At 39.1% G+C, this 134,492-nt stretch overlaps 4 protein-coding genes across 5 annotated transcripts; 2 read left to right on the forward strand and 2 right to left on the reverse strand.

Annotated features, from left to right (window-relative positions):
• Window positions 1-4,302: 4,302 nt before the first annotated feature.
• On the forward strand, window positions 4,303-18,401 carry LOC124643787 (putative fatty acyl-CoA reductase CG5065). Its single transcript, XM_047182882.1, has 12 exons — window positions 4,303-4,461; window positions 6,173-6,249; window positions 6,493-6,775; window positions 7,618-7,863; window positions 8,525-8,677; window positions 9,196-9,295; window positions 13,478-13,537; window positions 14,274-14,406; window positions 14,819-14,926; window positions 15,887-16,018; window positions 16,490-16,747; window positions 17,596-18,401. The coding sequence occupies exons 2-12, from the start codon at window positions 6,206-6,208 to the stop codon at window positions 17,672-17,674; spliced, it is 1,596 nt and encodes a 531-aa protein (XP_047038838.1). The 5' UTR covers window positions 4,303-4,461; window positions 6,173-6,205; the 3' UTR covers window positions 17,675-18,401.
• A 597-nt stretch (window positions 18,402-18,998) lies between these two features.
• Window positions 18,999-48,724, reverse strand: LOC124643788 (fatty acyl-CoA reductase 1). Its single transcript, XM_047182883.1, has 14 exons — window positions 48,531-48,724; window positions 38,047-38,187; window positions 36,326-36,419; window positions 30,753-30,919; window positions 29,850-29,940; window positions 28,481-28,626; window positions 25,130-25,239; window positions 24,652-24,723; window positions 24,104-24,224; window positions 23,511-23,633; window positions 22,600-22,719; window positions 21,869-22,020; window positions 21,250-21,355; window positions 18,999-20,332 (listed from the first exon to the last, which is right to left on the reverse strand). The coding sequence occupies exons 2-14, from the start codon at window positions 38,181-38,183 to the stop codon at window positions 20,203-20,205; spliced, it is 1,569 nt and encodes a 522-aa protein (XP_047038839.1). The 5' UTR covers window positions 38,184-38,187; window positions 48,531-48,724; the 3' UTR covers window positions 18,999-20,202.
• A 6,018-nt stretch (window positions 48,725-54,742) lies between these two features.
• LOC124643771 (BLOC-1-related complex subunit 5) lies at window positions 54,743-72,407 on the reverse strand. 2 transcript variants are annotated; one of them, XM_047182850.1, is made up of 9 exons: window positions 72,000-72,407; window positions 71,180-71,217; window positions 62,619-62,722; window positions 62,194-62,307; window positions 59,622-59,788; window positions 58,493-58,568; window positions 57,705-57,817; window positions 56,317-56,451; window positions 54,743-55,563 (listed from the first exon to the last, which is right to left on the reverse strand). In XM_047182850.1, the coding sequence occupies exons 3-9, from the start codon at window positions 62,713-62,715 to the stop codon at window positions 55,483-55,485; spliced, it is 783 nt and encodes a 260-aa protein (XP_047038806.1). In that variant the 5' UTR covers window positions 62,716-62,722; window positions 71,180-71,217; window positions 72,000-72,407; the 3' UTR covers window positions 54,743-55,482. The 2 variants fall into 2 exon arrangements, with proteins under 2 accessions (XP_047038806.1, XP_047038805.1); XM_047182849.1 differs by lacking the exons at window positions 71,180-71,217; window positions 72,000-72,407 and adding an exon at window positions 63,449-63,607.
• On the forward strand, window positions 65,221-67,598 carry LOC124643772 (ubiquitin-fold modifier-conjugating enzyme 1). Its single transcript, XM_047182851.1, has 4 exons — window positions 65,221-65,463; window positions 65,955-66,086; window positions 66,834-67,001; window positions 67,440-67,598. The coding sequence occupies exons 1-4, from the start codon at window positions 65,341-65,343 to the stop codon at window positions 67,524-67,526; spliced, it is 510 nt and encodes a 169-aa protein (XP_047038807.1). The 5' UTR covers window positions 65,221-65,340; the 3' UTR covers window positions 67,527-67,598.
• Window positions 72,408-134,492: the final 62,085 nt, after the last annotated feature.

The following is a 134,492-nucleotide window of genomic DNA, read 5'->3' on the forward strand; positions in this document are numbered from 1 at the left end:
GTGCGGGTGATAAGATATTCAGTTGTACAAGGAAAACAGCAAAATTGTTCAAAGAAACGTGATATTTTGTAACATTTCACAAGAATTCAATTGGTGCGTTACACATTCAATGTAGGCACGCGTTATTCGCTTGGGATACTTATTAATTCTTTAGAACGGATATGTTGTCTGAGCGTCGATATGGCTAGAAAGAGTTCCTACTTGTGAGATGACGGCAGATAGAAGAGTATGGAAGAAGAAAACATGCTGCGCCGACCATAAATAAAATTCAGATAAGGGCAGGAGGATGATGAAGTTCAGATATTTTTCCTGAAACATACTTAGGTACACTTGAGTAGTCTATTACACTATCTGATATTTCAAAGAAACAATTTTTTTATGAGTTTGTTTACTAATCTCAGGAAATACTGGACTTATTTGAAAAAAATCTAGTATGTTGGTATCGAAGAAGAACAAGGGTTTATCCATCTTCTTTGTTTTTATCCGAGTGCTTCTAGTAGGCCTACATGGTGCGGGTGAAACCGTTTACGGAAGAAAATACCCAAAAAAAATATCAAGTACCTATAAAATCTTAATAAACTTTAGAATTTACATAAACAAGAATTAACCTTGAACGTTTATTTTTTTCAGTTACCTCCAATAATCGGTTATTGACCAACAGTTAAACGAACCACATTAAGAATGTTCAGTAGTTATGTAGTAAAATCCGTCTGTCTGTCCCACTGACCTAGGCTACTACTCTTATGTAACCTGTAGGCAGTTTTTTGACAACATCCGATATTACCGGCCGTTCTTGTTTGACCGGTGATGTTAAATTGAACTAAATACATGTTAAATGTTAATTATCAAGTTAAATAGATGTCGTTAATGTCGATCCTGCGCCTGATCTCGTTCCGGTCGTGTCGGATTGCCGTCTCATCGGGTTATGAGAGTGAAGGAATAGGGAGTGCACCTGTGTCTACGCAAATGCTTGTGCACTATAATATGTCCTGTGCAGCTGGCTGATCTCCTTAAATGAGAACAGCCGCCGTGGCCGAAATCGGCCGTGGACGCCATTAATTACCAAGTTTTTGTATGTAGGTAGGAAGGGTGTTAAAAATAGGAGAATTGTTTATGTTATACTGAGTGACGACTGTCTAGACTTTTCTCAACTATGTTGGGGTCGGCTTCCAGTGTAAACGGATGCAGCTGAGTACCAGTGTGCCACAAGGAGCGACTGCCTTATCTGACCTTCTCAACCCAGTTACACGGGTAACCTGATTTGTAAGACTGGTTGTCAGACTTACTGACTTCTGACAACCCGTAACGACTGCCAAAGATGTTCAACGAAATCTGTAAAATTACACTTAGTTGCAAAAACAAAAGAGCTCGAGAATTTAAATAAATATTTTTAAGGAGTATGTTTTTATGACATAAAGTTTTAATGTTAAAGAATTGTTTTTTAGTCAATAAATAAATAAAAAAATACGGAGAGACAGTAGGTATGCGATCGAAATCGCATGTAAAACCAATGTACGTGTAAAACGTGACTACATTGCGATAGCGCTTTGTATTTGTACCGGTAAATTCATGCTCGGTTTATTTTATTTTTCAATACAAACTAGTTTTCGTTGCATTTACTTAGTAGAACGTATCCATGTAATCTATACTTCTATACTAATATTATAAAGAGGAAAACTTTGTTTGTTTATTTGGTTGTAATGAATAGGCGCAAAAACTACTGGACAGTTTTTAAAAATTCTTTCACCATTCGAAAGCTACATTATCCACGAGTAACATAGGCTATATTTTATCCCGGTACAGGCAGTAGTTACCACGGGACACGGGTGAAACCGCGGGAAAACGGCTAGTCTTTAATAAAGAGGAAATATTTTTTCGTTTGTTTGTTTGTATAAAGGCTCCGAAACTACTGAACCGATTTGAAAAAATATTTCACTGTTGGAAATCTACACTCTTCCCGAGTAACATAGGCTTATCCAGGTACGGGCAGTAGTTCCCACGGGACGCGGGTGCATAAGTTTTTTTAATAATAATAATGGCGTCCAGATCAATTGTCTCATATCTATAAGGAGATCAGCCAGCTGCGCAGGACATATTATAGTGCACGAACATTTGCTTGGACACAGGTGCACTATTCCTTCACTCTCATAGCGCGATGGGACGGCAATCCGACACCACCGGAGAGAGATCACAAGCATGACTGACCGGAACCAATTTAGAAAATAACTTTTCAAATAGAAACCCACGTTTTTGGAAGAGTCCAGCGGGGCCCAGCAGGGCCAGGGTCGGGCTGCGGGATTGTTCGAAAGAGTTACGCCGGCCCTGGTACATAAAAGGCCTACGACGGAACACGACGGTGTTTGGTCAGTAAGAGTCTGACACTCCCTCACCGCTGCTAACCCACAGCGGGAGGGGTCATTTGATGATTTTTGACGTCGTTAAAAAAAAAGCATTTTATCCTGGTACAGGAAGTAGCTTCCTAAGGACGTGGGTAAAACCGCGTGAAAAAGCCAGTATTTACTAAAGCGACTTTCCACCAAGTATAGTATTTGTTTCGTCTCAATGGTGAAGATCATTACTTATTAAGGTCAAAAGTACAAGACCTTAATTTTGAAAACGACTTTACAAATGAACCCGTTTTCCTCGGTTCAAGTTCCTTTCCTTGTTAATATAATGGTTAAAGTTAACATCAAATTGCACTCGTAAAAGTGCTAGGTCAGGACTTTTCGATAGGGTTACCAACTTTTTTTACAAGAAATATTGTAGGTATATTTAGGTCTGAGATGAATACCACGCCACGATAACGTATTATTTTTTTACCTCAAAATAAACTAAAAATATAGTTCGCAATAATAAAATAACTTTTAAAAGGAAAGTCAGGTAAATCAAGGAAAATTGAGAAACCGTATGGAAGAAACCCGATTTTCCCCACTATGTTGGGGTCGACTTCCAGGTTAACCAGATGCAACTGAGTACTAGTGTGCCACAAGGAGCGACTGTCTATGTGACCTCCTTAACTCAGTTACCCGAGCAACCCAATACCTCTTGACCTACCCCAGACTGGTTGACTTTCTAGCTTCTGACTACCCAACTGCCAAAGATGTTCAAATGACAGCCAGAACCCACCAGTTTATTATGCCTTTCGAAAACGGAGGAACTCGTCATGATCAGATTATCACCCCTCCACGGCTCCCACTGTAACTTAGCCAAGAGCACCACGATTGATGAAGATAAAGTAACCCAACTTTGCCCATCATTGGGCTACATTTGCCCACTTGGCGGTCACGTGACCGAAGTTATGTCAAAGTGGAAAAGCCCTATGTGTTGGCAAATACCTAATGAATGCCGCTGAACGTAAGCTGCGCGTAATATGGAAACATACGGGTGTTTGTTGTGAGCGTCTAAGGTACGGCGTTTTTCCTTGTGGCAGTTCAGTTGATAAGTTTAAACATTTTTGGCCTTACTACAAAAACTTTAACCCCTGTTTTACACTTGTCTAATAATATTTTGGCTGCAAAATGAACCGTATGTCAACGTCATAATTTGTCATTTTTTTAGACAAGGCATAAACTGACGTTTAAAAGTTTTTGTGGTAAGACGGTTTGACTTTTTTATTGTTTGTAACTTTTTCTATGTAAATGTATAGAATACCAAAGCACTGCTACTCAGCTGCATCTGGTAAGCCGACCCCAAAATAGTTGGGAAAAGGCTCGGGAGATGGTGACTACCTATTACACGTGGAATACCTTGTTTGGGACCATTATTCTAGCACTAGAAAAAAGAGACCCTCGGTCCCAAGAGAACTTCTTCGAGAATTTAGATGAAATATAGCCTAGTTAACACGGTTGTAATGCAGCTTCCTAAAGATTGATAATCTGAAATTTTTGAGTTTGTTCCTAATATAAAATCTTCTAACCGAACACTCAAAACCGAAGTGCCTTTAGATAGCAATGCTAATTATAACACTCAATGAGCAACCTGATTTAAACTACATTTAATTTTACATAACGCAGCATAATGAGGTCTCAAAAAATATGTGGCCAAATAACAACAATATCTAATATAGATCAAACCTAGGCCAAAACGATACAAAATAATAAAGAAACACAATTTTTTTTTACTTAGACACATTGTGCTCCTGGGCCAAAAAATACAGAATAATAAAGAAGCTCATATTTTTAGAGCAAACACTTTGTGCTCATAAAAGTACCTAACAGAATATTGAACACAAAACCGTCAATTTCCAACGTTGCCGCCCACAAAACCGAGCCGTATGTTTCACCCACGTTACAGCAAGTATTACGTGAGTAGTTCGCCAGTGAAAGCCGAGTCGCGGCTCGTGGCAGTTGTACGTGCGTTAAACAATAACAAAAAAATGATATAGTTAAAAAAAAAAACTTGAAAAAAAAAATTTTTTTGAGCCCTTTGAACCCGAACGTCGCGACGCTTCGATCTATTTGGGTATGTAAACTGTTTTTTTGTTTTTTTTTTTATTGTGAATATGTGTTTTTTTTTGTGTTAGTTAAATAGTTTTTTTTTTTGTGTAGATATATTGATTATATTAACATAAACATAGGTACATTTAATTTAACATTAATTTAAATAAATTCATAAAAAAAAAATATCTGAAATACTGTAAGTTTCTAAAACAATTAATAATTAGGGACAGTGAAGTGACCTATTTTTCCGACTTAATTGGACAAGAAGCAATTTGTCCGCCAACTAAATTATATTTATTTTAATATTTTTTTTATTTTATAATTAAAAAAAATATGGAAATTTACTTGGAACAATAATATTCAATCGTTTCTTATGCACGTATTGGTCAACGTTTATTACCAACATTAAATATAATTAGCGCGTACAATAACTATTTAATTTGTATAAAAAAAAATATAAACTGCCCCGTATTTTCGGCACTACACTGTACCTAGACTGTTTACACTTGATTGCAATAATCTCGGGTCAGCTTTCGCAACTATACTTGTCTCACTTGGCGTTGCATATACTTCTGCAATACCTACCGTGACCTACTATAGTAATCCCGGAAAACAAGAATATATTTATATCTATAGTTATTAATATTATTAAAAAAAAATGGTATGTACCCTAAATATATCGAAACTACTGAAAAATTATATCACTTTTGAGAAGCTACACTCTTCCAGGGTAACATAGTACATAGTTTATTGGCGTGAATTAACTAGTATCTACGGAACGGTATCACCTATCTACACACCAAATTTCAACCAAATCGGTCCAGCCGTTTTTGCGTGAAATAATAACAAACATACATCCATACTTTCTCACAAACTTTCACATCTATAATATTATAATAGAATATTAGTGGGATATAATTTATTTATTAAAAATCGCAATAACTCAGGCAAACCCATACGATAAGCTATATGTTAATAAGTTCCATAAACCTCATTCAAGTTAAGCAATGAATTGTTAAATATTTAACTTTTTACATAACTTAACTGCGTCAAGATAGAAATCTGTGTTTATGTCATAATCACCATACAATATAAAATGAAATACCTAAATATATGTTCTTACTCGCGGTTTCACCCATGTCCCGTGGGAACTACTGCCCGCACCGGGATAAAGTATAGCCTATGTTACTCGGGAAGAGCGTAGCTTTCCAACTGTGAAAGAATTTTTCAAATCGTATCGGACTTGGCTGCAAAACAGCACTTTTTGAGCGTCAAAATTTACAAAAGACAGCCCCTAAAACGCCCACCCTTCACCACTTCCTATGTGTTATTGCTGGGAAGAAGAAGTGGCGCAACAAACTCCCCAGCAACACATGTCTGTCTGTTCCCGTGGGTCAGCTAGTATTAGTATAAAATTATAGATTATTACCTATCAGTAGTTTTAAATCAATGACAATAAAGCTTGTTTATCGACAAACGAAAGCGTGAAATTAACTTTTAGTAATCTACATTTAATGACTTTTAGCTATGTTTACATGTGTCTAATTGTTTCCTGCGGTTTCACTCCTATCCCTTAGATAATACTTCCCTTAGCCTGTTAAAATATAGCCTTTGTTACTCAGAAAGAGTGGTAGCATCCCAAGCTCGGGAAGGCAATCGAGAACAAACATACATACGGTCAAACTGAGAACTTTCTTCTTTTGAACTCGGTTTAAACACCATTTTTGTTACAGCTAATAATATTTTGGAAGCGACTTCGGTTCAAGATGGACCCAAAAATAATGACAACGGATAAAATGGACGATTATCAGTAAGTAAAATAACTAATTTTTAGCCCTAGAAAGTAAAAATAACATAATATTTACATTGGTACCTGCCTGACCTGAAATCGAACCATCAAATGACCCCTCCCGCTGTGTGTGCAGCGTGAGGGAGTGTCAGACTCTTACTGACTAAACCCATCATGTTCCTTCTTAAGGCCTTTATGTACCAGCACCGCGGTAACTCGCGCGAACAATCCCACAGCCTAATACTAAAAACTCTTCTTTTTCAGAAAACATATAGAAATGCTGAACGGCAATGATTTGAACACCCTCAACCTCAATTACGAGGGTGACCACATAAACCTTGAGCAACCGGACAAGTCCTCGGAAGCCATAGCGGATTTCTATGAAGATTCCGTGATCATGGTCACCGGAGGTACTGGTTTCGTTGGCAAGGCTCTCCTGGAGAAACTCCTGAGGAGTTGTCCTGGTATCAAGACGATATACGTTCTGATGAGACCTAAAAGGGGTTTGACAGTAGACCAAAGGTATAAGGAACTTCTTAAGAACCAGGTACGTTTGATAGTCACCAGTTTTGTTGAAGGTACGTATGCAGAAAGCAGGGAAATAATGCTGTTTATCATCATCATCATCTCAGGCATAGGACGTCCACTGCTGAACATAGGCCTCCCCCTTAGATCTCCACAGATACCTGTTGGAGGCGACCTGCATCCAGCGTCTTCCGGCGACCTTTATAAGGTCGTCTGTCCACCTTGTTGGTGGACGTCCTACGCTGCGCTTGCTAGTCCGTGGTCTCCACTGCTCACTTTTCGACCCCATCGGCCATCTGCTGTTCGGAAAATAATATTTGTGCTGATTGAGTGCTTACGTAATTTAGGATACTTATGCCCATTTTCACCTACAAATACCTAAATTTAGGGATCCCCTAAGAGCATTTACGGAACACTTAATAAGAATTTCGTTTTCACCAAAGTTTAGGTGTCCCTTATACATAGTTATTTATGTCAAAATTTGGAGAGCCCTTATTCTAAGTGGCACTTAGATTAAGAGATTGTTGGTGAAAACGGGCATTAAAAGCTTATTTTTAACAAGCATGTGTGAATTTTAAGATTACCCAGCAGACTTTTAGTCGGCCGATAGTTTGTTAGGTCTCATATATCAGTATGAAGATGAATGGTAGTGCGCTTATTACAAAGATCAGGTATTTAGCCGGTATCAGACCGACTGAAAACTTTGATTGGAATCAAGATTTTCTTTACAAAAAAAATTGACAACCATCAGGTCTACTGTCGGCCGACTGTTTAGTCTTAATCCCCAACTTCAAAAAAACTATCACCCCAACATTAAAATCTACATCTCCCATCACAAACCCTCAAGATCCATTTACTCCACAGGTCTTCGACCACATCAGAGCTCGTTGGCCGGAACGCCTCGGGAAACTCTACCCGATAACTGGTGACGTATCAGCTCCTAACCTGGGCGTGTCTCCGGAGCAGAGGGAACTCCTGGGAAAGGTCACGACCCTGTTCCATTCGGCTGCGACCGTGAGGTTCACGGAGCCGCTACATGCAGCCACCACGCTGAATGTTCAGGGAACTGCCTCGCTTCTGAAATTGGCTGAGGATATGCATAAGTTGAAGGTATGTTGAATCGTTTTCGATGAATAGTTTTATAAAGTGTGTGCTAAGTATGAATGTAGATGGATGGAGAGGAAGAGGAAGATCTGAGAAAAGATGGATCGATTGACTGAAAGATGACATGAATAAGAAGGGAGTGAGTCAGTGTGACAAGTGACAGGGAGGAATGGAAGCGGAATAATATTGCGCGTATTTCAAATAAAATTTGGAATAGGGCAAGCAGTGTTATAAAGTCCCGTAATCAAAGAGAGAAATTGCTAAGACTTCATCGTCTACTTGTCACCAGGCTGTATCTCACGGACAGTGTTAGTTAGACAATTGAAATTTTCACAGATGTTGTGTTATTATTGCTGGTATAAGGACAAATACTGAAAATACAATAATTATTTTGTGGAGCTCCAATACAACAATTGTGATTTTTATTCCCATTTATTAGATGAAACTAGACGAAACCTTTCATGCGTTAGTCCAACTCGTACTAGACCGGTTATTAATTTTCTGAGGCCAATCATTGCCAAACTCTAGGTATAAAAACATCTGTGCAATATACATGGCGTACTGAGTCATCCCGTCAGTAGGTACTCAGAGCTGATCAATAGGTACCGTTATGGGTGACCTTTAAAGCCCCAACCTCCAGTTCATCATACCATCTTCACCCCACCAGGCTCTAGTGCACGTGTCGACAGCCTACAGTAACGCGCCGCGCCCTAGCATCGAGGAGCGAGTCTACCCCCCACCTTACGACCCTGACAGCATCGTGAGGTGCACCAGGATGCTGCCGGCTGAGACTGTGGAAGTCATTGCGGAGACGTTGCAGGTTTGTGATGATGATGATGAGAATAAAGGGATAGCTTCGACTTGAATATTCACACCAAAAAAGGATCATGACTATATGACTATTATTTCGAATTGTAAAAGGAAGACCACCTGCTTCTGTCAGGGTGTTTGTCTGTTCGTTTTAAACCGAAAATACTGCACAGGTCTTTATGTATTTTTCATACAGACGAAGAGAGATTCACAAGGAAGGTTTAAGTTCTACATAGCTGGAGAGCATGCTAGGTCAACTCTTAACTAGTGGAACTACATGCAACAGACACTGTTTTTTTGCATTTTTCTGAGCCATCTTGTCATGCCTTATAAAATCTTGAAGCTGTATTTTTTAAAGTCAACATTTACAAAAGAGAGCCTCCAAAACGCCCACCCTTCACCACTTCTTATGTGTTTCTGCTGGGCAGAAGAAGTGGTGGAACAAACTCCCCAGAAAATTGCGAAATATACTGCATTCTTCTCCCATTTTAAATAGAAGAAGAGTAGTTTATATGTATGTCTTTGCAGGGTGAACATCCAAACCCCTACACCCTGACGAAAGCGCTGGCCGAGTCCATCGTCTACAGTCACACCAACCTGCCCGTCTGCATCGTTAGACCTTCTATCGGTAAGTTCTTAGCTTTTATGAAAGAAAATTGTGTTTCTGACTTCTTCTTCTTCTTAGCGTTTATCCCGTCCCGAGACGGGGTCCGCTTTCCGTATCTTCTTCTTCCACTTCGCTCTATCCTGGACATCTTCCTCTTCGAGTCCGCAGATTTCCATGTCTTCGTTTACGACACTGAACCACCGCAGTTTTCACCTGCCTCTGCGCCTTTGACCGAAAATTGTGTTTCTGACCCTAGCAAGCAAATTTTAGCTTTCAATGATTAGCTTATGAGAGAAATCGAGTTTTTGAGTGGTTTATAGAAGATTGCACAAGGCAAAAAAATGAGCAATACTATGGAACATACAATTCAATATCCTGAACTAGTAGTTGTAGGAATGATTCCACCCGCTTAGATAAAAGTAGCCATGATAAATGGGCTATCTATCACAAACTTTTTTATATAATTCGGTCCAGTACTTCCTGAGATTAGTGTTTCAAGCCAACAACAACTGTTTCAGATTTATAGTAAAGATATTTCCTTCTGCATATTATTCTTTGTTAAAAGTTAAAAGTGCATGTATTTTTTTTTCAAGCATACACAACTTTATTTATAACTAGCTATCAAGACTTTAATTCTATTTTTTGTTACTTATACATAAAATATCATCAAATTCCCTATTTTAAAAAGGACACTCGTTACACATCAATTACTTTTTTATCGTGACCTATTAAACTGTCAATAGACAGGTAATTATTAATTTTAATGAAATAATGATACCTTAGCTGGCACTCACGTCACGTAGCCATATAATAACTATGGGACGACATTCAAGCAAGGCGCCCCACACCGTGAAATTCTCATGGCATTCATAAAATACTCATAGAAAATCGATCCAGTCGTTGGAAACTTGAATATTACTTATTTAAGGAAAATCGATATAATTCCCTCTAGTATTTGAACGATAGAAAAATTGCCTGAAATTGGTTTGAACTTTTAAACCCAGGTAACTGGGTTGAGGAGGTTAGATAGGCAGTCGCTTCTTGTAAAGCACTGGTACTCAGCTGAATCCGGTTAGACTGGAAGCCGACCCCAACATGGTTGGGAAAAAAAAGGCTCGGAGGATGATGATGATGGTTTGAACTTTTAAAATTAGAAAGAAGAGCTCGTGGATAAGTTACAGCCACAATTGTCGATTGATTTTAAGGTTATGCGGTCAGTTCGTGGATGGGTGACCATCTTGTCATGACGAGTTCCCCCGTGTTTCGGAAGGCACGTTAAATGGTGGGTCCCAGCTGTCATTTATACATCTTTGGCAGTCGTTACGGGTAGTCATAAGCCAGTAAGTCTGACACCAGTCTAACCAAGGGGTATTTAATTGCTCGGGTAACTGGGTTGAGGAGGTCAGATAGGGCAGTCGCTCCTTGTAAAACACTGCAATCAGCTGTATCCGATTAGACTGGAAGCCGACCCTAACATATTTGGGAAAAGGCTAGGCACATGATCATAGGAAGAAGGTTAGGAGGAGTGCGTAGCTAAGTAACAGTCCCACTGGTCGATCAATAATAAGGTTTTCATACCGTGGTCCGTTCATGGATGGGTGACCATTTTATAATGACAAGTTTCTCCATATTTCGGAAGGCACGTTAAATTAGTGGGTCCCGGCTGTCATTTGAACATCGTTAGCAGTCTTCATCATGTCATTGTACTTACAATTAATTAATAAATCACTACTTCGCTTTGTTTCTTCCCATTTAGGATCGAAACATACGACGGATTGTGAATAAATATATAATGAATGTATTGTATGTTAGTGTGTATGTGCGTAGGTTCGTCTTACCTACGTACCAATCTATTAAATTCTCATAATTATATAAGAGACTTCATCAAAATACTTGAACTCAGCGGCATTGAGTTGAGACTGGAAGCTAGCCCTAACGTAGTTGGGAAAAACCAAAGTAGATAGGTATTTTATTTTTAACAATAATTTAATAACTAAGTAGCTACTAGCCGCGACCAGTGTCATCCGCATTTAGGGAACTACTCCACACACCCAGACTAAAAGTACTATGTAGCCCTTTTCAATACAAGGGCCTATTAGTTTTAATTTTTCTTTTAGGGTTCCGTACCCAAAGGGTAAAACGGGACCCTATTGTTTTCGCTCCTCTGTCCGTCCGTCCGTCCGTCTGTCACCAGGCTGTCTCTCATGAACCGTAATAGTTAGAGAGTTAAATACTGAAAACTAGAATAGAATAAATATTTTGTGGGGCTCCCATACAACAAACCTGATTGTTTTGCTCATTTTTGCTTTGGTACGGAACCCTTCGTGCGGGAGTCCGACTCGTACTTGGCCGGTTTTTTTGTGTAAATAGAAAAGATTTAGTTTATATTAAAATATATTGTACAGGGTTTATCTAACAATGAAATAATTTCTCAAATCGGTAAAATTGTTCCCCAGTCGAATCAAAAAACTATAATACTGTTCTTAAGATAATTGTTCTATAACATATTTTGAAGGACACAGCTAATAAGGTTTGTCCATATCGAGGGACAAATAATCTAGCGATGTGTTCTGCATATCATGAATTTTATTTAAATTCGATTATCTATACTAATGTCCAACGCTTATTATATTGAGATGGCTATCCATCAACTGGTTATATATGTACCTATGTGTATATGGCCTTAGAGTACCTGCACACTGCAAACTTTTAGTCGGCCGATAGTTTGTTGGGCTCATAAATCAGTATGAAGATGAATGGTAGCACGCATATTACAAAGATTGGAATCAATATTTTCGTAAAATATTTTTTTGCATCGGATCAACTGTCGGCCAACTTTTTAGTCGGCAGTGTGCTTGTAAAGAAAGAACTTACCTACATATTTTGACTTTGACCTAATTTTTAAGTAGGTATAAAATCAAAATCAAATAGGCCTTTGCGGGCTCCTATGAAACGTCACACTATTTGCACGGTTCCAAAAAGTTGGTCTCACGGAGAAGAGCCGACAAGAAACTCCATAGACTTAGACACCCTTTAAAAAAGTAATATTTTCACAAACAGTCTATTAGTATGGTATGGTATGTACTTAGGTACCTACCATTTCTCGCAATTTTCCGTACCTACCAAGAATGCAGTCTTCACAGAGATGTTCATCCACTTTCTAAGTATTATCTAGGTACCAGTAAAGTTCCCTTGCAATAGTATTATCTAATAAGACATTTATGGTTTGACCCACTTACTTGAACTTTAGTTCCTCATTCTACCGGTTTATCCTGTCTACTAGATCTGTGGTGGATTAGGTATTTAAAATACCTGATCCTCAATTATCAGCGTGCGGGTTCGATTCCAGGAGAGACAAATAACGTCGGGACACCTTTTCACACACGGTTGGTTAGCCCCATGCTAAGTTATTAATTAACTTGCGTTATAGGAGCTAACACAACTGATCAAATTCTTATAGCTACATAATATACATACATATTGTAACACCCAGACCACGGCCAACAAGCATGCTCATCACACAAATGTCAACCGATCCGGGACCTCATGTTCGGCAGTCCGGCATGGTGAGCATTGCGCCATCGAGGTCGTCAACAATTGCCAATGAAACTTTTCAAGTAGATATAGGAATAGGTTCTATTCTAAAAGAGTATCTGGACATCAATGAGTTCCCTTTTTTTTGTTGGGAAATCATGAAATGACCCCTCCCGCTGAGGGTGCAGCGTGAGGGAGTGTCAGACTCTTACTGACTAAACCCCACCATGTTCCTTCTTAAGCCCTTTTATGTAGCAGCGCCGCGGTAACTCGCGCGAACAATCCCGCAGCTCATTATTACCTAATAGGTACCTAAAGGAAGAGAAAAACATCTACAGATAAATTAATCTAGACTTTAAACTTGAAATTACCATCCCTTTAGATTAATTAATAGATGCGTATGTTTGGGTGCATCTACACGGCGCAAGTAGCTTGCGCATGTTGAGGCACGTGCGCAGGTTACATGCATTTTAAAAACGCGCGGGTCCAGCGACTCGCGTATGTACCAAAGCAAAATACTCACCTGCGTGCTCTTATCACTTGCGCATGTTAACTTGCTCCAGCTACATGCACCGTGTAGACCTTATATATTTGGTTTCTGTGCAGTGACTCGTGACGACAAAAAGTTTGGCGACAACTGTACTTACTAAGATTTTCTTTTGTTTTCAGTGACTGCCGCGCTACAAGAACCTTACCCAGGATGGATCGATAACGTGTATGGAGTCACAGGTGAGAAATAAGTTCAGAGTATTGTAAAGGCATCTCGTATACCTAAGCGTTAGCACGTTCAAGTAAAATGCTGATAATATGAGACGATTAGCCGATGGTTGGTTGTCAGTTCAGTTTGAAAGTAATGTTGGATCCTCTCAAATACCTGGATATTTACATACCTTTTTTTTAACGATATCAAAAATCATCAAATGACCCCTCCCGCTGTGGGTTAGCAGCGGTGAGGGAGTATCAGACTCTTACTGACTAAAAACCGTCGTGTTCCGTCGTAGGCCTTTCGTGTGCCAGGGCCGCGGTAACTCTTTCGAACAATCCCGCAGATATTCTACATTTTAAGCCTATCTCTACATAAGCCCGATCTACGGTACTACAACTACACTAATTAAAACCTTTTAGAAAGTTCACCAACAACATATTCGTCAATTTTCTTAACTATAATAAAAAATTTCACTTTCAACTTTGAAACCAAACTGTTTCAAGAAAAACGTACGTTTATAATGTCAATAAACTTTAAAGCTTTACATTTTTCAGTGTGAGAAAACTCCAATTCAATTAGGCATTTATTCACTTAGGTACTAGTACAGTTAACTTCAGGTCAGTGGTAACAGTTTTGTAGGAAAATCGTACTTATTACTATTGAGTTAAGGTGCATGACAGTTACCACTGATGTGCAGTCTACCGTACAAGTGACACTAAAACGATTCGTGCCCTAACCCCCTTACTCTGAATCTCCCAGGTCTGATAATGGAGATATCCCGCGGCACCTACCGCTCAGGGTACTCCCGCGAGCAGTATGTGGTAGACCTGGTCCCAGTTGACCTGGTCGTCAACAGCTGCATCGTGGCTGCTTGGAGACAGGGTGTCAAGAGGTAAGACTCCAAACTTTAATAATTGACACATGTAAAAAAGTAAGGAAAAATACATATCCTCCTTCTGCAAAGCAGTCATGAGACGGTGGAACGACAGAGAGTTCGCACCTCTCATCCCAGCAACCGCGCTGGACCAGGTAGACACCACGGGCGCCGGCTGTCGCGAGATGACTCGAGCGATTGCCTATCTGACCTCCTCAACCCAGTTACCACGTACAACCCGATAGTCCTTTGTAAAACTGGTTGTCATACTTTCTATCATTTAAGTAGCTACCCGTATCGACTGCCAAAGATGTTCAAATGACGACCGTTCCTACCAATTTAGCCAATACCTCAAGCATTGCTTAACCTTATGGCCAATAGCCACGAATTCCTCAGTTTAATTAAAATGGTATTTCCATGTAAATTCCAGGCCCGGTCGCTGCCCAGTATACAACGTGACTTCAGGGTCCATTAATCCGATACAATGGGGGCAGTTCACCAAGCTATGTGTCAAATGGGCTATCGAGAATCCCACCAAGTAAGTAAAGTTGAAGTCTTAGTATATATTTCTATGATGATATCCTCCTAACCGATTTATCGGCTACCTCAGCTATTCTCATGTAAGGAGATTAGCCAACTGCGCAAGGCATGTGCAAAAGAAAATTTCTAAAACCCACAAAGTGATTTCGGCCCGTCCCGGGAATCGAAGCCGAGACGTCGCACTCAGCAGCCGCGCTTGCGACAGCTAGACCAACGATACAGTTATTTCTATGGTATCCAATCTATAAACAGATAACTATAAATGCTTTAAAGGGTTGCCCACGTACGATAAATCTTAGTAAAGAACTTTGTGTACGTGAGAATTCAGTTTTGAAAGTTGATTGGGTGGGCCGAAACCTGACATTGTTCTTTTCAACGCTTTCAAACAGGCGAAAAAAGCTTGAAAATATATTGAATAGATAGCAATTTTGCAAATTCTTGGGGACACATGGTGATTAACGCTCATACCATCTCTGTTTGAGAAGAGCCCGCAGCCCGCAAGTGGGGCAATAATAATGATCTTTACATATGTTTAGCTGAAACTTAGGCGGGGGGGGGAGGTGGCTTAAACCCGGGGGAAAGACAGGATAGTTTCTGTCACCATCCATCTACGGGAAGCATTTATTTCGGCGGAAGCTAATTGACAATAGATACCCGTGCGATGCCAGAGTGACTATCCTAATCCTAATTTAATATTATAAATGTGAAAGTAACTGTCTGTCTGTCTTTTCTTTACGCCTAACTATTGAACCGTGATTTGTGTGAAATTTAGTAGAGACATAGTTTGGAACATGAGAAAAGACATAGGATCGTTTTTATTACAAAAAAAAATTGTTCCGGACATATAGCGTTATCTATTGGTCAAATCAAAAATCTGCCGGAAGTCACTATTCGTTTATAAGTCGCGGGCAAAAGCTATTTATATATAGTATTAATTAACTGTACCTAACTATTCCAGGTACGTAATGTGGTACCCGAACTTCTCGTTCACGGAGTCTCGCTTCATGAATACGTTCTGGGAGGTATCCTGCCACTTCCTGCCGGCTTTCCTGTACGATATGCTGCTACGAGCTCAGGGCAGGAAGGCTATGTAAGTATACCATCAGGTTTGAAAGATCTTTCTATACTTTTTCTTCTTCTTATCGAGTAAGCTGAAAGTCACCGTGCTAGAGGGGTCGGCTTCCAGTCTAACCCTATGCAGCTGAGCACCAGCGGCCAGCGCTTTTCAAGAAGCGACTGCCTATCTGACCTCCTCAACCCAGTTACCCGGGCAACCCAATACCCCTTGGTTTGACTGGTGTCAGACTTGCTGACTACCGGTAACGACTGCCAAGGATGTTCAATGACAACCGGGACCTACAGTTTAACGTGCCATCTGAAACATTGTCATTAGTGTCTAAGATATACTTAGAAAGTACATACAAACTTAGAAAAGTTGCATTGGTACTTGCCTGACCTGGAATCGAAGCCACGCCCTCATATTTGAGAGGTTGGTTCTTTACCCTCTAGGCCACCATGACTTCCATACGCTGTGGTATTAACATTAAACCTTTTGTTACAGCATGATGAAGCTAGCCCGCCGTTTCAAAATGGCCGCGGCCACTGGCGAGTACTTCGCCAACCACGAGTGGGAGTTCGGTATCTCCGAGCTGAAGGCTCTCCATGATGACGTGACAGCTACCAGGGACGGAGCCGTGTTCCCTCACTGGTCTGACTTTGAGTGGGATTCGTATATTGGGGCTTACATGTTTGGGATCAGACGGTATATTCTGAAGGATACGGCTGAATCCCTCCCTGTGGCTCGGACTAAATTACGGAGGTAAGTTTTTGTGTGTCGGCTTTACAATTTATCTTTACATGAACAAATGTTCACATAATGCATACAGAACACTTAAACTTAATATTATAAATGTTAAAGAAGGTCTGGTTGAAGGGAATTTAAATAACAAATAACAATAAAATTTAAATAACAATAGTCCATAGCTTGGAAAAGGACACAGGCTAGGTACATTTCATCCGGCTGCAGAAGGTAGTTTCCTAGGAATTGTGGGGAACAGCTAGTACATAAATACATGTATGTTACCTACATTAAATACATATAAACGACAATATGTGGATGTTTTGATCTCTTCTCTCTCACCCATAAACTTCACTGTAATGTAGCCTAAAGAGGTAGGTAGGTATTGGCTATGTGTGCGACGGTGGCGACACGTAGCGTTTACAACATTTGCGGAAGCTGTCCAATAATAACAGTGTAAACATAATTTTCTTTGCAAATATAAATAAAACCAAAGATTAAGTAGTATTGTTAACATTATTTAAGTGCAATTTATTCAATAGTTTCACCGTAAAATGAATATAATAATTAAAACCGGGTTTGAAACATCCGCATTTGTTTCCAATTTCTGCCGTGTTGTGCGCTGCGGTCGTTATCTGTCCGCCACTACTCGCTTTGCACATAGCCAATACCATATAGGCTAATCTCTGGAGTGTTTGTTTCAAACTCGAAAAATACTGGAGTTTTTGTAAAAAACTAGAATCATTAGATATCCTATTTTATCAAATAACTTTTGACACAACAAGAATATACAGGTTGTTTCAAAAAATTGTTTTCCGTTTTTTTTATATTATATTTTTCAATAATTTTTATTTTATTAATATTTTCAGATTATACTGGGTTCACAAGCTGTTTCAGGCGGCCACAGGATACTATCTATTCAGGTTTCTGGCGGGACGTCTGCGGTAGAACACCACTCTATTAATTAATATACGTTAATTTTATATAAGTCTGTGTTAAATGATCAATACAGGAGGAAAAACAGGAGGAAAAATACTCAAGTGATACAATATTTAATCGATATCCAAAAAGGAGAATTTTCTCAATTCGAATATTTTGTTTTTTTTTTTTTTTTTTGTAAAAAGTGCTTACAAAGTGCTTAGTGTAGTTAGTGAAACAAGACTGAATCGGCAAGATTTATGAACGATGGATAAGACACCAAAATATTTATTCTTATGGTGTTTCTAACTACCAAAACATGGTATATCAGACTTAAAATACTTAATGATTTTTACATACAAATGTAATTCTCTCGCGAAAAGATGGATTAACGAAATTCATTTAAAAAAACAACTTTTCAAGAAGAAGGGTTATAAAAAAGTATTGGTCATTTGATACAGGTAACAATTAGAATAATATTTGCAACTAGTGATTATTTCTTAAATAAACGTAATGAAATCACCCTGTATTCTGAGTACAATTTCAATCTTAGTTCTAAGATATATCAATGTACCTGTAATACTAAAAAATACTCTTATTTTATCGATTTTATTCAGAACATCTACCAAAAACCAATTTTTACCAATTTTTTGGTAAAATTTTTAAACATAATTTTTTGTATCACATTATTTTTTAACAGAAAATATGTCGATTTGCAGAAACTTGTGTGAAATATGAATAAAAAAACGTTATTAAATTATTGCCTTTTTACACACCCTTTATTAAATAAGGTAATTAATTAAATATAAGAAAAATCTTTGCATAAGAACACATTAATTGTAATTTTTTTATGTAAGTACTCTAAGCTTGAATAATTCTTTCTTTCTTTTTTGTGAAAAAACATTCAAGAAACCAGCGAATAAAACATACAAACTTACCAAAATATATAAAAAATATATTATTTATATTAAATCTATAATATCTTCTAAGTTCAATGTAAAATATCTACCTATTATAGAAACTTCGCAAGTATCTATGTATGTGCAACTTTTTTTATGTCTTTGTGTAATTATCTAAATATATTTAGTCTAAGAAAAAACTTTAATGTACTTGTAAAATAAACCAATGATAGTATGAAAAATCACGAAAAAATCTTTCTTTCATTTGATAACTACAACCACATATTTCATAGTCTGCCTAGCCTTTTCCCAACTATGTTGGGGTCGGCTTCCAGTCTAACCAGATGCAGCTGAGTACCAGTGTGCCACAAGAAGCGACTGCCTATCTGACCCCTACATAAAACAGAGAAAAAGTAATAAGAAGTAGCAATGATATGTAGAATAAAACCAAGAAAAAATGTTGTAACTTTTATTACAAAATATACAGTACAAAAGTTATCAATTTTACAAGAGACTTAGAAAAAAATATATTTTATTCGAAATAGGTACAAAAAAGTCTTATACACAGTTTTAAAAAACTAATATCTATACTACAAATAGTTGAGCTATTTTTAGTAAAAGCCTACACCTTAATCTTTAGACATAATTTCTATTAATACGATGGGCATATGTTTTTTCACAAAGAAATAAAAATGGTAGGCACTTATGACTTTTTACACTATAAAGAAAAAGGCGTTTTTTAAAAATGTAATGCAAATACAAGGATATTTAAGGTACTAATAAATTTATACACCAGATTTCCAATTTTTTTTTGCAATAGGTATTTACATATGATTATGTTTAGAAACCAGTCATTTAAGAACTTTGTAGAGTAAATAAAAATGAATAGAATATTAGGTATGTAAGTTCGATTTTGATTCATATTTTTTTCATATCCTGTATAAAACACAGTTTATATCAACTTAATTTAATTTTCTTCACCCTCAAAAAGAATTTAGGCTAGCTCAAACACCTTTATAAAAACTAAGTACACCTACTTAAAAACTATGTAAGTAACTATCTACACAACATAGTAGAAGCAGTCTGATAAAAGTCTGACAAATTATGTCAGACATTGTGAACTGATAATGTAAGACTCATTTTCATTGATCATTAACTCGGTCACAAATTTTTATGTTCAATTTTTAAAGTAATTTAAAAACGTTACGAAAAGCCGTCGTTGCTCCCTGTATGCGGTCAAACAAGCAAAGAAATACTTAAACTACTTCTCGAAGTCTGATAAAATGTAGTCTATTTCCTTTCTCAGATTCCAGACTGTCTGTACCTATGCCTTTTATTTAAATCGCTTCAGTAGTTTTAGCGTGAAAGCGCATTAGGTAGACATAGTTTATAATAGTAGGTATGTACCTAAGAACGGCTGCGGGATTGTTCACACGAGCTACCGCGGCCCTGGTACATAAAAAGCCTACGACGGAACACGACGGTTTTTAGTCAGTAAGAGTCTGACACTCCCTCACCGCTGCTAACCCACAGCGGGGTCGTTTGATGATTTTTGACGTCGTTAAAAAAACATAAAACGTTTTGAAGGAAATCGGAATGACGAATGAAAATGAGCCTCTACGTCCAGTATACTGGACATTCGATATAAAACAGTTCTCTCTACGCGTCCATAGCGATGACAGTAGCATTGTGTTCCGTGATAGTGGACGGTGAAGTCACGAAGCCGCTCAGCCAGTATAAGATGAGACCCCAGAATAGACAGCGGACGATTACATCTACCCAGTACATTCTGAAAGAAAAAAAGAAAAAAACATTATTATTTTTCATACCCAGACGCAGTCCAAAATAAAAAAAAACCGGCCAAGTGCGAGTCGGACTCGCGCACGAAGGCTTCCGCACCATTATTTATAAAATGAGCGAAAAAATTACGTTTGTTGTATGGGAGCTCCCCAAAATATTTATTGTATTCTATTTTTCAATATTAGTTGTTATAGCGGCAACAGAAATACATCATCTGTGAAAATTTCAACTCTCTAACTATCACGGTGCATGAGATACAGCCTGGTGACAGACGGACGTACGGACGGAGCGAAAACAATAGGGCCCCGTTTTACCCTTTGGGTACGGAACCCTAAAAAGCATTTGTTCATAAAAAAAAACTTTTTTATCCAAAACAATTTAAGTAACATCAAAACAATGAAAGGGATAAAATAAAACGTTTGACGTGCCTCTAGAAGACGATGTTTCTAGGTCTTTTAACTATGTTTATTTTGCCACGGACTCCTGACTCTTTGAGAGAGTAAGTCTTGGTGGCCTAGTAGGTAAAGAGCCAACCTCTCAAGTATGCGTGTATGTTCGATTCCTGATGGCAAGCACCAATGCAACTTTTCTAAGTTTGTATGTACTTTCAAAGTATGTCTTGGACACCAATGACTGTGTTTCGGATGGCACGTTAAACTGTAGGGCCCGGCTGTCATTTGAACATCTTTGGCAGTCGTTACGGGTAGTCAGAAGCCAGTAAGTCTGACAACCAGTTTTACCAATGGATATCCGCATAGTTGCTTAACTGACTGGGTTGAGGAGATCAGATAGGCAGTCGCTCCATGTGGCACACTGGTACTCAGCTGCATCTATTAGACTGGAGGCCGACCCCAACATAGTTGGGAATAGGCTCGGGAGATGATGATGAAGTATAAGGATACTTACACTCTCATATGCCTCCTGGCAGCTGGTAGCGTGTCATCATACTCCTTGAGAATGAAGACTCTCGCCGCTCTGATGCAGTCTTCGAAGTACTTCGAGATGTCCAGACCTGGTGACAGTACAAAATATAAGATATTTTGTACTAGCAGTTCAAACCGCAGCTCGAGGGAACTACTTCCCGCAGCCGGATAAAATTTGCATTAAGTAGCCTTGAAAAATGGACCATCTAAGGGTTTGTTCACATGAAGACAGATCATGATTTTTTACGAATAGTTTATTTCATGATTCGTTATTTTTGAAGGGAGTGGGCAAAGCTTTCTAAATACCCGAGCGACTAATTTTATAAATTCTGACGGATATTGCCCATGCTTTTTCAAGTTTTATATTATTCAAAGTGAAAATCCATTAGTCATGACGTAAGTATCGTATTTTTTTATGAATCGTCAAAGACTTATCCCGAGTAAAAGAACCGTCACACTGAAATAATTTTTTGAAATCTGGACAGTAATTACTCTACTTTCTTTTGTAAACTATTTTCTGTTTGAAACTATTTTCTTTTGTACATAGATAACTCTTGCTTTTTCAAAAAAATAATTTCTGCAAATACTAGACTACTACTAACCGACAGCATCAACCTTGTAGTCCCGTCTCTCACGAGGGTTGAGCTTCTGACGTAGAGTCTGAGCAATGTCAGACTTGAAGTCCCATTGGTTGTTCGTGTAGTACTCGAACACTTCAAAACCTTTGTTGATACGCCGTTGGACTCGACATAAACTGTAAGAAGAATAAGATAAAAATAATATGAACTTGACGAAAATATTACTGTGTTTCGGATCGCACGTTAAACTGTTGGTCGCGACTGTCATTGAACATCCTTGACAGTCGTTACGGGTAGTCAGAAGCCAGTAAGTCTAACACCAGTCTAAGCAAGGGTATTGGGTTGCCCGGGTAACTGGGTTGAGTGGGTCAGATAGTGCAGGCGCTCCTTGTAGAGCACTGGTACTCAGCTACATTCGGTTAGACTGGAAGCCGACCCCAAAATAGTTGGGAAAACGCTCGGAGGATGACCCAATTTTTCATTTTTCGTTCCGAGACTTCCCGTTCCTGGATTAAAATAAAAAGTCTCCTATCTAGGTTTTTCAGGTTGAAAAAATGGGGACACCACACTCTTCATCAATTCTGAGCCAAATCGCTTCAATCATTTTTTTAGATACAATAAGTGTAACTAAATAGACTTTATTTTATACACATAGAATGATAATTATTCGTTCTACCTGCCTGACTGAAAATGGTTGGATCCTTTTAAAATCAAACTCCCTACAGTTCCTACAACACCAGTTCCCAGATACTCACATAGGTTTGTACCCGAGGCAGAAGAGCAGGATATCCACCAGCACAGCCGGCACCCAGTGGAACAATACCAGGCAGATGTTGTGGTACAAACGAGAGTGCTTCATAGAACCGCCGGGGTACCTGCACATAGCGAACACATATAGCATTGCCATAGACTGTCTCTCATGTGGAAGGATGGAGAGGCAGAGGTAGACCGAGGAAAAGATGGATTGATTGCCTGAAGGATGACATGAAGCAGAAGGGAGTGGATGTAAGTATGACGTCTGACAGAGAGGAATGGAAGAAAAAGACATGTTGCGCCGACCTCAAATGACTTGGGAACAGGGCAGGAAGATGATGATGATGACCATTAACTGTGTCATTGGTCTAGGAGTCACATATCGCGACTGCTGTACATGAGGCCTCGAGTTCAATTCCCAGGTAAGGCTAAAGTCGCTAAGAAACTTTGACAAAGCAGCCCAGAGTCTGGAAGTTGGTGACTGATACATCTGTGCATCGGACAGCACGTAAATGTCGGTCGTGCTTGTGATCTATCTCCGGTGGTGTCGGATTGTCGTCCCATCGCGCTATGAGAGTGAAGGAATAGTGAGTGCACCTGTGTCCAAGCAAATGTGCGCGCACTATAATATGTCCTGCGCAGCTGGCTGATCAAAGTAAATACATAGATGTAAGTAGCTAACAATTGGCCTGTAAGTCAAGGCTATCATTTGAACATCTTTAGCAGTTTTTATGGGTTGTCAGAAACCAAAATGATAACCAGTCTAATCAAGAAATAGTATTACCCAGGTAACTAGATTGAGGAAGTCAGATAGGCAGTTGCTCCTTGTAAAACACTGGTACTCGGCGCATTTTAGACTGGAAGACGACCCCAACATAGTTGGGAAAAGGCTCGGCAGATAATATTAACTTACCATACTACTCCATTGAGCGGAACTCGGTTCATGATAATCTCTCGTCCAGCGTCAATCATTTCTGACCAAGTCACCTTGATCTCAGCTGAAGATGTGAAGTTTATTATATTGCATTTTGTGTCCCTGGAATAAAAGAAAAATATTGTTATTTACCTCTAATTGTAGCATATGATTTAAAATATAAATGTGGGGCCAAAATTACATTCAACCAATCATTGCGTGATTGTGTCTGACACGATACGGTTACTTTGATAAATTATAATCTACTAAAAATAATAAAACTGATGTTTATGTTGTCGGTGACTATGGGCCTTAAACTTCTTATAATACTGCTATTTCATTTATATTGAAAACTAACTATCTATCCTCCAATAAAATTTTACTCCAAAAAAACACGCGTTTCTTGACGTTGTCATGTATTCTCATCAGAACTCAGAGCGTGTGCAAAATTTCATCCTAATCTTGTTTCAAAATGAGTTTGTGTTAAAATGAGCTCTTGCATTCACAAAATCAAATATGCCGTCAGTTTTCATACAAAACACCTTCACTCAGCTGCATCAAGCTATAGGGAAGCGGCTAGGCAGTTTACTAACCCGTTCTGCAGATAATTCCACGCCACAATCATGATACCGTTTATAAACACGTCCACCGGCAAATAGTCCGCGTAGCTGTTGCTTTTGCAGTACATCGAGCGAATCACGCCTTTGCCCGCACCTGAAGGGAGAAATTATCATTGAATTATCGTTACGTGCCTACATTTGAAGATTTTTGTATACAACCGGTTCTTCAAAACTTACACCATACAGACAGACAAAATTGCGCTGCTGGGGAGCTTGTTCCACCATTTCTTCCCACCAAAAACCAAAAGTGTTGAAGGGCGTTTTTGGGGGCTGTCTATTGCAAATGCCTACCTTGACTAAACGTCTTTTTACTTTTTTTCATCGTTTTCCTCAGTGCTGAAAAACGGTCTCTGGGACGGTTTAAATAGTTTTTTGTTTATACAGCGTAGGGTTTAACTAACGCGCCCACAACAGGAAAATAATAATTGATTAATCGACATTGAGGCTTAATCTGGTAACTAAAGCACATTTTTGGCATATTTTAGTACAATATTACAAGTGTATTTTGGAGCCAAACTTACCGATGAGCAATCCAGTGGGGCCGTTAATATTGTCAGTCCAGCCAGGCACCGGTTCTTGCCAGATCGGAATCACTGGAAAAAAACACATCAGTATCAAGAATTCATCTGCATCGCTGTTTGCGGGGATCGTGCCCAAAAGGCTGGCTGCATTGTCACACTGAATGGTAATGCATATTTTTTTACCGAAGTATAGGCCAGCCATTAGGAAGCCTTTACAAATGGACTCCACTAATCGTTTGCAAAAATATATATTTTTTTTAACGACGTCAAAAGTCATCACATGACCCCTCCCGCTGTGGGTTAGCAGCGGTGAGGGAGTGTCAGACTCTTACTGACTAAAAACCGTCGTGTTCCGTCGTAGGCCGCGTATGTACCAGGGCCGCGGTAACTCTTGCAAAAAAATACTTAGGTGTCTACCTATAATGTATGTTTCGTACTATTTAAAATGCTAGGTTATTCCTTTATACTATTTGCTTACCTATGGAAGGTCTGAGCACCATGGCAGGTATGTGTTCCATGGCTTCTACCACCAGCGCCTCACCTAAAGCCTTGGTGAACGCGTACGAGTTCGGCAGTTTGTCTAGTAACCTGCAAATGTAGGAGAAAAACCTTAAATATACTACTCTAATTATAAAGAGGAAAGATTTGTATTTTTTTTTGTGTGTATATTTTTGTAAAGATTAACTCAAAATTCTAAACCGATTTGAAAAATTCTTTAAGATTGGGAAGCTACACTATAGAGTTTCATAGGCAACACTATTCCAATAGGCTAGTTTCCTAAAAAGTAATTATTAGTCCGTCTTGTAGATTGTCCAAAATTAAGCGATACGTATTTTTTCTTTTTTAAATTGGATCATAACTTATTAAGATTGATCGTATTAAAGTTGAGTGTGACGTCACAAAGTGCTACAATTTTCAGGACTCTGTGACGTAAAAGGCCCCCACTCCTAATTTTTGAAGCGTCATTTTTGTTCATGTTTAATTAAAAAAAGAAAAAATACGTATCCGATATTTTTTGATTATGTAAAAAGCGGACTAAATATTATTTCATTATTTCGACCCTGGACACTACCCTATTGGGTACAAGTTCCACTAGGACGCTGATGAAACAGCTTTAATCTATAGCTATACTAATATTATAAAGCTGAAGAGTTTGTTTGTTTGTTTGTTTGAACGCGCTAATCTCAAGAACTACTGGACCGATTTGAAAAATTCTTTCAGTATTGGATAGCCTATTTATCGAGGAAGGCTATAGGCTACTTTTTATCCGGGTTCGTGCCGTGGTTCCTACGGGATGCGGGTGAAACCGCTGACAGACGCTAGTATTATATAAAACTGAGTCTATTTGTTTTTTACGCTCATGCCTAAGTATAATAAGCTGCGGAACCGGGAGATGAGATTTGGTACGGAGATTGTTCACACAGGGTACGGGCATATTCCTACATACATGGATAGGGATATGAATTATAAAGCTTTATTTATTTCAGCGACCCATCTTTTTTAAGTACCTACTCGGTAAGTATTTTTTTAAAATTTCTTTACTTGCCAATAACAATTTCTTAAAATCCTTTTTTTATTAATTACAAACATTAAAAAATGAAAAAATGTAATGTCAAATAAATGGCTACTAAAACTGAAAGGCTTAAATACTTTTTGCCAAACACGCACAAGAAATTACGCAACATAATCTAAAAATATCTCCAACCACAATCTCGGTATAACTTTTACTTTCGAATACATCATTAGTAGAAAAAAATACGACAGTTATTTTTTTTTAATGTATTCTTTAGCAACACGTCTACGGTTCGACCTTGAGATGTGGGTCGATGAACTCTGCAGCAATCGCGCTTGAGAGATATATAACCTTGACATAAAGAGTAAAGGTATGTCCGATGAATGGCGTGTCTAAAGAGAAAATTGGATGCGCTTTAGAAGACTTGTTTCAAAAAAAATATATAGTTTAAAAACCAGCCAAGTGCGAGTCTGACTCGCGCACGAAGGGTTCCGTACCATTATTTATAAAACGGAAAAAAAAATCACGTTTGTTCTATGGGAGCCCAACAAAATATTTATTTAATTCTAGTTTTCAGTATTTGTTGTTATAGCGGTAACAAAAATACATCTTCTGTGAAAATTTCAGCTCTCTAACTATCACGGTTCATGAGATACAGCCTGGTGACAGACGGACGGATGGACGGACAGAGGAGCGAAAACAATAGGGTCCCGTTTTACCTTTGGGTATGGAACCCAAAAAACTAAAAAAATTGCAATGACGTTTCTTAGCTAGTCATGTATTGTCATCAGAACTCAGAGCGCGTGCAAAATTTCATCCTAATCGAAGACCAGGAAGTGGGTCAAATTAAGATTCCAAGATTTACTTACATACATAGTTACATACAAGTGAAACTAATATAAGCGTGTTAAAACTCTAGTTCGTAGTAGTAGATAGCTATATCTTTGTTTAGATGTATATACTGCTTCAAATTAAGCAATGCTTGACGCGATTGGTCGTTAGATGGCTGACCGTATTGTCATGACGAGTTCCTCCGTGTTTCGGAAGGCACCAGGTGGATCCGGGCTGTCATTTTAACCTCAATTGCAGTCACTTCGTAGTCAGAAGCCAGAAAGTCTGACAACCAGTTTCACCGAAGTATCGGGCAGATAGGCAGTCTCTCCTTGTGGCACACTGGTACTCAGCTGCATACGGTTAGACTAGAAGCCGACCCCACTATGTTGTGGCTATACAGGCATCATCATCATCGGAGGATGATACAGGCGGCTTTTGCTTTTAACTGCCTCGCTGGTCTAGCTGTCGTAAGAGCCGCTGCTGAGTACGAGGTCTTGGGCTCGATACCCGCGTCGCGCTGAAATCTTTCACAAAGCAGACCGGAGCCTGGAAGTTGGTGTTTGATTCATCCATGCATTGGAGAGCATGTAAATGTCGACACTCGACAGCTTGGATGACGTGGTGGGGGTCAGCAAGTGGGTCACATGTGATGATGATGATGGATGATGATAGACTTACTTGGGAGTGAGCATAGCGATGGCTTCATCATTCATCCACTCGACTGCTTGGATGACGTGGTGGGGGTCAGCTAGTGGATCACATGTGATGATGATGATGATGATGGATGATGATAGACTTACTTCGGCGTGAGCATAGCGATGGCTTCATCATTCATCCACTCGACTGCTTGGATGACGTGGTGGGGGTCAGCTGGTGGATCACATATGATGATGATGATGATGATGATGGATGATGATAGACTTACTTAGGTGTGAGCATAGCGATGGCTTCATCATCCATCCACTTGACAGCTTGGATGACGTGGTGGGGGTCAGCTGGTGGATCATGTGTGATGATGATGATGGATGATGATAGACTTACTTGGGTGTGAGCATAGCGATGGCTTCGTCATCCATCCACTCCACCGCTTGGATGACGTGGTGGGGGTCACCTGTGATGATGATGATGATGATGATGATAGACTTACTTGGGTGTAAGCATAGCGATAGTTTCATCATCCATCCACTCCACAGCCTGGATGACGTGGTGGGGGTCACCTGTGATGATGATGATGATGGATGATGATAGACTTACTTGGGTGTCAGCATAGCGATGGCTTCATCATCCGTCTACTCGATAGCCTGGATGACGTGTTGGGGGTCAGCCGGTGGATCATATGTGATGATGATGATGATGATGGATGATGATAGACTTACTTGGGTGTCAGCATAGCGATGGGTTCATCGTCCATCCACTCGACCGCTTGGATGACGTGGTGGGGGTCAGCTGTGATGATGATGATGATGATGATGATAGACTTACTTGGGTGTAAGCATAGCGATGGCTTCATCATCCATCCACTCCACAGCCTGGATGACGTGGTGGGGGTCAGCCGGTGGGGGATAGGCTTGCTCTTCCAATAGCTTCTCGTGAAGGTGGCAGTAAGAAGTAGATATGTGGATGAATAGCTGTAGATATTACAAAAAGATTAATGTTAATAAATAATTATAAAGACAGTTTGTGAGTTTTTTATTGGTTCAACCTCAAAAGTATGCTTCGAAAATAAAAGCATCAACTACGAATCCCTACTAATACTACTTGTAAATGCGCAAGTAACTCTGTCTGTCTGTTACGCTTTCACGTCTAAACCACTGAACTGATTTTAATAAAATTTAGTACGGAGATAGAGTTGACCGTGAGAAAGAATATAGGATAGTTTTTATCCCGGACTTTTGAAGAATTCTCTTGGAAACGCGATATAACCGAACTCTACGCGGGCGAAGACGCGGGCAGAAGTAACCTATATTTTGCAAGAAAGTTTATCGGGTATCAACTTTCGGAGTGAAACAAAGACATCAAGTATTACTTTACGGTATATTATAACCGCGAATGATTAGATCATACCTTAGGGTGCGTCCACATCTGGCGAATGCGCCGCGAATGCGCAGCACGCGAGCCGATCGCGAGCTGTCCGCGAGCTGCGCGCGTGCATTTTTGTTCGTGCGCCGCTTCTGCGCCGCCCGCGCGCAGCTCGCGCGCGACCTAAGCGCCGCACGCGAGCGGCGCGCAGGCGGCGCGCGACGTCTGACATCTTCGATAGTACTGAGCCAATATACGGAACTGTAAGGGCGAGAACTGATTGCGAGCAGATCGCGCGCCGCTCGCGCGCTCTATACGAGCCTTGCGTGAGTTGCGCTAAAGAGGCGCACCGAACTATTGCAGTGACTGCACGCGCGCAGCTCGCGGACAGCTCGCGATCGGCTCGCGTGCTGCGCATTCGCGGCGCATTCGCCAGATGTGGACGCACCCTTATATCTACCGTTTACTTACCGTTTACCAAGTGTCGGACTCGCGCACGAAGTGTTCCGTTCCATTATTTATAAAACGGAGAAAAAAATCACCTTTGTTGTATGGGAGCCCCCAAAACACTTATTCTAGTTTTCAGTATTTGTTGTTATATAATAAAAATACATTATCTGTGAAAATTTCAGCTCTCTGACTATCACGGTTCATGAGATAAAGCCTGGTGACAGACGGAAGGACGGACGGAGGAGCGAAAAGAATAGGGTCCCGTTTTACCCTTTGGGTACGGAACCATAAAAAGAAACCTTTTACATTGATTTTCCACCTACCGGAATGAATGAATTAATGCACTTTAAGGTTTAATATTCTGAAAAGGTTGAGAACATACCTTTAGATTCTTGCAAGTCTTGGCTAACTCGACCATGAGCTTGGTGCCTCTCACGTTCAGCAGAACAGCTTTCTTCAGCTCTTCGTCGAACCTGAAAATTACATATTTACTCCATTATTGTCTGATTTCTTTTGGCTTATCATGTCATAGCATGATTATAGCATCCCTTGCCCACATTTGACTTCATCATCATCATCTCAGCCATAGGACGTCCACTGCTGAACATAGGCCTCTCCCTTAGATCTCCACAGATACCTGTTGGAGGCGACCTGCATCCAGCGTCGACGGCGACCTTTATAAGGTCGTCTGTCCACCTTGTTGGTGGACGCCCTACGCTGCGCTTGCTAGTCCGTGGTCTCCACTCATAATGTCATCATCAACCACCTGCCTTTTAGAAAATTGAATTATTTACGGTCGTCGCAATATGTTTCTTCATTTCTTACATACTCATTTATCTACAGGTGTCTCGTAAATAATAGTACTTCCTTTCTTCCTTATTTCTTTCTTTTTATCTCACAAACAACATTGTTTATAACCTTAACTATGAAGTGTCGGACTTTTCCTGACTGACACCCACATACCTTCTAGAGCCTTTCGTGGCCCCATTATCCCTTATAATTCGAACCTTCCTTTCTTTCCTTAGCCCTTCTTTTCATCTCACAAATAATATTCTTACTAGCTATTCAACTATAGACTGTCTTTTAATGATGTCAGCCTGATTGTAAACATGCAAATATAAGTATATTGTAATAACAGCTGTTTTGCTGGGAAGTTTGTTCTTCACCGCTTCTTCTTTCCAGCCATAAAACACTAGGAAGTGGTGAAAGGGGGGCGTTTTGGGGGTGCTGTCATTTTTTTATTTTAGCTTACTTCAATAAACGATTTTGACTTTGACTTTGTTACCTGATAGTAGCAGCGGCATGTATAATAATGTCGACCTGGGCGATGATCATGGCTCGGTCCTGGTCGCTAAGCCCCAGGTCGGGCTCGGACACGTCTCCAGCCACCAGGGTGACCTTCTGCAGAAGTGGTTCCACTCCACCGCGCATGTTGCGGACTTTCTCGAATAGCTGGTGGGGAGTGAAGAAGTTCGTGATGAAAAAATACATAGGGTTGGTAAGTTTTTTTATGTAAGAAAAAGTGGATAAAAAAGGTGGCTAAATAAGTATGTTCAGAGGTTCATAAAGAAACTGTAACCGTCGTACCACTAAAACTTTTAAAGGTCTGTTGAACACTTGTCTAAAAAAATACAGTTTATGACGTTGTAATAAGGTCCGTTTTGCAGCCATACTTTTTTTAGGCAAGTATTCGACAGATGTTTAAGTTTTTGTGGCAAAGACTAATAGTTTTGGAGATTTCAAATCGTACCTAAAAGTATTGCAAAAGTTGCTGGGTTTTTGAAAAACGAGTTTCAAAAGCATAGACGACGAAAGTTTTTGTACAGTCACGTAATATTTTACTTATCGTAAGAAAAATCATAACTGTCTTCAAAGAAAATAACAAAAACTAAATTTTTGTTAAACGAATTTTAAAGACAAACAAGGCCCACGTTCACTGACAACATAAAACTCAGTTTTCTTGAAACAATTTATTACTATGAATTTCAACGTTCAATTTTCAAAACAAACAGCTTATTTAAAAAAACCAACCTCGTTTTCATCAAAATTGCGTCCTAACGAAGTCATAACCAAGCAAGTCAAAAATTACCCGTTTCTTTTTATTCTTACCAACAAATCACCGAAATGACTCAACTAGTATTGCGAAGGAGGACAAAAAAACCCCTACAATTATGTAGAATTAGGCAAAATTAGGTAAAAACAATACAATGCGTTTCGCCTCAGTGGCTACCGTGGTTCGGTGATTTGAAAGATATTTACTACATTGTGTCTGGCTGTCATAATGTGGTGATGCAAACATCTATTGTTGTGTCCTTATATAGTAATATTATTAAGGCGAAAGTTACTCTGTATGTCTGTTTGTTGCGCTTTCATTTTGAAACTGCTGAACCGATGCACTCAGATCAAGATTTCGTCTGGATAGAGCCCGAGATAAAACCGGTTAGTTTTGATCCAAGTGCGGGAAGTAGTTCCCTCAGGATGCGTGTAACCGCAGTAAATAATTCATCTTATTTAATACTAGCTGTTTTCCCGCGGTTTCACCCGCGTCCCGTGGGAGCTATTGCCCGCACCGGGATAAAATATAGCCTATGTTACTCGCAGATAATGTAGCTTTCTAATGGTGAAAGAATATTTAAAATCGGTCCAGTAGTTTTTGAGCTTATCCATTACAACCAAACAAAGTTTTCCTCTTTATAATATTAGTATACTTAGATAGATCTATTTTAAAGACTTCGAAAATAATATTACGTAGACAGATTTAAAAAATTATTTCACTGCTGCGAGGCTATACTATCCCCAAATAACCAATGCTATATTTTAGAGGAAGAAAAAGAAGAAGTATTCTTGAAGATAATTTATATTCCCTACTGTGAAAGAATTTTCCAAATCGGTTCAATAGTTTCGAAGCATTTAGAGAACAAACTAAGAAACAAAAATCCTCTTTATTGTCGATAAAATCATATAAATAGATGTCATATCTAATATCTTTAAAAAGCCTTACTTTACTTAAAAACCTGCGACTGGTAAACAATTACAGCAAGACTATAACCTTGGCATCGTAACCTCAATATTGTCACATGAGCTGTGTTTGTGTGTGTAAACTCGTTCTTAGAAACTGATGGACCAACTGTCAGTTTGTTTACTTGGCTTATTGTTTGTTTTGAGTTGCAACGCTTTTTTTGGTCTTTCTTTCTCCTGCCCTGTTCCCAATTTTACTTGGGGTCGGCGCAATATGTCATCATTCTCTTCCATTTTCAGAGGAAGAAATAGTTAGGAGTAGGAGAAATAGGAGTTACCTTTCTACAACAACATTCCCTACACTATAATTAAACATTCCAATAAGTATTAATATTTGGTTTATTTCCTTTTACCTCAATAACAGTACTTACGACATCCCTGAACGAGTAAGCGGTCAGTTTTGTAGAAGTTGCTAAGGGAATTTTCTTCCATGCTTAATTAAATTCTGTGTAAAATTGATCGATGTTCCATATGCGACTTATTGCCATGGTATTTTTCGTCTATTACCAGTTTTAGTTTCATTGGATTTGCAATAGGCCAAACCAAAACCTTCATAAGTTGCCCGATCAAAGAATCATTTTTACTACTCTTGCAGTGTTTTTCAGAACTTTTCTAATTTGGAAAGTCCTAATGACCGGTAAATTATGCTTAGCTTATAACAATATGCTTATTTCTGAACTATTATAGTACCTGAATTCGCCTATTTTTAATAATACCTCTCTGAAAGGTCTTACACTAAACAGTGGCGAGCAGCCAAACACTATAACATTTTCGCCTCCTACGTTTGAGAACTTTCTTGGTGTACTTTGGTTCCATCACATGTTTTGGCGGTGACTAAAATCATTTTTTTTTTTAGAATTTATCAAATTTCTTTGTTTTATCAGATAAAAAAATATTTTTTAAATACTTATTCAGAGCAACTTTCACCTTTGATAGAAAACGCCAACTACAGTATGGACACGCGGTGCTTTCCCAAAAGTAACATCTTCAGATACCCATGCCCTACAGCTTTTCCCGACCCGGTTGTAGTCTAAAAGTTCTGCAGACACGTCTGTTGTCCTTTTAGCATCAGAAGGCTTCCAAAAAAAACCAGTACCTACCGAATCATGTAAATGATTCACTATTCTATTATAACACCACTGTAAAGTCTGTTTGCGGACAAGTTTTCCTTAGCGTCGGTTTTCAGTTGTTCTCAAACCTTTACTTTTTTAGTGCCATTAACAAGGCATCTTTAATAATAAATTTATTACCATGCCCTTATTACAGTTCAAGTGCTATGAATGAATCCGCATGACAAAACTTTATTCAAAAAAGCCTGAAACATTTTACTTACCAAAATATTTGTTTTAGTCGTATTGATTGGACTAAAATGAAAAATTTTAATGAAGGAAACCTAAATTATTACCTAATTTGAGTTCTCATAAATATTTTACTCACTTAAAAAAAAAAAGTATGGCGACTATTTTATCTGTCGTTTTTTTTCCTTAACTTAGCTTCTACTGTCTTTAATTAGCTGACCAGCCAAGTATCCGCTACAAAAGTTAGTGTTCAGTTCCCATAGAGCCTTTTGTCCTCAATTTAAAGAACATAATGTAAGGTTTGTTTTAATAATAATAACATTACATTTTATACCGTGCTTTAGCTCATGTCAGTACCATAACTATTTATTTCACTTCGAGTCGGGGGGTGTCTTTAATTAGTTGACCATGACTGTATGTACTAAACATTCATTGAAATCAGTCATTTTGTCATAAATGCCGTTATACTGTAGGTCCCGGCTGTCATTGAACATCCTTGGCAGTCGTTACGGGTAGTCAGAAGCCAGTAAGTCTGACTCCAGTCTAACCAAGGGGTATTGGGTTGCCCGGGTAACTGGGTTGAGGAGGTCAGATAGGGCAGTCGCTAATTATAAGCACTGGTACTTAGCTACATGCGGTTAGACTGGAAGCTGACCCCAACGTAGTTGGGAAAAAGACTCGGAGGATGATGATATCACAAACGCGTGACAGACTGGCAAATAGAATTTCACATGTAAGGATTTCTTATTTCACAAGATAAACTAAGTTACCTATTACACATAACTAAGTATGTACTTAAGTATTAAGCAGTTACTTCAGTTGACAAATTACCCAAGTGCTTAACCTTCAAATAACCACATTAATTTCACGCGAATATCTTAAAAATGACAAATATTTTTGCAAGCACGGCCCACTGGACTAAATAGTTCATCTGAATGAACATTGAGAGTTGAGCAAGAGATGTACTGAGGTAACGACTGAGTGGAATTACGTAAACTACAGTTTACTCAGTTAGGAAACCATTTAAGTCAGTAACTTAGTTCAGTTATGGGTTTGTTTTCACTAACAAGATAAACGTTAGATTAAGGAAAATTACTGCTTATCTACATTAATGGCGTCCACGGCCGTTTTCGGCCACGGCGGCTGTTCTCATATAAGGAGATCAGCCAGCTGCGCAGGAGATATTATAGTGCACGAGCATTTGCGCAGACACAGGTGCACTCCCTATTCCTTCACTCTCATGACCCGATGGGACGGCACGACCGGAAAGAGATCAGGCGCAGGACCGACATTTACGTGCTCTCCGATGCACGGGTGAATCAATCACCAACTTCCAGACTACGGGCTGCTTTGTGAAAGTTTAAGAAAACCTACAAAGCGAGTTCGGCCCGACCCAGGAATTGAACCCGAGACCTCGAGCACAAAAGCCGCGCTTACGACCACTAGACCAACGAGGCAGTCAAATCAGCTGTGCACGGTTACACTGGGAGCCGAATCCAACATAGTTCGGAAAAGGCTCAAGAGATGATGAAAGAAGAAAGATTTGATTGTTTATTCCCCATGATGAGGCTCCGAAATTACGTGACCGATTTGCAAAATTATTTCACTGTTGGAAAGCTACACTCTTCCCGAGTAACATAGGCTATATTGTATCCCGTTATTGACAGCACTTCCGACAGGACGCGGGTGAAACTACTGAGTGACCTTGTGTGTTATTCAGGAAATGAGCTGTAAAGTTCATAGGTAGGTTTATGTGATATTTAAAATAATGGTGCAGTAAACATAATTGATGTTTTTCCGTTTGAAATATAAGAAAACATGGTTTTTTACCGACAGTTAACATAATTTTGAGAAACATAGTTTCACATAGACTATGGTTGTAACAAAACAGTTTTTTCTAATTGGAACTTAAAGCAATTGTTTCGTGTTTCGAAAAGCATGATAAATCATAAGTCCGGGCTGTCATCTGAACATGTTTGCCAGTTGTTACGGGTAGTTAGAAGCTAGAAAGACTGGCAACCAGCCTTATCAAGGAGTTGAGTTGAGGAGGTCAGATAGGCAGTCGCTCCATTTTAAAACACTTAAGCGTAAGACAGTCGGAAAAGGGGTAAACAGACCCCTTAAAACTGTCGAAAATATGTGTACCTACAACGAGTAGGTAGGTACGCTTAAGTTAAAAACAAGATAATACATCTATTGAATCTCAAGACTATTGCTATAAGGTTGGTCGTAAAAGAACCCAATTCTGAGTCAAGCTCGCAATTGTACCTACATAAACTGTCTTTCTTCTTTGTGTATTTATTATATACCTACTAGCCGTTTTCCCGCGGTTTCACCCGCGTCTCGTGGTAACTACTGCCCGTACCGGGATAAAATATAGCCTATGTTACTCGTCGATAATGTAGCTTTCGAATGGTGAAAGAATTTTTAAAAACTATCCAGTAGTTTTTGAGCCTATTCATTACAACCAAAGAAACAAACAAAGTTTTCCTCTTTATAATATTAGTATATATCTAGTGTGTAATAGAATAATAATACTTACAACTCCATTGAAGATCTCCTCCAATCTCTGTTTAGGATTCTTGCCTTTCTTATTTCTGACAAACAGCATGATCTGACCAATGTCTGGACATTTTCTGAAAGAGATCAGGAGCAATATTATAAGTGGTGTTTTTCTGAGTTTAATCTTTACAACCAAAAATCACATGTTGTACAGTTATCGGCACGGATATTGAGCCCTGACCTTCACCTGCGCAGAAGCGATTTACTGCCTTATTGCCTTATGCGTACGGGTGCGCAAAGCGATCCCCACTCTTCCGCCGAGAGCTCAATATCCGTGCCGGTAACTATAAGTAACTCAATAACTGGATTGAAGAGGTCAGATAGAGGTGGTTAGACTGGAAGCCGACACCCATATAGTCGGGAAAAGGGTACTGTGTACAGGTCATATCTATGAGGAATTATTTCGAAAAGAAGAATGATAATAGAGTATTGTTTATCACCGCTGCTTCTTTTTAGCCATAACCTATCTAGGAATCAAGTGTAATGACTTTTGGGGTGCAGTTACATATTAAACGATTTCTGGGGATGCTGTCCCACTTTATTTATTTATTTATTTATTACAGGGTTTACCAACAGCTTCTGTGTAGATAAAGCTTAGAGTACAATTTTTGTTATTACTAGGACTTACACAGTCGCCAATTCTAGGTTAACCAACATACGCTAAATAATGATAGAAAATTATACAAAACAAAAAACACTTCTTATTAAAATTAAAGTAAAACTAAACTTGTTGCAATACATAACACATAAACTTATGAGAACAATAAAAACTGTCTTAGAAATACTTACAACTTATAAAACTATATTTTGTGAGAACATCATGAGATCAAAACTTAGGGTAACTAAAAATGTAAAAAATATAAATTAAAATAAAAATTCAAATACAAATAGAGCAATAGAATAACATAAAAACATAACATTTTACGTAACATTTTGTCGATGTAGCAATTTTTGGGATTCCAGTAATTGGGCCTTAAAGATATTAGTAGGTAATCGAGACATTGTAAATGTCAAGATCTGGAGCTGATTTAATCACTGAGTTCATCTCTCTGCTGAGTCTGACCAGTGGCGAGTTTACTCCTATATTGGTTCTAGTTGCTGGAGTATGAAACAGGTTGGTTATGGGATGTCTAGGGATATTATATGGTACTTTTAGTCCCACACTTTCCACAAGTTTCATGCAGTCTAATTTATTATTTAATAATTTAAAGAAAAACAAGAGATCTTGCATCAGACGACGGTCACGTAGGGAATTCATTTTATAGCACTGGATACGTTGTTCATATGGACACCGAGGAGATATTTCACCAGATGTATAAGCGAGGTGCTTTGTGAAAGCCCTTTGAATGCTTTCAACTCTTTGCGACTGTACAGCATAGAACGGGTTCCATACCACGCTGGCAAATTCCAAGTTGCCAGGTTCCCACTTAAAATTTTGACATGCAAAATCACTAACTAAGATAGCGGCCGGGGCTGCGGGTTATTCGAAAGAGTTACCGCGGCCCTGGCACATAAAAGGCCTATGACGGAACACGACGGTTTTTAGTCAGTTAGAGTCTGACACTCCCTCACCGCTGCTAACCCATAGCCCGCTATGGGTTAGCAGCGGTGTGCGGTGGGGTCATTTGATGATTTTGGACGTCGTTAAAAAAAAAGCCTTATATCAATAAACTCCTCAATCCTGACATCAACTTGACATACCTGAGGAGTTTCTCGAGCAGCACTTTCCCCATGAAACCAGTGCCTCCAGTGACGAGGACCCTCATGCCGGAGAAGGTGTCCGCGATGCGGTCTGGCAGCGACTCCAGGTCTGCTGCAGACATGGTCTCCGAAGCCATTGTCCTGGGGATAAAAAAGATAAGCTTGTAATATATTTTGACTTTATAAAAATCGGTCAAGTGTTCTGAACTATAAAACGGATAGGAAAATAACGTTTTTTGTACGGGATACCCACCAAAATATGATACTAACATCATCTCCGAAAATTGTTCTAGGTATCTAATTATTACGGTTTATAATACAGCCTCTGCCCTTGCTCGCCTTCTATGGAACCCGCCCATTGTTTTCAAAATAACCACCAATAAATTAAGACGAATCTTTGACAGTTTGATTTTTATTTAAAAAGGAAACTCGTCTCGTTAGTTCTAGTAACTGATCACGGCTACCGTACGTTGCTTGAGCTACCTTCCTTATGCCATCTCCGCTATCTTTCGTTCCTCTGTGAACGCTATTCATTCACTAATTATCTTAACTTGCATTGTATATGTTTGTCCCATGTCTTGCAATATGTAAACCACTAACTGCAGATAATTTGTGGTGTCATAAGTCTAGTGGTACATTCATACAAGGTCAAATTGCCCAAAGCTGTGCAACTGTAGTACTATCATTACTAAATTGCATTCGAGTGTCATGACTTGCATTCACTCTTGCTAATATTGTAGTATTTTTTTAATCTAAAGTTATACCGGATTCTTTATGTATAAGAAAGAAACATTATTTGTACATAGGTTCGTAAAAGCTCCGAAACTACGGAATCAATTAGAAACATTCTTTCAATCTTGAAAAGTTAAGCTATCTCCGAGTAGCTAGGCTGTATTTTGTCAGGGAATGAAGTTTTTTCCGCGCAGTTTCAATCGCGTCTTATGGGAACTACTGCCCGTACCGGGATAAAATATGTTACTTGGGAATAATGTAGCTACCCAACAGTGAAAGAATCTTTTGAATTTAAAAGAATTTTTTGACGTTATAAAGTGCTAATCTAATTAGCCTTAAAGTAGGCTATAAACGATTTTTGACTTTAACTTTGACTTTGAGTCATTTTAGAGTTTTCTGTGCCTTTAGGGCCAAACAAACAAAAAAGTATTTCCTCTTATATTAGTAAGATTGTAGTACCCGTGCAAAACCGAGGCACATAGGTAGTATGTAATACACTATATGTGTATATTGTAAAACAAGAAGGAAATATGTGCAATATTACTATAACGCCGTTTACGAAACGGTTCAGTCGAGAACCGAGTGAAAGTGGTCTGAAGTCCTTGAAACCTATTTATAACTTTAAGCTTTTAGTGAGAGGAACTCATGTCTAAGTTACAAGTCACACGAACATAAGGTTAAGCAACACTTGTCGCGGTACATCCGTGGATGGGGATCCATCTTGCCATGAGGAGTTCCTCCGTGTTTCGGAAGGCACGTTAATTTAGTAAGTTCCGACTGCCATTTGAACATCTTTGGCAGTCGTTACGGGTAGTCGGAGACAGAAAGACTGTCGACTAGTCTTAACTGGGTATTGGGTTGCCTGGGTAACTGGGTTGAGGAGATCAGATAGGCAGTCGCTCCATGTGGCACACTGGTACTCAGCTGCATACGGTTAGACTGGAAGCCGACCCCAACATAGTTGGGAAAAGGCTAGACAAATAATATCTTCTGAATACTTATTTGGTAACTCGAATCGTATGACCTACTTCATGACTGCTTTGCTTACATAATATTACTGTCGCGAAATTTTCTCTGCAGTTAATTAGAACTGCACACAGTTCATAGGGAAAGTTAACGACTAGTAGTTAGTTAAATATTACGTAAAGTTTGCCAATTTACTGACCTTACGTGCTGTGGTTAGCACTTTGACATAGATGTCACAAACGCGTAGCAATGTTTACTTTTTTAGCCTACTTGTAAGAGCATACTGCTAACTTTTAGACGGCCAATAGTTTGTTTTGGACTCATAAATCAGTATGAAGGTGAATGGTAGTACGCACATTACAGGTGTTACTGTTACTGTTACAGCCTTTTTATCGTCCCACTGCTGGGCTGCGGCCTCCTCTCACACGGAGAAGGATTGAGCATTAATCACCACGCTTGCTCAATGCGGGTTGGTGATTTCAGACTATATAGTCCAGGTTTCCTCAAGATGTTTTCCTTCACCTTTTTATCAGCCATTGGTGTCTAAGATATACTTAGAAAGTACATACAAACTTCGAAAAGTTGCATTGGTACTTGCCTGACCTGGAATCGAACCCACGGACTCATACTTGAGAGGTTGGTTCTTTACCCACTAGGCCACCACAAAGTCAGGTCATTGCCCTGTTGTGGGACAAAAAATTATAGTAAAATGATTCATTGTTTGACATTCATAAAGAGCGTGAGAATTATAATAATATATGCTAATTATAATAAATATAATTAGACTTTTAATTTTAAATCTTATCTATTTCTAGATTAACAAACAAACATTTTAGTATCTAAATACAGCATTTATCTTACTTCATTCATCACCCTTCTCCTTTATAAGGATGATATAATCTATTTTTCTTTTCTGCTACCTATCTATGAAATACTAATACTAAAATAATATCAAAGGTTTTTTTTTGTTTGTGTCTCTGTATCCCTAAAGGCTCCGAAACTACTGGACCAATTTTGTTCACTGTTGGAAAGCTAGACTATCGATGAGAAACAAGAGCTATATTTTATACCGGTACGGGCAGTAGTTCCCACGAGACGGAGGTGAAACCGTAGGAAACAGCAATAACAAAAGTAACTGGTCAATGGCCGTTTTTGTTAGTTGAATTTGAATGACAAACAAATAAATTCTAACTCAATGCTTACAAAAAAAAAACTTTTTTATTTTAAGTTAAGATTATTATGAACATAGCTATCAAAACAACTTCAAATACTTACTAAAGCCAAGTTCACCAACAACATAAACGTCCATATTTCTTAAAACAACAGTAAACTTTCGTCCCATCGCGCTGAGAGTGAAGGAATAGGGACTGCACCTGTGTCCAAGCAAATGTGCGTGCACTATAATATGTCCTGCGCAGTTGGCTGATCTCTTTATATGAGAAGAGCCGCCGTAGCTGATAATAGGCTAGGAGGACATCATCAAAGAAGTTTTAAGATACAAGATAGAAAGAAATTGAGTTACTGACTGACGTTTATAGTTTATGTGAAGTTGGGCATAAATTGCAACGCAGAAGTATGCGAGATAATAACGAAGATTGTTCACAATCATTATCATCAACCTTGACCGAACAATATTCATTCATCACGGCTTCAACCGTTAAGAGGTATGCAGGAATATTCACGCTTGACATTTCTGCATTCTAAGTGAAATATTTCACACATAAAAGGTACTATTAGCAAGTTGAAGTGGCAATGGGCTCTCCATATTGCTCACAAAGCAGATGGCCGATGGGGTCGAAAAGTGCTTGAGTGGAGACCACGGACTAGCAAGCGCAGCGTAGGACGTCCACCAACAAGGTGGACAGACGATCTTATAAAGGTCGCCGGAAGACGCTGGATGCAGGTCACCTCCAACAGGTATCTGTGGAGATCTAAGGGGGAGGCCTATGTTCAGCAGTGGACGTCCTATGGCTGAGATGATGATGATGATGAAAAGGTATAGCCTTCTGTATATACTATTTATAATAATATAAGCCCCGCAGGGCATCTGAGGCGGATGGCGGGGAGTAGCGACCCCGCGGGGCTATATATCCGAGTGCTCCAGGGAGAGTATACTGTCCCCCATCTCCGGCCTGCCGGAGTGAAGCATGACGGGGGATAGGTCTCCCGCCTCTTGGCTTGCCTTCATCGGCCGGTCAGAGTGGAGTCGCTAGAGTAGGGTTAGCAGCCCGCTCGGAGGGTAGGTGCCTCGTGGTAAGTGGCGAGTGGGCCGGTGATGCTGGACCCACAGGGAGCGCGTGATCTGCGTTTAAAGTCCGCCGAGGTATCCTCACCCTTCAGCCGCTCATGTACCTGTTGCCCCCTTGTTGCGATTTAGCGACTGATTCCCGGGGGCCCAGTAAGTGAGTTGGCGAGTCTCCACCTGCCATTTTTACGTGTATTTATTACATTGTTATCGGCAGGTGCCATAGTTCCCGTAGTTTCCCCATTCCTAGTCCACTAGCATCCCATCACAATAGCCCAAGTAGTTTTCATCCATAGTTAGCAATAGTTTAGCACAGAACCGGGGATTGTCCTTGGGTACATTTCTATAGTGTATACAGGGATAATTGTCGGTTTTGTGTCACCATTTCATTAAAGTTGTCTCAAAAGGGCTTCAGCGTGTTGGCTTCGGCCCCACGTTCGCCTCCCAAAAATCCGGGACTCTATAGTCCCGAGGTCTGGTAGAGACATACAAGATAATAATATAATAAAGAGGAAACAGTTTTTAGTTTGTTTGTTTCTACCCAAAACGCTTTGAAACTACAGAGCTGATTTTTAAATATTTTTTTCACTGTTGGAAAGCTACACTCTTCCCGACCAACATCGGTTGTATTTTATCCCAGTACGGGCAGTAGTTCCTACGGGACGCAAGTGAAACCGCGAAAAAATGGCAAGTCTTTAATAAATTAATGTTTTACAAGGCGCCACTGTATCTTACCTTCTCAACCCAGTTACTCGGGCAACCCAATACTCCTTGGTAAGACTGGTTGTCAGACTTACTGGCTTCTGACTACCCGTAACGACTGCCACAGATCTTTTAAAGCCGGAACATACGGTTTTAAATCGTGCTTTCCGAAACACGGAAGAACTTGTTGTGCCAGACAGGTCACCCATCCACCGACCGACCGCGTCAAGCGTTGCTTAACTTTATGATCGATGCAACGAAATATTTCTGATGATAAATGTACATAAATGACCCAGATTATATGCCCGCGAGTGTATGTACACTGAAAAGTCCTTAAAAGAGGCAACAGTTGCAACACTTAATTGCACTTGTAACGTTTGTGAAACGCATTCGGAATATATGCAATGTGCACCCAGTTGCATCGACCCGGAGTATTTCACACATATTTCTTAGTAGTCTAGATATATTATATTATTCAGAAGAGAATACTACATTTCTTTCATAACCAGTTTTATTACAACACACTGTCTCGTGTGTCTGTTTGCAATAATACACTCAAAAAGTACTGAGATGTTTTTCATGTGGTCATCAATAGGTAGATAGATTCCCGAGGAAGATCTATGTTTCAAGAGCAGATCGCCAGTAATCATTGTAAGTAGGTTACATGTTGATTTTCTCTTAAGAACTTCGCCAAAACCGGGAAGAACGAAAACTTGTTTTTTTTAAAGCGATTTTTTAACACGCTTATTAGCTTCACTTGTAACTACATAACTATGTATGAAAGAAAATCTTGGAATCTTAATTTGACCCACTTCCTGGTCTTCGATTAGGATGAAATTTTGCACACGCTCTGAGTTCTGATGACAATACATGACTAGCTAAGAAACGTCATTTTAGTCTGTACTGACAGCGTGTTTTTTAGTTTTTGAAACTATTTTTCTAATAGACAGAGTGATTCAAGAGGTTTTAGTCATGTTTTAGTATATAATGTAAGTAGATAATAAATAACTTCTTTAAAATAAATTAAAAAAATATATAAATTATATCCGAGTAAAACCTGAGCGGTCGCTAGTTTTACTATAAAAGCAAGACGGAATGACTTAGCATTTCTCAATGAACTTACATAATCGATCTATACCAATATTATTGGCACATTGAACCGATTATTTAAACTGACCTAAACTAGATTGTAATTTATAACTATAAATAACTCTACAATTATTATTAGTAACGATGATTCATCAATTTCTCGTCTAGTTTGTTAATCATGAAAACGTTACTACTAGGATTATGTAAATTTTTAATACACATAACTGTAATCTGTGTTTTATTTAAAAATTATTTATTTCTTAAATGTTCAATGTCTAATCTTCTTCCTGTCTTGTTGCCAAGTTATTTGTGGTCGGCACAATATGTTTTCCAGCTGACAGAGAGGATGGAAGTCCACTCCCTTCTGCTTCATGTCCTCTTTCAGACAATCAATCCATCTTTTCCTCGGTCTACCTCTGCCTCTCCATCCTTCCACATTCATACTTAGCACACTCTTTGTAGCATGCGTTCCACACCTCTCACAAATGCCGATCTCTCATCTTCAACTCATTAAAACACCTGTGGGCCCACTAGGATCAAAGCCTGCCGGGGCTGCGGGATTGTTCGCGCGAGTTACTTACCGCGGCGCTGATACATAAAGGGCTTAAGAAGAAACATGATGGGTCTTAGTCAGTAAGAGTCTGACACTCCCTCACGCTGCACCCACGATGGGAGATGTCATTTGTTAAAATCAATATTTTATTGTCCAACGTAAGGGCTGCAGCCTCTTCTCATACAGAGAAGGATTACCTACATAATTTTTAAGTCCAAGATTCTTCTAGCTGTTTTCTCTTCCTAAACTAGCTGTTGAGTGCGGTGTCACCAACCGTCTTCTGTTGTTACTGTTACAGCCTTTTTATCGTCCCACTGCTGGGCTGCAGCCTCCTCTCACACGGAGAAGGATTGAGCATTAATCACCACGCTTGCTCAATGCGGGTTTCTGATTTCAGACTTTATAATCCGTCTTCAGTTTCTTGGTATACCCAGATGGTATGTGGATGTACCTTTAAATCGGTTTTAAAAACACGACCCACAAAGTTAGTTTCTTATCAAATCAAACCATTTTATTTTTAATTTCAAATAGGCCATTGCGGGCTCCTATAAAACGTCACACTATTTGCACGGTTCCAAAAAGTTGGCCTCATGGAGAAGAGCCAACAAGAAACTCCATAGACACTCTTTTAAAAAGTTATATTTTCACAAACTTAACTACATATGTACTTATTTTATTTCGACATATAAAAATACAGGTTGTGCCGAAATTAAAAACTTTTTTTTGCGAGATCGAGTTTTTGAACATCATGTAAAACAGGTGATTACCCTATACCAAGATAGAAGTAGGCACAAACATAGATATACGAAGGTAAATAATAGGTATTTCTATCATAATGTTATTGTCGGAAAATCCTAACAACAACTTGGTTTCATACATCATTAAATTACTTAATCTTGGACTTCGATCTTAAGACGAATTGCATCAATAGGAAAAATACAAGTTATAAATAGACTTTAAACTAAACTATGACAATAACAAAATATTCTAGTAAGTATAATATTGTTTTTCTGACTTTCTGACCCCGTCACTTACTTCTTATGTTTATGTACTTATTATTTCTATTATGATAGGTAAGTATAATACTTGGTTGACCCGGATTCACTACGCAGTCTGTCATAGATACATAAATACTGCATAGATTTCGTACTATAGGTAAGTATACCTATTATTTGATTTATAAAATGTAGTATTTTTCACAAAAAACCGACGCAAATAACTTAGCTTTCTATTAGTGAAAGAATTAACAAAATCGGTTCGCTAGATCTAGAGAATATCCCTACTTATAGCCTCACAAACTTACAGTCTGTCAGTGGACTGTCTGATAACAAAGGTGAAGGAAAACATCTTGAGGAAACCTGGAATATATATATAGTCTGAATTCACCAACCCGCATTGAGCAAGCGTGGTGATTAACGCTCAATCCTTCTCCGTGTGAGAGGAGGCCGCAGCCGAGCAGTGGGACGATAAAAAGCTGTAACTAACTGTCCTGTGGGACTACTGAACTTACCGTAATAAAAATATATAGCCTACTATCTTCCGCCCGCGGCTTCGTCCGCGTAGAGTTCGGTTATATCGCGTTTCCAAGAGAATTCTTCAAAAGTCCGGGATAAAAACTATCTTATGTTCTTTCTAAAGGTCAACTCTATCTCTGTACCAAATTTTATTAAAATCAGTTCAGTGGTTTAGACTTGACAGCGTAACAGACAGACATAGTTACTTTCGCATTTATAATATTAGTAGGGATGTTATTCGGAAAGAGTGTAGCTTCCCAACAGTGAAAGAATTTTTCAATACGGTTCATTAGTTTCTGAGCCTTTAGGGTACAAACAAACAAAACATGTTTCCTCTTTATATTATGCTCCTGCTCCACCTGCGTTAGCGTTAACGTTAATATCAATGGCTAACTACACGTTACTTATTGCATTAAAAATGCGTGTTGGCTACACTTAGGTACAATTTCGCAAAGAGTTAATCCCTCATGAAGTAACGCGTTAACACACATCAAAGAGGTTAAACTCAGACACACAAAATAATTCTAAAAACTAAAGCTTTCTCATTTGACCATTCCATTACCGTGCTCGTAAAATGCAGTTACCGCTTAAACAAAGTATCTACACTCGTCCTTGCATGCGTGCAATGAGATGGCATTAATGTAGCCAACATCACTTAGCGCTCTAAGCTACGCACTAAAACCCTTTGATGTGTCCAAAAAACCGACACCCGAGTTATCGCTTAACGTTTAATGCTATTCATAATGCCATTTGTATAAATTGCCATTAAAACGTTGGCCACATCTGCGTAATGCCAAAATTTAACGCGTTAAGACGCAGGTGGAGCAGTAGCATCAGTCTAAGTTATTACTTTTATATTCATCATTTTTTTTTCGGTCAAATGTTTCACTCGTGTAGAAGTTACGGTCAATCTACCGGCTGTCATTTGAACATCTTTAGCAGTCGTTACGGGTAGTCAGAATCCATTAAGAAGAACTATTTTTACCAAGGGGTATTGGTTTGCCCGGGTAACTGGGTTGAGGAGGTCAGATAGGCAGTCGCTCCTTGTGGCACACTGGTACTAAGCTGCATCCGGTTAGACTGGAAGCCGACCCCAGCATAGTTGGGAAAAGGCTCGGGAAATGACGGAGGTTTATCTATTCGGAAACCGGACATGACGATATGCGATTGTTTAACTAGGTATTGTATCTACAATATTGATATAGCGTCTAAAATTTACTGAAGTGCTGATATTTTTCACGCGTATGTGACAAAAGCTTTGTCCATATTTTTAGAACTAAGTCTAACACTATACCTAACTCATGATGAACTAGAATAAATATATCGGGTGTGTCGTACCTACCTAATCACATTAAATCCTATCACATATACTTTATGATATTCTATGGCGAATTGTAAACAAAACCTAATCCATTGAGTGGTTTAGCCACAGGAGTCATTTTTCGTTTTCATAATTTACAACATCATGTGTAAAGCAAAGATAAAGTTAGGAGTATCGAATGTTTTGACCAGTTGACAGCTGTCAGTTTTCAAGGGAGAATTTCAGTTGTTTGTGCTGACCGACTTTTATATAGTGTTCTAATTCTCACACATTTTTATTATTTACTTTGTTTGTTTATTGTTTTTACGTAAGTAGGTATTCTATTTTTCTCTTACACAAGTACATTAACCACTTCGACATATATTGACCTGTTAACCTGTATATTAACGTATATTTATTTTGTGAATTTCACCCACGTTTCACCCACGTCTCGGGAGAATCACTTCCCTCAACTGGGTAAAAGTATCCTAATTTCCTATTTCAGGCTCTGGCTAGACTAACTTCAGTAATGTTTCAGTAGTTTTGGCGTGTAAGCGTGACTGACAGACAGAGTTATCTTCGCATATATAATATTCCTATGATAATACTTTCTAAGTATATCTTGGACACCAATGGCTGATAAAAAGGTGAAGGAAAAACATCTCGAGGAAACCTGGACTATATAGTCTGAAATCACCAACCCGCATTGAGCAAGCGTGGTGATTAATGCTCAATCCTTCTCCGTGTGAGAGGAGGCCGCAGCCCAGCAGTGGGACGATAAAAATGCTGTAATAGTACCTAGTAGTTGTTGTTATTGTGAGAAATCACGTTAAATTTTCAGTTAAACACAACTTAGTGCATTCTAAGAATAACGATTATGCAACCTTTACAAAAGGACTCAAGGTTCACTAAGAATTTTGACTCGTATTTACATAAGATATTATGAGGTTAAACATTTACCTGCATAGTTATTTCAAAGTATTATCACTAAGTAAAAACCTAAGTATGAGAAAAAAGTTCTTTGCTGCGCCTGGCCGTTTCTTCGCGATAAGCCCAAAAACTGCAGGACAGCTGATTTTCACCAAAAAACAGGGTGATTAACGGTGATGGTTTTAGTATATTAACTACCTATGCAAGTTGCTATCGGGGCGGTTCAGTTAAAAATGCATCTTTGCAATGATTTACGAAGATTTAAAAATTAGTTTATTTAGGCGAATTTTAACTTCATGAAAGCACTTACCTACATCCCGATAAATCTAAAAATAACTTAACAAAACTCCTTAATATTCAGAAAATCCGAACACACGGAAAATGTAAGAAAACTCGAAGCATCAATTTTCCTCGTCAACAAAACAAGCTTAAAAAAATAAAAAATCAACTTACAAAATAAAGCACAGGAGCTGTCCAAAAACTGACAAATTCAACTGTAGTTAAGTCTAACTGGCAGTTAATTTAACTTGAGCACAGCACCGTATCTGTTAAGGTTCGAATGAGACTGCGGCCGTCCACAAGCATTACCAAACGAACTGCAGGCGACCGGTTAGTCACATTTCGTAACAGAACTAACATGAGTTACTAGACGTTTCCTCCTCGCAATGTCACCCTCGTCCTTGGTTGCGAAAACCATGCAATGTCAGGTGTTTTATAAGAGAAAAACCATCTTCAAAGTCGTCGTTATAAGGCTGAAGAGTTTTTTTTTTGGTTGTTTGTATTAGCTAAGGAATTATTGTGATTTGTAAAATTCTTTCAGTGTTACATAGCTTGAGAGAGGCTACTTTTGATCCTCGTGTGTGAAGTGACGTGGGTGAAACCTCTGTTAGAAGCTATAGTATCTAGATAATTTATTTCGGTGGCCCTTGGAATATCTACTTTTAAAAAAAAAAAATCGAATCTCATCTCCTAACTATCCAATTTTTCTGAAACAACTTAGCTTAGGTGCCTGACAGTTTAGAATGAAGGGTCAGTTTCATTTTTTATCTATAGAAAATAAAGTGTTATAACACTTATAGTTATCGGCACGAATCTTGAGCTCTGACCTACATTTGCGCAGAAGTGATTTATTAGCAAAGAACCAATCCCGAGTGACGGCTATGACGCGATGCGCTGCGGGCCAATCACCGCTTTAGCTTTAGCCCGCCCCCGCGCCTCACTTCATACCACAAAAGGGACCCAATAAATTACTTCTGCGCAGGTGAAGGTCAGAGCTCAAGATTCGTGCCGATAACTTAGCCAGAGTCACTGGGACATAGTGTAAGCTACACTGAACCAACCCAACTCAAGAGTGAAAGATTTTTCAAATCAGTTCAGTAGCAGCCTTTAACAAACAAATAAAACGTTTTTTTCTCATAAGTTTAGCTTACTAAAGATAATATAAGTACCTACGTACTTGCAATAGGTAGGTACTGAAAATTATGGGCGGGTATTGTGACGCACGACAAAGGCTCAGAAAAACTTGTTTGTATACGTACCTACGTAATTCATTATTGTTGTAAACATATTATGAGAATTCTGAATGCATTTTTTTGTCTTATTACCCATATGCCTTTTACTCAAATAAGATGGGGTCTGTCTGCAGCTGAGTACGAATGTTTTACTTGAAGAGACTGCCATCTGGTCAGATTAACCCAGTTAGATGTTTATGTAAGTATATATCTCATTAATTCCTATCACATATATTATGTACTTCATGATAATCTATGGCGAATTGTAAAAAAAAATAACCTAATCCAACCAGTGGTTTGGCCACAGGGATCATTTTTCTTTTTCATTATTTACATCATGTGTAAAGCAGAGATAAAGTTAGGAGTATCGAATGTTTTGACTAGTTGACAACTGTCAATTTCCAAGATTTTCCGTTGTTTGTAAAGACTGACTCTTATATGGTGTTGTAATTCTCGCACATTTTTATTTTATTGATTTTGTTTTTTTATTATTATTTTTTTGTGCTAATCGATATATATTAACCAGTATATTACCGTATTCAATTTAATGTGATAAGGTACGACACACCCGATATATGTATACTGCCTGATATGAAAAGGAGCATTTTTTTGTTTGTAGGTCAAAAATTCTTTCTCTTTTGGATAGCTAGACTATCCCTAAGTGACATAGGACATGGGTTTTATACATGTTTTCCGTGTGCGGGGTGTTATAGTTTCTATGTCGAGAGACTTTGTATTTTTGTAACTCTGCCTTTGACGGTCCCAAGCCCATATGAGAAAAGAGGAGGGTTGGTATGAGTTGGACCGCACAGCCGTAAAAGGTCAACGCCGAGCAACGGGCGGCGGTTTAACTAACCCGACACCTGCACCGAAAACACATGTGTGGAAGTGGCTTCAACGGCCAAGGAGTCCAAATACCTCCTGAAAATGTTTGGCGTAGAAGGCAAACGGAAAACCACTACGGCAAAAACTTTCCAAGAAAACCCTAACCTTTATGAAAATGTCGACTGTAAGGAATGAGCTATCTGGCGTTCCGGCTGATCCCCGGCGCCACTGGGTACCCGGGCCTAGTGGTGTGAAATGGACTACCGAAGCCTCTGGAGTGGTAGACCACCAGGCCACTTTTAGAGGAAATGTTACTGGAGGACAAAGAAAACACCTTAATCTATGCCAGCAATGCCTGGTAGCTACGTGGAATGTCAGAGGACTTTTGAAAACTGGCAAACTGAATATCGTAGAGAAAGAAATGAGGCAATATAATATATCCATCCTTGGCCTTGGAGAGACGCATATGAGAGGAGCAGGTCATTTTAATACCCATGATGGAAGCACTATGTACTTCTCAGGTGCTGTAGGAGAAAGTATCAACGGAGTTGGATTCATTGTACCCCCCACAATCAACAAATATGTTACAGGTTATAATACCGTTTCGGACAGAATTATAACCTTGAGACTAAATGCGAAGCCAATGCCTCTTAACATAGTGCAGATCTACGCTCCAACCGCACAATCATCTCCAGAATCTATTGACGAGTTTTACGCAACATTGGAGGCAACAATTACAGCCATACCGAAAAGAGAGATGCTCGTGATTATGGGTGACTGGAATGCTAAGATTGGCGATACGAGCGCTGACGATCACATGAGGAACGTTGTCGGTAAATACGGGTTAGGCGTAAGGAACCAAAGAGGAGAAAGGCTACTTGATTTTTGCATTACGCGGGAGCTAGCTGTACATAATACCCGTTTCAAGCACCATGTGCGAAGGCTGTACACTTGGGTTTCCCCCGGAGATAGATGCAGAAATCAGATAGATTATATAATGACTAGCTCGCGATGGAACTCGTCAATCCAAAACGTGAAGACATACCCTGGTGCTGACTGTGGCTCTGACCACAACTTACTGGTAGCTTGGATGAAACTTCGTCTTAAAAGGGCTAGCAAATCGAAGTCTCGACTGTGTAGGAAAATAGACCTCACAGAAGCTAAAACTTTTAGAGACCAAGTAGACCTAAAACTCAAAGGGCGGGAAGATACGATTAATACGGTGACAACCACTTGGAATAGTCTGAAATCCTCCATCACAGACACTTTACGAGAGATGACGAGAGCTGGCACCCGTCAACCAAAACGCAAGACCTTTATACAAGACGAAACATGGGAAGCAATAGAGAAGCGTAAAGACCTGAAGACCATAGGCCTTAATAAAGATGATGATGAATATAAACAGCGGGACAGAGAGGTGCAAAAACTTTGTCGTCGAGATAAAAATCGTCATCTAACCAATATATGCCGTGAAATTCAAGCACACGCCGACAGACTTCAACCAGGTGAACTTTTTAAAAAGCTTCGCTACCTCACTCGTAGCTTCAAACCGAAAACCTGGGTAGTAGAAGACGAACACGGGAGTGCTATCTCTGAATTAAATGAGGTAGCAGAGAGATGGCGGCAATATTGTCAAGATCTTTATCAAGACGTAACGACCTCTGTACAAGCCCATAGTCAACCATGTAGTAGCGAACAAGAACCTCCAATACTTTTTGAAGAGCTGGTGCAGGCGATCAAGACCACTAAAGATGGAAAAGCGCCGGGAATAGACCAAATCACTGCCGAAATAATAAAAGCACTGGGAGAAGAAGCTTTGAAATTGCTACATGAGCTCTGCAATAAAATTTGGTCAACGGGAGAGTGGCCACTTGATTGGACGCGATCAGTCATATTGCCGTTGCACAAGAAAGGGTCCACTAAAGTGTGCGACAACTATCGCACAATATCACTGATCCCACATGTCAGTAAAATCCTCCTTCACATACTCAATAAAAGGGTCCGCTACTACCTCGATCCCGAGATACCACAAGAACAAGCGGGCTTCGTGAAGGGGAAAGGAACACGTGAACAAATCCTCAATGTTCGACAAATAATTGAGAGCAGCCACGAGTTCGACAGCCCAGTGATCCTTTGTTTTGTGGACTACAAAAAGGCTTTTGACTGTGTAGTGTGGGAAAAGCTGTGGAAAGTTTTGTCCGAAATGGGAGTTCCTCTTCACTTGACTACACTTGTCAGGAAACTATACGAAGGCAGCAGAGGTTCAGTGCGCATCGAAGAGTGCATGTCTGATGAGTTTCGTTTCCAGAAAGGTGTGAGACAAGGTTGCATCCTATCGCCTATCCTATTCAACATATACGGGGAATATATCCTAAGGAAAGCTTTAGAAGGATGGGAAGGCGGAGTTAATATAGGCGGTGTTCGTGTAGCAAATCTGAGATATGCAGATGACACTACTTTACTAGCGGAATCAGCCGGCGAGATGGAGGAACTTTTGCGACGGGTAGAAAATATTAGTAGCGATTTAGGGCTGTCAATAAACCGCAGTAAAACCAAAGTTATGGTTGTAGATAGGTTTGGCAAACTCGACCTATCTAACGCGCTTTCCAACTTTGAAAAAGTCCAAGAGTTTAACTATCTGGGTTCGGTTATAACATCAAACGCCTCCAGTGAACAAGAAATCAGACGAAGAATCGCAATGTCGAAGAGCGCTATGACACAGCTAAGGAAGATATGGAAAGACAGCAACATACGGCGGCAAACAAATGTATCTCTGGTCCGCACTTTGATATTTTCAATCTTTTTATATGGGTCGGAAACATGGACAATTAAAGCTGTGGACATGGACAGAATAAACGCATTCGAGATGTGGTGCTGGCGTCGAATGCTTCAAATTCCCTGGACCGCTTTCCGTACAAACGAATCCATCCTAAAACTACTGCACGTTAAAGAACGCTTATCTACGATAGTCCTAAAGCGATACCTGCGTTATTTCGGACACATAGCGCGGAAACCCCCTGACAATATTGAAAAATCAATATTATTAGGCAAAAGACAGGGGAAGAGACCACGGGGCCGCAGACCAACCCGATGGACGGATTTGCTCAGTAAGACCCTGCAGAAACCATTCCAGGAGGCATACAGGCTGGCACAGGACAGAGAACGCTGGCGACAGCTAATAGTCGGCGTAGGACATGGGGTCACGATCCTCAACGAGTGAGGGACCGACTAAAGAAGAGAGAAGAGAAGAAGATTGTAAAAACGTAAATAAATTGAAAAATATAAAATCATGATAGTATGTAAATGGTCTAATATATTAAATCTTTTAAGTATAAAAAAAACTAGTATGTAGGTAGTAAAGATTTAACGTGATGATGAAATAGTTTACAGGTAAACAAAGCATGCTTATTGTTATTACATTACATAAATGTACGAAAACAATTTTTCTTAGCTATTTTTGGCACAAATCGCGCAATACCTAGTCAAATTAAGTGCGTGCTCAATCAGGGATTGACCCCTGACCTGCGAACTTGAGTACGGTAGACAGCACATCAGTGGCAACTGTCATGCACCTTAACTCAATAGTAATAAGTACGATTTTCCTATAAAACTGTTACCACTGACCTGAAGTTGACTGTAAGTCGAGGTCGCCTTGCTAGCATTGTAATAAATCTGCATAGCATATGCAATGTTTTATTTTTACACTAGCTTCCGCCCGCGGCTTCCCCCGCGTATAGTTCGGTTATATCGCGTTTCCAAGAGAATTCTTCAAAAGTCCGGGATAAAAACTATCCTATGTTCTTTCTCAAGGTCACTCTATCTCTGTACCAAATTTTATTAAAATCAGTTCAGTGGTTTAGACGTGAAAGCGTAACAGACAGACAGAGTTACTTTCGCATTTATAATATTAGTAAGGATTTATTGCACTGTTACAATATCCCATCTTGTTTTAACAGGCCACAAAAAATCACACAGAAGAAAGGCGAAACTTTGTGTGTATGTTTGAACTTTAAACTTGCAAACGGTTGCACCCATTTTGATGAAATTTGGTAGGCAATGGATATCCTGATGTGGGAAGTAAATCCTTCAGGCGGGTGAAACTGCGGGAGAAAACCAGTAGTAACTTTAAAACAAAATATTGTAGTATAGTTACCGGCACGGATATTGAGCTCTCGGCGGAAGAGTGGGGATCGCTTTGCGCACTATACACATAAACCAATAAATCGCTTCTGCGCAGGTGAAGGTCAGGGCTCAATATCCGTGCCGATAACTATAACTTCAGGCTTCATTTATGTAATATCTAAGGATATAAAAATAAAACTTCATATATCTGAATATAATCATTATTGTATTACCTACACAACAAATTAATCATACATCATTTGCTATACAGGTAACTTATAATAATAAAAACTTATAATTCTATCTAGTTTTTTTTACACAAAGCTACTTTGAGATCTAAGCCTTATAATGTATACCATTTATACAATATCGAGTTCATTGGATTTAAGCGTAAGCATACAATTCTTATATCGAACTACAGTTCTCGTGACATAGGGTGCTTACATAATGAAACAGGTTTCCGGTACAGACAAACCTGTACGGGTAGGTACCGATCAGTGCAGGTATAATATTTCAATACAATCCTCGTGTCGATAACTATACCAGCGCTGTCAAGCGCCGATAAGCGCTTATAAGTTTCCAGCTTCTTCCAGCTTTCTTTCCGTATACGGCCTAAGATAGCTCATCTATCGAGGAAGGCTATAGGCTCCCTTTTATCCAGGTGCGCGGATTTGTAGTTCTCCCACGACGTAAGACATTTTAGACAGGCTGAGCACCAAATTTCATTTAAATCGGTTGAGTAATTTTAGCGTGAAAGCACGACATATAGCACCACAAAAACTTTTAAACGCCTGTTGAACACTTCTCTAAAAAAATCTGATTGTGACGTTAAAATAAGGTCCGTTTAACAGCTACATTTTTAGATCAGTGTTCAACAGGTGTTTAAGTGTTTGTAGTAACGCCATAAATATCTATTATAATAAATAATATAGATTATGCTATGAGTATCATTCGGTGTTCCATACAAATGGTTCCAAGCGTTTTTCCTCAGGCAGTAAAAGGTTTAATTCTTCTATGTCGATAAGAGTCTGAAACAATAATAAATATGTATTTAGAAAAGCACTAGCTTTTGCCCGCGACTTCGTTCGCATGATATAGTGACTTCCGGCATATTTTTGGTTTGACCAATAGATGGCGCTATATGTCCGGAATATTTTTTTTTTCTTTTTCTTTTTAAATAAAAACTATCCTATGTCCTTTCTCAAGTTCCAAACTATGTCTGTACCAAATTTCACACAAATCGGTTCAGTAGTTTAGGCGTGAAGAAAAGAAAGACAGACAGACAGACAGACAGAGTTACTTTCACATTTATAATATTAGTTAGGAACATATAGCGCTATCTATTGGTCTAACCAAAAATCTGCCGGAATTCACTATTCCACGCGAACGAAGTCGCGGGCAAAAGCTAGTTACTTTGTAATTTCAGTTCTTAGCTGTCGTATTAGGATAAGTCCTGTAAAGATAGTCTAAGGTGTTTTAAAATAAATAAATGTAAAAGTTCTTCTTCCCAGCAAAAACACATCGGAAGTGGTGAAGGGCGGGCGTTTTGGGGGCTGTCTTTTGCATCTTCTAAGTTTGTATGTACTTTCTAAGTATATCTTAGACACCAATGGCTGATAAAAAAGTGAAGAAAAACATCTTGAGGAAACCTGGACTATAAAGTCTGAAATCAGCAACCCGCATTGAGCAAGCGTGGTGATTAATGCTCAATCCTTCTCCGTGTGAGAGGAGGCCGCAGCCCAACAGTGGGACGATAACAAGGCTGTAACTGTAACAGATACCTGGTGTAGCAGCGAGTTGCATCGGGACAGTTGGTGGGACAGCTCGTGAACGCGCGCGAGACGTTCCGCGTGGCGAGCGTTAGCGCGCTGCTTCTCCACCATAGCAGCGTATAGGCGGGACACTTCACCGTCAGCCTGCACACGATAATAACTCATATGAGGCTAGCCGCTGATTGCAACTTTTCGTCACCGTGACTTTTTGTCACTAACGGCTAGTTTCTTCATCAAAAGTTAAAGTTAAAGTTATGGCTAAAGTAATGTCTAAAGTAAAAGTAACGGTTAAATTCAATTTTTCTATGAATTTTGCTGTGAGTTTAGCCTTGAAAAAAACGAATTTGACCGTTACTTTTGATGAAGAAACTGGCCGTTAGTCAAGTGCAATAAAAACTATACTGAGTGCGCTCATTATGATGACGTGACAATACGGTGACAAATAGTTGCAGCAGGCAATGCCGGAGTGACGTGACTGTCACTCGCCCTGTACATTACAATGGGAGTCCGCTCACTGGTGACTTTTTGTCACTCAGCCGGCATACAAAAATGAACGCGATTTGTCACCCAAGAACAGATTCAGTGAGCGCATCGTGGATGACAGCAGGTGACAGTGACAAAAAGTTACAATCAGCGGCGGGCCTAAGGTGATCAGTCAGCTGCGCAGGACATATTATAGTGCACGCACATTTGCTTGGACTGCGGTGCACTCACTATTCCTTCACTCTCTGCGCGCGATGGGACGGCAATCCGACACCACCGGAGAGAGATCACAAGCATGACCGACATTTACGTGCGGGTTTATCAATCACCAACTTCCAGGCTCCGGGCAGCTTTGTAAAAGTTTGTAAAACTCGGCCCAACACGGGAATCAAAAACGAGACCTCGTGCTTAGCAGCCGCGCTTGCGACAGCTAGACCAACGAGGCAGTAGGTCTACTAAATTAATAATGTGGCAATTGGATTACAATTGAATCTCAATAGCAGTTATAATCTTAACGGGTATTCTAAATTCTACTACTAGCATAGACATTGGTTTGATATTAACCTGCCATTTGGTCTATAGGGTAGTCTGCTCTACAATCGTAAATTCATTATTGGTTCACACAATAGGATAAAAACATTTATTTAAAACAAAAAAGGGAGGAGGAAGGGGGGGGAGGAGGAAGAGGAGGTAAAGGAGGAGGAAGAGGAGGAGGGGGAAGGGGGTAGGAGGAAGAGGAATTAGAGGGGGTAGGGGGGTGACGGGAGGGGGAGGTGGTAGAAGAGGAGTTAGAGGGGGATGAAGGAGGGATGAAGGGGGGAGAGGGGAGGAGGAAGAGAAAGAGAAGGACGAGGAGGAGGAGGAGGAAGAGGAGTCGAAGGAGGAGGAGGATGATGATGAATAATATTAGGTACCTCTTTAATCTTGGCAGCGAGTCCTATCTGTATGCCTGCGAGCGGATGTGCGCAGGCCGCGAGGTGCGCCTGCAGGCGACTCGTCACCCGCACCCACGGCCGGTAGTCCAGACCTACACCAATCAATAAATAATGTCGGGACATCTTACAAACACGGTCGGTTAGCCCCATTACTAATTAACTTGTGTTATGGGTGCTAACACAACTGATGAACTACATATAGCAACATATATACACCCAGACCACGGCCAACAAACATGCTCATCACACAAATGTCGACCGAACCGAGAATCGAAACCGGGACCTCAGGTTCGGCAGTCCGGCATGGTGACCATTACGCCATCGAGTTCGAGGTCAATAGATGTATTCAATTCGAGTCGAAGTCGTGGCGGCCTAGTGAGTAAAGAACCAACCTCAAGTATGAGTGCGTAGCTTCGATTCCAGATCAGGCAAGGAACAACTTTTCTAAGTTTGTATGTACTTTCTAAGTATATCTTGGACACCAATGACTGTGTTTCGGATGGCACTTTAAACTGTAGGTCCCGGCTGTCATTGAACATCCTTGGCAGTCGTTACGGGTAGTGAGAAGAAAGTAAGTCTGACACCAGTCTAACCAAGTCGTATTTGCCGGGTAACTGGGTTGAGGAGGTCAGATAGGCAGTAGCTCCTTGTAGCACACTGGTACTCAGGTGCATCCGGTTAGACTGGAAGCCGACCCCAACATAGTTGGGAAAAGGCTTGGGAGATGATGATTAAATTAACTTAAGTCAAAAACTTTTAACACTTACCCTCAAGTACCTCAGGGTCCCGGGCTCCGGGCAGGCCGAGAGTCCCTCGCATTATAGGCAAGAACGTCGGAATCTCCTGAATCATATATTTATATAAGAACCCTACTTATGTTGTCGCGAAATTTTATATGTGTGTGGATAATTGTTCTTCTTTCATACTAAAACTACTAGATTGTTGATGGAACTTAGCTATAGTTAACGTTTGGGAACAACATACTTCATCATCTACACCTATATACATATACTAGCTTCTGCCAGCGACTTCGCCCGCGTTAGATTTGGACTTTGTGCAAAGAGAGGCTATCGAGAGTTAAACGTCTTATTGTGAGCCAACCATAAAAGATAGACATATACTGTCGTGGTATATTTTTTACATAATTTTAAGGAGAACATTTCCGTCATACATTTTTTCTGTGTAGCTTTAACCATTCAGGCTGCATACGCGACGGAAGCATAAAAAATGGAGTAATTTCTCCAGTTTTCCCAACATTTACCTTCACTGCTCTGCTCCTATTGATCGTAGCGTGATGTTATATAGCCTATAGCCTTCCTCGATAACTGGACTATCCAACACAAAAAGAATTATTCAATTCGAACCAGTAGTTTCGGAGATTAGCGCGTTCAAACCAACAAACAAACAAACTCTTCAGCTTTATAATATTAGTATAGATAGAAATGAAAATTAATGGCTAAAATTTAGTAGATGATTTATGTCAAGTTTGCACAAAATCGGTTCTTCATTTATCACATTTTTGCTTCGTCCCACTAACAGAGGTAAATCAATGCCAAGGTGATGGGACCGCAGCATGAGTCCCAATTATGGAAGTATTTCACTTATCCAGGTCCCACTTAACCAAGTTTCACTGTATTTCAATCTCATCGGGAATTTTATTGTAGACTAGCCGTTTTCCCGCGGTTTCACCCGCGTCCCGTGGTAACTACTGCCCGTACCGGGATAAAATATAGCCTATATTACTCGTGGATAATGTAGCTTTCGAATGGTGAAAGAATTTTTAAAAACTGTCCAGTAGTTTTTGAGCCTATTCATTACAACCAAACAAACAAACAAACAAAGTTTTCCTCTTTATAATATTAGTATAGATTCTCGGGGCGACGCCAAAAATCTTACCTGTAACCTCTGTATATCTTCGTCGAGCATCTGGTCTGCGGGTTGTTTAACGACGACGATGTCTCGCGGCCGCCGCGCTCGTCGCGGCTGCAAGCTCAACTGGCGACGCTGAAGTATCGACTTCTTGTTATCATTGCGTTGGCCTTTAGCTGAAGCTTTCGGGGAATCTGGAGTAACAAGTCAATAATAACCATGATGACTGAAAAAAACCAGACCAGAGCAAAAATGAGCAAAAAAAACACGTTTTTTGTATGGAAGCCCCCCAAAATGTTTATCTCATTCTAGTTTTTGTTGTCATAGCGGCAACAGAAACACACCATCTGTGAAAATTTCAATTCTCTAACTATCATGGTTCATGAGATACAGCCTGGTGACAGACGGACGGACGGACAGACGGACGGACGGACAGACGGACGGACTGACAGACGGACGGACGGACAGAGGAGCGAAAACAATAGGGTCCCGTTTTACCCTTTGGGTACGGAACCCTAAAAAGTATAGTCAGTCTTTTAGATAACTCTAAAATAACAGACACATACAGGAATGAATTTTAAGCAGTGCGCAAAAAAATACTGGTGGTCCAGAATCATTAACAGAACATATCTGCATTATCAGTAAAAAAAATTTTTTTCATTCTTTTGTCCGCCCTAAAATCAGCAAAATATGGATACCTAAAAACTATTCTTACGCGCTTGGAGCAGCGCTCGCGTCAATAAACCGGTTTCGCGTTGCCGCCGTGCATACTATCACGACTATGGCCGTACAATCGGTTACAAAATAAACATCTTTCGATATCAATAACTATTCTTTTTTGTACTAAAACACGACAAAATAAAAATATACCTATCTACAAAACTTATTTAACTACAAGTTGACAAAGTTTGCGCACTGGATAAAATTCATTCCTGTATTTTTAATTTTCTCTCACAAACAAAAAACAACGAAAATATACCACGATTAAATTTTGTGTTACGTCACGTCTGGGTACAAATTTCCCCACTCCCAATCTTTGTTGCGTTATATCTTAATAAACATTTAATGTTTTGTTAAAATAAAAAATACATGTCTAATATTTTTGGCTAATTTAAAATGCGGACTAATTAGAATGTCAACTACTGCCCATATACTGCTGCCCCTTACCAAGATAAAATATAGCCTATCTTACTCGCAGAAAATGTATCTTTCTAATAGTAAAGTCCAGTAGTTTTTGAGTTTGCCTACTACAAACAAAGTTTTCCTGTTTATATATATATATTTTTTTATTAGCCTATGCTGTCCCACAGCTGGGCAAAGGCCTTCCCCAAAGCCCTCCACTTTTCTCTATCCCTCGCTGCTTGAGGCCAGTCCGAGAGAAAGCTGTCCAAGTCTTCCCTCCAGCGTTTCCTTGGTCTCCCTCTCGGTCGCCTTCCTTCGTCCGGGATCCACTTTGTGGTGATAGTGGCCCACTTGTCAGGGTGCATTCGACAGATGTGACCCGCCCAATCCCACTTCAACTTTGCAGACTTATTGCCTAGTTTATAATATTAATCTATATAATCAAATATATAAATTATAAGTCTATATATAAAATTATAGTTCGGCCATTCAGAGAATGCGTTCCTGACACGTCGCGATTGAACTGACGACGTAACTTTGCAATGGCGTTGCAGTTACGATAAAAATATTTTTGCTGGTTGTTTACCGTTTTAACAATTGAGGAGCATTAAAACAACATTATTATATCAATAATCAATGAATGTTATAATTTTGTGCCAAACTGAGTGTCAAATAACTTGGTAAACAATATTTTTCTAAATCTATACTGCGCTATTACAAGGTTATGTCAGCGGTTTATATTTTGTAGTGCTGTGCTAAAAATAACAGGCAAGTATCGTAATCTGTTCTTATACAGTTATAATATAAAATAATACGTTTTGATTTTCTTTTTAAGAATTGGAAAATAATGGACTATAAGACTTAATTATAACGTTTATGAAATATAAAAATAAAACTATGACCAAACCGCATTTTTATACTTAGATTAAAAATGGTAACCCCAAATGGCGTTATGGGCCGCCATTTTGTGACGCTAAAACAGTCGTCCGTTGTCGTTTCGTGCGCATAGACCACGTTTTTCAAGTGTTTTCGATCTGTTTTTATTTGATTACCCGGCTTTTGTTAGACCGAGATATCAGGATTGATTCTGTTATTGATAATAATATAATTATACATGTAGGCGAAGATGATGATGAAGACACCACCTCCTCAAGCAAATCGGAGTCTGATTAATATTCTGTTTGCACATTCAATTCAATGTACTTGTAACAAAGAATAAATAAAACAATTTTATTATATGAATATTACCTTTTTTTGGTTTCCACTTAAATAACTAAAATATAAAACAAATGATTCCGCCAATTTAAAACGAAAATAATCTTAAAATAATGCGGCGGTTCATTTTGAAGGAACGGTAACGAACTCAGTGTTATGTTATGCCCATCACTAGTCGTGACTAACTGATAGGTGTCAGGAACGCATTCTCTGAACGGCCGAAGTATAGTCTATATATAATTTAGTCTATATAAATGATTACCTCCAATAGGGCGGTCCACAGTATAAGATATGTATGGAAGCTCTGAGTCAGAACATATGCTCGTGCCTGGTGAGTTATTACCGCTGGCGGGCAGCTCACTAGCTCTCCCAGGATCTGCGTCAGGAAACAATAAATCTAAGTATATATAAATTAATGCCACCTTTTATTTATTTATTTTATTCATTTTAAGAAGGCTAATAGGATGTGGTGAAGGGAGGGAGTTTTTGGGGCTGTTTCGTGTAATTCTAACGTTTGAAAACAGCTTTGTTTCAGCCTACTTTGAAGAAACGATTATTTTATTTTGATTCTTGAATTTATACTGAGAAGGTCAAATAGGCAGTCACTTTATGCAAAACAGTGTGACTCAGCTGCCCCCATAGCATTGTACAAAGTTGGCATAAAGGCTAGACACAAAAATAAAATACCTGTAATGCTTGGAACAGCAATCGTGTGCCCTCTGCGAACTGGCGGAGCCCTCAGGGTTTGCTTCTTTTGAGGAACGGACGACTGCTCCGAACCCATTGTGAAGCTAGAATGAATGAGCACGAACTTATTATCTTCACTTATAATTGGTGGATGTAAGTATGACGTCTGACAGAGGAATGGAAGAAAAAGACATGTTGTGCCGACCCCAAATGACTTGGGAACAGGGCAGGAAGATGATGATGATGGTGACTTTCACGGCCAATTCTGACCATGGCGGCTGTTTATTAGGAGATCAGCCAACTGACTGTGCACAGGTGCTCACTCAATATTCCTTCATTCTCACAGCCTGATGGGACGGCATGCAATACCACCGGAGAGGCACAGGACTGTTCACCATGATTATAATAATTAAAACTGGAATTCACAAGTTCGATTGGCGGCCTTATCGATTTCTTCCAGACAACCTTTGGTATTGGTGGCATAAATAACTCTTTTTCCCTAACGGCCGCTCGCAATATTTCATCCATCCACGAATTTGCTTACTAGATAGGTACCTATATTAGTAGGGGGGTTATCTCTTGATATAATTTTGAAATTAGGCAAGTCAAATTGCGATCTCTAGAGTAAAACAACAAACAAACAGAAATAATATTTTTGAGAATGGCCGTAAGTAAGACTTAACACTAATCGAAGCAGTAGTAAAGTAGGTACCTACGTGATTTAATATTCGAGCTATTAAATAACTGTAATCAGGGTGTTGAATACCGATTTTGGTAAACAATAAATGAGAAATACTGGTTAGTAGTACTAAAAATAGTTAGAACCTTACCTGTCGCTTATCAACAACAAGTTATAACGAGGAAAACATACTCAGGCACAGCCCTGTTTATTGAAAATCTAAATTAGATTCTGTTTGATAATTTTATCAAAACTAATCGAACGAAAGACTGTTGGAAATCCCTCTGAGAATTACTGAGAAACTCCAAAATAAGCTTTTTTTTCGGTAACAAACCTAGGTTTTGAAGTTTCAATAAATTACAAAATGTAAATAATCTGTGGTTTGTAGTGATGTACGTGGTTCATAATAACTTGACTAATGCCGGAACCACACTTTGCTATGCGTTATTTGTTATGCGCGTTATTCGGCCGCTGTGGAGGGTTCATTCGTCTGTATTTGCTATATTTGCCCGCATAACGCATAAGCGCGAATAGCAAATACGCCTCTCCGTCCACCTGACGGTTTTTGACAAACTTCAAAGGACACGAATAAGCACACCGGCACGAAAAGTGTGGATGCAGTGTTTGTTGTTCAGAAGTTTGTTTGCGTTGAACAAATAACGCAGAGCGAAGTGTGTTTTGAATCCCAGAAAACAATTCAGCAGACGTTTCTTGTCTGCTTGTTTGTTGTCAATTCCAGTAGCTCAAACATTTAGGTTTTGATTAAAAATCAAATCACTTTGTCAACTTATTGAGACAAAGCATAGCCATCATATAAGCTATGTTAATCAGTATGGCCATGGTTTGGTTAAAGACCATTTCACGAAAGAATTCCAGCGAAAAAAAATTTACTAGTCTGAAAACATATCGATGCTACAAACGTTTTAGTCGATTTTATTTTAGATGCAACTTCACTATTCACGACACAGCCACGTCACTTTGACGTTAACCTGAGTTCTTGTTGTCACTACGCAATGTTACCAAGTTAAGGTTTTCTCCGTAATTTAGGGAAAACTGGCAATACGCGTATTATAATTTAGGCCCTTATCTCCGTATTCTGTTAATCCTGTGGTGGATACTTACACCATAACTGAAAAACATCTCTTTGCCGCTTCCTCTTCAAACTGATATGATGAACTGATAACTGTACTTCAGAAGACCATCCATCTGCCTAGTCTTTTCCCATCTACATTAGGGTTAGCTTCCAGCCTAATCGAATGCTGTACTGATATTTTACATGGATTGACTGCCGATCTGACCTCCTAAACATAATTACCTAGGTACATTGGCTAATTGGGAAAACTGTTTGTCAAACTACCAAACGTCTGCCACAGATATTTAAATAACAGCCGGAATTATTTTTTTGTTTGATACATTTAATTATTTTTACAATTAAAATTAAAATCTATAGTCTGTTTTTTAATCTCGTAGACTAAATTGACACTTGCAAAATGTCAAACTTCCAAATAATTTTGCTAGCTCTGTGGTGCAGTGTTGTACTTACGATACCGGTTCGTTGAATGGTAACTTTTTATCTATAATAGACGCACTAATAGACGCGATTACGCATGGCTTTGCGTGGTCAGATATCCCTGGCAGTTTGTAGCACGTCGTACAGCCATGTGTCCGTACGTGAATTTTAAATATAAAACATTGAATGAATATTAAATTCGTCTATTATAGATAAAAAGTTACGATTCAACGAACCGGTATCGTAAGTACAACACTGCACCACAGAGCTAGCAAAATTATTTGGAAGTTTGACATTTTGCAAGTGTCAATTTAGTCTACGAGATTAAAAAACAGACTATAGTAAGACACATTATGTATAGTACAACAGGTAAACATATTTGTTTTAGGGAATAATTTGCCATGCTATATGGCAACTCTAGTTTGACAATTAGAAAAGTCACAAAAACACGTCCACACGATTTGTAAATTGTGTTCTAATTCGTAACTTTCTAAAATAAAATAACATGAAATAGTAAATAAATATACTACAAAATGGTAGACGAAAGTACTCGAAAGACTTTGAGTAGCATACCGTTGCTACAAACGAAAGCTGGGCCAAGAGATAAAGAGCTATGGACTACAAGGCTTAAAGAGGAATATCAGGCTCTGATCAAGGTGAGAACAATAAAAACACCTTCATAATTTTCATACAATATATGTTAACAGAACATATACTAAATATGTCAACTGTTGACGGCATGAATAAATAATTACTATGTAAATATTGGTAGAATGTTTTATACCTATTAAAATGGAAGAGGCGTGTAGGTAAGTATCTTTGCTTTGCACTGTTTAGGAAGTCATAGGTGATTAGATTATTAACAGAAGTGCATTAAGAAGCCGAAAAAGTTAACAATTTAATAACTTAAGTGTACCTTTGTAGTGTTCAGACTGGCTACTTTCTGGCATTATTTAATCAGCTATGAAAAAGTAGTAGGTAACTAATCGGGAAAGTTTTATGCAACAGTTATACGTAATTCTTGATGCAAAACAAATATTACTGCAATTCAAGTTACTTCATATTCTATATCGGCTAGTATGATATATGAGAACAGCCAAGGCCGATAGTCGGCTAGTAACTAACAAGAAGTTTTCTGGTATTTCAGTATGTACAGAACAACAAGGCTGCTGACAATGACTGGTTTCGCTTGGAATCAGACAAAACAGGAACCAAATGGTTTGGCAAATGTTGGTACGTCCATAACCTGCTTAAGTACGAGTTTGATTTAGAATTTGATGTAAGTATAAAATTATTATTTTGATCCGACATTTATTCAGAACTAGTGGCGTCATTCATCCTAATCCTAACTTATATTATAAATGTGAAAGTAACTCTGTGTCTGTCTTTTCTTCACGCCTAAACTACTGAACCGATTTGTGTGAAATTTGGTACAGACATAGGTTGGAACTTGAGAAAGGACATAGGATAGTTTTTATTACAAAAAATAAAATTTATTCCGGACATATAGCGCCATCTACTGATCAAACCAAAAATCTGCCGGAAGTCACTATTCCACGCGAACGAAGTTGCGGGCAAAAGCTAGTTACAAATAAAATCCATAATTTTGCGATAAATGAAGAACCGCTCAACCGATTTTGACTTCACATAGGTAGTTGAATTCAGCAGTGTATTTTGATCACAAATGTATCAATATCTTGTAGGTGTTTTTGCAAACATTTGCGTTTGATACTTACAAGTGTTTTGGACTTATCTATCACGCATTGCCAATTGTTATTTTGTTGATTGTTGTCACAGCCAATGGTCCAAAAGCCTCGACAAACACGTCATAAGGCACTCTTTAGGCGGCTGGATCAAGGGACTGATGCAGTAGGCTGTACTCCTTGATACGGCGCGTACTGTGAGGTTTCCGTCTCTAGGACCCTTACGACCTTGGACCCTGTGCCGATATTGGTGGCCAACTATTTTTTAAAAATTTTTGCCGTTCAATATTTGAAAATGTATAAATCTATGAAATAAATTTCAGATTCCCATAACTTATCCCACTACAGCACCTGAGTTAGCTTTGCCCGGACTCGATGGAAAGACAGCTAAAATGTACCGTGGAGGCAAGATATGTTTAACGGATCACTTCAAGCCACTATGGGCACGGAATGTGCCGAAGTTTGGTATCGCACATGCTATGGCTTTAGGGGTAAGGAATATTTTTAAAACTACTTCCCAAAATCAGATAAAATAAAGCTTATAAATAGGGGATAGTTTGGCTTGCTAATAGAGCAAGTTTTTAAAACTCATTTCGGTTGTTTCGGAGCCTATAGTACAATGGTACATGTTATAATCAAATAAAAAAATGATTCCTTTTGATGAATAGAAGTATAAATCATCACCTAGCTCTATTGTCGACGAAACGAATTAAATGGAATTGGAGTATCATCATCTGCCTAGCCTTCTCCCAACTATGTTGGGGTTGGCGTCCAGTCTAACCGGATGGAGACAACTACCAGTGTACCACAAGGAGCGACTGCCTATCTCAGAATTTAGAGAATAAACTTAATGTTTCCTCTTTATTATATTTGTATAGATATGAACAAGTTTCATCATCATGCTTATGCTTTCTGTTTTTTGTCTTCAGCTTGGACCCTGGTTAGCAGTGGAAATTCCGGAACTTATAGAAAAAGGTGTCATATCGTACCAGGAAAAGACAGAAGAAGCTAAATGACACACATGAAAATAATTGAATTGTATATATTATCTGTTATCTATCATTAATAACGGCTTAGTATGTTTTTTATTGCTGTATCTTCTTTTCAAATGTATCTCACCTGCCCGTGGTGCACTCTGCTCTGCAACAGGACGCTCTGGTTACCGATGTCGTGATGGCCTAGTAGGTAAAGAACGAACCTCTCAAGTACGACTGCGTGTGTTCGATTCCAGGTCATGCAAGTACCAATGCAACTTTTCTAAGGCTTTTAAATGTACTTCCTAAGTATATATTGGACACCAATGACTGTGTTTCGGATGGCACGTTAAACTGTAGGTCCTGGCTGTTATTGAACATCCTTGGCAGTCGTTACGGATGGTCAGAAGCCAGCAAGTCTGATACCAGTCTAACCAATGAGTATTGGGTTGCCCGGGTTACTGGGTTGAGGAGGTCAGATAGGGCAGTCGCTCCTTGTGGCACCCTGGTACTCAGCCGCATCCGGTTAATCTGGAAGCCGACCCCGATATAGTTGGGAAAAGGCTCGGGAGATGATGCTCTGGTGGCCGACTGGTAGGCGATATATTACCTCCACACAGCACCCAAGTGAGATATAAAAATGCCATGCTCGGAGATGGGCAGTAGCATCTCCGAAGCTAACCATATTCCACACTGCGCTCACCGACACGCGGAGTGAAAAAAACCGGCCAAGTGCGAGTCGGAATCGCGCAAGAAGTGTTCCATACCATTATTTAGAAAATGAGCAAAAAAACACGTTTGTATGGGAGCCCCCAAAATATTATTTTATTCTAGTTTTCAGTATTTGTTGATATAGCGACAACAGAAATACATCATCTGTGAAAATTTCAACTGTCTATCACGGTCTATGAGATACAGCCTGGTAGTAGACGGACGGACAGAGGAGCGAAAACAATAGGGGCCCGTTTTACCCTTCGGGAACGGAACCCTAAAAATATGGACATTTGACGATGTGACGACGAATTTTTCATCGAGAAATCAAATAAAGTTTTATAACGGTAGTTGGAGCTGTAGCCACCAACACATACATACTCGTAAGTACTTATCCAACCTGTCAACCGTATGTTTTATATTATTATGTTGCAATATTTTATTGCTAAAAATAAATTGCCTTGGAAATAGTACCTACAAGTGGTGAAATAAAGTCATAATTTTTATAATCTTATTATACAGTCGACTCTCCAAGCTAAACATTGGTATTCCTTAAAAGGTATTATTGCATTATATTTTGTAAAAATATATAAGCCTAAGGTGCCCGACAACATGAACGTTATACTTTTTTAAAACATCCGTTTACTATCAATTTTTACGCATACCTACACGTTTCAAATGAAACAGTTTTTGAAAGGAAGACGTTTTTGTTATCGGAGAACTTGGGCCTTAGTTTTAGTCAAGAAAGATAAGACCGAACGCCCACGTTAGACTTTGTCGAACCGATAATCGGACCAATTTGATGTAGTACGTTCTGACTAAGATTCTACCCACTTTATGTAGAACGTGTGCGTTGCAATATTGCTATCAGTTACTTCTATTTTTCTCCTAGGTACAATAAATTGGTCACCGATTTATCGGAATAGGCGGAAGTACTCGAAGTATCGGAAGTACTCGATTTTCAACGTATTAAGAATTTGCTCTCCTCTCCGAGTCGATCTGACTGAACGGACCCTTAGTGTCTAAACACACTATGCCGAGAATACGCGACGGAAGTTCGCCATGATTACGCCTGCAATGCTATTTGAATTACTGGCACACATTATGCCGAAATTACGTTGCGTTATAGCGTACTGCCGAACTTCAGTCGGGCGTAAGTTCAGCGGAAATTCGGCGGCAACGTATTCTGTAGAACACACATTATACGCAACCGAAGTTCATACACACAAAATTGCGAAACTGAACTTCTGCCGCGTAAGTTCGGCACTTATGGTGTGCCATATAAGGCGATTACGTTGGAACGTAAAATCAGCCGCGGAACTTCGGTCGCGTACGTTCGGCATAGTGTGTTTAGACACTTAGGGTGCGTCTACAATATCCCCGGTGGGGGACTGGACGCCATAGATTCACAGACCCCCTCGAGGTCGGAGTGCCACTGGGCCTTTTTTAGAGGGTATACCGGGAACGTTTGTACCGCGGAGCCCCACATACCCCTCCCCCATCCCCCGACGGGGACAGTCATGCGTAACAGCATTTTTAACCCATACCACGAGCCTTTACCCATCTACGTTGGGGTCGGCTTTCAGTCTAACTGGATGTAGCTGAGTACCAGTGCTTTACAAGGAGCTACTGCCCTATCTGACCCCCTCAACCCAATACCCTTTGGTTAGACTAGTGTCAGACTTACTGGCTGCTGACTACCCGTAACGACTGCCAAAGATGTTCAATGACAGGCGGGACCTACAGTTTAACGTGCCATCCGAAACACAGTCATTGGTGTCAGTATTTTTTACCCAGCGACAAAAAAAGGGTGCGCCTACACGGTGCATGTAGCTGGAGCAAGTTAACATGCGCAAGTGACAAGAGCACGCGGGCGGGTATTTTCCTTTGGTACATGCGCGAGTCGCTGGACCCACAAGTTTTAAAAATGCATGTACCTACCTACTCTGCGCATGTGCCGCAACTTACACAAGCTACTTGCAACGTGTAGGTGCACCTTTACCAACACAGGTTCGCTAGAAAAAGATCACGCAGGTTTCTTGAAATTTAAGATGTAACTAATGACATATCCTTTTCATCGCTCTAAGATTTGCTAGTAAAAAAGCCAACTCAGGGTTAAGCTCGCCTCTATAGGTACACACCCAACTGTATTGTGTGCAATTAATAGGTAGGTATGTGTCATACTGACTACACGCGCGAGTAAATACTCTAATGCCCTTTTTCACCAACAATCTCTAAACGTATCCCTTACTAAGTGTCACTTAGAATAAGGACTCCCCCAATAATAAAGGTTATAAGGGACACTTAAACTTTGGTGAAAACGAAATTCGTACTAAGTGTTCCCTAAATGCTCTTAGGGGATCCCTAAATTTAGGTATTTGTTGGTGAAAATGGGCATAAGAGGCTAGTTAGAATCTTTGCATCGCCAAATCGAACACACGTTCAAACATTATTCTCGAAATAGGCATATGTGCATAAGCAAATATTATCTAGGTACTTAGTTAAATATGTATTTAAGAAACTCCCCAGATCTTTGGAATAACGTCATCACTTATGATGACGAATATCCTTGGGCTTTCAATCCAGTAGGTATAGTTACCGGCACGAATCTTGAGCTCTGACCTACATCTGCGCAGAAGTAATTTATTAGCAAAGAACCAATCCCGAGTGACGGCTATGACGCGATGCACTGCGGGCCAATCACCGCTTTAGCCCGCCCCCGCGCCTCACTTCATACCACAAACGGGACCCAATAAATTACTTCTGCGCAGGTGAAGGTCAGAGCTCAAGATTCGTGCCGATAACTATAATGTGTCTATGTAATACTTACGTATTGGACCTACTAATGTAACATGCTCTTCTCAATTTTTTTTTTTTTTTAGAAAGAAAAATGAAAATTTTATGCATCCTTTTTGTGTTTTGGAGTCTTAGCTATGTGGTAAGTTATAAACCTATATTGGAATATTATTAGATTCAGTACCTACCTAACTCGATGTGTAGGTAATTGTTAAATGCGCGATACCTGAAAATAGTTTCATCAGAACAATGAGCAGAATCAACTAAACCACTTTCTAATAAAGGTTACATTTTTCGAAAAATCTTCATTAAAAATATTGCCATGTCTATTTATTGGTCTCGCCAAAAGCGTCGATCGCCCCGTCAAGCCCAAAGAAATGATACGAGTTGCCTCTAGAATTTACATTATAAACAGCTCATAAAACCCTTATTTTTTTACATTTTTTTCGGATTTCTAGATATTGGGATATGTGGCTTTCTAATAACTCTAAATATAAATAAGTCCCTTTTTGGTTTTCATAAAACAGGAACAGTGAATTAAATTCGAGTAAAAGATGAAACAATACTGTCAATATTTTTCCTTTAAAAACATGCAACGAATTGAAGATATTGCTAATCTAAAAGCAATTCAAATCACTGTTGGAGGGGCGACATCATTGAACATAGGTTCATTAACATAGGTTTTTAAGTCTATTTGTTTTATTACTAACACAGTGGATCTTTGATGTCTTGCTAAATAAATGAATTTGAATTTGAATTGAAGAAATTTTTCGAAAATTGTACCAACCTATTATGACTGCAACAGGGATATCTTAGAATCCCTTAATAATTAATTTACCTTAAATATTAATGTTGTTTTTTATTAATACAGCAAGCTGTAAGTACTTAAAAAATATAAACATACATTTACTTAAAAACTACAAAAACCTATTTTATTATATCAAATATTTAAAAAAATATAGGTAATGAACGTCTAATAAAATAAGTTCAGATCATTATTCAACTCACCACATAGATGTTTGCCAAGATTCCAAGTCAGTAGCACGATAATTGTTAATTTCTCTTATGAATGAAATAAAATGAAAGTTTAAAGCCCCGTATTCAAGGTAAACTCTTGCTAATGCCGGAACTACACTTCACCATGCGTTATTTGTCATGCGACTACGCTGTATTCGCTTGTAGCAGCAGTGCAGGTAATGTTTAAATAAAACAGCGATGATGGTGTAAAGTAGAAGAGTATATATTTTGTAAATACAAAACGAGCGTAAGTGTAAAATCACAGGGGCCGAAGTAGTGCTAACGCTCAGAACGCTCTGATAAGACTCTGTGAGTACCTAAAAGAAACGAGACAGATGCGCGCGCGAGCGAGATAGCACATGCGTAAATATAACGCGTTCGGCGCGAGCGGTCTTCATTCCCATGTTGTGGGTGGTGTAGCGAAGCGTACCTCACACGCTCAAATATTTGTTATGTGAGCGAACAACAGACACGGCATCCACACTTCGTGCCGGTGTGCCAAACTTGGCGCCGGTGTGCCAAACTTGGCGCCGGTGTGCCAAACTTGGTGCCGGTGTGCCAATTCGTGTCCTTGGAAGTTTGTCAAAAACCGACAGGTGGACGGATAGGCGTATTTGTTATTCGCGCTTATGCGTTATGCGGGCAAATATAGCAAATACAGACGAACCCTCCACACTTCGTCATATGCGGCCGAATAACGTACAGCGAACTATGGTTCCGGCATATAGTCCAGTCAATTTAGACATTTGAAGTTACATAAATTCACAACAAGCTGAAAATTGGTGAGATCATTTAAAATATAATAATAAATAAAATTTCAAAGTTCCCCATGTTTCCCCTATATGGAAAAAAAAACGGCCAACTGCGAGTCGTACTCGCGTACGAAGGGTTCCATACCATCTAAACTAATATTAATCGAGCAAAAATGAGCAAAAAATCACGTTTGTTGTATGGGAGTCCCACAAAATATTTATTTGATTCTAGTTTTCAGTATTTGTTTTGTAAATGTTTCTTTTCAACTCTCTAACTGTCACGGTTCATGAGATACAGCCTGGTGACAGACGGACGGACAGAGGAGCGAAAACGATAGGGTACCGTTTTCGATTTGGGTACGGAACCCTAAAAATATACAAGGTTAAAGGTAAAAAATATGTTTTTTTTTTGCGCTTTTTTGTGATTTCCAGCAAAACGGTAAGTTTTATCATAATAATATCTGCGGTAAAATTGTAGATTATAAAATTATGTATGAACTAATATAATACTTTTTTCCTACGAGCCACTGTTTCGGAGATATAACGATTCAAAAATTACAATGGTGGTTCCTGGGCTACCAGCGACCAGACAAGAAATTGGTATCAAATGATAGCTTTAGTAATAGGGAATAACTTTTACCATGGGCGTTATCCCGCGGGACAAATAGGAAAAAATATATTCGCATTTTGGGCATCAGAAATGTATGTGCTTGGACATTCAATTAGAAAATTCAAGTTGTGCTTATGTGGTCCCAGCTGAGTTTGTATATCTTGGGCAGTTGTTATAAGTAGTGAGAAGCCAATTTAGGTTTACATGGTAATTTGGTTGTGTAATGGGTGCGCGAGACGATCAAGTGCACTGGACAAGTCTACGTGCTTGAGGTGAATATTGATCGTTTACAGCGTTCACTTGACAAATCCCGTCAAGTATCTATGGGCTGGACCATACTTGACAAAAATTTTGATTGACGACACTTGAACTACCTTTTTTTTCCGACGTCAAAAATCATCAAATGACCCCTCCCGCTGTGGGTTAGCAGCGGTGAGGGAGTGTCAGACTCTACTGACTGAACACCGTCGTGTTCCATCATAGGCCTTTTATGTACCAGGGCCGCGGTATCTCTTTCGAACAACCCGCAGCGCACTTGAACTACCTTGCGCTTGAAGCGACTTGACAAGTTTTATTCATTTGCGGCCGGAACATCGAAGATGGCGGACGACGAACCGAACCGAGACGTTGCTTTGGCGGCAAGCGCCGACCAAATTATCGAGCGTGATTTTGTTTTTCTATTAATATCTCTCTATATTATTATACTGGGTCACAGAAAAGTTTAAAAGTTCTGATACAAAAATGCATTTTTTTATTTTATTTATTTATTTATTAAAGGGTTTACCAGCAGCTTCTGTGTAGATAAAGCTTAGAGTACCTACAATTTCAGTTATTACTGGGACTTACACAGTCGCCAATTCTAGGTTAACCAACATATGCTAAATAATGATAGAATTTAAACTATAAAATTATACAAAACAAAACACTTCTTATTAAAATTAAAGTAAAACTAAACTTGTTAACTAATAACTAAACTAAACATCATGAGATCAAAACTAAGGGTAACGGAAAAATATAAATTAAAAAAGAGAAATAGAATAACATAATATTTTACGTATGATTTTTTTGATGTAGCAATTTTTGGGATTCCAGTAATTGGGCCTTAAAGATATTAGTAGGTAATCGAGACATTGTAAATGTCAAGATCTGGAGCTGATTTAATCACTGAGTTCATCTCTGTTCAGTTCTTTTCAGTTCTGGTTTTGAAGTACACCACGGGCTAGAACTTCATACCAGTAATTATCGGACCATACTACATAGATCTGTTAGTATCAAAATCATCGCTGGCCGCTGACGGCGAGAGTCCATAGAAAATTGCCCATTGTAGTTTTTGAATCGTTTTATCTCCGAAACAGTGGCTCGTAGGAAAAAAAGTATTATATTAGTTCATAGATAATTTTATAATCAACAATTTTACCGAAGATATGATTATGATAAAACTTACCGTTTTGCTGAAAATCACAAAAAAAAAACATATTTTTTACCTTTGACCTTGAATATTTTTTTTTCATATAGTAGAAACATGGGGAACTTTGAAATTCTATTTATTATTATATTTCAGCTTGTTCATCATCATCACCAATTTTCAGCTTGTTGTGAATTTATGTAACTTCACACTCACTTTTTGGTCTAATTTAACTGGACTAAATAATAAACGAAGTCACATCAACATGTTATTTTATTTCTTGTTTATTTATGAGAAAGGGATATTTTAAACTGCGTTTTCACATAACAGGCAGGAAGTAACCTCTAAAACAAATATTTCTGAAATATGTTGGACTTTATGAGAATGCTGATTTATTTTTATTATTTTCAGCAAGTAAGTAAGATTATTTTATCGACTACTGGCTGTTCCACGCAGTTGGATTCGCATCCCGGGGAAACTTCTTCTCTTACCCGGTTAAAACATAGCCCATGTTCACCGCAGATACGCATACGCAGAAAAGTATTATTCAAATCGGTTTAGTAGTTACAGAGCCTATTCAATTCAAACAAACAAATTTTAACTAGCTGACCCAACAAACTTCGAATCGTTTAAACCGTCCCTAGATCTCTACAAACATTTTAAAACCAAAATAAGCAAAATTCGTTCAGACATTCCCGAGTTTTAAAGAGACTAACGAAAAGCTAATCATTTTTAAATAAGAAAATCTATTTATTTTTCAGGATGTAAGTACCATGATTTGTTTATATCATTAAAATCTAGCTGTTTACGACGAGAAGAAAGAAAATGCATTTTGAGTTCAATGAGTTTCATGAACTCATATAGTCACTGTCGCCGTGTTTCCAAATGATTACCGTAATGTTATGAAGTAGAATTTCTGATTATTTTATTGACTACTGGCTGTTCCACGCAGTTGGATTCGCGTCCCGTGGAAACTTCTTCTCTTACCCGGTTAAAACATAGCCCATGTTCACCGCAGATAGTGTAGCAACCTATCATTAAAATAATTAATAAAATCGGTTCAGCAGTTCTACAACCAATTCGATTCAAACAAACAAACTATCAGTTTTCTATTTACATATGAATTAATAATTAACATAGACATAGGCTGTGTGCCCGCTTCCATAAGTGTATCATTAAATTTATTTTTAATGTATTTTATGGATGTGAAGCATTCGTCCTTACTAGGGCTTTCAAATACCGGATTTTTTCAATACCGGTATCAATACCGGTATTAGAAATTTCAATACCGTGATCACGTGATCACGGTATTGCCGGTCATGCAAATATTGCAATACTCCAGATATTAAAAGTCGTAGCTCCTTTATGCGTCTTCGAACTGCTTTTGCAAGATTTTGGCTTAAGTCATTAGCTTGACCATCTAACTTCGTCAAGATAAATTTTAGCGCAATATTCGCACAGTTACTTTCACTACAGAAAGGCTGTTGTAAATAGTTTTTAATATTGACAAATCGAATTCGTCTAATTCGAAATCGGAGTTTAATTTTAGCAGCGTAAGGGCAAGAAATCAAAGCTTTCGGAAGAGACATTAGGGCTTATGAAGAAACGACGTGAAAACCCGCCTGTCACTTCGTCAGCTAAGCGGGCTCTAAACCAAGAGATCAACAAGCACGTACGACGCGACCTCCGGTGCTCCAATACTCTTGCCATTGAAAGAGCAATTGAGCTGAATCAGGGGTCAAAGGTGTTCGTACAATCTCTTAGAAGAAGCCACTTGACGAAGCTGACCACAACAAGTGGAGAAGTCATTTCTTCGGTGCCGGCAGTCCTTTCGGAAGGGGAAAACTTCTATGGCCGGTTATACGCATCGCATGCATCTCGACATGATCCCGGAAATGAGGATTCTAGAGCCACATTAACACGCCATTTCACCGAAGACCTGCCAGAAGTCAGCAGTGGCGAAATCGAAATCGCTTTGAGACAGCTCAAAAATGGAAAAGCCCCTGGCGAGGATGGCATTACAACAGAGCTATTAAAAGCAGGAGGTAAGCCCGTACTGGGGGAGCTCCAGAAGCTTTTTAACGCCGTCCTGTTTGAAGGGAGAACTCCAGAGGCGTGGAGTAGGAGTGTTGTCGTCCTGTTCTTCAAAAATGGAGACAAAACCCTGCTGAATAATTATCGACCCATTTCCCTCCTAAGCCACGTATGTAAGCTGGTCTCAAGAGTGATCACGAACCGACTGGCGCGAAATCTCGACGAATTCCAACCACCGGAGCAGGCTGGGTTTCGGAGCGGATACTTCACCATAGACCACATCCACACAGTGCGGCAGATTATACAGAAGACCGAAGAGTGTAATCAGCCCCTGTGACTAGCATTTGTGGACTATGAGAAGGCCTTTGACTCGGTTGAAATCTGGTCTATTCTGGAGTCCCTGCAGCGTTGCCAAGTAGATTGGCGATACATCCTAGTGATGAGATGTCTCTTTACTACCGACTAACAAAACAATAACGTCGTTTGGCTCGCTCGACCGATTAAGAAACCAGTTGCTTAAGAAAGGTGGAGTTATGCTGGAGATAAAAGTTGGCGCTTAATACACAAGTGTGAAGTGTGAGAATAATATTACGAGTACGTAGTTATTTATCTTGTTTAATACAACTTCCTGCTACTTATTACAACAAACCACATTAAAATTATAAAAAGATTGTAATACCGTAATCACGGTATTGGCTCGTCAATACCGGTATTGAAAAAAGACCAAAATATATCCGTGATCACGGTATTACGGGATCCCGTAATACCGGTATTGAAAGCCCTAGTCCTTACATGTTAAAGATTTAATTTCTTGTATGAAATATGAACCTTGAAATTTTACATCCCCTTTAACAATGTTTCGGTGCCAATTTATATTTGGTATTACAAATTACACTTGATAACATTTTCCAGGCGGTAAGAACCATTTTTTGTTTATATAATTTTAATCTAGCTGTTTACCACGAAAAGAAAGAAAATGCATTTTGAGTTCAATGAGTTTCATGAACTCATATAGTCACTGTCGCCGTGTTTCCAAATGATTACCGTAATGTTATGAAGTAGAATTTCTGATTATTTTATTGACTACTGGCTGTTCCACGCAGTTGGATTCGCGTCCCGGGGAAACTTCTTCTCTTACCCGGTTAAAACATAGCCCATGTTCACCGCAGATAGTGTAGCAACCTATCATTAAAATAATTATTCAAACCGGTTCAGCAGTTCTACAGCCTATTCGATTCAAACAAACAAACAATCAATCTTCCCTTTACATTTTAACATAGACATAGGCTGTGTGCCCGCTTCCATAAGTGTATCATTAAATTTATTTTTAATGTATTTTATGGATGTGAAGCATTCGTCCTTACATGTTAAAGATTTAATTTCTTGTATGACTTGTTAACCCTGAAATTTTACATCCCCTTTAACAATATTTTGGTGCCAATTTATATTTGGTATTACAAATTACACTTGATAACATTTTCCAGACGGTAAGAACCATTTTTTGTTTATATAATTTTAATCTAGCTGTTTACCACGAAAAGAAAGAAAATGCATTTTGAGTTCAATGAGTTTCATGAACTCATATAGTCACTGTCGCCGTGTTTCCATATGATTATCGTTATTTTATGAAATAGAATTACAGTTTATTTTATCGACTCAGTTTCCACGCAGTTGGATTCGCATCCCGGGGAAACTTCTTCTCTTACCCGGTTAAAACATAGCCCATGTTCACCGCAGATACGCATACGCAGAAAAGTATTATTCAAATCGGTTTAGTAGTTACAGAGCCTATTCAATTCAAACAAACAAATTTTAACTAGCGGACCCAACAAACTTCGAATCGTTTAAACCGTCCCTAGATCTCTACAAACATTTTAAAACCAAAATAAGCCAAATTCGTTCAGACATTCCCGAGTTTTAAAGAGACTAACGAAAAGCTAATCATTTTTAAATAAGAAAATCTATTTATTTTTCAGGATGTAAGTACCATGATTTGTTTATATCATTAAAATCTAGCTGTTTACGACGAGAAGAAAGAAAATGCATTTTGAGTTCAATGAGTTTCATGAACTCATATAGTCACTGTCGCCGTGTTTCCAAATGATTACCGTAATGTTATGAAGTAGAATTTCTGATTATTTTATCGACTACTGGCTGTTCCACGCAGTTGGATTCGCGTCCCGTGGAAACTTCTTCTCTTACCCGGTTAAAACATAGCCCATGTTCACCGCAGATAGTGTAGCAACCTATCATTAAAATAATTAATAAAATCGGTTCAGCAGTTCTACAACCAATTCGATTCAAACAAACAAACTATCAGTTTTCTATTTACATATGAATTAATAATTAACATAGACATAGGCTGTGTGCCCGCTTCCATAAGTGTATCATTAAATTTATTTTTAATGTATTTTATGGATGTGAAGCATTCGTCCTTACTAGGGCTTTCAAATACCGGATTTTTTCAATACCGGTATCAATACCGGTATTAGAAATTTCAATACCGTGATCACGTGATCACGGTATTGCCGGTCATGCAAATATTGCAATACTCCAGATATTAAAAGTCGTAGCTCCTTTATGCGTCTTCGAACTGCTTTTGCAAGATTTTGGCTTAAGTCATTAGCTTGACCATCTAACTTCGTCAAGATAAATTTTAGCGCAATATTCGCACAGTTACTTTCACTACAGAAAGGCTGTTGTAAATAGTTTTTAATATTGACAAATCGAATTCGTCTAATTCGAAATCGGAGTTTAATTTTAGCAGCGTAAGGGCAAGAAATCAAAGCTTTCGGAAGAGACATTAGGGCTTATGAAGAAACGACGTGAAAACCCGCCTGTCACTTCGTCAGCTAAGCGGGCTCTAAACCAAGAGATCAACAAGCACGTACGACGCGACCTCCGGTGCTCCAATACTCTTGCCATTGAAAGAGCAATTGAGCTGAATCAGGGGTCAAAGGTGTTCGTACAATCTCTTAGAAGAAGCCACTTGACGAAGCTGACCACAACAAGTGGAGAAGTCATTTCTTCGGTGCCGGCAGTCCTTTCGGAAGGGGAAAACTTCTATGGCCGGTTATACGCATCGCATGCATCTCGACATGATCCCGGAAATGAGGATTCTAGAGCCACATTAACACGCCATTTCACCGAAGACCTGCCAGAAGTCAGCAGTGGCGAAATCGAAATCGCTTTGAGACAGCTCAAAAATGGAAAAGCCCCTGGCGAGGATGGCATTACAACAGAGCTATTAAAAGCAGGGGGTAAGCCCGTACTGGGGGAGCTCCAGAAGCTTTTTAACGCCGTCCTGTTTGAAGGGAGAACTCCAGAGGCGTGGAGTAGGAGTGTTGTCGTCCTGTTCTTCAAAAATGGAGACAAAACCCTGCTGAATAATAATCGACCCATTTCCCTCCTAAGCCACGTATGTAAGCTGGTCTCAAGAGTGATCACGAACCGACTGGCGCGAAATCTCGACGAATTCCAACCACCGGAGCAGGCTGGGTTTCGGAGCGGATACTTCACCATAGACCACATCCACACAGTGCGGCAGATTATACAGAAGACCGAAGAGTGTAATCAGCCCCTGTGACTAGCATTTGTGGACTATGAGAAGGCCTTTGACTCGGTTGAAATCTGGTCTATTCTGGAGTCCCTGCAGCGTTGCCAAGTAGATTGGCGATACATCCTAGTGATGAGATGTCTCTTTACTACCGACTAACAAAACAATAACGTCGTTTGGCTCGCTCGACCGATTAAGAAACCAGTTGCTTAAGAAAGGTGGAGTTATGCTGGAGATAAAAGTTGGCGCTTAATACACAAGTGTGAAGTGTGAGAATAATATTACGAGTACGTAGTTATTTATCTTGTTTAATACAACTTCCTGCTACTTATTACAACAAACCACATTAAAATTATAAAAAGATTGTAATACCGTAATCACGGTATTGGCTCGTCAATACCGGTATTGAAAAAAGACCAAAATATATCCGTGATCACGGTATTACGGGATCCCGTAATACCGGTATTGAAAGCCCTAGTCCTTACATGTTAAAGATTTAATTTCTTGTATGAAATATGAACCTTGAAATTTTACATCCCCTTTAACAATGTTTCGGTGCCAATTTATATTTGGTATTACAAATTACACTTGATAACATTTTCCAGGCGGTAAGAACCATTTTTTGTTTATATAATTTTAATCTAGCTGTTTACCACGAAAAGAAAGAAAATGCATTTTGAGTTCAATGAGTTTCATGAACTCATATAGTCACTGTCGCCGTGTTTCCAAATGATTACCGTAATGTTATGAAGTAGAATTTCTGATTATTTTATTGACTACTGGCTGTTCCACGCAGTTGGATTCGCGTCCCGGGGAAACTTCTTCTCTTACCCGGTTAAAACATAGCCCATGTTCACCGCAGATAGTGTAGCAACCTATCATTAAAATAATTATTCAAACCGGTTCAGCAGTTCTACAGCCTATTCGATTCAAACAAACAAACAATCAATCTTCCCTTTACATTTTAACATAGACATAGGCTGTGTGCCCGCTTCCATAAGTGTATCATTAAATTTATTTTTAATGTATTTTATGGATGTGAAGCATTCGTCCTTACATGTTAAAGATTTAATTTCTTGTATGACTTGTTAACCCTGAAATTTTACATCCCCTTTAACAATATTTTGGTGCCAATTTATATTTGGTATTACAAATTACACTTGATAACATTTTCCAGACGGTAAGAACCATTTTTTGTTTATATAATTTTAATCTAGCTGTTTACCACGAAAAGAAAGAAAATGCATTTTGAGTTCAATGAGTTTCATGAACTCATATAGTCACTGTCGCCGTGTTTCCATATGATTATCGTTATTTTATGAAATAGAATTACAGTTTATTTTATCGACTCAGTTTCCACGCAGTTGGATTCGCATCCCGGGGAAACTTCTTCTCTTACCCGGTTAAAACATAGCCCATGTTCACCGCAGATACGCATACGCAGAAAAGTATTATTCAAATCGGTTTAGTAGTTACAGAGCCTATTCAATTCAAACAAACAAATTTTAACTAGCGGACCCAACAAACTTCGAATCGTTTAAACCGTCCCTAGATCTCTACAAACATTTTAAAACCAAAATAAGCCAAATTCGTTCAGACATTCCCGAGTTTTAAAGAGACTAACGAAAAGCTAATCATTTTTAAATAAGAAAATCTATTTATTTTTCAGGATGTAAGTACCATGAATTTTTCATAAGTGTATCATGAATTTTTTTATTTATTCTACGAATGTAAAGCATTCGTCCTTACATGTTAAAGATTGAATTTCTTGTATGACTTGTTAACCCTGAAATTTTACAATCCCTTTAACAATATTTTGGTGCCAATTTATATTTGGTATTACAAATTACACTTGATAACATTTTCCAGGCGGTAAGAACCATTTTTTTTTTATATCATTTAATTCTAGCTGTTTATCACGAAAAGAAAGAAAATGCATTTTGAGTTCAATGAGTTTCATGAACTCATATAGTCACTGTCGCCGTGTTTCCAAATGATTACCGTAATTTTATGAAATAGAATTTCTGATTATTTTATCGACTACTGGCTGTTCCACGCAGTTGGATTCGCGTCCCGGGGAAACTTCTTCTCTTACCCGGTTAAAACATAGCCCATGTTCACCGCAGATAGTGTAGCAACCTATCATTAAAATAATTATTCAAATCGGTTCAGCAGTTCTACAGCCTATTCGATTCAAACAAACAAACAATCAATCTTCCCTTTACATTTTAACATAGACATAGGCTGTGTGCCCGCTTCCATAAGTGTATCATTAAATTTATTTTTAATGTATTTTATGGATGGGAAGCATTCGTCCTTACATGTTAAAGATTTAATTTCTTGTATGAAATATGAACCTTGAAATTTTACATCCCCTTTAACAATGTTTCGGTGCCAATTTATATTTGGTACCTATTACAAATTACACTTGATACATTTTGCAGGGTGTAAGTACCATTTTTTTTTCATATCATTTAATTCTTGCTGTTTACCACGAAAATAAATGAAAATGCATTTTGAGTTCAACGAGTTTCATGAACTCATATAGTCACTGTCGCCGTGTTTCCATATGATTTTCGTTATTTTATGAAATAGAATTACAGTTTATTTTATCGACTACTGGCTGTTGAAATTTTTCATTTATTCTACGAATGTAAAGCATTCGTCCTTACATGTTAAAGATTTAATTTCTTGTATGACTTGTTAACCCTGAAATTTTACATCCCCTTTTTTTTTTTTTTTATCGACGTAAAATCATCAAATGACCCCTCCCGCTGTGGGTTAGCAGCGGTGAGGGAGTGTCAGACTCTTACTGACTAAAATCGTCGTGTTCCGTCATAGGCCTTTTATGTACCAGGGCCGCGGTATCTCTTTCGAACAACCCGCAGCCCCGGCAGGCCTTGGCCCTGCTGGGCCCCGCTGGGGTTGCTGACATCTCTTTGAGGAGCGCGTGGAACAACGCGCGCCGTCGACACGGGTCTGTCGTCTAGAAAGACAGAGGGACGATGAGCCACCCGAACTCACCGCCCACAGACCCACGCCTACGGTGGCCGGGAGTCATCTCGCGACACCCGGCGCCCATGGTGTCTACCTGGTCCAGCGCGGCGGCCGGGATGAGAGGTGCGAACTCTCTGGCGTTCCGCCTCCTCCTTCTCGAGCATGACCGCTTCGCAGAAGGAGGCGACGGCATCCCATTCCCTCTCGCCCCGGACCATGGCCTGAACCAGGGCCGGACGCGAGAGGTCGCCGCCGCCCAAAGCCTCGACGAGGACCCGGCGGTGCCCCTCCCATGCGGGGCACACCTGGACTGTGTGGTCCACCGTGTCCTCGGGGCTGTCCGCACAATGGTGACACCCGGGCGCCTCCTCACGACCGATGCGGTGCAGGTACCTCCCGAAACAACCGTGTCCGGTGAGGACCTGCGTCATGCGGTACGTGAGGGCGCCGTGACTCCTCCCGAGCCACTCCTCAAAGAGGGGACTTACCGCCACGATGGTGGCGTGCCCTGCACTGGGTTGCGACAGTCGCTCCCTCCAGGCCACCATGAGATCGCGCCGGAGCTCAGCCCGCTGCGCGACAACTTGCCGCGGCAACGGGGTTTCTCCCCGGCGCTGAGCCTCCTCGCGCCAGTCGTACAGGCGCAAGAAGACCCTCGCCTCCAGATCCCACGGTGGCAGTCCAGCAAGTAGGCCAGCTGCTTCGCGGGAAATCGTGCGGTACCCCCGGATTAGCCTAATGGCTATCACCCTTTGGGGCACGTTCAGGTAGTGTACAGCCCGCGGCCGTACCGAACGTGCCCATACCGGGGCCCCGTAAAGGGCCATGGACCGCAAGACTCCCGCGTAGAATTTACGGCAGGGGGCGTTTGGGCCTCCCAGGTTGGGCAGGAGCCGCTTGAAGGCAGCACCTGTCTTCTCCAGTTTGGGGCCCAAACGTCGGAAATGTTCGACGAAGTTCCACCGGCCGTCGAGGACGAGTCCTAGGTACTTCATCGCCCTCTCGACGCCGATGGCAACCCCCCCCACCGTGACCTGGGAGCCTGAAGGTGGCGCGTTCCGAAGCCCATGAAAGCACATGGCCTCGGATTTGTGCAAGGCCACCTCCAGGCCCAGCAGCTGGATCCTCTCGATGACTGTCGCAACCCCGCGCGTCATTATGTCGGCCGCCTCCTGGTGCGACCTCCCTTGTGCCAGAACCAGCGTGTCGTCAGCGTAGCAGACCACGCTGACGCCGCTAGGGAGGTCGGCGCGCAGCACCCAGTCGTAGCCGATGTTCCACAAGAGCGGCCCCAGTACCGACCCCTGCGGAACACCGCACGACAATTTTACATCCCCTTTAACAATATTTTGGTGCCAATTTATATTTGGTATTACAAATTACACTTGATAACATTTTCCAGGCGGTAAGAACCATTTTTTTTTTTTCTTTTTTTTTTTTTTATATCATTTAATTCTAGCTGTTTACCACGAAAAGAAAGAAAATGCATTTTGAGTTCAATGAGTTTCATGAACTCATATAGTCACTGTCGCCGTGTTTCCAAATGATTACCGTAATGTTATGAAGTAGAATTTCTGATTATTTTATTGACTACTGGCTGTTCCACGCAGTTGGATTCGCGTCCCGGGGAAACTTCTTCTCTTACCCGGTTAAAACATAGCCCATGTTCACCGCAGATAGTGTAGCAACCTATCATTAAAATAATTATTCAAACCGGTTCAGCAGTTCTACAGCCTATTCGATTCAAACAAACAAACAATCAATCTTCCCTTTACATTTTAACATAGACATAGGCTGTGTGCCCGCTTCCATAAGTGTATCATTAAATTTATTTTTAATGTATTTTATGGATGTGAAGCATTCGTCCTTACATGTTAAAGATTTAATTTCTTGTATGAAATATGAACCTTGAAATTTTACATCCCCTTTAACAATGTTTCGGTGCCAATTTATATTTGGTACCTATTACAAATTACACTTGATACATTTTGCAGGGTGTAAGTACCATTTTTTTTTTCATATCATTTAATTCTTGCTGTTTACCACGAAAATAAATGAAAATGCATTTTGAGTTCAACGAGTTTCATGAACTCATATAGTCACTGTCGCCGTGTTTCCATATGATTTTCGTTATTTTATGAAATAGAATTACAGTTTATTTTATCGACTACTGGCTGTTGAAATTTTTTATTTATTCTACGAATGTAAAGCATTCGTCCTTACATGTTAAAGATTTAATTTCTTGTATGACTTGTTAACCCTGAAATTTTACATCCCCTTTAACAATATTTTGGTGCCAATTTATATTTGGTATTACAAATTACACTTGATAACATTTTCCAGACGGTAAGAACCATTTTTTGTTTATATAATTTTAATCTAGCTGTTTATCACGAAAAGAAAGAAAATGTATTTTGAGTTCAATGAGTTTCATGAACTCATATAGTCACTGTCGCCGTGTTTCCATATGATTATCGTTATTTTATGAAATAGAATTACAGTTTATTTTATCGACTCAGTTTCCACGCAGTTGGATTCGCATCCCGGGGAAACTTCTTCTCTTACCCGGTTAAAACATAGCCCATGTTCACCGCAGATACGCATACGCAGAAAAGTATTATTCAAATCGGTTTAGTAGTTACAGAGCCTATTCAATTCAAACAAACAAATTTTAACTAGCTGACCCAACAAACTTCGAATCGTTTAAACCGTCCCTAGATCTCTACAAACATTTTAAAACCAAAATAAGCCAAATTCGTTCAGACATTCCCGAGTTTTAAAGAGACTAACGAAAAGCTAATCATTTTTAAATAAGAAAATCTATTTATTTTTCAGGATGTAAGTACCATGATTTGTTTATATCATTAAAATCTAGCTGTTTACGACGAGAAGAAAGAAAATGCATTTTGAGTTCAATGAGTTTCATGAACTCATATGGTCACTGTCGCCGTTTTTCCAAATGATTATCGTAATTTTATGAAATAGAATTTCTGATTATTTTATTGACTACTGGCTGTTCCACGCAGTTGGATTCGCGTCCCGTGGAAACTTCTTCTCTTACCCGGTTAAAACATAGCCCATGTTCACCGCAGATAGTGTAGCAACCTATCATTAAAATAATTAATAAAATCGGTTCAGCAGATCTACAACCAATTCGATTCAAACAAACAAACTATCAGTTTTCTATTTACATATGAATTGATAATTAACATAGACATAGGCTGTTTGCCCGCTTTCATAAGTGTATCATGAAATTTTTTATTTATTCTACGAATGTAAAGCATTCGTCCTTACATGTTAAAGATTGAATTTCTTGTATGACTTGTTAACCCTGAAATTTTACAATCCCTTTAACAATATTTTGGTGCCAATTTATATTTGGTATTACAAATTACACTTCATAACATTTTCCAGGTGGTAAGTACCATTTTTTTTAAAATATCATTTAATTCTAGCTGTTTACCACGAAAAGAATGAAAATGCATTTGAGTTCAATGAAATTCATGAACTCATATAGTCACTGTCGCCGTGTTTCCATATGATTATCGTAATTTTATGAAATAGAACTTCTGATTATTTTATCGACTACTGGCTGTTGAAATTTTTTATTTATTCTACGAATGTAAAGCATTCGTCCTTACATGTTAAAGATTTAATTTCTTGTATGACTTGTTAACCCTGAAATTTTACATCCCCTTTAACAATATTTTGGTGCCAATTTATATTTGGTATTACAAATTACACTTGATAACATTTTCCAGACGGTAAGAACCATTTTTTGTTTATATAATTTTAATCTAGCTGTTTATCACGAAAAGAAAGAAAATGCATTTTGAGTTCAATGAGTTTCATGAACTCATATAGTCACTGTCGCCGTGTTTCCATATGATTATCGTTATTTTATGAAATAGAATTACAGTTTATTTTATCGACTCAGTTTCCACGCAGTTGGATTCGCATCCCGGGGAAACTTCTTCTCTTACCCGGTTAAAACATAGCCCATGTTCACCGCAGATACGCATACGCAGAAAAGTATTATTCAAATCGGTTTAGTAGTTACAGAGCCTATTCAATTCAAACAAACAAATTTTAACTAGCTGACCCAACAAACTTCGAATCGTTTAAACCGTCCCTAGATCTCTACAAACATTTTAAAACCAAAATAAGCCAAATTCGTTCAGACATTCCCGAGTTTTAAAGAGACTAACGAAAAGCTAATCATTTTTAAATAAGAAAATCTATTTATTTTTCAGGATGTAAGTACCATGAATTTTTCATAAGTGTATCATGAATTTTTTTATTTATTCTACGAATGTAAAGCATTCGTCCTTACATGTTAAAGATTGAATTTCTTGTATGACTTGTTAACCCTGAAATTTTACAATCCCTTTAACAATATTTTGGTGCCAATTTATATTTGGTATTACAAATTACACTTGATAACATTTTCCAGGCGGTAAGAACCATTTTTTTTTTATATCATTTAATTCTAGCTGTTTATCACGAAAAGAAAGAAAATGCATTTTGAGTTCAATGAGTTTCATGAACTCATATAGTCACTGTCGCCGTGTTTCCAAATGATTACCGTAATTTTATGAAATAGAATTTCTGATTATTTTATCGACTACTGGCTGTTCCACGCAGTTGGATTCGCGTCCCGGGGAAACTTCTTCTCTTACCCGGTTAAAACATAGCCCATGTTCACCGCAGATAGTGTAGCAACCTATCATTAAAATAATTATTCAAATCGGTTCAGCAGTTCTACAGCCTATTCGATTCAAACAAACAAACAATCAATCTTCCCTTTACATTTTAACATAGACATAGGCTGTGTGCCCGCTTCCATAAGTGTATCATTAAATTTATTTTTAATGTATTTTATGGATGTGAAGCATTCGTCCTTACATGTTAAAGATTTAATTTCTTGTATGAAATATGAACCTTGAAATTTTACATCCCCTTTAACAATGTTTCGGTGCCAATTTATATTTGGTACCTATTACAAATTACACTTGATACATTTTGCAGGGTGTAAGTACCATTTTTTTTTCATATCATTTAATTCTTGCTGTTTACCACGAAAATAAATGAAAATACATTTTGAGTTCAACGAGTTTCATGAACTCATATAGTCACTGTCGCCGTGTTTCCATATGATTTTCGTTATTTTATGAAATAGAATTACAGTTTATTTTATCGACTACTGGCTGTTGAAATTTTTAATTTATTCTACGAATGTAAAGCATTCGTCCTTACATGTTAAAGATTTAATTTCTTGTATGACTTGTTAACCCTGAAATTTTACATCCCCTTTTTTTTTTTTTTTATCGACGTAAAATCATCAAATGACCCCTCCCGCTGTGGGTTAGCGGCGGTGAGGGAGTGTCAGACTCTTACTGACTAAAATCGTCGTGTTCCGTCATAGGCCTTTTATGTACCAGGGCCGCGGTATCTCTTTCGAACAACCCGCAGCCCCGGCAGGCCTTGGCCCTGCTGGGCCCCGCTGGGGTTGCTGACATCTCTTTGAGGAGCGCGTGGAACAACGCGCGCCGTCGACACGGGTCTGTCGTCTAGAAAGACAGAGGGACGATGAGCCACCCGAACTCACCGCCCACAGACCCACGCCTACGGTGGCCGGGAGTCATCTCGCGACACCCGGCGCCCATGGTGTGTACCTGGTCCAGCGCGGCGGCCGGGATGAGAGGTGCGAACTCTCTGGCGTTCCGCCTCCTCCTTCTCGAGCATGACCGCTTCGCAGAAGGAGGCGACGGCATCCCATTCCCTCTCGCCCCGGACCATGGCCTGAACCAGGGCCGGACGCGAGAGGTCGCCGCCGCCCAAAGCCTCGACGAGGACCCGGCGGTGCCCCTCCCATGCGGGGCACACCTGGACTGTGTGGTCCACCGTGTCCTCGGGGCTGTCCGCACAATGGTGACACCCGGGCGCCTCCTCACGACCGATGCGGTGCAGGTACCTCCCGAAACAACCGTGTCCGGTGAGGACCTGCGTCATGCGGTACGTGAGGGCGCCGTGACTCCTCCCGAGCCACTCCTCAAAGAGGGGACTTACCGCCACGATGGTGGCGTGCCCTGCACTGGGTTGCGACAGTCGCTCCCTCCAGGCCACCATGAGATCGCGCCGGAGCTCAGCCCGCTGCGCGACAACTTGCCGCGGCAACGGGGTTTCTCCCCGGCGCTGAGCCTCCTCGCGCCAGTCGTACAGGCGCAAGAAGACCCTCGCCTCCAGATCCCACGGTGGCAGTCCAGCAAGTAGGCCAGCTGCTTCGCGGGAAATCGTGCGGTACCCCCGGATTAGCCTAATGGCTATCACCCTTTGGGGCACGTTCAGGTAGTGTACAGCCCGCGGCCGTACCGAACGTGCCCATACCGGGGCCCCGTAAAGGGCCATGGACCGCAAGACTCCCGCGTAGAGTTTACGGCAGGGGGCGTTTGGGCCTCCCAGGTTGGGCAGGAGCCGCTTGAAGGCAGCACCTGTCTTCTCCAGTTTGGGGCCCAAACGTCGGAAATGTTCGACGAAGTTCCACCGGCCGTCGAGGACGAGTCCTAGGTACTTCATCGCCCTCTCGACGCCGATGGCAACCCCCCCCACCGTGACCTGGGAGCCTGAAGGTGGCGCGTTCCGAAGCCCATGAAAGCACATGGCCTCGGATTTGTGCAAGGCCACCTCCAGGCCCAGCAGCTGGATCCTCTCGATGACTGTCGCAACCCCGCGCGTCATTATGTCGGCCGCCTCCTGGTGCGACCTCCCTTGTGCCAGAACCAGCGTGTCGTCAGCGTAGCAGACCACGCTGACGCCGCTAGGGAGGTCGGCGCGCAGCACCCAGTCGTAGCCGATGTTCCACAAGAGCGGCCCCAGTACCGACCCCTGCGGAACACCGCACGACAATTTTACATCCCCTTTAACAATATTTTGGTGCCAATTTATATTTGGTATTACAAATTACACTTGATAACATTTTCCAGGCGGTAAGAACCATTTTTTTTTTTTTTTTTTTTTTTTATATCATTTAATTCTAGCTGTTTACCACGAAAAGAAAGAAAATGCATTTTGAGTTCAATGAGTTTCATGAACTCATATAGTCACTGTCGCCGTGTTTCCAAATGATTACCGTAATGTTATGAAGTAGAATTTCTGATTATTTTATTGACTACTGGCTGTTCCACGCAGTTGGATTCGCGTCCCGGGGAAACTTCTTCTCTTACCCGGTTAAAACATAGCCCATGTTCACCGCAGATAGTGTAGCAACCTATCATTAAAATAATTATTCAAACCGGTTCAGCAGTTCTACAGCCTATTCGATTCAAACAAACAAACAATCTTCCCTTTACATTTTAACATAGACATAGGCTGTGTGCCCGCTTCCATAAGTGTATCATTAAATTTATTTTTAATGTATTTTATGGATGTGAAGCATTCGTCCTTACATGTTAAAGATTTAATTTCTTGTATGAAATATGAACCTTGAAATTTTACATCCCCTTTAACAATGTTTCGGTGCCAATTTATATTTGGTATTACAAATTACACTTGATACATTTTGCAGGGTGTAAGTACCATTTTTTTTTTCATATCATTTAATTCTTGCTGTTTACCACGAAAATAAATGAAAATGCATTTTGAGTTCAACGAGTTTCATGAACTCATATAGTCACTGTCGCCGTGTTTCCATATGATTTTCGTTATTTTATGAAATAGAATTACAGTTTATTTTATCGACTACTGGCTGTTGAAATTTTTTATTTATTCTACGAATGTAAAGCATTCGTCCTTACATGTTAAAGATTTAATTTCTTGTATGACTTGTTAACCCTGAAATTTTACATCCCCTTTAACAATATTTTGGTGCCAATTTATATTTGGTATTACAAATTACACTTGATAACATTTTCCAGACGGTAAGAACCATTTTTTGTTTATATAATTTTAATCTAGCTGTTTATCACGAAAAGAAAGAAAATGTATTTTGAGTTCAATGAGTTTCATGAACTCATATAGTCACTGTCGCCGTGTTTCCATATGATTATCGTTATTTTATGAAATAGAATTACAGTTTATTTTATCGACTCAGTTTCCACGCAGTTGGATTCGCATCCCGGGGAAACTTCTTCTCTTACCCGGTTAAAACATAGCCCATGTTCACCGCAGATACGCATACGCAGAAAAGTATTATTCAAATCGGTTTAGTAGTTACAGAGCCTATTCAATTCAAACAAACAAATTTTAACTAGCTGACCCAACAAACTTCGAATCGTTTAAACCGTCCCTAGATCTCTACAAACATTTTAAAACCAAAATAAGCCAAATTCGTTCAGACATTCCCGAGTTTTAAAGAGACTAACGAAAAGCTAATCATTTTTAAATAAGAAAATCTATTTATTTTTCAGGATGTAAGTACCATGATTTGTTTATATCATTAAAATCTAGCTGTTTACGACGAGAAGAAAGAAAATGCATTTTGAGTTCAATGAGTTTCATGAACTCATATGGTCACTGTCGCCGTTTTTCCAAATGATTATCGTAATTTTATGAAATAGAATTTCTGATTATTTTATTGACTACTGGCTGTTCCACGCAGTTGGATTCGCGTCCCGTGGAAACTTCTTCTCTTACCCGGTTAAAACATAGCCCATGTTCACCGCAGATAGTGTAGCAACCTATCATTAAAATAATTAATAAAATCGGTTCAGCAGATCTACAACCAATTCGATTCAAACAAACAAACTATCAGTTTTCTATTTACATATGAATTGATAATTAACATAGACATAGGCTGTTTGCCCGCTTTCATAAGTGTATCATGAAATTTTTTATTTATTCTACGAATGTAAAGCATTCGTCCTTACATGTTAAAGATTGAATTTCTTGTATGACTTGTTAACCCTGAAATTTTACAATCCCTTTAACAATATTTTGGTGCCAATTTATATTTGGTATTACAAATTACACTTCATAACATTTTCCAGGTGGTAAGTACCATTTTTTTTAAAATATCATTTAATTCTAGCTGTTTACCACGAAAAGAATGAAAATGCATTTGAGTTCAATGAAATTCATGAACTCATATAGTCACTGTCGCCGTGTTTCCATATGATTATCGTAATTTTATGAAATAGAACTTCTGATTATTTTATCGACTACTGGCTGTTGAAATTTTTTATTTATTCTACGAATGTAAAGCATTCGTCCTTACATGTTAAAGATTTAATTTCTTGTATGACTTGTTAACCCTGAAATTTTACATCCCCTTTAACAATATTTTGGTGCCAATTTATATTTGGTATTACAAATTACACTTGATAACATTTTCCAGACGGTAAGAACCATTTTTTGTTTATATAATTTTAATCTAGCTGTTTATCACGAAAAGAAAGAAAATGCATTTTGAGTTCAATGAGTTTCATGAACTCATATAGTCACTGTCGCCGTGTTTCCATATGATTATCGTTATTTTATGAAATAGAATTACAGTTTATTTTATCGACTCAGTTTCCACGCAGTTGGATTCGCATCCCGGGGAAACTTCTTCTCTTACCCGGTTAAAACATAGCCCATGTTCACCGCAGATACGCATACGCAGAAAAGTATTATTCAAATCGGTTTAGTAGTTACAGAGCCTATTCAATTCAAACAAACAAATTTTAACTAGCTGACCCAACAAACTTCGAATCGTTTAAACCGTCCCTAGATCTCTACAAACATTTTAAAACCAAAATAAGCCAAATTCGTTCAGACATTCCCGAGTTTTAAAGAGACTAACGAAAAGCTAATCATTTTTAAATAAGAAAATCTATTTATTTTTCAGGATGTAAGTACCATGATTTGTTTATATCATTAAAATCTAGCTGTTTACGACGAGAAGAAAGAAAATGCATTTTGAGTTCAATGAGTTTCATGAACTCATATGGTCACTGTCGCCGTTTTTCCAAATGATTATCGTAATTTTATGAAATAGAATTTCTGATTATTTTATTGACTACTGGCTGTTCCACGCAGTTGGATTCGCGTCCCGTGGAAACTTCTTCTCTTACCCGGTTAAAACATAGCCCATGTTCACCGCAGATAGTGTAGCAACCTATCATTAAAATAATTAATAAAATCGGTTCAGCAGTTCTACAACCAATTCGATTCAAACAAACAAACTATCAGTTTTCTATTTACATATGAATTGATAATTAACATAGACATAGGCTGTTTGCCCGCTTTCATAAGTGTATCATGAAATTTTTTATTTATTCTACGAATGTAAAGCATTCGTCCTTACATGTTAAAGATTGAATTTCTTGTATGACTTGTTAACCCTGAAATTTTACAATCCCTTTAACAATATTTTGGTGCCAATTTATATTTGGTATTACAAATTACACTTCATAACATTTTCCAGGTGGTAAGTACCATTTTTTTAAAAATATCATTTAATTCTAGCTGTTTACCACGAAAAGAATGAAAATGCATTTGAGTTCAATGAAATTCATGAACTCATATAGTCACTGTCGCCGTGTTTCCATATGATTATCGTAATTTTATGAAATAGAACTTCTGATTATTTTATCGACTACTGGCTGTTGAAATTTTTTATTTATTCTACGAATGTAAAGCATTCGTCCTTACATGTTAAAGATTTAATTTCTTGTATGACTTGTTAACCCTGAAATTTTACATCCCCTTTAACAATATTTTGGTGCCAATTTATATTTGGTATTACAAATTACACTTGATAACATTTTCCAGACGGTAAGAACCATTTTTTGTTTATATAATTTTAATCTAGCTGTTTATCACGAAAAGAAAGAAAATGCATTTTGAGTTCAATGAGTTTCATGAACTCATATAGTCACTGTCGCCGTGTTTCCATATGATTATCGTTATTTTATGAAATAGAATTACAGTTTATTTTATCGACTCAGTTTCCACGCAGTTGGATTCGCATCCCGGGGAAACTTCTTCTCTTACCCGGTTAAAACATAGCCCATGTTCACCGCAGATACGCATACGCAGAAAAGTATTATTCAAATCGGTTTAGTAGTTACAGAGCCTATTCAATTCAAACAAACAAATTTTAACTAGCGGACCCAACAAACTTCGAATCGTTTAAACCGTCCCTAGATCTCTACAAACATTTTAAAACCAAAATAAGCCAAATTCGTTCAGACATTCCCGAGTTTTAAAGAGACTAACGAAAAGCTAATCATTTTTAAATAAGAAAATCTATTTATTTTTCAGGATGTAAGTACCATGATTTGTTTATATCATTAAAATCTAGCTGTTTACGACGAGAAGAAAGAAAATGCATTTTGAGTTCAATGAGTTTCATGAACTCATATGGTCACTGTCGCCGTTTTTCCAAATGATTATCGTAATTTTATGAAATAGAATTTCTGATTATTTTATCGACTACTGGCTGTTCCACGCAGTTGGATTCGCGTCCCGTGGAAACTTCTTCTCTTACCCGGTTAAAACATAGCCCATGTTCACCGCAGATAGTGTAGCAACCTATCATTAAAATAATTAATAAAATCGGTTCAGCAGTTCTACAACCAATTCGATTCAAACAAACAAACTATCAGTTTTCTATTTACATATGAATTGATAATTAACATAGACATAGGCTGTTTGCCCGCTTTCATAAGTGTATCATGAATTTTTTTATTTATTCTACGAATGTAAAGCATTCGTCCTTACATGTTAAAGATTGAATTTCTTGTATGACTTGTTAACCCTGAAATTTTACAATCCCTTTAACAATATTTTGGTGCCAATTTATATTTGGTATTACAAATTACACTTGACAACATTTTCCAGGCGGTAAGAACCATTTTTTTTTATATCATTTAATTCTAGCTGTTTACCACGAAAAGAAAGAAAATGCATTTTGAGTTCAATGAGTTTCATGAACTCATATAGTCACTGTCGCCGTGTTTCCATATGATTATCGTTATTTTATGAAATAGAATTACAGTTTATTTTATCGACTCAGTTTCCACGCAGTTGGATTCGCATCCCGGGGAAACTTCTTCTCTTACCCGGTTAAAACATAGCCCATGTTCACCGCAGATACGCATACGCAGAAAAGTATTATTCAAATCGGTTTAGTAGTTACAGAGCCTATTCAATTCAAACAAACAAACAATCAATCTTCCCTTTACATTTTAATTAATAATAAACATAGACATAGGCTGTGTGCCCGCTTCCATAAGTGTATCATTAAATTTATTTTTAATGTATTTTATGGATGTGAAGCATTCGTCCTTACATGTTAAAGATTTAATTTCTTGTATGAAATATGAACCTTGAAATTTTACATCCCCTTTAACAATGTTTCGGTGCCAATTTATATTTGGTACCTATTACAAATTACACTTAATACATTTTGCAGGGTGTAAGTACCATTTTTTTTTCATATCATTTAATTCTTGCTGTTTACCACGAAAATAAATGAAAATGAATTTTGAGTTCAACGAGTTTCATGAACTCATATAGTCACTGTCGCCGTGTTTCCATATGATTTTCGTTATTTTATGAAATAGAATTACAGTTTATTTTATCGACTACTGGCTGTTGAAATTTTTAATTTATTCTACGAATGTAAAGCATTCGTCCTTACATGTTAAAGATTTAATTTCTTGTATGACTTGTTAACCCTGAAATTTTACATCCCCTTTTTTTTTTTTTTTTTTATCGACGTAAAATCATCAAATGACCCCTCCCGCTGTGGGTTAGCAGCGGTGAGGGAGTGTCAGACTCTTACTGACTAAAATCGTCGTGTTCCGTCATAGGCCTTTTATGTACCAGGGCCGCGGTATCTCTTTCGAACAACCCGCAGCCCCGGCAGGCCTTGGCCCTGCTGGGCCCCGCTGGGGTTGCTGACATCTCTTTGAGGAGCGCGTGGAACAACGCGCGCCGTCGACACGGGTCTGTCGTCTAGAAAGACAGAGGGACGATGAGCCACCCGAACTCACCGCCCACAGACCCACGCCTACGGTGGCCGGGAGTCAACTCGCGACACCCGGCGCCCATGGTGTGTACCTGGTCCAGCGCGGCGGCCGGGATGAGAGGTGCGAACTCTCTGGCGTTCCGCCTCCTCCTTCTCGAGCATGACCGCTTCGCAGAAGGAGGCGACGGCATCCCATTCCCTCTCGCCCCGGACCATGGCCTGAACCAGGGCCGGACGCGAGAGGTCGCCGCCGCCCAAAGCCTCGACGAGGACCCGGCGGTGCCCCTCCCATGCGGGGCACACCTGGACTGTGTGGTCCACCGTGTCCTCGGGGCTGTCCGCACAATGGTGACACCCGGGCGCCTCCTCACGACCGATGCGGTGCAGGTACCTCCCGAAACAACCGTGTCCGGTGAGGACCTGCGTCATGCGGTACGTGAGGGCGCCGTGACTCCTCCCGAGCCACTCCTCAAAGAGGGGACTTACCGCCACGATGGTGGCGTGCCCTGCACTGGGTTGCGACAGTCGCTCCCTCCAGGCCACCATGAGATCGCGCCGGAGCTCAGCCCGCTGCGCGACAACTTGCCGCGGCAACGGGGTTTCTCCCCGGCGCTGAGCCTCCTCGCGCCAGTCGTACAGGCGCAAGAAGACCCTCGCCTCCAGATCCCACGGTGGCAGTCCAGCAAGTAGGCCAGCTGCTTCGCGGGAAATCGTGCGGTACCCCCGGATTAGCCTAATGGCTATCACCCTTTGGGGCACGTTCAGGTAGTGTACAGCCCGCGGCCGTACCGAACGTGCCCATACCGGGGCCCCGTAAAGGGCCATGGACCGCAAGACTCCCGCGTAGAGTTTACGGCAGGGGGCGTTTGGGCCTCCCAGGTTGGGCAGGAGCCGCTTGAAGGCAGCACCTGTCTTCTCCAGTTTGGGGCCCAAACGTCGGAAATGTTCGACGAAGTTCCACCGGCCGTCGAGGACGAGTCCTAGGTACTTCATCGCCCTCTCGACGCCGATGGCAACCCCCCCCACCGTGACCTGGGAGCCTGAAGGTGGCGCGTTCCGAAGCCCATGAAAGCACATGGCCTCGGATTTGTGCAAGGCCACCTCCAGGCCCAGCAGCTGGATCCTCTCGATGACTGTCGCAACCCCGCGCGTCATTATGTCGGCCGCCTCCTGGTGCGACCTCCCTTGTGCCAGAACCAGCGTGTCGTCAGCGTAGCAGACCACGCTGACGCCGCTAGGGAGGTCGGCGCGCAGCACCCAGTCGTAGCCGATGTTCCACAAGAGCGGCCCCAGTACCGACCCCTGCGGAACACCGCACGACAATTTTACATCCCCTTTAACAATATTTTGGTGCCAATTTATATTTGGTATTACAAATTACACTTGATAACATTTTCCAGGCGGTAAGAACCATTTTTTTTTTTTTTTTTTTTTATATCATTTAATTCTAGCTGTTTACCACGAAAAGAAAGAAAATGCATTTTGAGTTCAATGAGTTTCATGAACTCATATAGTCACTGTCGCCGTGTTTCCAAATGATTACCGTAATGTTATGAAGTAGAATTTCTGATTATTTTATTGACTACTGGCTGTTCCACGCAGTTGGATTCGCGTCCCGGGGAAACTTCTTCTCTTACCCGGTTAAAACATAGCCCATGTTCACCGCAGATAGTGTAGCAACCTATCATTAAAATAATTATTCAAACCGGTTCAGCAGTTCTACAGCCTATTCGATTCAAACAAACAAACAATCAATCTTCCCTTTACATTTTAACATAGACATAGGCTGTGTGCCCGCTTCCATAAGTGTATCATTAAATTTATTTTTAATGTATTTTATGGATGTGAAGCATTCGTCCTTACATGTTAAAGATTTAATTTCTTGTATGAAATATGAACCTTGAAATTTTACATCCCCTTTAACAATGTTTCGGTGCCAATTTATATTTGGTACCTATTACAAATTACACTTGATACATTTTGCAGGGTGTAAGTACCATTTTTTTTTCATATCATTTAATTCTTGCTGTTTACCACGAAAATAAATGAAAATGCATTTTGAGTTCAACGAGTTTCATGAACTCATATAGTCACTGTCGCCGTGTTTCCATATGATTTTCGTTATTTTATGAAATAGAATTACAGTTTATTTTATCGACTACTGGCTGTTGAAATTTTTAATTTATTCTACGAATGTAAAGCATTCGTCCTTACATGTTAAAGATTTAATTTCTTGTATGACTTGTTAACCCTGAAATTTTACATCCCCTTTTTTTTTTTTTTTATCGACGTAAAATCATCAAATGACCCCTCCCGCTGTGGGTTAGCAGCGGTTAGGGAGTGTCAGACTCTTACTGACTAAAATCGTCGTGTTCCGTCATAGGCCTTTTATGTACCAGGGCCGCGGTATCTCTTTCGAACAACCCGCAGCCCCGGCAGGCCTTGGCCCTGCTGGGCCCCGCTGGGGTTGCTGACATCTCTTTGAGGAGCGCGTGGAACAACGCGCGCCGTCGACACGGGTCTGTCGTCTAGAAAGACAGAGGGACGATGAGCCACCCGAACTCACCGCCCACAGACCCACGCCTACGGTGGCCGGGAGTCATCTCGCGACACCCGGCGCCCATGGTGTGTACCTGGTCCAGCGCGGCGGCCGGGATGAGAGGTGCGAACTCTCTGGCGTTCCGCCTCCTCCTTCTCGAGCATGACCGCTTCGCAGAAGGAGGCGACGGCATCCCATTCCCTCTCGCCCCGGACCATGGCCTGAACCAGGGCCGGACGCGAGAGGTCGCCGCCGCCCAAAGCCTCGACGAGGACCCGGCGGTGCCCCTCCCATGCGGGGCACACCTGGACTGTGTGGTCCACCGTGTCCTCGGGGCTGTCCGCACAATGGTGACACCCGGGCGCCTCCTCACGACCGATGCGGTGCAGGTACCTCCCGAAACAACCGTGTCCGGTGAGGACCTGCGTCATGCGGTACGTGAGGGCGCCGTGACTCCTCCCGAGCCACTCCTCAAAGAGGGGACTTACCGCCACGATGGTGGCGTGCCCTGCACTGGGTTGCGACAGTCGCTCCCTCCAGGCCACCATGAGATCGCGCCGGAGCTCAGCCCGCTGCGCGACAACTTGCCGCGGCAACGGGGTTTCTCCCCGGCGCTGAGCCTCCTCGCGCCAGTCGTACAGGCGCAAGAAGACCCTCGCCTCCAGATCCCACGGTGGCAGTCCAGCAAGTAGGCCAGCTGCTTCGCGGGAAATCGTGCGGTACCCCCGGATTAGCCTAATGGCTATCACCCTTTGGGGCACGTTCAGGTAGTGTACAGCCCGCGGCCGTACCGAACGTGCCCATACCGGGGCCCCGTAAAGGGCCATGGACCGCAAGACTCCCGCGTAGAGTTTACGGCAGGGGGCGTTTGGGCCTCCCAGGTTGGGCAGGAGCCGCTTGAAGGCAGCACCTGTCTTCTCCAGTTTGGGGCCCAAACGTCGGAAATGTTCGACGAAGTTCCACCGGCCGTCGAGGACGAGTCCTAGGTACTTCATCGCCCTCTTGACGCCGATGGCAACCCCCCCCACCGTGACCTGGGAGCCTGAAGGTGGCGCGTTCCGAAGCCCATGAAAGCACATGGCCTCGGATTTGTGCAAGGCCACCTCCAGGCCCAGCAGCTGGATCCTCTCGATGACTGTCGCAACCCCGCGCGTCATTATGTCGGCCGCCTCCTGGTGCGACCTCCCTTGTGCCAGAACCAGCGTGTCGTCAGCGTAGCAGACCACGCTGACGCCGCTAGGGAGGTCGGCGCGCAGCACCCAGTCGTAGCCGATGTTCCACAAGAGCGGCCCCAGTACCGACCCCTGCGGAACACCGCACGACAATTTTACATCCCCTTTAACAATATTTTGGTGCCAATTTATATTTGGTATTACAAATTACACTTGATAACATTTTCCAGGCGGTAAGAACCATTTTTTTTTTTCTTTTTTTTTTTTTTTTATATCATTTAATTCTAGCTGTTTACCACGAAAAGAAAGAAAATGCATTTTGAGTTCAATGAGTTTCATGAACTCATATAGTCACTGTCGCCGTGTTTCCAAATGATTACCGTAATGTTATGAAGTAGAATTTCTGATTATTTTATTGACTACTGGCTGTTCCACGCAGTTGGATTCGCGTCCCGGGGAAACTTCTTCTCTTACCCGGTTAAAACATAGCCCATGTTCACCGCAGATAGTGTAGCAACCTATCATTAAAATAATTATTCAAACCGGTTCAGCAGTTCTACAGCCTATTCGATTCAAACAAACAAACAATCAATCTTCCCTTTACATTTTAACATAGACATAGGCTGTGTGCCCGCTTCCATAAGTGTATCATTAAATTTATTTTTAATGTATTTTATGGATGTGAAGCATTCGTCCTTACATGTTAAAGATTTAATTTCTTGTATGAAATATGAACCTTGAAATTTTACATCCCCTTTAACAATGTTTCGGTGCCAATTTATATTTGGTACCTATTACAAATTACACTTGATACATTTTGCAGGGTGTAAGGGCCAGGCCACAACAGTGCGTTGCGGCGTCGCATCGCAAAAACAACATTGCACAGCTATGCGATTAATATGATATGCGTCGTTGATTTTTGCGATGCGACGCCGCAACGCACTGTTGTGGCCTGGCCCTTAGTACCATTTTTTTTTTCATATCATTTAATTCTTGCTGTTTACCACGAAAATAAATGAAAATGCATTTTGAGTTCAACGAGTTTCATGAACTCATATAGTCACTGTCGCCGTGTTTCCATATGATTTTCGTTATTTTATGAAATAGAATTACAGTTTATTTTATCGACTACTGGCTGTTGAAATTTTTTATTTATTCTACGAATGTAAAGCATTCGTCCTTACATGTTAAAGATTTAATTTCTTGTATGACTTGTTAACCCTGAAATTTTACATCCCCTTTAACAATATTTTGGTGCCAATTTATATTTGGTATTACAAATTACACTTGATAACATTTTCCAGACGGTAAGAACCATTTTTTGTTTATATAATTTTAATCTAGCTGTTTATCACGAAAAGAAAGAAAATGTATTTTGAGTTCAATGAGTTTCATGAACTCATATAGTCACTGTCGCCGTGTTTCCATATGATTATCGTTATTTTATGAAATAGAATTACAGTTTATTTTATCGACTCAGTTTCCACGCAGTTGGATTCGCATCCCGGGGAAACTTCTTCTCTTACCCGGTTAAAACATAGCCCATGTTCACCGCAGATACGCATACGCAGAAAAGTATTATTCAAATCGGTTTAGTAGTTACAGAGCCTATTCAATTCAAACAAACAAATTTTAACTAGCGGACCCAACAAACTTCGAATCGTTTAAACCGTCCCTAGATCTCTACAAACATTTTAAAACCAAAATAAGCCAAATTCGTTCAGACATTCCCGAGTTTTAAAGAGACTAACGAAAAGCTAATCATTTTTAAATAAGAAAATCTATTTATTTTTCAGGATGTAAGTACCATGATTTGTTTATATCATTAAAATCTAGCTGTTTACGACGAGAAGAAAGAAAATGCATTTTGAGTTCAATGAGTTTCATGAACTCATATGGTCACTGTCGCCGTTTTTCCAAATGATTATCGTAATTTTATGAAATAGAATTTCTGATTATTTTATCGACTACTGGCTGTTCCACGCAGTTGGATTCGCGTCCCGTGGAAACTTCTTCTCTTACCCGGTTAAAACATAGCCCATGTTCACCGCAGATAGTGTAGCAACCTATCATTAAAATAATTAATAAAATCGGTTCAGCAGTTCTACAACCAATTCGATTCAAACAAACAAACTATCAGTTTTCTATTTACATATGAATTGATAATTAACATAGACATAGGCTGTTTGCCCGCTTTCATAAGTGTATCATGAATTTTTTTATTTATTCTACGAATGTAAAGCATTCGTCCTTACATGTTAAAGATTGAATTTCTTGTATGACTTGTTAACCCTGAAATTTTACAATCCCTTTAACAATATTTTGGTGCCAATTTATATTTGGTATTACAAATTACACTTGACAACATTTTCCAGGCGGTAAGAACCATTTTTTTTTATATCATTTAATTCTAGCTGTTTACCACGAAAAGAAAGAAAATGCATTTTGAGTTCAATGAGTTTCATGAACTCATATAGTCACTGTCGCCGTGTTTCCAAATGATTATCGTTATTTTATGAAATAGAATTTCTGATTATTTTATTGACTACTGGCTGTTCCACGCAGTTGGATTCGCGTCCCGGAGAAACTTCTTCTCTTACCCGGTTAAAACATAGCCCATGTTCACCGCAGATACGCATACGCAGAAAAGTATTATTCAAATCGGTTTAGTAGTTACAGAGCCTATTCAATTCAAACAAACAAACAATCAATCTTCCCTTTACATTTTAACATAGACATAGGCTGTGTGCCCGCTTCCATAAGTGTATAATTAAATTTATTTTTAATGTATTTTATGGATGGGAAGCATTCGTCCTTACATGTTAAAGATTTAATTTCTTGTATGAAATATGAACCTTGAAATTTTACATCCCCTTTAACAATGTTTCGGTGCCAATTTATATTTGGTACCTATTACAAATTACACTTGATACATTTTGCAGGGTGTAAGTACCATTTTTTTTTCATATCATTTAATTCTTGCTGTTTACCACGAAAATAAATGAAAATGCATTTTGAGTTCAACGAGTTTCATGAACTCATATAGTCACTGTCGCCGTGTTTCCATATGATTTTCGTTATTTTATGAAATAGAATTACAGTTTATTTTATCGACTACTGGCTGTTTCACGGAGTTGGATTCGCATCCCGGGGAAACTTCTTCTCTTACCCGGTTAAAACATAGCCCATGTTCACCGCAGATAGTGTAGCAACCTATCATTAAAATAATTATTCAAATCGGTTCAGCAGTTCTACAGCCTATTCGATTCAAACAAACAAACAATCAATCTTCCCTTTACATTTTAACATAGACATAGGCTGTGTGCCCGCTTCCATAAGTGTATAATTAAATTTATTTTTAATGTATTTTATGGATGGGAAGCATTCGTCCTTACATGTTAAAGATTTAATTTCTTGTATGAAATATGAACCTTGAAATTTTACATCCCCTTTAACAATGTTTCGGTGCCAATTTATATTTGGTACCTATTACAAATTACACTTGATACATTTTGCAGGGTGTAAGTACCATTTTTTTTTCATATCATTTAATTCTTGCTGTTTACCACGAAAATAAATGAAAATGCATTTTGAGTTCAACGAGTTTCATGAACTCATATAGTCACTGTCGCCGTGTTTCCATATGATTTTCGTTATTTTATGAAATAGAATTACAGTTTATTTTATCGACTACTGGCTGTTGAAATTTTTCATTTATTCTACGAATGTAAAGCATTCGTCCTTACATGTTAAAGATTTAATTTCTTGTATGACTTGTTAACCCTGAAATTTTACATCCCCTTTTTTTTTTTTTTTTTTATCGACGTAAAATCATCAAATGACCCCTCCCGCTGTGGGTTAGCGGCGGTGAGGGAGTGTCAGACTCTTACTGACTAAAATCGTCGTGTTCCGTCATAGGCCTTTTATGTACCAGGGCCGCGGTATCTCTTTCGAACAACCCGCAGCCCCGGCAGGCCTTGGCCCTGCTGGGCCCCGCTGGGGTTGCTGACATCTCTTTGAGGAGCGCGTGGAACAACGCGCGCCGTCGACACGGGTCTGTCGTCTAGAAAGACAGAGGGACGATGAGCCACCCGAACTCACCGCCCACAGACCCACGCCTACGGTGGCCGGGAGTCATCTCGCGACACCCGGCGCCCATGGTGTGTACCTGGTCCAGCGCGGCGGCCGGGATGAGAGGTGCGAACTCTCTGGCGTTCCGCCTCCTCCTTCTCGAGCATGACCGCTTCGCAGAAGGAGGCGACGGCATCCCATTCCCTCTCGCCCCGGACCATGGCCTGAACCAGGGCCGGACGCGAGAGGTCGCCGCCGCCCAAAGCCTCGACGAGGACCCGGCGGTGCCCCTCCCATGCGGGGCACACCTGGACTGTGTGGTCCACCGTGTCCTCGGGGCTGTCCGCACAATGGTGACACCCGGGCGCCTCCTCACGACCGATGCGGTGCAGGTACCTCCCGAAACAACCGTGTCCGGTGAGGACCTGCGTCATGCGGTACGTGAGGGCGCCGTGACTCCTCCCGAGCCACTCCTCAAAGAGGGGACTTACCGCCACGATGGTGGCGTGCCCTGCACTGGGTTGCGACAGTCGCTCCCTCCAGGCCACCATGAGATCGCGCCGGAGCTCAGCCCGCTGCGCGACAACTTGCCGCGGCAACGGGGTTTCTCCCCGGCGCTGAGCCTCCTCGCGCCAGTCGTACAGGCGCAAGAAGACCCTCGCCTCCAGATCCCACGGTGGCAGTCCAGCAAGTAGGCCAGCTGCTTCGCGGGAAATCGTGCGGTACCCCCGGATTAGCCTAATGGCTATCACCCTTTGGGGCACGTTCAGGTAGTGTACAGCCCGCGGCCGTACCGAACGTGCCCATACCGGGGCCCCGTAAAGGGCCATGGACCGCAAGACTCCCGCGTAGAGTTTACGGCAGGGGGCGTTTGGGCCTCCCAGGTTGGGCAGGAGCCGCTTGAAGGCAGCACCTGTCTTCTCCAGTTTGGGGCCCAAACGTCGGAAATGTTCGACGAAGTTCCACCGGCCGTCGAGGACGAGTCCTAGGTACTTCATCGCCCTCTCGACGCCGATGGCAACCCCCCCCACCGTGACCTGGGAGCCTGAAGGTGGCGCGTTCCGAAGCCCATGAAAGCACATGGCCTCGGATTTGTACAAGGCCACCTCCAGGCCCAGCAGCTGGATCCTCTCGATGACTGTCGCAACCCCGCGCGTCATTATGTCGGCCGCCTCCTGGTGCGACCTCCCTTGTGCCAGAACCAGCGTGTCGTCAGCGTAGCAGACCACGCTGACGCCGCTAGGGAGGTCGGCGCGCAGCACCCAGTCGTAGCCGATGTTCCACAAGAGCGGCCCCAGTACCGACCCCTGCGGAACACCGCACGACAATTTTACATCCCCTTTAACAATATTTTGGTGCCAATTTATATTTGGTATTACAAATTACACTTGATAACATTTTCCAGGCGGTAAGAACCATTTTTTTTTTTTTTTTTTTTTTTTTTTTATATCATTTAATTCTAGCTGTTTACCACGAAAAGAAAGAAAATGCATTTTGAGTTCAATGAGTTTCATGAACTCATATAGTCACTGTCGCCGTGTTTCCAAATGATTACCGTAATGTTATGAAGTAGAATTTCTGATTATTTTATTGACTACTGGCTGTTCCACGCAGTTGGATTCGCGTCCCGGGGAAACTTCTTCTCTTACCCGGTTAAAACATAGCCCATGTTCACCGCAGATAGTGTAGCAACCTATCATTAAAATAATTATTCAAACCGGTTCAGCAGTTCTACAGCCTATTCGATTCAAACAAACAAACAATCAATCTTCCCTTTACATTTTAACATAGACATAGGCTGTGTGCCCGCTTCCATAAGTGTATCATTAAATTTATTTTTAATGTATTTTATGGATGTGAAGCATTCGTCCTTACATGTTAAAGATTTAATTTCTTGTATGAAATATGAACCTTGAAATTTTACATCCCCTTTAACAATGTTTCGGTGCCAATTTATATTTGGTACCTATTACAAATTACACTTGATACATTTTGCAGGGTGTAAGTACCATTTTTTTTTCATATCATTTAATTCTTGCTGTTTACCACGAAAATAAATGAAAATGCATTTTGAGTTCAACGAGTTTCATGAACTCATATAGTCACTGTCGCCGTGTTTCCATATGATTTTCGTTATTTTATGAAATAGAATTACAGTTTATTTTATCGACTACTGGCTGTTGAAATTTTTAATTTATTCTACGAATGTAAAGCATTCGTCCTTACATGTTAAAGATTTAATTTCTTGTATGACTTGTTAACCCTGAAATTTTACATGCCCTTTTTTTTTTTTTTTTATCGACGTAAAATCATCAAATGACCCCTCCCGCTGTGGGTTAGCAGCGGTGAGGGAGTGTCAGACTCTTACTGACTAAAATCGTCGTGTTCCGTCATAGGCCTTTTATGTACCAGGGCCGCGGTATCTCTTTCGAACAACCCGCAGCCCCGGCAGGCCTTGGCCCTGCTGGGCCCCGCTGGGGTTGCTGACATCTCTTTGAGGAGCGCGTGGAACAACGCGCGCCGTCGACACGGGTCTGTCGTCTAGAAAGACAGAGGGACGATGAGCCACCCGAACTCACCGCCCACAGACCCACGCCTACGGTGGCCGGGAGTCATCTCGCGACACCCGGCGCCCATGGTGTGTACCTGGTCCAGCGCGGCGGCCGGGATGAGAGGTGCGAACTCTCTGGCGTTCCGCCTCCTCCTTCTCGAGCATGACCGCTTCGCAGAAGGAGGCGACGGCATCCCATTCCCTCTCGCCCCGGACCATGGCCTGAACCAGGGCCGGACGCGAGAGGTCGCCGCCGCCCAAAGCCTCGACGAGGACCCGGCGGTGCCCCTCCCATGCGGGGCACACCTGGACTGTGTGGTCCACCGTGTCCTCGGGGCTGTCCGCACAATGGTGACACCCGGGCGCCTCCTCACGACCGATGCGGTGCAGGTACCTCCCGAAACAACCGTGTCCGGTGAGGACCTGCGTCATGCGGTACGTGAGGGCGCCGTGACTCCTCCCGAGCCACTCCTCAAAGAGGGGACTTACCGCCACGATGGTGGCGTGCCCTGCACTGGGTTGCGACAGTCGCTCCCTCCAGGCCACCATGAGATCGCGCCGGAGCTCAGCCCGCTGCGCGACAACTTGCCGCGGCAACGGGGTTTCTCCCCGGCGCTGAGCCTCCTCGCGCCAGTCGTACAGGCGCAAGAAGACCCTCGCCTCCAGATCCCACGGTGGCAGTCCAGCAAGTAGGCCAGCTGCTTCGCGGGAAATCGTGCGGTACCCCCGGATTAGCCTAATGGCTATCACCCTTTGGGGCACGTTCAGGTAGTGTACAGCCCGCGGCCGTACCGAACGTGCCCATACCGGGGCCCCGTAAAGGGCCATGGACCGCAAGACTCCCGCGTAGAGTTTACGGCAGGGGGCGTTTGGGCCTCCCAGGTTGGGCAGGAGCCGCTTGAAGGCAGCACCTGTCTTCTCCAGTTTGGGGCCCAAACGTCGGAAATGTTCGACGAAGTTCCACCGGCCGTCGAGGACGAGTCCTAGGTACTTCATCGCCCTCTCGACGCCGATGGCAACCCCCCCCACCGTGACCTGGGAGCCTGAAGGTGGCGCGTTCCGAAGCCCATGAAAGCACATGGCCTCGGATTTGTGCAAGGCCACCTCCAGGCCCAGCAGCTGGATCCTCTCGATGACTGTCGCAACCCCGCGCGTCATTATGTCGGCCGCCTCCTGGTGCGACCTCCCTTGTGCCAGAACCAGCGTGTCGTCAGCGTAGCAGACCACGCTGACGCCGCTAGGGAGGTCGGCGCGCAGCACCCAGTCGTAGCCGATGTTCCACAAGAGCGGCCCCAGTACCGACCCCTGCGGAACACCGCACGACAATTTTACATCCCCTTTAACAATATTTTGGTGCCAATTTATATTTGGTATTACAAATTACACTTGATAACATTTTCCAGGCGGTAAGAACCATTTTTTTTTTTTTTTTTTATATATCATTTAATTCTAGCTGTTTACCACGAAAAGAAAGAAAATGCATTTTGAGTTCAATGAGTTTCATGAACTCATATAGTCACTGTCGCCGTGTTTCCAAATGATTACCGTAATGTTATGAAGTAGAATTTCTGATTATTTTATTGACTACTGGCTGTTCCACGCAGTTGGATTCGCGTCCCGGGGAAACTTCTTCTCTTACCCGGTTAAAACATAGCCCATGTTCACCGCAGATAGTGTAGCAACCTATCATTAAAATAATTATTCAAACCGGTTCAGCAGTTCTACAGCCTATTCGATTCAAACAAACAAACAATCAATCTTCCCTTTACATTTTAACATAGACATAGGCTGTGTGCCCGCTTCCATAAGTGTATCATTAAATTTATTTTTAATGTATTTTATGGATGTGAAGCATTCGTCCTTACATGTTAAAGATTTAATTTCTTGTATGAAAAATGAACCTTGAAATTTTACATCCCCTTTAACAATGTTTCGGTGCCAATTTATATTTGGTACCTATTACAAATTACACTTGATACATTTTGCAGGGTGTATGTACCATTTTTTTTTCATATCATTTAATTCTTGCTGTTTACCACGAAAATAAATGAAAATGCATTTTGAGTTCAACGAGTTTCATGAACTCATATAGTCACTGTCGCCGTGTTTCCATATGATTATCGTAATTTTATGAAATAGAACTTCTGATTATTTTATCGACTACTGGCTGTTGAAATTTTTTATTTATTCTACGAATGTAAAGCATTCGTCCTTACATGTTAAAGATTTAATTTCTTGTATGACTTGTTAACCCTGAAATTTTACATCCCCTTTAACAATATTTTGGTGCCAATTTATATTTGGTATTACAAATTACACTTGATAACATTTTCCAGACGGTAAGAACCATTTTTTGTTTATATAATTTTAATCTAGCTGTTTATCACGAAAAGAAAGAAAATGCATTTTGAGTTCAATGAGTTTCATGAACTCATATAGTCACTGTCGCCGTGTTTCCATATGATTATCGTTATTTTATGAAATAGAATTACAGTTTATTTTATCGACTCAGTTTCCACGCAGTTGGATTCGCATCCCGGGGAAACTTCTTCTCTTACCCGGTTAAAACATAGCCCATGTTCACCGCAGATACGCATACGCAGAAAAGTATTATTCAAATCGGTTTAGTAGTTACAGAGCCTATTCAATTCAAACAAACAAATTTTAACTAGCTGACCCAACAAACTTCGAATCGTTTAAACCGTCCCTAGATCTCTACAAACATTTTAAAACCAAAATAAGCCAAATTCGTTCAGACATTCCCGAGTTTTAAAGAGACTAACGAAAAGCAATTCATTTTTAAATAAGAAAATCTATTTTTTTGCAGGAAGTAAGTACCATGATTTGTTTATACTATTTAAAACTACCTTTTTAAAAAAAAGAGAAAGGAAATTGAATTTAAAAATAAATGAGCTCAATGAGTTTCATGAACTTATAAAGTCACCGTCGCCATATGTATTTCCATATGATTATCGTAATTTTATGGAATAGAACTTCTGATTATTTTATCGACATATGGCTGTTCCACGCAGTTGGATTCGCGTACCGGGGAAACTTCTTCTCAAGCCCGGTCAAAACATAGCCCATGTTCACCGCAGATAGTGTAGCACCCAAACAGCCCTTTTACGCGGCAGTCCAGTTTTGCGTTACGGCATTTTACTGGATCCTGCAAAAATGGACGCTGTGTTCACACGTAGTTCAGTTTTGCAAGAAGGTCGGTCCCGCAAAACTGGACCGCCGTGTGAAAGGGCTGTATCCTGTTTTTTGAACATCCCTACGCTAGTGATCAGGCGAAATTGACGTGAATACTTTGCTAGTCTATTGGTATTATCGGCGTCGTCGGCAGCGAAGTAGAAGATTCTGTGTTCATCGTGACTCAATGCTCGACTTTATGTATTTTTGTCAATCACTTTCCCGCAAAAATCAGTGTCCAGCAAAAAATCGCATGCAGGAAGCCGTGTGAACACTGCTTTAGAAATATATGAGTCATTAAACGGGATCCCGCGTTTTACTGGACGAACGATCCAGTTTCAAGTGGCAAAACCGAATTGAACAAATCGACGGGAACAGCATTTTGCAGGATCCTGCATGCGGTTTGTTCATGTGAACACTAGCATATAATATCTTTTGCGATCAAACGCATACGCATACGCAGAAAAGTATTATTCAAATCGGTTTAGTAGTTACAGAGCCTATTCAATTCAAACAAACAAATTTTAACTAGCGGACCCAACAAACTTCGAATCGTTTAAACCGTCCCTAGATCTCTACAAACATTTTAAAACCAAAATAAGCCAAATTCGTTCAGACATTCCCGAGTTTTAAAGAGACTAACTAAGAGCAATTCATTTTTAAATATAAGAAAAAATATTTTTTTCAGAAAGTAAGTACGATGATTTGTTTCTACTATTTAAAACTACCTATTAAAAAAAGAAAAAATGAAATTTAATAATAAATGAGCTCAATGAGTTTCATGAACTTATAAGGTCACCGTCGCCATATGTACTTCCATGTGATTATCGTAATTTTATGAAATAGAACTTCTGATTATTTTATCGACTACTGGCTGTTCCACGCAGTTGGATTCGCGTCCCGGGGAAACTTCTTCTCTTACCCGGTTAAAACATAGCCCATGTTCACCGCAGATAGTGTAGCAACCTATCATTAAAATAATTAATAAAATCGGTTCAGCAGTTCTACAACCAATTCGATTCAAACAAACAAACTATCAGTTTTCTATTTACATATGAATTAATAATTAACATAGACATAGGCTGTTTGCCCGCTTCCATAAGTGTATCATGAAATTTATTTTTAATGTATTTTATGAAAGTGAAGCATTCGTCCTTACATGTTAAACATTTAATTTCTTGTATGAAATATTATTAACCTTGAAATTTTACATTCCTCTAACAATGTTTCGGTGCCAATTTATATTTGATAACATTTTGCAGGCTGTAAGTACAATTTTTTGTTTATACAAAACTAGCTGTTCACCACAAAAAGAAAGAAAATGCATTTTGAGTTGCCAATTAACCACAATGGGTTTCGTGAACCTATAAAGTCGCTTGCCACCGTATCTCCATATGATTTTCGTAATTTTGTGAAATACCTGTTATAAATAATACATTTTAAAAACACAACTTTACTGACTAAAATAACGAATGTTGTAGTTGTGATTGAATTACTGCAGCGAAATATTAATTTAATTTTACCTATTAATTAATTTCATGTCTGTTTTTACAAAACAGGAGGTAAGTTATTTCTGAATATTTTTTTTTTTAATTGATGAGAATTTAGTGTTGATGTTTTATATTTATGATTTGCAGTCTCCAGCTGTAAGTACCCATCAAATTTTTTTTTTTTTACCACATCAGTAGCTGTTTGCCACGATTTCGTATATTTTTAATATGCTTAATGAATGAAAAGCAAACGTAAATGTTTTAGATTGAATTATAATCATATTAAATACTAGCTTCTGCCAGCGGTTTCACCCGCATCTCGTCGAAACCTCTGCACGAACCCGAATAAAAAGTAGATAAATATTTCTGAAATATTGTAGTGCTGAGTATTCAGTACCTATTTATGATTTGCAGCCTCCAGGTGTAAGTACAAATTATTATTTTATTATTGACTTCACGGTTGTTTGCCAGGATAATTTATTTTTAATGACTTTTATGAACGAAAAGCATTAATATATGTTATAGATTTATTTACTCGTACTTATGTTTGGACTTTAAAAGAGACTATGACCCTTGAGTTTGTTTCGGTTCACTCAAGATAGTCATTGAGGAAAAAGCGATTTTGTGTAGGTTAACTTTATTTATTATATTTGGGAAAACAAACAGTAGTACCTACATTAAGGGTAAACAGCGTTGTCTTAACATTAAGCTTAACAAATGTACTACCCACAACAAAAAGTAATGTCAAAGTCTGAGTGGAGACGAGTTGTGCTTACTTTAAATTGGTTTTGTCGCAGCCCAAAGTACTGATACTCCTCTAAATAGTGTTTATTTATGAAAAAGCGATATTTTAAAACACGTGGGTACAATATCTAAACAATAGAACGCTTTACACTAAAATACCGAAACTCTTAACATTGCCATCAATCATCAGTATAGCCCATTTAGAGCAGGTGAAAATTTTATCAAATACGCATAGTTTTTCAAAAATGTTTTGAACTAACAAAAGGACAATTAATCATTAATTAAAACTGCATTATCATTTTTCTGAAACTCACTTCAAAAACTTTTCAAAACACCGACGAACATTCTGCCAGCAATTAGTCCAAAACAAGGTTTAACCCATTTCTTAGCAATTGTACAAAATTCAGAATACACTCTCACGCATGCTTGGCTAACCCTATTGATGCTAGTAACATACTATAGTCATTAAAATCCTCTGAAATACACGTGAAGTCCTTAAAACGAAGATTTCGCATAGGTGCTCGCTTTTTTTGCAAAAGAGTTTATTTATTATGAATAGAAAAGTATGGAAGGAGAAAACATGCTGCGCCGATCCCAAATATAGTTGGGATAAGGGCAGGAGGATGATGGATGATTGGAAAAACAATACAATTGACTATAATCAATGAATAATGAAACTAATTCAGTCAGGAATGGTCATGATTTATAATTTCTGTGACATATTAACGAAATCATTTATTATTATTTTTTTACATAACAGGGCGTAAGTAACATAAACATATATTTGTGAAATATATTTCCTGCTATTGACTATTAAGTATTGATGACTTATATTTACGATTTCCAGGAAGTAAGTATAAATTATTATTTTAAATTATATTTAGAAGAGCTCGTGGTTAGGTCAAAGCTGCGCGGATCGATCGATCCTAAAGTTAAGCAACGCTTGGCGCGGTGGGTTCGCAGACCATCTTGTCATGACGAGTTCCTCCGGGCTTGGGAAGGCACAATAAATGGCTCCCTGCTATCATAAATATGAACATCTTTGGCACCCGTTAGGTAATCAGAAGTCAGAAAGTCTGACAACCAGTTGTACCAAGGGATTTGCCCGGGTGACTGAGTTGACGAGGTCAGACAGTCGCTCCTTATAAAACACGTTTGAGCTTGAGCTCTATCTGGTTAGAATGCAAACCGACCCCAACATAGTTGTGAAAAGGCTAGGCAGATGAAATGTAGAAGTACAAATGATTATTTCATTGACTATTTCATTGCATAGCTGTTTTACACGAATTCAAGAATGTGCCACAAACATTTCTAAATGTTTTCTAAAAATTCGACGTCTTACCTACACCTACCTATATATTTTTATAAGAAAAGAACAGGCTTTAACACGGATTTTTTTTTGTTGTTTTACAGGAAAGCACAGTTAGTAGTTAAATCAATTAATACTTCTGAATTTGTGATGCTTATCCACTGATGTTTTTCATTATTTTAATTTTATGTTTTTCAGACGGTAAGTTGGCATTCTTTCTTAGTTCGTTTTTTAGAGTTAATTTACGATATCTTTAAAAATAGTACACATGCTAGATGACTATGTCTTAGTTTTAAGATTGTATTGTGTAAATTCTTTGTTGGAGGTCCTATAAATAAATAAAATAGACACCTCATTTCATTTGATAAAACCAGCCAAGTGCGAGTCGGACTCGCACATAATGATACACTATGTTACTCAGGAAGAGTGTAGCTTTCCAAAAGTGAAAGATTTTTTCAAATCGGCTCTGTGGTTTCCCCTTCAGGGTACGGTAGACCGCACATCAGTGGTAACTGTCATGCACCTTAACTCAATAGTAATAAGTACGATTTTCCTATAAAACTGTTACCACTGACCTGAAGTTGACTGTACAAACAAAAAAAACAATGTTTCCTCTTTATTACATAGGTATGTAAATAAAAAACATTTTATTTATTTACAAGGCACACCAACAACTTATTTACAATTACTTTCGCATATATACGATCACATTTATATCCGATCACAATTATGGTTAGTCCTGTGTAAAATAACATTATTTTAATTATATTTCTTTGTTAACATAACAGGCTGTAAGTAACTTTTAAAGGAATATTATACAATTTATTAATGTGAGGCTGTTTTAATAATGCTTTTTTTGTTTTTTTTTTTCAGGCAGTAAGTACTATTTGTATCAAAGAAAAATATTAAATTTGAGTCAAATATAGTTTAATTAAAATGGAATTGCAACATTTTTTTAAATTTATTATATGTATTACTCACAATTTCATTCATAAGAAAAAATGTGTAAAAATAAAATAATTAACGTTGATTTTGTATTTGTTTTTTTCATAACCACATAATAGGCCGTAAGTAGATAACTTTAAAGAGCAATTTTCTAAAATATTTTTGGTAATTCTGTCTTGCTAGGCACGATAACAGGGTTTAAAAACAGATTTTAGTCATAGCTTCTCGATTTAGAAAACATTGTTGAAAGATTCTTCTGACCTACAGACAGACATGTGTTGCTGGGGGGGGGAGTTTGTTCCACCACTTCTTCTTCCCAGCAACAACACATAGGAAGTGGTGAAGGGCGGGCGTTTTGGGGGCTGTCTTGTGTCTTTTGACGTTCGAAAAGTGATGTTTTGCAGCCAAAGAATAAACGATTTTTGATTTCGATTTTAAACAACGTCCCGCACCCGGATAGAAAGCATACGGATATACCTATAACAGTTTATTTCATTTGTTGTTTGTCCAAAATATTATCCATTAAATTGTTGTTGTTTTTTTTTTTACAGGAAGTAAGTGGCTTTGCATTTTCCATTTTACTTTGAAAACTCTTAATTAAGTTACGTTAGAATTTTCTGTTGCCATTTTGTTAAATAACGGAATATTTATTCACTTGAGTAATATTGTAATTTTTCTGTATTTGTAATTAAATGTCATTTGTTTTATTTTTTCAGACAGTAAGTAGAATTGACTGCCCTTTTTTCGAATTCATGACCAAGTTACATGAATTATATTTCCTTAATATCCAGTGAATACTTCTTATTATAGTTCGGCCATTCAGAGAATGCGTTCCTGACACGTCGCGATTGAACTGACGACGTAACTTTGCAATGGCGTTGCAGTTACGATAAAAATATTTTTGCTGGTTGTTTACCGTTTTAACAATTGAGGAGCATTAAAACAACATTATTATATCAATAATCAATGAATGTAGTTACGTCGTCAGTTCAATCGCGACGTGTCAGGAACGCATTCTCTGAATGGCCGAACTATAACTAAATTTGTTTTACGGTGTTACAAAATTACGCAAAAAATAGTTCAGGCTAGAATTGAACTTGGCTGCCTCAAACTGAAATAGAAAAACTCGAGTTCAGCCTTTATTTGCCAACAGTTTCAATAATGTAAATGTTTGCATGCCGAATAGTAAAATCTGGCAGAGCTTTATTATATTTTAAGGCCCTTGTATACACTATACAGGAATGAATTTTAAGCAGAGCGCAAAAAATATAACTGGTGGTTCAGGATCAGAACATATCTGTATTATTTTTTCATATTTTTATCTGCCCTAAAATCAGCAAAATATGGGAACCAACTATTGTTATGCGCGCCGAGTTACGTTCGCGTCAGTAAACAGAGTGCCTAGTGTGCGAGTGTTAATAATGATTACACTCGCAAAAGTGAGCTCAAGTGTAATACGACCAAGTACTGATGACAGTCTTTATTAAAAACACAATTTTGAGATAAGTGCTACGTGATTCAATGGTATGATAATCTTCGCATCGAAAAAAATAACTTGCAAAACTCGCACTAGGCACTCAGCACTGGGGTGTCCCGTTGACGCAGCGCAGAGCTCGGTTACAAAATAAATATCTTTTGTTATCAATAACTATTTAAAAAAAAACACACAAAAATAAAAATATACGTATATAAAACTTATCTAATTACAAGCTGACAAAGTTTTCGCATTGAATAAAATGCAATCCTGTATCCTACCCATAGGTATTTGCAAAATAAAAATCCTATTCTACAAACACAAAACAAAAAAAAACTTATTGATTTATTTTTTTAAATTATCAGCCAGTAAGTACCAATTCTTTTTTTTTATTACATACTTATCTAATAACCAGTATTGATGAAATAAAATTTACTTATTTGATAACTTCACCTAAATTTTTTTTTTATGATTTTCAGACAGTGAGTATATAGCTTTTTTCAATAAAATTGGTTACAGATATTTCTGTCAAAAGAAGTTATTGATTAATTTGAAAGATTTTATGACTAATTAAGTTATTACTTAGCAGTCACTCTGTGCTGGTGACAATAACGTTTTCACTGATGATAAAATTATTTAAATAGCATGACTAAACGCTCACAATATTTCTTTACAAAACAGACGGTAAGTGCTATTGTCCATATAATAAAATACTAATTATTTCTGAGGAATTTCCGTAATTTTTTTCACGGCATTATTAAATAATGCTCCTCTAAAGATTATTATAGAGATACTTGAAAATGTGCAAAAAAAACTGTGTCCTAGGGCGTAAGCGATTTTAACACAATTAGCTATATTTAATTATAAGTAATAATAAATACCTTATGAATATAAGATTTGATCATATCGTAATGTTACTTTGCTAGTACCAGCAAAATAAATCAAGTAATTAAAACAAAAGTGCAGTACTTACCCATTTACAAATTACAAACTTATAATCTATGTACCTATTTTTTTCAGGAACTGGTATTTTTGTATTAAATAATTCGATTTTACCTTGTTGAACTAAAATGATTAAGAAGTGAAAGTAATTCTGTCTGTCTGTCTGTTACGCTTTCACGTCTAAACCACTGAACTGATGATCTTTGGTGCAAAGATAGAGTTGACCTTAAGAAAGAACATAGGATAGTTTTTATCCCGAACTTTTGAAGAATTCTCGTGGAAACGCGATATAACCAAAATCTACGCGGGCGAAGCCGCCAGCGAAAGCTAGTTAGTTTATAAATATTTTTTTTACTTTATGAAGTTTAAAGAACTGGTTTTAAAACATTTAAAACGTTTTTTTTTTTATTTCTACAGGTGGAGAGGGCCTTGGTACTTATTTTTTTATTGATTTGACCTTCTTACACGGATTGGTACCGGGGGAAACCTATATCCTAGGTTCTCGTTTGAGGGACCTGAAACGGACTTTGATTATTTATCTTTGTCAAAATAAATTATGTAGCGTTAATACCAGGATAAAATAAATCGGATCGGAAAAGGCTCGGATGACGGATGTTTTGCTACCTAACTAAAATATTTTTGTCAATAAAATAAATCGGACATTGGGGATCGGGTTCATCCGGCACCAACCCGGCTATATATGTATACCTACTAGATGATTATTATATATGAATATAATATAAAAAAAAACTACTATTGCAATAGATGATCTCACGACCTGGGGCTCAATTCTGCTAATTTTACTTAAGCTACATACGATTGATATCCAACTGAGATTCAATTACGATCGAAGCGTATGCACGTTTTTATCCTTTTTTGTGATTCAATAATGAATAATTTTGTCTGCAATTGATTTACGATTGTAGAGCAGGCTACCCTGTAGACCAATGGCAAAACAATGGAATTTAATTGAAAAACGATAGGTCTTTTATTGGCAATAGAATTTCCGATAAGGTTAAAATTCATGCATATATCTAATTGAAACATTATTAAATTAGCAGAATCGAGCCATGACACTACCATGTTAGATTTGTTCTTTTTGACATTTGATACAGGTATTTTAGGCACCTGCTAATTGTTTTTTATTTGCAACAATTGAAAAATTATTTTCGTAACAATGTTCAATCATTTAGCCTTGACAGGCACATAATATTGAATTTAGTTAGTATCTTGAAGTCAATTTGAAATATTGTACCTATCAATAGCTTGTCACAGAAGTGTTGGCATTTTACAACCATATTTAGTTAATAAATAATGTACCGAATTTAATAGATATTTATATTTCAGGTGACGGTGAGTACGGCATTTATAAATAACGGCGCTACTATAAATGTATGTCTCTTCCTGACCTCGGGACTACAGAGTCCCGGATTTTTGGGAGGCGAACGTGGGGCCGAAGCCAACACGCTGAAGCCCTTTTGAGACAAATTTAACGAAATGGTGGCACAAAACCGACGATTATCCCTGTAACGCTATAGAAATGTATCCAAGGACAATCCCCGGTTCAGAGCTAAACTATTGCTAACTATGGATGGCTATTATTATACACTGTTTTCCCGCGGTTGCACTCACATCCCTGGGGAACTTCTTCTCGTGCTCGGTCAAAATATAGCCTGTGTTACTCAGGGATAGCGTAGCTACCCAACTGTGATTTTTTTTTCAAATTGGTTCAGTAGTTTCGGAAACATACAAACAAAAATTAATCCACTTTACTATACAGGATACTTTTTAAGCAGTGCGCAAAAAAAGTGGTGGTGGTGGTGATAATTAATACTTTTTAACCTTATGTTAATACATTATTAATGTGAGACAAATCTTATCACAGCTCGCAGTAAGTACTTTTAGTTTGATTGAATGATTTAATAGTAAAAAAGTATAAGAATATTTTTTAGCAATAAAGTCTGTTAACTTTATATGTTTTCTTACAGCCCGATGCAGTAAGTGAATTTTATCCATCCATCCTCCGAGCCTTTTCCCAAACTATGTTGGGGTCGGCTTCCAGTCTAACCGGATTCAGCTGAGTACCAGTGCTTTACAAGAAGCGACTGCCTATTTGACCTCCTCAACCCAGTTACCTGGGCAACCCGATACCCCTTGATTAGACTGGTGTCAGACTTACTGGCTTCTGACTATCCGTAACGACTGCCAAGGATTTTCAATGACAGCCGGGACCTACAGTTTAACGTGCCATCCGAAACACAGTCATTTGGTGTCTAAGATATACTTAGAAAGTACATACAAGCTTAGAAAAGTTGCATTGGTACTTGCCTGACCTGGAATCGAACCCGCGCCCTCATACTCGAGAGGTTGGTTCTTTGCCCACTAGGCCACCACGACTTCGACACGACCACGATCCGAAGACCGAATATTTTTTTTAATATAACTGTCATCTATACTTATAATAAATCTGTAGAGAGGTCAATTCTGTACATTAAATATATTTCCAAAATATCTATCAGGGGGTGATTAGTGATCGATACCGATGCCAAAAATGCAATCAGTAAAATTTTTGTCTGTCTGTCTGTATGTTCGTTATGGAAACAAAAACTACTTGACGGATTTTAATGAAACTTGGCATAAATATTCTTCATACTCCTGGGCAGGTTTTAGGATACTTTTCATCACGCTACGATCAACAGGAGCAGAGCAGTGATGAGAAATGTTGGGAAAACGGGAGAAGTTACTCCATTTTTTAAGCTTCCGTCGCGTGTGCAGCCCTAGTTAAGTAGTAATAGGCTAGGTAATCTATGCGAGATTTAGAAAAGCTTTAATTCGAAAAGCTGGTGATTATTATTCCTTCCTCTCTTTGCACAAACTCCGAATCTAACGTGGACGAAGTCGCTGGCAGAAGCTAGTTAATAATAAAGTTGTGGTGGCCTAGTGGGTAAAGAACCAACTTGTCAAGTATGAGGGTGTGTGTGTTCGATTCGAGCGACTGCCTATCTGACCTCCTCAATCTAGTTATAGATAGTTCCCTGTACATCTGTGCCCAGGCATCCCGGTTATCCCTAGGTGAGATTTAGGTACCTATTGGCTTCTGACTACCCGTAACGACTGTCAAAGATGTTCAAAAGAGACTACATAAAATTTGGTGTCTCATCTCAGTCATGAGTCAGATCATGACGACAATGTTATATGAAATTTTGAAGAAAAGAATAGAAATAAACCTATATTTTTTATTTTTAGGAACCAGTGAGTATCTAACAATAAGTGTAATTATTTTTTAAAGAGAAAAAAATTACTAAGAATTATCAATCCTGTTTTTTTTTTTCATAAAATTTATTATTACACATTTCTCTGTGATCTTATTAGCAGTTTTTTAAAACTTAATAAAATGTTCTTAACATTTATAAATTTTCAGCCAGAGGTATTTTAACAATGCTATGTTTATTCAATAAATCATAATATATTATATTTCCCCTAAAGCCGTTATAACGAGACAACAGACACTGAAACAAGAAAAAAAAATCGCATATAGATGAATCAAGGAATGTAACTAGTCCGTCTTTTAGATAAACCTTAAATATTGGACACTTATTTTTTCTTTTCTCTCACAGTTAAATAACAACGAATTTACAACACGACTGAATTTTGTATAACGCCACTTCAAGTGCCTACAAAATTTTACATGGACGTGACGTTACAAACCCTCACTCTCAATCTTTGTTGTATTTAGTTTTAATTTATCTATCATTAGATTATGTTGTTATTATATTTTAGATGTTTTGTTAAAATAAAAAATACATGCCTAATATTATTTTATTATGTAAAATGCGGACTAATTACAATGAATATTTTTAGCAATGTCGACATACCTATTGTACTATTTAAGTCGGTTTGTGCTCCAACTCGCACTTAGCCGTTTTTAAGGTTCCGTACCCAAAGGGTAAAACGGGACCCTATTGTTTTCGCTCATCTGTCCGTCCGTCCGTCTGTCACCAGGCTGTATCTCATGAACCGTGATAGTTAGAGAGCTGAAATTTTCACAGATGATGTATTTCTTTTGCCGCTATAAAAACAAATACTAAAAATAAATATTTTGGGGGGCTCCCATACAACAAACGTGATTGTTTTGCTTATTTTTGCTCAATATCGATAGCGGCAACTGTATTATAATTATGGAACGTTTTATAAATAATAGTTCGGAACCCTTCGTGCGGGAGTCCGACTCGCACTTGGCCGTTTTTTTATAACATGACACTAATTTAACTTATGTTTTATTTAGCACGCAGTAAGTTTTTTTGTACAACATCCTCAGACCATATTTATTTTTATTTCTTTTTTTTCAAATCTTACTTATACAAAATGTTTAATATCAACAGGCAACTGTAAGTTACGACAATTTATTGGTTTTATTGAATATGCTTTTCGTTTAGTTTTTATTTTTGATTTCAATAGCCATGATATATCGGATGCACATGTCGTACCTACAATCACATTAAAATTACGATTAGCACAAAGAAAAAGAAATAAAATACGTAAAAATTAAAAATAAATATTTTCAAACAAAGTAAATAGAATAAAAATGTGCAAAACTTAGAACACCATATAAGAATCAGTTATTACAACTGAAAACTGACAGCTGTCAACTAGTCAAAACATTCGATACTCCTAACTTTATCTCTGCTTTACACATGATGTTGTAAATTATAAAAACGAAAAATGACTCCTGTGGCTTAACCACTGAATGGATTAGGTTAATATTTTTCCAATTCGCCATAGAATATTAAAAGTACATGTGATAGGATTTAATGTGATTAGGTACGACACACCCTGTATAATACTTTGACTTTGAGTAGGTATGTATATATTTTTTTAATAATACACAATATTATTTTTCCAGGACCGATATGTAAGGAAAAAATACTTGCAAAAATATATTGAATTTTTTAAATAGTTTTAAATGATTACTATATTAACGCATTTTTTTATCTTTTTTCCATATTGAAACACAACTACATTTGATGTGAGACTTTCAATAGTTTTTGTTAATGAAATTAAATACATATTTAAAAACTACTGCCTATATTACTGAAATGGTTATTTATTTTTCGTATTTCAGATTTAGGGCGTAAGTATTGTTGTAAATTATATAATTATGATATGTAATAATTTTAATTATATAGTGCACTTTTTGTTCTACCCTACCACTATCAAATCTCTCTATGGTTTTAAGGTTGGCTGTAAGAGAACCCAATTCTGGGTTAAGCTCGCCATTGTACATAAACTATCTTTATTCTTTTTATATGCATTGTTAAGTGTGCAATAAAGAATAAATTAAAAAATATAGTACTTAATTATATTTTTAGTGAATAGAGACTAGTAATACAAATATTGTATTTAATTTCAGAATCCAGTAAGTATACCTACTTTTAAAAAATCTTGAAAAAATAAATATTTAACAAAAAAAACTTCATTAAGTATATCTTTTTTTCTCATTTAAGATTATTGTAAGTACTTCAGAAATCACTTTTGGAAATACATTATGTAAAAATAGATTAACAAACACTAATGAAATGAAACTTGTTTTTAGGATTCAGTAAGTTTAACATAAAAACTTAATACTTACCAATTTTATTTTTTTAATGATAATAAACACCTAAAATAACTCTGTTTTTTTCTTGTAGAGCACGGTAATAAAACCTATTTTTTTATACAACACAATCTATTTTTGTTATTTGAAATGTATGAGCAGTTCTTACCTAATAATTTATATTGTTTTAATTTTTTCAATAGCTAATAGTGAGTAAATGGCCTTATAAGACGACTCTTATATACTTATCAAAATGTGTAATTTTCCTAAGAGCGCCCTGTATTAGAAACTAGCATTATGTAGACTTAAAAAGGCCTTAAAATAAAAAAAAAAACCTAAGAATGTTAAACCTTTAGCTTATGAAAAATATTTAATATTTTGTTTTCTTACAGTATGAAGTAAGTTTCATGCAGTTACAGCGTTCTACTAGTTAAAAAATAAGCAGGAAAATTAATGTATAAAGAACCTCACCAACATTTTTAAGTCAATTAATCAGTAATCAGATTAATAATTTAAAAAGTTGCTTTAATATGGCGCATACAGACTCTTTAACTTGTTCAAAGTTCATTATCTGATTAAAAAGTTACACAAAAACAGAATTTACCTCCCCACTCAGAGACATTTAATGATTACTTAAGTCACTCCTTAGTGACGGAATGTCATACAAATAATTCACTAAGGAATGGCTTAAGTAATCATTAAATGTCTCTGAGTGGGGAGGTTAGTTCTTAGTTACCTTCTAAATCAGTTAATTTATCTCAGTCTAAAGTCTGAATAAGTTTCTTTCTTAAGTAATTTTGTATAGAACCGGTTCTTGAATCCATAAAGACCGTTGATGTGAAGTTTGTTCCACCATTTCATCTTCCCAGCAAAAACGCATAGGAAGTTGTGAAGAGTGGGCATTTTTATCTGTCTTTTTGATACAGTACATACCAAATGTAATACCCATTATGTTTTAAAAAGAGTAACCATGGAGTTTCTTGCCCGTTCCTCTCCATAGGAAGCTACTTTTGGAATGAGCAACTAGAATCAACCTTACTTATAATTTTTGACATTCATAAGTGCTTGTAAAGGCCTAAATGAAATAAATGATTTGATTTGAGTAGTAAAATTGACCTTCAAAAGGTGCGGATGATCAGTCTACTTTTAAGTAAATTACTTTTTATCTTCGTCTATGCTTATTACTATTGTTTGACTAGGCTTACCTTCTCTCACATTTTTTGGTTTCTCCGGTTAGAAAGTTGCTTTTTGTCCAACCCTAGTAGGTACTCAGCTGCATCAGCGTAGACTGAAATGGAAAAAATATCATTTTCGCACTGGCTTTGCAAATTAGAAGAAAGATTAAAGTGAATGTAATAAATAAAGGGTTAGTATGTCTTAGGGACAAAGGGCAGTTCATTACAATCATATTTGACATGAATATTCTATTTATTTATTGCAAAATGTATAGGTACACTATTAGGGCTCAGCAAATTAATTTAGAACTAGATAAAACATGAATAAACATCAAAGATTCTTGTTTGTTTTTGTGTTAACTCGTTTATCGTAGGTAAGTCAAGTAAAAGGGAAGCGAGTTATGTGTACCTACGTGAGGATACCAACTTATGAAACTTACCACAAAAGATTTCAGGCGTCTTCTGTTTTAGCAGCAAAACATGAGAAAAGAGTACGATATTGGAATTAAAGTAATGGAATGAGTATAAAATAATATTGTTGCACTATAAAATTACACTTTACGGGACAGCAACACTTTTCACAGTCGTAAATTAGCTAATTTTGCAAATTATAAAACAAATGAATATCGGCGTCATTGGAAAAAACTGTTCGATTTTCAAAATGATAATTTTTAATTTCACAAAGAGATTTCTCTGCTTCCGAATACACTTATCAAATATGTAGGGAATAACATAACTCGCTTTATTAAGTGTTTATTAACAAATTACGACTATAATATTATAAAACAAAAACTTAAACTAAAAATAAACATCACAACTTCAAGTTTTCAAATTCGCGCGAACGCAAATATAAAAAAAATGACAGATACAGATCATAGACTAAGAACGAGTCAAGAAGGAAGGACTCCAGTCTGAATGACTGGAGTCAATACCTACCTTCTACAAGATTAAAAAGCAGATTTGATTTTCCACCGAGCCAGTTTTGCAAACACAGACTTTTTAAACTTTAGTTTATTTGGAGACTTAAAAACATGTGTCGTGTTTTTATACATAACAATATCAGACACACGACCTTAGCCAAGAGAGTTATTTGTGTCGTACAAAGTGACTGCGCTTTTGTTGTTCAAAGATTGGAATCCAGTAGAAACCACCGCAACAATATTCTTAGTCCTTGGTAAAGGCAGCCCCACACAGCCTCATGCTTTTTTCCTCAAATTCTGAATTTTAATCAGGACGCACGTTTTTTTACGGCGGAGTTCCTCTTAGTTTTCATTTGGCTAGTACATAGATGTACACCATTTTCGGATAGGCCTCACGGAGGCCAATCTAGTAAGGTTCGCTCTGTTAGCATGACTACGAGCCTTATCAGGATGGAAATACAAGAATGTACTCCTTTATATACTTGCTTATGCATATAATCTCCCATACTCCCATAGGTGTTTTTTTATTTTTTTCTGTACGGGCTGCTGGACTCTTTATAGTTTAAAGGGTCATAATAAAGTACCTACTAAGTAATATATAACGGGAACAAATATAATGACCACCATAAAATGCTTTGATACCCTAAGTTTTGCAACCAGAAATATCTACTGAACACCAGAAAAATAAAGTCTAAAAATGTAATAGTACCAGCTATTTTAGTCACGACTTCACTTTAAATTGTATTCGACCACCAAATTTAGTAAATGATCACCAACTCTTGACGACCAAATTAATGTATTATTTTTGCCTAAATAAGTCACTGTGATTGCCATAAAATGTAGGCTTATTACCAAATAAAGTATTATGATGCCATATTAAGTTATGTGTCCGGCTTGCAATGCATGCGTGAGTGTCAGTATGACGAGTGACAGGGGAAAAATGGAAGAAAATGACATATTGCGCCGACGCCAAGTAAAATTGGGAACAGGGCAGGAGAAAGAAGAAGAAGAATGTGTTTCTCAATACACTCTTATCGCACTGTTTAGAGGCATGCAATAGACAATTTTCCACGCTAGTGCAGGAAAAGGGTCCCCATAATGTTATTACATTTATTTTATCAGGCCGAACTTATTTTTTTGGAGTCAGTTTACTTAAACAGGATAGCAAGATGTAAAAACTTTTTTGATGATCATTTACTACTTTTGGTGATCATTTACTACTTTTGGGATAACAATGATTTTTTTGGACTCATTTTGCTTAAATAGGATAGCAGAATTTAAAAACTTCGGTTATAATCTTACTTTAAAATGGTGGTTTAATTTTGGTGATCATTTACTATTTTTGGCTTACGCATGATTTATTTTGGAGTAATTTCACTTAAATAGGATAGCAAAGTGTTAAAACTTTGGTGATAGTTTTACATTAAAATGCGAGTTTCATTTTGGTGATCATTTACTATTTTTGTCTGCTGTTTGTTACTATATCTGGTGATCAGTTAAACATAAGCCATATATAACTGACTATACTAACTTAACTTAGTATAGCAAAAATAGCTAAACTAATCGTTTCTTCGTAGAATACTAAACTTACTATACTTCATACAATATAATAAAGTCTGTATACGCCATAATAATAGTTATGAGGCGGTTCCTAGACATACAATATAATTACACAATTTAACGATATTGTGCAAATTAGACGTTAGAGTTATAATGAAGATTGCGAAATTATTTTTAGCAAACAAAACTTTCATTGCACAATATTTTAGTCGATGATATTAGTACGCAATTATATTGACAGTCTAGGGAGCATCTTATTGTTTTTACTAAATTAAAATAAAATGCCATTTTTACTCTGTGGTGGAAACAAAAAAAGGGTCAAGTTTTATTTTGTAATTAATATTCAGAATACTTCTAAATTTTTTCTTGTTCACAGATTGGGGTATGTAGGACTGAATCCTTATAATCTCACGGAGAACAAAATGACTAGCGGAGGTGCCATAACGGAAAATCTAAGAAAGTACCTACATAGCGCGTTAGAATTCGGTTATGCGGGGAACGAGGAACATGTCTTCGCCATCATATGCATTCCTTGGACCCGATAATTTTTTAATATTTATACAAATTTGACAGATGTTTTAAAGAACCCGAACGCTTCGTTAGTTCCGTTGTAACTAATCGTTTAGGTTTTCCACCGTACCTATTTGACGTAAAAGAAGGCGCCTGACCTATAGTTATCGGCACGGATAATGAGCTCTCGGCGGAAGAGTGGGGATCGCTTTGCGCACTGTACACTTATGGCAATAAACCAATAAATCACTTCTGCGCAGGTGAAGGTCAGGGCTCAATATCCTTGCCGATGATTATACCTGCGTTATGGCTTCTCCGCTCATTTTTGCTTACGCCGTGATATACAACGTTATTTTTTGTTTGTGCGAAACCTGAATATAGCTTGTTCAGAATCAGTAACTGAATCGATTCCAATAGCTTTTACACCATGTTATATTTTTTCCCAAAATTATCTAAAAAAACTTTGAATGTTGGACACCACAATAGGTATTTATTCTCGCACAACAAAGGTCACGGCGAGTTCATAGCGGGCGCGAGCGCACAGTGCTATCGCGTTGCGCGGCATGTGTGCATTTTGTGGTGATTATGTATTTTTACGGACAGTCCCGTAACTTACAAGCTTATAACTTTGTGATTTTTCATGATACGGTTTTGAAATTTCGTACATAGATTCTTTACATAAAAATACTAGATAGGTGTATCAGGTTTCGCATAAAAAAAAATAACGTTGTATTTCGTGTTTTTTTAATATTACATTATGTTGACTGAATTAAATATATTTTTGCCTTTTGTTAACAGACAGGGGTAAGTTGATTACCGACAATTATCTAATTATAACCTACTTTGTATCTTTTCAAAAATGTATACAAACTTTTACAACACCTTCTTTCTAAGGAAAGGACAATGGGCACTTTATTTGTATGGGATTTGGTACCCGCTCCAACAGTATCTAACCTAACGTATGATATATCATTAGAAAGGTATCGTTAACTACAGAAAACTAACTGACACTTTTTATCGGCAACCAGTGAAACTAGACCTTATTTTTGTATTTTTTATGTAAATACCTATAGCTTTTTATACCGTATCCACATTTACTTAAATAAAATGTCATTATTTAAACCTGAAATTTTGTTTTTTTAGAAAATTGTAAGTATTCAAGCGACCATTTAATATGCCTGTAAAATGTGTTAAAATTAAATATTCAACCACAGTGGTGTTATTATTGCACGTTAATGTCGGTCCTGCTTGTGATCTCTCTCTGGTGGCGTCGGATTGTCGTCCCATCGCGCTATGAGAGTGAAGGAATAGTGAGCACCAGTGTCCAAGCAAATGCTCGTGCACTATAATATGTCCTGCGCAGCTGGCTAATCTCGTTATATAAGAACCGCTGCCGTGGTCCGAATCGGCCTTTACGCCATTATTATTATTAATTAATTGTAGAATTATACTAACAAGAACGTTATTCTAATGACAATATTCATTTTCAGGAAATCCTGGTAAGTTTCAATAAAGATCTGGCATAGAGAATTCATATACTTACCTATTACCTAAGTTATTTCGGCACAACTTACAATTATTTTCTAATTAAAAACACTAAACTATTTTTTATTATTTTAGACTGAGGTTTGTTAAACTAATATTCAACATTTAAAATTATTTTTTATTTAGGTAATGTATTTAAACATAAAAATATTAATTTATATATTTTTTATTTTTTAGCTCTTTGTACGTATAGTTTTCTGTTAGCTTTTTTGAAATTAAAATGACGTTTTCAAATTTTACTAAAGTCGCTTATTTTTTACTTTTTCCCTTAAAGAGAACGGTTAGTATAATTTATTTACTTATTTTATTTATTACGTGTACAGATTTGGAGAAAAAATACACCGTCACATGTGGATCAAAAAGTTCTGAATATGAGAAAAAATAATCTAATAATGACATGTTTCAAACTTTTCTCCTGTTAAAAAAATATATTAGATACCCGTTATTATGGTGCTTCCAAAGATATGTATTGAATGTACTTACTTATAAATTTTAATCATTTGACAATTATTCCAGAAATTCGTAAGTATCTAATAATTCAACATTGTAGACTTGAAGTATAAAAACTTATGTTATGGCCATATTGGCCATGGGGGCTCTTTCTCATGGCCCAATAGTTTGGCAATAGACTGCCTCGTTGGTCTAGTGGTCGCGCGGCTGCTGTGCTCGGGGACTCGGGTTCGATTCCTGGGTCGGGCCGATATCGCTTTGTGGGTTTTCTTAAAAACTTTCACAAAGCAGCCCGTAGTCTGGAAGTTGGTGATTGATTCACCCGAGCATCGGAGAGCACGTAACCTGTCGGTCCTGCGCCTGATCTCTCTCCGGTCGTGTCGGATTGCCGTCCCCTCGGGTTATGACAGGGGGGGGGACAGTTTCCTTGACTGAGCGTTGTCGTAAAGAAAGTAGCGCCATCTTATAAATGAAACGAGAAAACATGCCATATTGCTAACTATTTCACGATAGATGTCTCTGTAAGTAGATTGAAAATTAATTATTTTACCTTTTTATACAAAAATACGAGAGTATTTCAATAATTAGAAGATGATTTAGGCCGGCAGCACACATCCGGTTTCCTGATCCGGTTTCCTGATCAGGAATCCTGATTCGGAAACCGGAATGCTCTTTTTTCATACAAAATGTTCACAAGAGCGCACACGTTCTTACTTTTTCCGGACGGAAAAAAACCTGACATTCGGTTTAAAATTTTCTCCGTGCGTTCGGGTACTCAGAACGGAATAAAACCTGATGACGTCATTCCGAACGCAGCGCTCGCGAACAAATTGGTTTGACCGCCGCACACATACGGAAATATTCATTCTGAATCAAGGTAGCCCTGTTCCGAATGGACGTGTATCAGAGCCCGCTTGTCACTTGCTTTTTTATATTTGTTTTTATTTTTGTATATAATATGTTTTTTTTTGAGAGATGAAATCCAGTTTATTAAACAATTAACAAATCTATACTAATATTATAAAGCTGAAGAGTTTGTATGTTTGTTTGAACGCGCTAATATCAGGTACTAAAGGTCCGATTTGAAAATTTCTTTCAGTGTTAGATAGCCCATTTATCGAGGAAGGCTATAGCCTACTTATCGGCTTTTTATCCCAGTACGGGAAGTAGTTCCCACGGGATGCGGGTGGAACCGCTGGCAGAAGATAGTATATACATATTTGCATACATAAAAGATAAATAGTTTAAAGAAGGCGGATCACAATCCATACAAAATTGCCCCATGTCCTATAACAAAGTGACGTATCTCAAAAAAAAAGATAACAATTTTAAAAACAATATGGTATTTATATGCAATTAACTCGTCATCCTCCTTGATGCGTGTTTTCACTTGAGTGGCTCTATACGTACTGGCCATGTAAATACAGAATGAAAAAAACCGAATGTGTGCGCTAGTGTCACGGAATCTCGAATAGGAATTCCTGATCAGGAAACCGTATCCGGAAACCGGATGTGTGCTGCCGGCCTTAAATTACGAATTCTACTTAAATTTTGTTTTAAAAAATTCTCAATCTGAGAACCTATCTGACCTTTTTGTTAATTGGTAATAGTAACACAATATACTTCACAAGATGACCGCCATCATAACTTGCGCGTACGCTTGTCTGTGTATTTTGGTCATTTTTGTGTAATTCCTAGCAAATAAATATTTGATTCTAGTAGACCCGCTTTCCAGTAAAAAGTATTTTGTTTAATTTTCCTGTTGTAATGTATTTCAAAGCATAACAACAAGAAAATTAAACATAACTTGTTACCGGCGAACGGGTATATTGGGAACTATGCTTATGTTTATAAATATATATAGGTACGTATACGTATGTATAGCACACGTCATATACTTCTGGTCGCAAACTCCAGATGGCGCTTCAAAGTTGCTTGCATAAAAACTGCGCGAGAGGGCTCTCTTTTTCCATAGTATTATTTTACTCTTTGGGGTTATGAGAGTGAAGGAATAGGGAGTGCACCTGTGTCTGCGCAAATGCTCGTGCACTATAATATGTCCTGCGCAGCTGGCTGATCTCCTTAAATGAGAACAGCCGCCGTGGCCGAAATCGGCCGTGGACGCCATTATTATTAGTTTGGCCCATAATGGCCACGCCCAATAATTAATCTGTTGTTATGATACCAGAGATAGAATTTGACATTACTTGTAAGGGGCTTGTGTCAAAATTCTTTCTTTAGTAAGCAAAACATAATATATGTAGATGGAATATTCAGAACAGCCGTAAGTGGATAACAAAATCTGCCGGGGCTGCGGGATTGTTCGAAAGAGTTACCGCGGCCCTGGTACATAAAAGGCCTACGATGGAACACGACGGTTTTTAGTCAGTAAAAGTCTGACACTCCCTCACCGCTGCTAACCCACAGCGGGAGGGGTCATTTGATGATTTTTGACGTCGTTAAAAAAAGTGGATAACAAAATGAGTTAGGTACCTATGTACCTATAGGATACACAGTTAGACTTATATGTTTCTCATGTTAAATTTATTTCATTTTCCAGACATTCGTAAGTCTTCTTACATTTTAATTATTATTTTACGTAAGTGCAGTGTTTATATACTTTTGTAAATTGCTTTTCTTATACATTATTGTTTTTTTTTTCAAACTTTAGCCACCTACTGTAAGTTTTTTTCAATTAAATAAATAAAGAATCAGAATTATTGAGTGTCTACCTGTTTTTAATTCTATTTATCTCTACGTTTTTCTAGAAAGTAAGTATTTTTTTATTATTTTACGTAAAATACGTACCTACATAAATCTTTTTAAAATTCTGATTTTTTATTGAAAAATTATTATTTTAGGTGGGCGTAAGTATGAATCATACTTTACATAATTAAAAGTGATAGTCTAATTTGACGGTGAACTTGTGCCTTGTAAAGTAAGACAGTATTCATAAACCAAACTGACTGTCAGCCGCTGAATGTGAGCGGGCACTCAATGTTAGCATCTATAGGGCCAGGGGCCCGATTCTGCTAAGTTAATAATGAATAGAAATTGAATCGCAATAGCAGTTTTAACCATAGGTCTATACGGTGGTTTGCTCTACAATCATATTGCAATCGTAAATAATTTGCAGACAAAATGATTCATTATAGAATCTTTTCTTTCGGCGGCTGTCAGACAGTTTGGTTTGAACACAAAGTGTACGGTTTAACGAGTAATTTTTGTTTTTCAGTGTATGTGTTTGACTCGCGGCCCACTGCCAATCTTCAAACTTATCGGAAACCTACACTTCAGAGGAATAAAGGTAAAACCCTATTTAAACTATAATCCACTACTATTTGCCTGCTTCAGTGGGCCGAGAAGGCTGCGATGAAATCACTTTGTGGGTTTTAGAAACAGTCTCAAAGCAGCCCAGAGCCTGGAAGTGAACTCAAAAGTTATACACTGGACAGCAAATAAACCGAGCCACCCGCTACTTTGGAATTCTAATCCGATTTTCTCAAAAACTATAATACATACAAATATCAAAATTATACCTACAGAAAGTACGTTTTATGAGGATTAAAACAAATGGAAACACATTGGGATTGATCAATTCATTAAGCGTATATTAATCAATTTATCAACAAAGTCATTTTACAGCCGCGAAAACCATTGGCAATCACCCAGTGAAAACAAAAATTTTAACCGAAAACAAAGGAAAAAATGAAAAATTGTTTTGGTTCAGTATTGAGTGTTTCCTCCCCTTGCTCGAATAGCTGCTAGCATCCTCGTATTGATAGACCTAACAAGTCTGACGATGAAATCTTGTGGGATTGCGTCCCACTCCTCTTCGATAGCGATTTTCAGCTCTGGAAGCCCTATTGGAGCAGGTACTCTGGCACGAACCCGACGTTTCAGTTCATCCCATAAGTGCTCTATCGGATTCAAGTCCGTGCTACAAGCTGGCCACACTATTGTACGAATGCCGACGTCGTGTAGATACTGGGTTACCACATGAGCAACATGAGACCGTGCATTATCACGCATTAATTCATATCCAGACCGATACAACCTGAGTAAGGTACCAAATGGTCTGCGAGGACTTCAGGGATGTAGCGATGAGAAGTCAATCCACGTGTGGGGCCCGTCGGTTCGCTGAAAACTAACGCTGTATGTGTCGGTAATGATATGCCGCTCGAGACCATTACAAATCCCCCTCCGTAAGCAAGTTTCCTCGATGCAACACTGGGAATAACGTTCTCCAGGGCAACGATATACTCTCTGACGTCGATCACTTCCATGTAGACTCACACTGGTCCCATCAGTGAAGAGTAAGTCAGCCTACTGCTCTAATGTCCAATCTCTATGTTCTCGAGCATATTCAAGTCGTGCTCTACGGCGAGCTACTGTTAATACGGGGCCTGTTGCAGCTCTTCTTGGAATCAGGTTCTGTTCAGCAAGTCTTCTTTTGATGGTATCTGAACTTATGATAACTTGGCGTTCATCACGCAGACTTTGTTGGACTTAAACGGCGTTGAGGCGACGATTTCATACAACACAAAGTTGGATATAACGATCATCTGCTGCTAATGTAGCCCTAGGTCTGCCCATACCTGGGCTGCAATCGAATGCTCCAGTCTCCAAGTATCGTCTGTAAACTCTTTACACCGAAAATTTGCTGATTGGAAGTCGTTAAGTGACTTCACGTTGCCCAAGGTCTGCTCGAAGTAGTGCTACAGCTTGAGCTGCTTCCTGAGTGGTCGTATCCATTATTTACCAATAAACGAGCACAAAAATACACGCGTCTAAGCAAACGATAGATAAAAACTAAAGAAATATGGAATTTCCCTCACTATAGAATAAAATAACGCTAAACGCAAACCCTAATCAAAACAGAGAGAAAATTGATAGCATTGTGTTTGCTGCTTGATAACATTGTGAATTGATGGTCCTTTTAATTAAATTTACAGTCATTTTAATCCTTAAGAAATGCTCTTTCTATAGGTATATTTTTTATATTTGTAAGTTTTATACTTTTTGAGAAAATCGGATTAGAGTGCCATAGTAGCGGGTGGCTCGGTTTATTTGCTGTCCAGTGTAGTTTACATCTCAGATAAGTTCCTGTCAGCCTTTTTTTTATCGATGGCAAAAATCATCAAATGTCCTTCCCGCTGTGAGTTAGCAGCGGTGAGGGAGTGTCAGACTCTTACTGACTAAAAACCGTCGTGTTCCTTCGTAGGCATTTTATGTACCAGGGCCGCGGTAACTCCTTCGAACAATCCCGCAGCCCCGGCGAGAAGTTACTGACAGGCTATAAGAGACTTCAGTAACTGGTCATAAACAAGGTATTATTTTTTCCAGCGCTACGGACGTGGAGGAGGTTCATCGACCACGGATTCGGCTTCCACAGTGTGTCCGCCGTGCAACTGCAATGATTGCTTCACCACCAGCGGGCCTGGCGCTGACGAGGACAAGCGCAAGAAGCCTTGCTAACTCATTACATCAACTATACACCTTGTAGTTTGTTTTAACATGCAAATAATACTGTTTAACTACATAATATAAAACAGTCGCTTTCTCTGTCCCTGTATGTTTAAAACAATAAAACTACGCAACGGATTTTGATATGTTTTTTTTATTAAACAGAGTGATTGAGGAGTGTTTCGGATGGCACGTTAAACTGTAGGTCCCGGCTGTCATTGAACATCCCTGGCAGTCGTTACGGGTAGTCAGAAGCCAGTAAGTCTGATACCCGGGTAACTGGGTTGAGGAGGTCAGGCAGGGCAGTCGCTTCTTGTAATGCACTGGTACTCAGCTACATCCGGTTAGACTGGAAGCCGACCCCAACATAGTTGGGAAAAAGTCTCGGAGGATGATGAGTGATTGAGGTGGAAGGTTTATGTATATAATGTAGTGTATATAGTATTAGAATTGCACCCCGTGCGAGGCCGGGGCAAGGTACCTACTAGTAATATTTAGATAGGTATGATGATATGGTATCCATCATAGGT

Source organism: Helicoverpa zea, chromosome 28 (genome assembly GCF_022581195.2).
Source record: "Helicoverpa zea isolate HzStark_Cry1AcR chromosome 28, ilHelZeax1.1, whole genome shotgun sequence".
Classification (NCBI taxonomy): Eukaryota; Metazoa; Arthropoda; class Insecta; order Lepidoptera; family Noctuidae; genus Helicoverpa; species Helicoverpa zea.

Excerpts from the sequence above, each read along its gene's own strand:
- LOC124643772 (XM_047182851.1), top strand. The coding sequence starts at position 65,341 with ATGGTAGACGAAAGTACTCGAAAGACTTTGAGTAGCATACCGTTGCTA. Across the intron at positions 66,087-66,833 it reads AGTTTGATTTAGAATTTGAT|ATTCCCATAACTTATCCCAC; the intron begins GTAAGTATAAAA and ends AATAAATTTCAG. Across the intron at positions 67,002-67,439 it reads CACATGCTATGGCTTTAGGG|CTTGGACCCTGGTTAGCAGT; the intron begins GTAAGGAATATT and ends TTTTGTCTTCAG.
- LOC124643771 (XM_047182850.1), bottom strand. The coding sequence starts at position 62,715 with ATGGGTTCGGAGCAGTCGTCCGTTCCTCAAAAGAAGCAAACCCTGAGG. Across the intron at positions 58,569-59,621 it reads AAGATATACAGAGGTTACAG|GAGATTCCGACGTTCTTGCC; the intron begins GTAAGATTTTTG and ends TATATGATTCAG. Across the intron at positions 57,818-58,492 it reads GGACCCTGAGGTACTTGAGG|GTCTGGACTACCGGCCGTGG; the intron begins GTAAGTGTTAAA and ends TGATTGGTGTAG.
- LOC124643788 (XM_047182883.1), bottom strand. The coding sequence starts at position 38,183 with ATGGCTTCGGAGACCATGTCTGCAGCAGACCTGGAGTCGCTGCCAGAC. Across the intron at positions 24,225-24,651 it reads CCCCACTGGATTGCTCATCG|GTGCGGGCAAAGGCGTGATT; the intron begins GTAAGTTTGGCT and ends TTCTCCCTTCAG. Across the intron at positions 23,634-24,103 it reads TGGAATTATCTGCAGAACGG|GGACACAAAATGCAATATAA; the intron begins GTTAGTAAACTG and ends CTTTTATTCCAG.
- LOC124643787 (XM_047182882.1), top strand. The coding sequence starts at position 6,206 with ATGGACCCAAAAATAATGACAACGGATAAAATGGACGATTATCA. Across the intron at positions 13,538-14,273 it reads TAACGTGTATGGAGTCACAG|GTCTGATAATGGAGATATCC; the intron begins GTGAGAAATAAG and ends TGAATCTCCCAG. Across the intron at positions 16,019-16,489 it reads GCTCAGGGCAGGAAGGCTAT|CATGATGAAGCTAGCCCGCC; the intron begins GTAAGTATACCA and ends CTTTTGTTACAG.